At 38.1% G+C, this 144,179-nt stretch overlaps 6 protein-coding genes and 1 non-coding gene across 7 annotated transcripts; 6 read left to right on the top strand and 1 right to left on the bottom strand.

Moving 5' to 3' along the window:
- Nucleotides 1-7,986: 7,986 nt before the first annotated feature.
- On the top strand, nucleotides 7,987-21,129 carry LOC140242492 (uncharacterized). Its single transcript, XM_072322225.1, has 6 exons — nucleotides 7,987-8,071; nucleotides 10,706-10,948; nucleotides 15,120-15,422; nucleotides 16,047-16,352; nucleotides 20,377-20,494; nucleotides 21,027-21,129. Exons 1-6 carry the CDS (start codon nucleotides 7,987-7,989, stop codon nucleotides 21,127-21,129), a joined length of 1,158 nt encoding a protein of 385 aa, XP_072178326.1.
- A 4,528-nt stretch (nucleotides 21,130-25,657) lies between these two features.
- Nucleotides 25,658-32,177, top strand: LOC140242493 (uncharacterized). Its single transcript, XM_072322226.1, has 4 exons — nucleotides 25,658-25,825; nucleotides 26,464-26,652; nucleotides 26,830-26,991; nucleotides 32,031-32,177. The coding sequence occupies exons 1-4, from the start codon at nucleotides 25,658-25,660 to the stop codon at nucleotides 32,175-32,177; spliced, it is 666 nt and encodes a 221-aa protein (XP_072178327.1).
- Nucleotides 32,178-65,624: 33,447 nt separating this feature from the next.
- On the top strand, nucleotides 65,625-74,702 carry LOC140242610 (uncharacterized). The gene is made up of 6 exons (XM_072322362.1): nucleotides 65,625-65,712; nucleotides 68,731-68,991; nucleotides 70,412-70,717; nucleotides 72,429-72,734; nucleotides 73,957-74,077; nucleotides 74,600-74,702. Exons 1-6 carry the CDS (start codon nucleotides 65,625-65,627, stop codon nucleotides 74,700-74,702), a joined length of 1,185 nt encoding a protein of 394 aa, XP_072178463.1.
- Trnag-ucc (transfer RNA glycine (anticodon UCC)) lies at nucleotides 66,624-66,695 on the top strand. The gene has a single exon. It is a non-coding gene; the product is annotated as a tRNA-Gly (tRNA).
- Nucleotides 74,703-77,647: 2,945 nt separating the features above from the next.
- Nucleotides 77,648-84,397, top strand: LOC140242968 (uncharacterized). Its single transcript, XM_072322711.1, has 6 exons — nucleotides 77,648-77,651; nucleotides 78,303-78,397; nucleotides 79,274-79,468; nucleotides 80,143-80,331; nucleotides 80,906-81,064; nucleotides 82,027-84,397. Exons 1-6 carry the CDS (start codon nucleotides 77,648-77,650, stop codon nucleotides 82,177-82,179), a joined length of 795 nt encoding a protein of 264 aa, XP_072178812.1. The 3' UTR covers nucleotides 82,180-84,397.
- A 2,836-nt stretch (nucleotides 84,398-87,233) lies between these two features.
- On the top strand, nucleotides 87,234-141,525 carry LOC140242763 (5'-nucleotidase-like). The gene is made up of 8 exons (XM_072322522.1): nucleotides 87,234-87,628; nucleotides 97,105-97,318; nucleotides 98,857-99,042; nucleotides 101,484-101,687; nucleotides 104,592-104,828; nucleotides 106,317-106,472; nucleotides 110,443-110,652; nucleotides 140,812-141,525. The coding sequence occupies exons 1-8, from the start codon at nucleotides 87,272-87,274 to the stop codon at nucleotides 140,991-140,993; spliced, it is 1,746 nt and encodes a 581-aa protein (XP_072178623.1). The 5' UTR covers nucleotides 87,234-87,271; the 3' UTR covers nucleotides 140,994-141,525.
- On the bottom strand, nucleotides 116,150-133,680 carry LOC140242833 (techylectin-5A-like). The gene is made up of 4 exons (XM_072322586.1): nucleotides 133,563-133,680; nucleotides 126,348-126,484; nucleotides 123,653-123,914; nucleotides 116,150-116,424 (listed from the first exon to the last, which is right to left on the bottom strand). The coding sequence occupies exons 1-4, from the start codon at nucleotides 133,678-133,680 to the stop codon at nucleotides 116,150-116,152; spliced, it is 792 nt and encodes a 263-aa protein (XP_072178687.1).
- Nucleotides 141,526-144,179: the final 2,654 nt, after the last annotated feature.

Genomic DNA, 144,179 nt, shown 5'->3' with positions numbered 1-144,179 from the left:
GAAGGGGGGGGGATTGCCTTTTTTATACAATCATTATTTTTTTAAATATTCAACCTAAAGTATATACAATTTGTCATTGAATTGCAATCATAAAAATACAACACATCCCTCGCTCAGCCCGTTTCCATAGACTTTGTACAATTCTTAGATTGACAAATTTCCGAGTATGTCATTAAAAAGTGTGCACCAGATCTTTCACTTACAAAAAACAAAAATTGGTTCCCTCATATTGGAGGATGATTTGCCCTTCCTAATCCTTCCACCGCTCACTTCCCCGATATAAATTAAATACCCCTTTGATTGACAATTCCTATTATATTACATCAACTTTGTGCAAATGATATAATTATTTTCATTTCAATTCAAGTGTAAAAGCTCCCTCGTGTTGGAGGGGTTGGGGATACTGAGTCTATGAATTATCTACTCTTTGAAGATGGACAATTTTCTCAATATGACACAAAGGGTGCACTATAGGCCGTTAAATGATGATCATAAAAATGCAAGAACTCCCTCCAGTCGAAAGGGTTCCCTCCCTCCCCCCCCCCCCCCCATCCCCCACTCGCTCAATGCCTTGAATGTACTATTCTACCTACACTTTTAATAGAAAAAAATATTATTTCATCAACAATTCGCACCATAAACCCCGAGATTTTTAGGTCTGAAAAAAAAAATCTGCCTTTTGTCGGAGGGTGCTTCACCTCATACACCTCCCCCTCATATTTCCATAAATATATATCTTCTTACTTTTATGACAAAAAGAAATAACAAATGTTTCACCAAAAGAGTGCCCTAAATCTCTGAATTTCAAATAAAAAAATGCCAAAATCTCCATCGTATGAGAAGGAGTATTCTCCTCCCACACTCCCCCCTCCCTGACACTTTCCTTTATATATATTTTTCCTAACGTATTTAAATAGAAAACAAATATCGGATATTTCACCAAATGGGTGCAACAGATCTGAAAATACGAAAATTTCCCTCGTGTGGGAACGGGCAACCCTATGACCGCACGCTTCCATAAATATTATATCTTTTTGTTCCATATTTTGAATATCAAGTCTGAAAATGCAAAATCTCCCTCATGTTGGGGGTGGGGAATCCCTCTTCCACATCCTCCCGTTGCCCGTCTCCCTGAAAACTACCTTATATTTTCTTTCTCTTGGATGGAAACAATTTAATATTTTACCAAACGTTTGCACGATATGTTTCACTTTCAAATAAAAAAAAAAAAAATCCCTCGCATGGGAGGGGAATATCCCTCCTCTATGTACCAAAAACTATACGAGTGTCATATTCTCTGATTTCTATCTATTATATAATTTTATTCAATCTAGATGAATTGAATAATATAATTTAGACACTACGTTTTTAGGTGGAGCAATATACTGCACCGAAGAAATTCACTGTCATGTGATAAATTACACATTATTTTGTAGCACATGTAGACACTAATTTGAATAATTAACACAGACACCAAAAAGAATTGTTGTAACTTCCTAAGTGATAACTGACAGTTTCAAATGGAACTCACCTCATGGAAGACATCAAATGCGTTGGTAATAAAAAAGGCTAGCACTAAATTTTGTCATGTGCTTGAGGTGACAAAATAGACCTTGTGGTAAAAAAAAATATATATATATATATATATATTGCCTTGTAGTTAGTGTACTTATAATGACCCTGAACAATGGACGTGAATAACACCTTATCAGAGCTCTGCTGACTAGGTCTCTTGCTCAAAGGCATATTTATGCTTTATAAATAATTATTCATGATGGATTGCCCTGGGCACTGCTAGTCTGAATTCATGGTAAGGGGTAAAATGCATGCACGTGAAAAGAGTAAGCACATAATGTTTCCATATAATTTATCATTATTATTATCATTATTATTATTATTATTATTATTATTATTATTATTATTATCATTATTATTATTATTATTATTATTATTATTATTATTATTATTATCATTATTATTATCATTATCATTATCATTATCATTATTATTGTTATGCTTGCAAACACTGAATAAAGACTAGCTGTGATAGTTGAATCCATCATCAGATGATAAAGCATTCAAATCCTGGCCATTGTCCAGGACATTGTTTTGATGTTAGCCATACACTTTTGATAGCTCAATATAGTTTAGTTCCTATAATGTTTAAACCGCTAACAAAATCCCTTTTGGCTTTCCGGTTGGTTGCAAAACCACAATAAACCGCATAGCCATACAATCGGAGCCATAAATCCCACTGCACAACAATGACAGCCCATGGGTCAATGTAATAGAAAGAGCGAGATACGGAAATGAAAGAAGTAACATTGCAGGATTTTATTTTTCATATTTATATTTTCGTTTATTCTGAGGTCCCTCATAATCAATTATAGTCAAGTTTTGAATTTGTTTATTGCTCTTTTCGTTGTTCTGCGTTGGTATCAAAAGCTTGATTGTTTAAAATGTTTAAGAATTCTCGCGATAACGTTATAAATCACAAGTTCTGATAGGTATCGTGTTATAAATACGTTTATTTAAACCTTCCATTTATTTAGACATTGTACAGCAGTGTATAGGTACCTACTTGTGGCCCATGCTTATCAACTCAAAATTTCACGAACAGAATAAAGGTAAACACTTAAACTTACGGATGCTGATAATAAGAGCAACAATTGTTTTATCCTCCATTTCACACTGGGCTAAACACGCAGATCGAGTCTTGACGCTCGAGAACCTTGCCGAATGCTTCCGTTCAGCGGACAATTCCTGGTCAAAATAACCGTGAGTGGTATAGGACGCAGCCTTACAATTATCTTATTCACTGTACTCTCACTCACTACAAAAGCTTGCTCTCCCCCCCCCCCCCCTGCTTTTTAACAGAAGTGTAGAGTTTAATGTTTCGGTCACGAGATCAAGAATGGGGCCTATCGAAAGCACTTCTGGGGATAGTGTATCCTTGAGTGTAACTGAGATAACGCAGATTGTTATAATGTATATACGATATAAACAATGCCTATCCCACCGTTACCAGAATCACTAGAAACAAAGTAAGAGCATTTGCTTCGACCTGTTGGTCGAGGATGTATATCTAAGAGGGCGCTGGTGCACCTTATTGTGCGGTGTATTAGGCGTATCAACTGTTAGTCGACCGACGGCATTGTTAAGTGTCGATACACATGGCTTGTGCCGAAAGGGTGGGTTGGGTGGTGGCGCGTCGCGTTAATGGGAACCCCACCCTTCGTCCAAAGCCCCCCCCCCCCCCCCCCCGGTTTTGCCGAAAGGGTGCGTTGGTACTTTTTCTCATGTAATATTAAAAGACGAGTTTTGAATTTATATTTAACCTTCAAACAACCATTTCAAAGAGGCTATCGTCCGGATCGGTTTACACTCTATTACCACTTGGTCTACAGCCAGTTGGTCTAATAGACTGTTTAATATCAGCTGGTCTAATAACCAGTTTGTCTAGTCATCATTTCGTCCAATTACTGTTGTAGCTTCTCCTTGTTGGGAGAGGCTGCGGTGCAGTGGTGCGTGTATCAGTCTTGGCGCATGCGGACTCCTTTACTACCAACAAGGATTTGTGCCTGCAAACTAGGGTTACCCGGGGCGCTGTAACAGTACGTGTTGGGGGTCGCTTCTGCGTTGTTGCTATTGTTATTTTAATTTTAACGCCTTATATTGTGTGCGGTTATATTGTGTGCTAGTTTGGTTTCCAGACCCTTTGACAACTGGACTCTGCGGCGACAAGTCGCCGCCTTTGCCGAATGACAAACCACTTAAACCTAATCCAGTTTTCGACGTTGAGGGCGTCAATGTCCTGTATAGTAAACTTATTACGGGCAGAGGGTCTGGGATCCAGACTAAGGTCGTGTACCTCGCTGGGGAATCCCCGATCAATGTGCGCAGTATACGGTATACACAGTCCTTATATGCGGAGGGATATAATACAGATATTATAATATAATATTATAATATTTTCCACCTGTACTTCTGAGCGAGATACACGGTTACTGGTTCACTGCACTGGTTGCCCTTTGTGCTGACGTATATGCGAATTGTTCACGGTCTGAATATACATGTATATACATAGCGTTCTCATACTTCACTGTGTGGGATGATCACACTGCCTTTCGCAAATGGCTTGCCTTTGAGTCTGGAGAGAAGATTGATAGCAATCGCCGACCTGTGCGCACATCACCCCTATGCCTACATGTTAGGTACTCACAAAACATCGAACAGGATAAGCTGTGAGTTTGTTCTAGGTCGGTCTGGTGTACTTGTCGAGGTAAGAAGTTTGTAGGCCTACTTCTGATAGTTCTACGCGGTGCCCGCGGTAGTGGATCTAGTAGCTTAATTTTCACCGATTTGTGTGTTTAACATAATTCAGAGTTCCCCGAGTTCATTTATGAATGAATGCGTACACTTACCATTGCTTTACTATAGAACATATCCTGTCTATTACAATTACCAGTAATTTGAGAGCATGCACTTAATATTTGCAGAATTAGGGCCTACATACATAAACGTGATAAATATAATATGAACACAGTCTCGCACGTTTGTATGAATGGGAATTAATGTAACTTTCTTTTTGTCTGGGAAAATGCCCACACCACAGTGCACAGAGCTCCGAAAACATGCACTAATTTGCGGCCGACATCTTTGTGCTGTGCGATGAAATGTGACTCGTAGTGTTCATTGCGAATATATCTGTATAGATCTATGCCGTATCATGGTGTATCAGACTATCACATTTTGATCGTTGCACTCCCCATGAAAGAAGCTTACTGGATTATATATTCGATACTGATGTTTGACATGTTATATTTTATGTGATAAAGATATTGCATTAGCCACTGATAGCTCGTTTCTGTTATATACTCCAATTTATAGATGTTTCTTGACCTACTAGGCCTACAGCCTGTATAAGATTTGTTTTTCTCCAACCAGACGTAGAGCTACACCAGAAAATTTGGCTAGTCTTGGTGCTAGCTTAGATAGGGATGATTGGTCTAGTGTTTATGATAGTGATGATGTTAATATATCATTTAATAATTTTTCAGGGATGATTAATAATTATTTAGATGAATATATACCTAAATCAAAAGATAAGTTAGTTAATTATAAAACATCCCCCAGATTTCCATGGATATCAAAATCTCTTCTTCGTTCAATTAATAGGAAAAATAGGTTACATTATAAATTCAAAATGAAAAACAAAAACAAAAACTGAGAAGTCAAAAGAAAAATACACTTCCTATATAAATACTTTAACTAAGATTATACGGTTGGAAAAGAGGAAATATTATATGTTTCAGTTAGAAATATATAGACAAGATATGAAGAATACATGGAAGGTATTGAACCAGGCCATGAATACATCAAAAAAGAAATCAAATATTACAAAAATAAGATATGATAAAATATATGAAGATCCAAGTGATATAGCTAATATTTTTAATTCTTATTTTTCAGTGATTGGGGAGAATTTGGTAAAAAGGGTACCACAATCAAATACGCATTTTTCAACATTTTTAGATCAATCTAATTCAAGTTCTTTTTTTTTTTTTTGTTCCAACTGCGAAAATGAAATTATTGATATTGTTACTGCAATGAATGACAAGCGAAGTGCTGGTTACGATGACATAAGTCATTTTATTTTAAAGGGAATTATATCTTCAATCGCTGATCCACTTTCACATATTTTTAATAGATCTATATTATGTGGTGTTTTTCCTGACTTTATGAAAATAGCTAAGGATTTCCCTTTATTCAAAAAAAGGAGATGGTTCTGATATGAGTAATTACAGGCCTATTTCTTTGCTTTCATCTTTATCTAAAATTTTGGAAAAATTGATATTTAAAAGAACAATTATTTTTTTAAATTTTCATGTTTTTACAAATTCTCAATTTGGGTTTCGTCAGAAACACAGTACCATTCATGCCCTTTTGAAGTTTATACTATTGATACTATTATACTATATTTTATACTATTGATACGCATACTATTGATAATCATTCTCATCTTATTGGTATATTCCTGGTCTTCTCCAAGGCCTTCGATACAATCAATCATGAAATTTTACTTTACAAATTGTGTTATTATGGAATAAGGGGAAAGGCCTTGGAATGGTTCAGGAGCTACCTGCAAAACCGCAAACAATAGTCCTACGTATCTCTGAACGAGAACGTTTCAAGTCTCGAATTCATTAGTGTGGCGTCCCACAGGGTAGCTTATTAGTACCTTTACTTTTTATCATTTATATCAATGATTTTTGCAGATCATCCGACGTGTTGTCATTTATACTTTTTGCTGATGATTCAAATATTTCTTTTCACATCAAAATCCAGATAACCTCGTGCACATAGTTAATTCCGAATTGAAAAAAAGTGACCCAGTGGATAAGAGCTAATAAATTATCTCTTAATCTTTTGAAAACTAAATATATGTTATTTAGCAGTTCTATAGAAGCTTTACGTAAAGATATTATTTTTGATGACACTCAATTAGAACGCGTATCTCATATAAAATTCCTTGGGGTTACAATGGACGATAAACTTTCGTGGAGGCCACATATTATTAACATTAGTACAATAATTTCACATAATATTGGTATCATTAATAGACTCAAGTTTCATATTCCATTGTCTTCTTTACTGACGTTGTATTTCTCTTTGATTTTACCTTATCTTAATTACGGACTTTTAGCATGGGGTAGCGCCCATCGAACTTTATTAGATAGACTACTGTTACTACAAAAAAGGGCACTTCGTGTTATTTGTGGCGTCCCGCCACGTTCCCATACAGATCCATTATTCACTAAATATAAGATTTTAAAACTTAAAGATTTGTATTTTTTCAACTTGGACAGTTTATGTTTGATTTCAACGCAGATGCACTTCCCTGTATATTCAATTCAATGTTTACACGGAATCAGTTTTTCCATAATTATCCCACCAGGCAATTTAATGAGTTTCATTTACCCCTTCTGAGAACATTACTGGCTCAGAATACATTTATATACACATACTATATGACAATTGAATGATTGCCCTAGATTCTGGAATTCATAAAGTTGCGAGATAAAAAATTCTCCTTCTTTGTATTCTTTTAAGCGGAAGTTGAAATCCTTTCTGTTAAACCCTCTCTGATGTTTCGTTTTCATTAACCAAGTCCCAACAACCACAGGGTTCATCATCCAACCATCAATCAATTAATCTCTGAATTCAGTATAGTGAAATAGCCACCATAATCTCTGCACGGCTGTATGCAGCCACCAGCTGTTTGAAGCACCTCTTCAATTCCCTCTTTCGTTTCCTTGATCAGCGTGCAGGCATTCTCTTTCTTCCTTCCTTCCTTCCATTTTCCATCTATTCTGTCTAGTTGTGTCATGTTGCTGTGTGTCTCCTATTTTGTTCCATCTTGTCTTAAGTTATACTTGTGCTAAGCATAATCTTATGCAAATGAGTATTTCATTAGATTTTTCTTGAGTGGTTCACAATCTACAAGTTTGCTTTTTACTGGACCTCTCAGTTCTTTTTTCTTTCCCAACTGAAACATAATCTTGTATTATTTTGCAAGTATACATGCATATATACATATATATAATATATGTAGCTTTATTATTACATCATTTGATATCATTTGCAAGTTGTATGTATACGATTGTGATATAATTCCTAATTTTTACTGTGTTATGTTCTGTTGGAAAAGAGAAGAATGAAAAATAAAATGGAATAAAATGAAACAATTAATATTTCAATCTCTGACCCGTATTAGGTTCCATTAAAACAAGCAGGCATTCGCTCACTTGTTGCAAGTAGGGCAAGCAGCTGACAAGCTTACCTGTATAGTTGCATAAAGAAACTGAAGATTTTGTGTGTTTTTTTTTCATGTGTTTTATGAATGCTTGTTTTGTTTTAATCTCCCTTCCGGAAGCATATTGACAACTCATGTCAAGCATGCACTCTTTTATATCTGCAGACACGATGCTTCATTCCGCTTTAGCGACAATTTCCCTTGTCATGAGTGTGGGCCTCCTAGCACCCGTCGTTGCTGACATTCAAGATATATGTAAGCACATTTCTCCCAGAAGCATTTCATCCAAAATTCATGTAACTATATAATGATAATTCAATATACATTGATGAATTATTAAATTTGTTTGCAAAAACCGATAAGTCCATTTTTGAAGATTTTGACGTACGATCTTTGCCATAACGTACAAAATAATACCTTTTAAAATGATATATTGGTCACTACATATAAAGGTATATTTTTGAAGTTATGGTCAAAAGAAGCAAAAATTTTCGCAATAATCGCAAATATCTCCATTTGGCAAATATGGACTTATCGGTTTTTGCAAACAAACTCTTCATATATATATATATATATATATATATATATATATATAAAATATGCAATTAGTAACTCCCATAATTCATAACTCCCTCACTGATATTTGAAAGACGTGAATCTATAGTGATGCTGTTTGAAGGTTTTATTTTAAGAGATTGGATTGCTTGCATGGAAGGATATTTTGAAAAAAAACAAAAACAGATTGGTTTTCAAAAAAAAAAAAAAAAAAAACCCAACCACGAATATCTCTTCAATAATGAGAGTGAAATTACATTGTAATTTTTATCCTGATGACGGCTCTGCATTTCAGTCTGTATAGGCTCTTGGGCTTTGATGACAGTGGATCAAAGCATTTTTTTTTTTCCGGGGGGGGGGGGGGGAGCGAGGTGATGGTGCAAGTAATTTGAGGTAATTTATGTATATCTCCGTTAAAAGTTCAGTATGTTCTGGCTCATGACAAATTTCATTAGAACGTGAGGTATAAATACTATAATTCGAATTGAAGATTCATATGATATATACATACCAACATTGGATACGAACGTTTTTGTCTGTTTATTTGTTTTATTGTATTCAATCATGGGTATAAAATACCCTTGAACAACTAGGTAAGGCTGTTTTGTTTTTGTTTTTTCACAGAGGCCGCAAATACAATGTTACAGCAGCGACAAAAACAATACGATGAACATATCAATCTAATCAAATTAATAAAAAAAAAGCATAGCGTAATAAGATACATCGCCACATAATTATATAACAGATACTTAAAACCAGGAAAAAAGGAGAAAACACTAGAAAACACTAGATAATAAAAAAAAAAAACCAGAAGATGGAACCCACAGTTTCACGTAAATGCTATTTCACTAAGCCTATCTATTATCTGAAGCTTACATTAGTAGTCCAATGTTACATGAGCTCATTCACAAAGATTGAATAAGGTTTCCAGTCCAAGACAGTTCGTTGTCGACTTTAAGTACGAGATATTTGTAATGAGAAGCTCTTTCCACATGCCCGTGGTTGATAGTATCGTGTAGTATATCCGGACTGTGTTTGTTTACAGTGCACCTTTTGTTTTTTTCTATATTTATAAGTGAAATTTATTCACTTTAAGCACTAAGTGACTTCTCTAGTAAATGTTAGTCGGGTTCTGAGTTAAAGGAAACCAAAACAAAAATAAAAATATGACGTCATTACGGACATTATTATGAACAACAATATCGAGGTATTAACAAAGAAAATTTAACATATTTTCACTTTTCTACCATAATGAAAGAACACTTGACTTACCTTTAATAGAAAGCCGAGGGAATGTGTATTTTTCATGAAAAAAAAAATTGTCGGCTTCTCCTTCGAAGTTTGTATTGTTGCCCATCATGACGTCATGAACTGTACTAGTCTTCCTATCCAGCGATGACAACACCAAAACATTAAAAATTCATAACTTTTGAATGGATTGTCTGATTTTCCTCAAACTCTTACTGATGTGTTTAACTAATGTTACTGCTTTCATTCAATCCCTCTTTGTAATTGTGCTTTGGTTTCCTTTAATGCTTACAGTGTTAGTGTTAAAAGAGTGATGGGTTTGTAACTGTAAAATTATTACCGGTATACATTGCATTATATACCGGTAAGGCATGTATGTGGGTCCATGACAAACATGAGAAAGTTCAACCGAGTTGTCACACAAAGTATATCAGTGGAATTGGAGTCCATATGCAGTCAAAAGTGTTTGGCTAAAATTATAACATTTTGAGTGCTTATGTTTTGTTCCTCCAGTTATAAGAACAGAAAAAATTAAAAGATACCATCACCCCAAGATCGTTTCCCCAGTCAAAGAAACTGCTTATTGATGCCGATCTTGGCAATTTATAACGTAAATGTTTATCTGATAAACGTAATTTTGTCAATTCCTATAGGTACTCTGTAAGTGTGTTCTTATCTATAATTTGATGAGAACATTGATGAAATGTCATTCTGTGATTCTTGAGGTTGCATACTATTTATATGCATGAAATAACACCTGCTTGTGTTAATTTCGTATTATAATGAAATAATGTCATACACTTAAATTGTAATCACTCATGCAGTTCATACTATTATATTCAAGCAATATTGGGCTAAATTCGTTGTTCGATTGACTATGTATCACAATGCATGTATGTATGAAGAGGAAATGCAAAAAGAAAATCAATCATTCAATCAATAATGATTTCATTTGTACAAATGGAGAAATGAAATGAACAAACTGAAAAAAAAAATGCCTGGAGGCGATTAATTTTTCCTTCGGCGTCTTACTCTATTTTATCAGTTACTCTAGAATTCTTGTATTCATGTTTAACTCCCTGATAGATGCCCCTAAAGGTATGACGAAAACGCTGTCATGCCCTTGCATTTCCAGTGAAGCAGAAACGGTATGGTACTGGTATAAGAGCGCAACGTTGATCGCTTCATCATTCTCTCCTCCGAACGATCGCTATGTCTTATCAGAAGGTGGCCATAACCTGACCATTACTCTCACCAACAATGACAATGGGACTTATGAGTGCAGGAATATACAGGAATGCACCAAAAAATTCAATGTGATCATTCTAGGTGAGTATCAACATAATGGTTTTAAACAATGAAATTCTCGCCATGAAAGTAAAATGATAAGTGCGGTATATACAATACTCATTTCTAGTTTATATTAGTGATTTTATTAGCTGATAGTAACAATACTTTTATTTTAAATAAAGTATATGTTTCTAAAGTAAAGATTCGCGCCTTTGGAACAAAATACCCCCCCCCCCCAAAAAAAAAAAAAAAACCAAAAAAAAAAAAACAACAACAACAAAACAAAACAAAAACAGACATTAACATATACACATGTCCTGCATGCTTCTTTGGGGTTAGTATCTATGCAGAATATAAATAATACAAAAGAAGTATATTGTATCTATTACCCCGAGGTATGATTTGTATATGGGCAATTCCACGATAACACCGTGACACTTTTGAGTATAATTTCACTCATCAAATGTAAATAATAATCAAAATGTAACACATGAGCAAAATTTCTTATTGTGTATCTATGCATATCGTCATAAGCAATTTTTAAAACAAAAAAAAAAAAAAGGAAGAAAAACTGCTGTGGTAAATGAGTTATGCACGATTGATTACCACTGTAACACCATCACGCAAAATGGACATGGGTTTTTGTGCACTTTGTTTACTGACAAAACCCTGTGAAGTTAATGAACATTTTGATAAGTGGATCTGTTCATGGGATGTACTAGAGACTCAATGGTAATAATGAAGTAAAATTTGATTAAAGAGTCAATTGACAGGAAAACTATGACATAGATTTTAAATAAGTGCACCGTAACACCGTGACTGTAACACCGTGACCTCTGAAATGTGTGTAGAAAACCTATGGAGAATCCTGTTGTCTTACTTTCAGCTCATAGTGTTTCTCCATTAGGTAGAATGAAATGATGATTCATGATGAATGTTTGACATCACAGTATAACACTTCCAGATAAAACAGAAAATTATTGAAATCATAACAGATTAACAAAAACAAAGTAAAGAAAAACTTTGCACTGTAACGCCGTGACATGTCATATACATTTGTACACGTTACAGTCAGGAACACTGCTCTTACAGAAAAATATACTTTATGTTTTGAGACATAATTCACTCTATCATCATTGAAAGCTTTCTAAATATTTCTGAGTGAACTTAGGGTTTACAACTACTCTTTAAAAGTCCAATTTGTATATATTTGAAGATGACATACAAATTTGAAACTTTGATTTTAATACCTTTGGTCAGAAAGCCAGGTGAACTCACTTAGCAATTTCAGTAGCAATAAAAAGAATCATTCAAGCAATTTGTGTGGTACAAAATGTACCATAATTATTATTCTTTTTCAAAGATGTACTGGAAAACGAACATGTACATAAAAATGATTACAATGCAAATTCTCATTCCAGATAAAACAGAAAATTATTGAAATCATAACAGATTAACAAAAACAAAGTAAAGAAAAACTTTGCACTGTAACGCCGTGACATGTCATATACATTTGTACACGTTACAGTCAGGAACACTGCTCTTACAGAAAAATACACTTTATGTTTTGAGACATAATTCACTCTATCATCATTGAAAGCTTCCGAAATATTTCTGAGTGAACTTAGGGTTTACAACTACTCTTTAAAAGTCCAATTTGTATATATTTAAAGATGACATACAAATTTGAAACTTTGATTTTAATAACTTTGGTCAGAAAGCCAGGTGAACTCACTTAGCAATTTCAGTAGCAATAAAAAGAATCATTCAAACAGTTTGTGTGGTACAAAATGTACCATAATTATTATTCTTTTTCAAAGATGTACTGGAAAACGAACATGTACATAAAAATGATTACAATGCAAATTCTCATTCATACACATAAATCCTAGTGAGTGTGGCTCTCTTTAATGGTGAAACTTGTAAGATTGTGCACAGCACCATGCACAGGAAAGTAGTATTTCAGTGAGATTAACTTTTGGTGGACACATCGATCTAGCTTCAGTATGCCCTAAGTAATTCTTTAGGATACCAGGGAAGCTGCAGCAAGACTTCAGACTGTTTATCATGTTAGGAACACATTTGAGTCTACAAAAGAAGATTCAAACTATGTGATAAAATGGTCAATTATGATAAAAATATTAAACAAAGGGTATTAACTCAACTGAAACTGTTGCCTTTACCATAATTAAAAGTTCAAAACCTTCAGAAATGTTTGCTCTGGATAGTTATGAATCTGGTAGGTGGCACACTGTGAGTGGACTGCTTCCATTTTAACCCACCATGTGCTCTGAGTGTTGATTGGCATATCAAACCCCACTGCATTGTAAACACAGTTCTCGATTTTTGGCACAGAAAGGGTTGAAATTGCATGATGCTGGCAACAAGTACAAGTGATAATCTTTGTGGATATAGCTTGACCCATCTGTTATGAACAATCCTTGAAAAACCTCTATTTTTTGAGTAAATGTGACAGAGAAATCAGATGGTCACTTCAACAGTTAATTATGTGTAATCCAGTATGTGTCCTGTGTTATTGCAATGCAAGTCACGGTGTTATAGTCACGATGTTACAGTCACTGTAACACCGTGACACATTTTAATCAGCTTTAATTAACTAACAAAATGAGTTACCATCATTTTAGTACTTGTATATGGTAGCTACATGTGGTCATGATTTGGGCTATCAAAATAAACCCTTTTGTGTTTGTGATTTTCAACCAATACTAAAAACATCAGTTTTTACCGTAACACTGTGACATTATTGATGATCGTATTTGCAATGTTCGCTGAAGCTTAACACATAGAAAATCTTGCACTTTGATGATTTGGTAATGATGTTCAACCCTTAAACTCTGAAAACAAAGGCAAAGTTTTTACCTCCTGTTTCATTTTCTCATGCTACATTCACTTAACTTCATTACATTTTTCAGATATTTATGTCAAATTTAATTATGCTGATTTTATGCACAAAGTTAATGATGTAATTTTTTAACAAGATGGTCAAATATGACAAATTCAGTCCTTAAGCTTTCATTTGATACCAAAATGAATGAGATTTGACTACAGTATTTTGAAAATTTGATGGTCATGTCCACTTTATCGTGGAATTACCCATGATATGAATGGTCCTATTTAGTAAGCAAACGAACGGAAGAGTTGTGAGTAGATCAAATCATTATCCTAGCTGTTTTCTTAATAATAATGCTTGTGACCAGAAACGTCATTTAATTAAACATGTTTAGTACAACAAATACTAAATTTCGTATATTTCTTGCTTTAAGTTTGATTTTAGTAAAACATATAATTTTGTCTTATATCAGTTCGTCTGATTTTGGGTGTGAATTACACTACAATATAATTATACGCTGTAGAAGGGATGCAAACTTTAGAATGGAACATCAGGCAAAATTATGTGGAAATGTAGTGTGAGGAGGAAGAACGCCGAATGATGCCAGAAAGGATGAAACAGTTTCGTTTCCAAACAAATCTAGTCATGCAAGAAACAACAATATTTTCTCTCTCTCTTTTTTTTTTTTTACAAATTATTTGACCCAATAAGTCCATTCATGATTTCCATGATTATCTAAGAGCCGGTCAAACTGTTTAAACAAGCACAGAAACAAATTTGATATTTGCACCACGTTCATAATTATGATCAAATAAAAGCGAATGTTCAGATAAAAAGAAATAAATCTGTTCTGACAGATCTGGCATTATTCTTCGTATTATTCTTATTCTTCTTTCTTTCTGTCTGTTCCGTCCCTGCTTTTGTTCTTGTCCTGTGTCAGAGTCTTTTTTGTTTAATTTTCTGATTATTTCGCCTGACATCAGGATATCAAAATTTTATACATGGAGTCCTTGACTGATCTTGAGATACCCTCACCTTCTAGAGTAATTCACAAATTTTACAAAATATGCTTTTTCGTGAATTCCTCTTTTCCGTATTAAGTTATGAAATTATTAATTAAGATTGTATTGCGTACTTGTTTATTTATCCAAACCAGAGTTGATATCATTATGATAATTGTATTCATGTTTTGTTGAAAATTACGCGATTGAAAGTTCATTTTGATGTTATGTACTCATGTAAGCGTTATGTATACTACGTTGTATTACTTTACATGGAAATAAAATCATTTTGAATTAATTTGAACCATGCCTCTTGGCTAATCATATTTTGGGTCCTGACTTCGTCTTATTTGACAAGCTGTAAGCATGGATCCCTGCATGGACCCTGCCGGACGGAGTGGTTGTGACTGCTTTCTAAATGTCATCAATGCTACTGAGATAACATGCACCGCTCATGGGTTTCCGAGTCGACCAACTATTCATTTTACCAGTGGTGACGAAAACCCAATTGCGAGCATTCCCAGCACAGGTGGTGACTTATGGTCTTCAACAGCCGTCATTGAGCCCACTTCTTTGAAAGGAAATCGAGTAGTTAGCTGTAGCGCTTCAGCCGAGCATCATTTTGCGACAATGAATATTTGTTTAGCTGCTCCTCCTCCTGGTAAGTCATCTTGGTTTATTAGTATTATTTTTCAGCCAATATTAATTGAATTATTGCTTTCAGTATAAAGGTGTTTATTCAGTCTCTGATTATGAATACAGTTGGCCCGGTCGATTTGCCCAGGCATTAGATGTCCAGGACAATTTGACCCATTTGAATGATGTGCTTACAAATTTTGCACAGATCCCTTGTTAAATGCTCCGCTGTTTGTTATTTACACTTACCCACAAATTATTTTCAAGGGTGATTTAAAAATGCTCCATTCCATTTTGAACTCTGGTAACTCGCACTATTAATACTCACATCACTAAAAGGTAAAAAGCAATTTGACATATTAAGAGTGCATTATTTTTATTCTATGATAGATTTTGGGGCAAATTACTATGAATATGCATCAAGCACGTGTCTTTTCTCCAAAGTGTAATGCTTTTTAATGTTTTGATAGTTAATGTTTGTCTTTTTCTGCAAAACAATACCTCACCACAGTGGAATGATTTGTCAAGAAAAATCAGAAAAGTCTATCAGAACCTAACACCACATGGTGGTTATCAAATAAAACATGCGACATTATTGGCTAATTTTGTGTCAGGCCTTGTTTGTTTTTTGGTTCGTTTCTGTCACAAGCTATACGTATGGAACCCTGCGGGAACCCTGGCGGAGGGAGTGAGTGTGCTTGCACCGTGGACGCCACAGAAGAGATTGATATCACATGCATCGCATCAGGGTTCCTGGATCGACCAACCATCCTTTTCGCCAACAGTGAGGGAAACCCAATTTCCAACGTTTCCAGTTCCACAGACACTAACGAGTGGTCGGCTGTGGCCACAATTGAGCCTATACTTACTACAGAAAATCGGGTGGTTACGTGTAGCGCTTCATCCGACCAGCACTCTGCTACAATAAGTGCTTGTTTAGTCTCAACTTCTTCTGGTAAGTTAACTCTTATAACCATAAAAGATTGTAACGCGTAGCAGATCACTGCTTTGCACAGAGATCTCATTTTGTGTTACCAACCTGCTCTTAAAACTTACGCCACTAACATACCCTTTGTGTTAATTACGTCATAGTTCATACCTCCGTATATCTGACTCATTTCCTTGCCTCTGTTCCACGTCATCATCTGCATATTCCTATACTTTCAAGTTGACCATTAATTACAGAGATCAAATTGGTGTGTAGCGATTTTTACATTGCTGCTTGCAATATCAGGAACATTTTTTAAGCATTCCCAATTATTCATTAAAATTTATACAGTGGCAACAATGCAGTGGCAACAATGGCCTTCCAGGCAAATCACATAACGTCTTCAGAATGTTTCCTAAACTTTTTTTTTTTTTTTTTAGGTTCCCTACGTCTTCGTTGAAAATAGACGTTTTCAAAACATACAACGTCAAAGTTGGGACCTAGCATTTAGCACAGCTTTTTTTGGAAAACGTTTTAAAAACGTCAATGGACGTTACAAAACGTTTTTGTTAGGTCTGCTACGTCGACTTTGGCTTTAATGAACGTTTAAAAAACGTTTTTATTTGCGCCGCTATGGGTTCGTCATTGGTTACTTTATTATGAATATTCATGACTATTTATGAATATTCAAATAAGAAAATATAAGATTTGAAAACTAGTGAAAATAAGTAAAAGACATTGAGATCTAAAGATTCATGTTTGGTTCAAACTTTCTGTGTTGAAAATACACTTACCTACGTTATTGTTCAGTTATTCACAATTTTAAATTGTGTTATGAAGAGGTATTTTCATATGTTAGTAGGCCTTATTTAGGTGTGTGTGATCTAATTTTAGTAACCATGTCTTCATGCATTACAACATTCTCATCTACAAAGAGTATCAAACATTAAATTCTTGGGGATTATTGTAGATAATAAACTTTCCTGGAAATCACATGTTGATAATGTTTGTAACATAATATCGCGTAATATAGGTGTTTTGAATAGATTGAAATTTCATATTCCGCAAAAAGCATTACTTATGTTATAGTCGTCGTTAAAGGGACTGTACAGTACTAGTTGAGGTGGGGATTCATGTTTTGAACATTCCTAAGTGACATAATGAAAAGCCTCTTATGAAATATGAAAGAGCATGTAATTTTAAGAAGGATTCAACGTTTATTTGATGAAAATTGGTTTTCAAATGGCTGAGATATCCAAAAAAGTGCTAATAATAAAAGCCGACATGCCACAACTCTATTAGGATCTCTTTGTTTCACCTTGTTTTTGGATATCTCAGCAATTTCAAAACCGATTTTCATCGAATAAACTTTTGATACCCCTTAGAACTGCATGCTCTTTGACATCTCATAGAGTGGTTTCTGAATATCTCGCAAAACATTAAAAGCTAAATCCTCACCTCGACCAGAACTGTACACACTCTTTAATATTGCCTCATTTTAATTATTGAGTTTTAGTTTGGGGCAACACGCATCAGAATTTACTTGAAAGAGTGTCCCTCTTGCAAAAGAAAGCCCTCCGCGTTATCTGCCATTCCCCTGTACGTTCTCAAACAAATACGTTGTTTGCCTAAACAAGCTCTTAAAAATTCAAGATCTGTTTTTGTATAATTTAGGGCAATTTATGTATAAGTATAGCAACAATTTGCTTCCGTCCATTTTTGATTCTATGTTCCTCAAAAATCAATCATTTCATGAATATCCCACTAGGCGTTCCAATGAATTTCATTTACCCCTTTTACGAACGATCCTTGCTAAAAACACACTTATTTATATAGGCCCGCATTATTGGAATTCTTTGAATCGTGATATAAAAAACGCCCCATCCATATATTCTTTCAGGAGGAGACTGAAGTCCTTTCTATTGCAATCGTATGACTCTGCAGCACTGACTTTCATACCCATTTGGTCTTCTTTCTCACGTACTGACTTACTCACATTTTCTCCTCTTTGAAGAATAAATTGTAATCTTTTGGATGTCTGTTGTCATCTATGCTATTGCTCAAAGTGTCAAAGAGTAGAATTTCCGTCTGTTACTCCTGTTCATGCGTCCCTCTATTTACATCACATTACAATATCACTTTTTTTTCCTCCACAACTATCATCTGTTTCTCTTGGCATGCTTCTGCTGAAGATCGCTGTCTCCGTTGTACGTTTTTATTTGCTATTTTGTCTTCTGTCTGTTAGTCTTGTCCATTCCGTTTTGTTTCGTACAGCCTTTCCTTCAGTAGTTGTTTTGTTGTCTAGTCCTGTTTCATGCTTGTTCGCGTTTGTTAGTCTTGTCCATTCCGTTTTGTCCCATACAGCCTTTTCTTCAGCAGCTGCTCTGTTGTCTAGTCTTGTTTCATGTTTGTTCGCGTTTATGAAAGCAAGTGTATTTATCTGTGAATCTAATTCTCAGTGGGCTTCCAGATTTCTTCCAGATTTCTTACTATTCTTCCTTCTTTCCTTTTGTATTTATGATGCTCCAATTAATCTTCCCATTGATTTTTTTTTTTTTTTTTTCCAGAGGGGCCCACATTCTACAAGCTCTGTCTTTTTAGTGGGTCTCTCCATTTTTCGCACTTTAAAGGGTGTGTACAGTTCTGGTCGAGGTGAAGATTTAGCTTTTAATGTTTTGCAAGATATTCAGAAACCACTCTATGAGATGTCAAAGAGCATGCAGTTCTAAGGGGTATCAAAAGTTTATTCGATGAAAATTGGTTTTGAAATGGCTGAGATATCCAAAAAACAAGGTGAAACAAAGAGATACTAATAAAGTTGGGGCATGTCGCCTTTTATTATTAGCACTCTTTTGGATATCTCAGCCATTTGAAAACCAATTTTCATCAAATAAACGTTGAATCCTTCTTAAAATTACATGCTCTTTCATATTTCATAAGAAGCTTTTCATTATCTCACTTAGGAATGTTCAAAACAGGAATCCCTACCTCAACCAGTACCGTCCCTTTAAGCAAGGTTATACATGTACTTCATTTCGACCACTTCTGTTTTTTTTTAAAAAAAATTACTATAAGGTTCTCAATCATTGTACACTCTTTTCATTGCCTAATGTTCTGTTTACTTTATTCTCTGTTGTAAAAGAAGTGTGACATATTATGTTTTGTCAAAAAATTAAATAAACTTTGAATTGAATTGAATTTTGATGGTATATAAAATAATGCGATACAGATTCATCAATTGGGAATATAGGATGTACTATATAGGTGGTATAGGACATCAGGAACAGGTTAGAATAGAATTATATAGGATTAGGATACATTAATCCCAGAGTGTACCTGAATATCTGTACTATACTTTTTGTAAATACCCCCCCCAAAAAAAAAAAAAAAAAAACTTTAGACGTTCTTAAAAGGTTTCTGGACGTTCTAGAAGGATATGAAAGGTTCTCTAAACGTTCTGGAACGGGTCATAAGACTCTTTATACGTTCTTAAAACGTTTTTTCATCGTTCTAGACTATTTTTAAAGGTTTTCTGGACATCCGCACAACGTCCACAGAACGTTTTGAATATTCTTAAAGGTTTTAGTGACGTCTATAACGTCCAAAACGTTTTCTGCAGGTCCTTAAATTTCCGAAAGGTTTTTATTGTTTTTTAAACGTAAAAAAAAAAGGTTTTTGCAACGTCCATTTGTAACGTTTTAAATACGTTGAAAACCTTCCACAAAAAGACGTTCTGAAAACATTTTGCAAAACGTCCAAATGTTTGCTGGGAAACGGGTACCCATAAAATACCTGGGTCAGAAATGATTATTTGTAAAGAGAGGTATCACGGGAAACACCCTGTCCAAGGATGAGTGCGCTGGGCCTGGCTTTGAATCCCAGACCCTTTTACTAATCCTACAGAGCATTATCTATAATGTATATCCAATGTATAATACCGTGCTCCTATAGAATAATCAGAATAATGTTTGAACTGTAAACTACTTGTTTACTTTCTGACCTTCCAACAGTAACTTGAGAAAGGTCGTTTTGATTCCTCAATTTCTGACAGTGTCGCAACCTGACAAAAAGGATAAAGGACTCGGAACTGGTGGAATCATTGGAATTACCTTTGTTGTCATCGTCATCCTCCCGATAATCATTGGCCTTATAGTATGCTTCATAAAAAGGTATTGATTATATGCCTTTGCTTTCCTTCGCATATATACAAAATAATCTTACCTTACATAATATGTAACGGAATATGCTGTCAAAAAAAGTAGAGAGAAGTGATGATGATTTAAGTTAAGTTGAATTCTCTCCCATTCTCTGGTAATCTATAAGGCAGCGCAAGTGTGTGTGTTAGTGATGGAATTACACGCGACTATTGGAAAATCCCTGTACGTCCGTTTCGCTGCTTACTGTATACGTCGGTTTTATAAGAAAAGTCTTTTGCCACAATCACACGTACGTCGATGTGCCATTTACACTACAACAACAACAACAACAACAACAAAACCACCACCAAACAACAGAAAGTTTCCAGTAAACAGGAAAGAAAAACGAAAAAAACCACAACGGACCTACAAAACTATATCTTTTTTTAATATTACCGAGTGTTCCATCTCAACTCATCTTGTTACCCAAGTAATTCTTCTTACCCAAGCAATTCTCCAGGGACCACCATCTAAAGATATATTCTATCCATAACCTATTCAACAGGTTATCGAAGGGAACGACAGATTCCATGGTGCCATGCAGCAAGAAAGCTCAAGGACATGATGAACTTGAGGCCAGTGAAATGATTCCAACCACGACCGTGTAAGATGCTTCTCGTCTGTTTCTGATTCTGCGTCTTCAATTTCTGAATGCTTCGTATGATTCCTTGTCTTTCTAGTATTAACTGTTTCCCCCTTTGTATAATGTTCGGAGGACTTTTCACGTTTAGTCAATACTTTCTTTCTGTTACTAGTGAAATTTGTGGCCGAAACAAATCGTCTATGTCTTATAGGCAATTGCTGCATTGATTTCATAAACCTAATGATATCAAATTCAATTAATACAGACACCAAAATCAGTAAAAAAAAATACCCATAAAACTAAAAGCATGACCACCAAAGAAGACAATTTAATGGTTTCATTCCACCTCACATACCAGGGTAGATGTTAACCCACTAATTAGCAAACTACATCTCGATTTTGATTTGTCTGCCTTCTCAGCATAGTATCCATAATTATGTTTCTTTCTCATCTTAAGGGCCGATGGGCCTGGCGACAAGAGAGGTCAAGGGGATGTCGAAGCTCAAATCGGTGAAGGGGATGTTAGCACAACTCAGTAAGATGCTTCTCGATTTGTTTCAGATTTAATCACACCTGCCTTTTAGCGGAGCAGGTCTATGAATGCACATCCAAGCGTGCAAATGATCTTTTTGTCTGCCCTTATTCATCCTTGGTATAAAATGAAATTGTAAACATGATTATTAGAATACACGGAGTGTCTTCCTCTTGTTGTGAAAAATACCTGTTTCTCTGCCAATGATATAGTCTCAATGTATTCCCATAATCATTTGAACTTCAGCAATTAACCCAAGTAATTGCTAACAACATGGAAAAGAAAGGAAAATGCTCAAGTTCAAAGTCTATTAATAATATCAAATCTTCATGTGGACAAAGGGCAATATGTACGACACGCTCTGACATGGGGACTGATATGTTTGGAAATGTTCCGAGTGTGTGGATGTTTCTTTTTGTGCCCACATCTAAATCTGAGTGAAATCACTTCCTGAAAACAACAAATCATGTTTATATGCACATTTGTCACTCAACTCTTTGTAGAGGCGCCCATTTCAAGTAATTGCTAATAACATGGAAATGAAAGGACAATGTTTAAGCTCAAAGTCTATGATAATATCAAACCTTCATGCGGACAAAGGGCAATACGTGTGACATGCTTTATGTCGCTCTGACATGGGGATTATGTTTGCACAATTTACGAATGTTTGGATGTTGTTGTTTTTTTGGGCCCACATCTAAAACTGAGTGAAATAAATACCTGAAAGAAACATGTTTATATGCATAGTTGCCACTCAACTCTTTGTGGAGGCACCCGTTTTCTCCAAATAAACCAAATAAATTTGCTACACTCTCGAAAAGACTGAGAGTTTGCCGTTTACCAATTTTGTATGTCTTTCAATATGTATCGTAGCAATGTACTGTTATTGCGTTGACTGCATCATACAAGTTTGCTTTTTTCGCAGCCTCTTCATGCATTGTTTCATCTTTTGTAATACATGTATATTATTTGGAAAGTAAAATAAAATGAATGAATAGTGAAGATGAAAGAAATGTTGGGCTTGTGATTGGAACGCTCTTTTTTGCTTTGAAAAGGGAAGAACCTAGTTTGCTTCTGCCAAAACAAATTGTAATATAGGAAAGCCGATTTATGATGTATGACACCAGAATAATGATGTATAGGAAATTGCCTATATACCATAATAGCCAAAGACAGTCAGATATACCTGCAGCATATTACAAAACAGAATCTCAAGAAGGTTTTGTGTAAACTCATTTGTAGATTCTACAGCTTTACACATATTCCCGGGTATGTAGGTATATTCTAACCAACAAGCATTTTGACTGGTTTCAGAAGCGTTTTAGAAGCTGGATCCAACAGTCTTGTTCAACCACCTTTACTTAAAGAAGACAAGGACTATGATAACGAAATACGGGTAAGAGCTTCAATGAATTTATCTATATTTAATATCCCAACCACCAAAGTCATCGAATGTGATGATTTTATGAAAGATTTCATTAATGTGAAAATTACATTTCACCAAGTATACATTTTAATTCGGATCGCATATGAGTCATGTAAACTGAACATGCGATATGAAAATATAAAAAATATGATGGTGAATGAATGATAAAAATTAATCGAGAATATCTTAAAACAAAAGGGGAAATTACTTTGAATGACTTCAGTGAAATTGGAACTTCAGCAAAAAAGTGTTTGATTTATTTTCGGTGTGCATATAGTCAGCTAGAGCTGTCAGGTGGTACTTTTCGAAGGCCTTGTACAGTAAAAAGCATTTCATACGGAACTTCAAATTTGCACCCCTTATGGCGCCACACCTGTAGAACATGCCCTATAATTGGTTCACCGGGGGCATCATATACTATTAGAAAAGTGAACCCAAACTAAATTGTCTGTAATCCATGGGAATGACAAAAACCTACTTTTTTAAATTAATCCGTTTTTTAAAACCTCATCGGCGATAGAAAGAAACATAACAACAGTTATTATTTTAGATAGGACCCCAAAGTGGTAACAGAAAAAAACAACAGCAACCTTGTTTGGGAAAAACGCCGTAATTAAAATGTCCAAAAACAGATCCTTTTTGACGCTGGTACATAGCAGGTCATGTAGATTTGGATAGTGACCCCCTTGGTTCATATAAATTTTGTTTTCGGCCCGTTATGGTCCTCGGGCAGGTCTGTTGGGTGGATATGGTATACACACTTCAAGGACCCTAATGAGCCTTTAGTAGAGGTCCTATCAGCGAGTTCCTTATATATGGATCATGCTCAGGGTTTTATGGGCTCTTTGGGCTCTTGTATGAAGTTTCACAATGGTGTCCGAAGCACCTATGTCAGAGACTCCAACCCAAAGCACCTTCTGATCTGGAGATTGTATTAAGAGTCTGCATTGGCTCGCATGTTTCCACATCTGCTCCATAACATGGAGTCCGAAGTGTGTTCCGGGTCTTTTCTTATTCTTTGGTAAAGATACTGTATGTTGCGGTAAAAATTGTAGCCCCTGCACAAATTTGTCACCCCTGCACAATTTGTTGCCTGGCGATAAATTGTGCTTCTCGTGCAGTTCCCATTTTTTGACCTCAATGGCGACAATTTGTGCTGGTAAAATGTAATGTACAGTGTAACTGCAAAAATTGTCGTCGGTTGTTGTCTTCAAGCTGCAGAAGATAATGCTTAGATGCACTACGAATTGTGTGGTTCGGGTGCAAGCACTAACATACACTCACACAATCCTCATTATGGATATACCTCCTCCAACATACATCCTTACACATACAATGACACACACGCACACACGCACCCACTCTCCAATCCTATAAAGCACCCTCACACCACCCACTACTTCACACACACACACACACACACACACACACACACACACACACACACACTCACATTCACACCGTCGTTCAAACCCACACCCCATCCATCCACTCCTCTCCTCTTCACCACGCGCACCCCACATAACATACATACACTCACACACACAAACAGACACTCAATTATCATGTGCGCGCTCACATACACACTTCCTCGAAACCTTGAGGTGACTTTTTACATGGCTTGTTTGCATAGATGTAGCCATGTGGGTTATGTGCTGGTATTCCAATGCCTAAGTCAAGAATGATATTACCCCCAAACGTGCTTCGAGGGCGGGCGACAATATGTGCCGTCGGCCCTCTGCACAAATTGTCGGCAGGCGACAAATTGTGCATGGGCGACAATTTATGCCACAACAACTGTATTCTACGCCTGCATGATACGATTCTGTATAAAGAAAGCCCGTAGACCTTCTGAGATGTATGTTCATCACATCATTAAAAGAGGAAGATTTTTTGTACTACTTTTCATTTTAATAGCTAATAGTCTCCAAGTTCTTTCATGCCTATTATACAGTTCAGTAAAAAAAGGATAAAAAAGTGAGCAATAACTGTTCCTAAACCATTCAGGTAGATGAATATTATCTGGAAACCATATAGAAAAGTTAACCAATAAGGTTTAGGTGGACATCTATGTTTTCATAAATGTACAGGGCCAAACTGCTCCACAGTGTTTATAATTGGAGGTTGATGCAGTGGAAATGCACAGTAAGAAATGCAGTGACAGTAGCAGCATTAAACTTCTTACGATTTTTTTTTTTTTTTGAAGTCCGATGCCGTATTATAATAAATGCTGGTTTGTCTCAAGGATGAAAAAGTTTGACTCCATTGAAGGTAATAATGTAGAGAGAGTGCAATAAAAAAAAAAGAAAGTTATGAAGTCAGTAAAGGAGAAAGTCATAAATGTGATGTCGGGGGGGGGGGGCATTTCATGAAGCATTTTGGTCGGATATTTTTCTGACAAACTGTTTTAAGCTACTGAAATCCTTGCATCTGATTGGTTGAGAGCAGATTTGTCCGACAAATTTGTCGGACAAAATGCTTCATGAAATGCCCCCTCCCCCCCCCCCCAGCTGTTAATTGTACCTTATAATATCCTTCTTTAATTTCCTTCTTCCACTTAAATAGAGTCCTGATGACCGAGGGGATCCCCTTGTCATGCAAATATTCAGAGACGATTTAAAAATAATCTCTGTTATTGAAATACAAAATGACATGATCAATACTGTCAGGGGCATATTAAAGGAGTTTGAAACAGGCAGCATAGTAACGCGAGGATCGTCTGGGAGTTGCATGGTGCATTCAAGCAAGACCACTGACAGTCGGGTAAGATCTTTTTTTTTCCTGAATTTAACATGTGGAATGAGTGAATGCAGCGATATTAGGAAAATCGAACAATCCTTTTAGAAAATACAAATTTGCAAATGTCATTGTCTCATCATCGCTGGATGAGAAGACTACAAACATTGGTGACGTCACTGCAGAAGAACTATGTTAAGAAACTGTACAGAGAGAGTTCAACAAATTTTTCATTTTCTAGCATAATAAAAGCGCAATTGTCTTACCTCTTTCAGAAATTAGAGGGAACAATGTTGCCTTTAAATATATCAGTAACAAGTCAGAAAAATGTGTCCTTTTAGAAAAAAGAAATTTGCCTGAATATTTGAGGTACATTCCCCTTTAACATTATGCATTTTTGCTTTACTCATTACAACTATGATGATGATTATAAAGCGGCTAAATTACAGAATACGTTTATAGAATGTACTGTTATCTTCGTGGAAACGTCCCAAAATAATGCTGCCAAAAGTATGAAATTTAATGTTATTACGTTTGTTGCGATTTTTTTTGTGTGTTTTTTTGCTTGCTTACTTGTTTTCTGGTTATTGTTCTCTAATATGTAGTCTTCTACTCCTGATTATAATATGTTTCTACATACATGTTTTTTTTTCTTCCAATTCCAGGTGCAGGAAAAGCGAATACGGACGTTTTGTAGGTCTACAAAGAGTCGGCTAAATCGCCTCGGAGAACGCAATGGAAGACATTTGCGAGACAAGTGTGAACTCCTCATCTTTCAGTCTCTCGTCCAACCACAAAAAAGTGATCCCCCTGAACTGAGCATCAACGAAGAGAGCTTGTGTAATATTTCAAATGTATGTACATGCTTTCTGCATTTTTTACATCTTTCTGTCTGTCTGATTGCAAAGTCATCTTAAATAGAGAAATTTGTTCATGCATTACACGCTATAATTTATATGCTTTCTTCTTGTTACAGTGTGAGGACAGATTAATTCATTTGTCTCTGTCTTCCATATTCATTTAAATCACAGAAGAGCCAGCTGAGACCTGAAGAGGTTAAGGGTCTTTATGAACATCTGGAACTCATTCTTACCAGGAATGCAGGATTACGCGAAGAGGAGCGATATCACATAACGCAGTTTATCCTTGATGCTTATGAAGAAGACCTGAAGTGCCAAACAGCCAATGCCCATGTAAGCATATCCATTTTTATCCTAGAGTTCTTTATCTTTATTATATTATATTTATTCTATTCCTGTGTAATTTATTGTTCCTCGTATATATACACATTTTGTTTTCAGCATTGTAAATCCAATGGAGACAAAATTACTTTGTATAAACAACGTATTATTATCAATAATGTGTGTACAAAGTATATGTGTGATTACATAAATGTAGAAACCCATAAATCAAATAAAATCAACTCTAACATGGTCACAAAACGACATGAACTAACTGCCTGGATTTACCACAAAAAAAGTATTAAAAAAACAACAACTAGAAAAGCACTCTGATAGCGCAGACCTCCGCCGAGCAGCTATTTTCCACCGATTATCTTGCTCTTCCCAACCCTCAGCTGCGCGGCGCACCTCGCCCTAGCAGAAACCACTTTGGCAGAAACTAGAGCACGCACTTTAGGGCTCACACCAAAGAGGTTCTATATGTAATAGAGCGCGCGCTCGCATACAGAAGCGGGGCCAATTGAACGACCCGCCGCCATTTTCAAAGAGGTCGACTACCAGACATCGTCATGCCAGAAGCCTGAACCCGGAAGTGCCTATAGTAATGCACGTAAAGTACAGTTTCGAATTAGATGGGATTGGGTTGGAAAAATCATTCTAATTTTAAAGAAAATCAATATTTGTCAATATGCCTCCGGATTTTATAAGAGAGATATATTCTCAACACAGTATAAGTGTTTTGATGAAAAAAGGACTTGCTCTAATGTATCAAATATGTGCCTTAAACACGAAGCCAAAATTGCCAAACAGGCATTCATGCATTCATACTACATAAAAGATTGCAGAAAGGTACGGTGTATACTCTTTGGTATGGGAGCACTGATTTCACATAATATATGTCACTTAGAAACATCAGACACACATACAACACACACTCCCACACACATACAACACACATTCCAACACACATCCACACACCCACAGCAAACACACATTCACAAACACACACATGTACACACCAAACCACATTTTTTTTTTTCAAATTCCAACACGCACACACACACAAAACACACTGTGTTGTGTGTGTGTGTGTGTGTATTTATACTTATAAAATCCGGATGCATATGGACAAATATTGATTTTCCTTAAAATTAGAATGATTTTTCCAACCCAACCCCGTCTTCGAAGCTGTACTTTACGTGTATTACTATAGGCACTTCCGGGTTCGGGCTTCTGGTAGTCGACCTCTTTCGTGCGCGCGCGCCACTGTTCAATTGGCCCCGTTTTCATTTGTACGCACTGAATGGTGAGCGCTTACTCTATTACATATTGACCGATTCGGGTTCGTTGAGGGCAGCAGACATTTTACGGCACAGGGCGCAGCCATAGTGGGTGTATCAGCCGACCCCCCTGCTCTCCCCCACCCCCCGGGCAACATGTTTATCGCGCACTTGTAACAAAGGTTCGCGCACTAGCAAGCATTCGCGCACTCAGTACGAGACGTCTATTGGCTAAAGCAGTTTTTCATTCTGCGCGCGTGCTAATGTAGGGAGAGGGGTGGGGGAGTGCGGAGGGGGGGGGGGGGGGGGGTCGGCTGATACACCCACTATGGCTGCGCCCATGCCAAAAATACACATAGCGCGTCACAGACCCATAAATATTTCCCCATAGGGATGTGTGTTAAAAATCAAATTTCAAAAAATTCTGTAAAATAGCTGGGAGAAATGAGGTGTTTCAGCTTCAATAACCTGGATAAGTGAGATATACCCTTTCATCCATCAAATTTTCATTGTGGATTCTTCAGCCCAAATTCTGTCTAGGGGTTTGCAAAGCCAGACTACGAGTTCTTGTCAATCAAAAAATCACCTATTTTCCGTACACGTAATCTATATCCAATCATGAAATATAGTCCCCTCAAATTTCATCAGAAAAGCTTTCATCTTCCAACCAAAATGCAGTTTGCAGGGAAATTCATACTCAAGATCGACGGCTATTCAGTTTTTTGCCAAACTACATCATTGATTTTTAATTATTTTTTTTCTTCATTTATTTTGGTATCTTTGGTACGAATTTGTGAAGGGGTCTGGGACATTCCATTTTATTTACGGGTGTGAGCCCTATAGTGTGCGTATGAAAATCTAAAAAAATTTGAAGCCTGAACTCCTGAGTTCTTTGACCCTATCTGCCAAAATATCGAAAATCCTTCATAAAATCCATAAAAATTTCCAGATCACTACCAAAATTTAAGCATCTGTCACTTGTGTCATTCTTAAACTTCCCTGTAAGTTTCATCCAAATCCGTTAACTACATTTTGCACACGGACAAACATACAAACAAACCAACAAACCAACGGTAACGAAAACATAACCTCCTCCCTTGGCGGAGGTACGTAGCAAACACGTGTACACAAACACTTATGTATGATTTGTATTCACTACCATTCAGTTATGCATGTAATGTCATAAACTGGTATGCTGTACAAAGTAACAAAATAATCGCATATTTTTGACACACGTAAACCCTTCCTGTGTAGGCCTACTGCTACTTTTTTTTTCACAAAAGTAGAAATTGATAAACACCTAGCATTTCATTTGCAAATTGATAACAATCAAAGTGAAAAAAACACACGATTGTACAGCAAAACAAAATGTATGTTATACATATAGCCCTAACAAGCCCATTCTCAACCAATTACTCTATGTTTTCCAACCCTGTTTGCCCCCCCCCGTTCCCTTGTCAACCTCCCCCAGCTTTCTGAAAACAGAAACCATTCCTGTCCACATACACACGCACATCATTTACATATCGCTTGCACAAAAAAAAACACACACACACTAATATTATTGCATTTTGTGAAAAATTGGTATTACTTTACTTCTGACCACACCCTAGCTTAAAAAAAAGAAGTTTAAAATTTATTAATGATTATCAGCTCGCCGAACAGGAGTGACTAGGAAAAATAGGAAAACACTCTTTCACACACACACACACACACACACACTGGCAACATTGACATCTATACACTTTATCCCTTTGCAGAGAACAATTACAACACAAAACAGCAACAACAACAAAAAAGAAAGAAAAGGTAGAGGATGACTTTTAAAATGTAAGGGCTCAGCAGAAGGCTATATACCACTTATAGGAAGCTGTATGATCCTGATTTGATTACAAGCACACCAGATTGTACGTACATAAACACATACACACACACACACACACACACATTAACTTCTAGTAACTGCTTGATGACCGTATGACCATACGTGGTTATTGCACATGTTATTAAAGGGACTGTGCAGCTGGTTGAGGCGAGAATTCAGCTTGAAACGTTTTGCGAGATATTTAGAAACCACTCCATGAAATGTTAAAGAGCATACATTTTCTCACCAAAAAAAAAAAAAAAAAAAAAATGTTACAAACCTGAATCCTCACCTCAACCTGCACTGTACAGTCCCTTTAATGTACTATGAACGGCATATTATTTCTTAAATAGATTAAGTACTGGGTTAGATTTTTTTTTCTTTTTTTTAACTATATTCTTTTTTGTGCATGTAATTACTGAGAAAGAGGAGATGATAATATCTTTTGTAGACTGATCATGAATGAACCAATTCACAGTAATTTTGGGTTGTGGAAGTTGGGCAGATGTTATTTGAGACCAGAACGTAAAAAGAGCAGTTTGTAGATCATGTTCATTACAAATGTCTAAAAGATTTTAGAGAAGAAATCCTCCTCAGAGTACAATAATCAACTATCATGAAGAATGACTTGTAACATGTGTTTTAGTATGTTTTTGTAATTCTAACAGTAGTACTGGCCCATGAAGTTACACATTTGATTACTATTCAGTCAAAGAGTATGGTTTGTAACATCTTTGTTATATTTCTAGGATTTCAGGAATGACCTCAGTCTATCAGATACATCAGCAATATCTGATGACATCATAACCTTGCAAATCTCACAACAATGGTGACTAGAAAAAAAAAAGTACACTCGAAGCATTCTCATTTCTGAGTGTAATCTGAATGTCATCTCGATTTATGTCTTGACAAACAAACAAAAAAAGTTGTCAGTTTTACCATGAGTACATTAATTCGGTCGAAGCTGAATATGTGATGTGCTGCATTCGAAAATCATATCTATGTACTGAAACTTAATAATGTATTGTAAGACCCTAAAACTTCAGTTAGTCTGTCACACACACATTTGCTCAAAACCTTAGAAAATACCAGTAAAAATTATTTGTAGGTTGACATATCTTTTGTTGAACTAGAATTCATGAGTTGGAAACACTTCAGGCGATTTCAAATGATTCGGTTCAATACCACTTGTCATACCATAAAAAAGAGTTTAAAATACAATGTATTGCGTAAAGGATAATGAAGACATGATTTTTTTTTAAACCAAATTAATTTTCACCAATTGAACTCAAAAGACTATACCATTATTCCTCAACAGCACTCAGTGGTAATATCACTTCCTTATTAGTGACAAGTTTAAAAAGAAAATTGCAGTGAAGTCATTTCCTCTCATGTACTTTTCCTGCTTTTAACTTGATACACACAAAACATCTTGAGATTGACGAAAAATGTAAGCACTACCATTATCCAAAATATCGTTAATAGAACCGCAAATAATATATCTATCAATTACATATCTATTATACACATAACAAAAACAAATAATCGCGTTCACTTATAAAACTGAGTTAACCAGATGATTATAATAGAATATCTAATCTTTCTCCTGTGACATCTTCAAACTTTGCTGTTCGCCAATTATTGTTTCTGCACTTTTAATTCTCACCTGCCACTATATTTCTAAAGCATGTATGCACATATCAATACCGTAAGGATTTTTGTTTTAAATTCATCTTATAGTGAACCATGGCATTATGGGATAAGATCAATCCATTTGTTGCGGATTTTGCGGTAGTTATTCCAACGATTGAGATTAAAATCAACTGGTGAATTCAGTCACTGTAAGTGACTCTATGAAAAATATCTATATATGTATTTTTAAGTATTTCTTTTTGTTTGCTTTGCAGGGGAACAGTCTTTCACCAAGGTATACAATTGCTCAAAAGGACACTCCGGATGGTCGTATCGTCGGATTTTGGGTGGAGAAGATTATGAATATAGGTGACAGTAAAATCCAGTATCATGTATTCACTACCATCTGTGATTACCTGTAAATCCCTCAAGAAACGGAGTTGATGACCTTTGATGTATCGCTGAGGATACAAACCCATCTTCACTTGAACACTTACTTGGGCCTGTTGAACTGTACTAGAAAATCAAATGAATCAAACTAAATGAACCCATGCACAATAACATCTGAAATTATCACTTACTGTTTAAAGGAGAAGGCTAGTAACTGATCAGTGGGAATCAGTGCGAATGCTGGGAGATGATTGTTCCAATTCTTGTGGGATTCATTTAAGAGTACATTATATATCTATTGCTGTGTGAAAATTGTTTGCTTCAGAATGGTCTCATATTCAAGTAATGTGCAGCTTAATGCCCCGTCACTGACCAGGCATGCTAACCTGGAAACATTAAACTGCACATTACTTGAATATGAGACCATTCTGAAGCAAATAATTTTCACACAACAATAGATATATAATGTACTCTTGAATGAATCCCATAAGGATTGGAACAATCATCTCCCAGCATTTCCACTGATTCCCACTGATCAGTTACTAGCCTTCCCCTTTAATAGTTCTAACTTATGGTAGTTCTGTGAATTACTACTGTACTACTAAAACTACTACTTTTACTACTACGACTACCTCTACCACCATATCATCACAATCACATTCCTTAATTCTGCAATGTGCTTTGTTTCTTCTGATGCAACATATCACTTTTAATGTATAACTTTTGCACTGTATTCCGCCGGCACCGCTCCTTGTGTTACCCTGCCATGGTAATGACAATGACGGCAATGAAATCATTAAAGGCAAGATTACGTGCGCAATTAGTATCAACCCTCTATTTTTTTGCGCTGTTTGGGAAGTATATTTCTACCACTATGTATACTGGTACTCCAAAGACCTGGTTATGACAGTGATATTATTGCTATCAATGACCACCCTTGAATCACTGTGAAGTATACGACAGCAGCACTATTTTCACAGTCAAGAAAAGACTGGTTCTTGCCACTGATTGCAGAGGGAGGGATACACTACTGGGTTTATCATTCTGGTCTCTGAAAATTGTGATTGATTTTTTTTGTTTGTCCAGCTTTTTTTGTTTTGTAGATATCGCGCTCATTAGAAGTAAAACATTCTGTGCATTGACATTCTGTACTTTTTTAAAATTTTTCCGTTCAAAACTTGCTCACAAATTAAAGGTGTCATCAGCATATGAAGACATGTTCTCACCTTGTATTACCCAATTTATTTAATGGTATATCATTCCTTATTCCGAACTGTTTATTGCATCATTATTGCCTAAAGCTTTGCTCTACTGTGGTTTGTTAGAAATCCTTGAATTATTGTGATAACTTTGTGATGTCATTACATGAAAGATTTTATGTAATTCTCATTCATTGATCAAAATTTGAAATTCATTGCTCAGGCTTGTGATTGTTCATAAATACTTTCCGAGCAGAAGGATGTGAATTGCAAATAATTTCCTTAATGAAATTTGTAGATAGGACTGTTGATTACATGCAAACATGCAATTTTCATTGACTTGTCTTAATTCTTGTAAGCCTATATGCATAGAAGTGTACGCTATTCCGTGCGTGGTACAGTAACTGGTTGTGCATCGTACGTATTTTCAGTGGCAGTACTATCTTACTACATTATAATTTGTGTGATAAAAATCAGCGATGCTCTTATGTCCAGTAGGTATTTCAATTTTCATAAACATTTACAATGCACTTTAAGAGAAGATAAGGCCTATTGCAATGTATATATCGATTTACTGAATGCAGTATTTTACTGATACAGAATCCATCTGTAAAGTTTGAGGAAAATCTGACAGTGCGTTCAAAAAATATGAATGTACACTTTTGGTTAAACCAAGGAGGTGCTCGCCTAGTACCTCCTTGGTTAAACAATGAGCTGACATTGCTGGGTAATACGGCTGCAACTACAAGCGAGACTTGCTAATTGACACTGTCATCCTTTTCTCGAATTCCGACCGCTCTTTCCCGAGTCTTGACTTCGAGATTTTTAGGAGTTTATTTACACATAAAGACTAGATAAATAGATATAGATAAGATATCAAGCTATCTCCACAGGAAAAGCAACGATCTTTTCCGGGTTTTGTTTTTGTTTTTTTTTTTCTACTTAATCGCATGACTCATAATTATGAATACTACCTGGGGGTGTTTCATATTAAAAGCTGTTCGTAAAGTTACGATCGACTTACGAGCGACTGGTGATCAGTTCTTGTGCTGAATTATGGAAATTCTGATAGGTTTAGCACATCAGAACTGATCACCAGTCGCTCGTAAGCTGTTCGTAACTTTGCGAACAGCTTTATGAAATAGGGCCCTGGTGCTGCAATCTTTAATGTGTTAACAGTTATTGCATTGTCCAATACCATATTCCAAAATCCCAAGTAAAGCATTGAAATATAGTTGACAACTAATGATCTGATTTTATTTGAAATTCGGTCCTTATTTTCTTTTCTGTTTTTGTTTGTTTGTTCTTTTTTTTTTGGGGGGGGGGGGCCAAAATGACATCGCGCATCACATTCTCGTTTCTACCTATACCTCATAAATAGTAATTACACACTTTTTACACCCTACTACAGCATAGAAAAACTTTCAGCCGTTATGTGTTTTTGATGTACACGCTATTTTCACTTTTCTCCTACTTATACTCCTACTTATAATACGGCTAATCACAATTTCCAGTAATAAACGTCAAGTTTTTTCCTTGTTCAGGATGATAAATATATATATTTTTTCTTTTTCTTCTTTTGATCTTCCCTGTATAGTCTTACAAAGTTTACATTCCTTCCTTGCCTTTTTTCCGTGATACATAGCTTCGTGTAAGGATTGCGTTTAAAGTAGCCCAACATCTCCCAAGAAGTTCTTCGCATTCCAGAACATGGTGTTAGGCATGTCCGTGGTATTCTTTAGGGCTTTTTACACTTGTAAATTTTTGCTTAGTCCCGTACCAACGGTGGGGCTAAGGGGGGGGGGGGGGGGGAGGGGCCTTAGCCCCATCGTTGGTACGGGACTATCCTTAGCCCACTTTCTGTTTACACTTGTTTTTGCCAAAGTGGGCTAGCCCCACCGATAGTACCGTACTATCTGGCCCTGCAAAATAGCAGGGTTAGCACCGCAATTGCGGTGCCAAGCAAGTGAGTGTAAACAGAACGAAAAAATAATCCTGGGCTAAGCGACGGAGATGAAGTCCGACCCTCACTGACCAATCAGAAACGAGGTAATCAAGTGCTGCCGGTGCGTGCGTGTACGTGTACAGTACACAGCGTAATCATGAATATTCATGTGGTTTGGAAAGTCCGGGGCTAAGAAATACGAGTGTAAAAAGGTCAGTTTTCTCCTTAGCCCCGGACAAGAGATAGTACGGGACTAATTGGCGAGTGTAAAAAGCTGAAAGAATTGGTACGGGACTAACGATAGTCCTGGGTCAGAGAAAGTCCAGGGTTAAGAAACACAAGTGTAAAAAGGGCTTAAGTAAACATTTTAAACTGTCACATGATTGTCAACAATTCCATCAAAAGTGTACGGAGTTCTTCAAAACACTTGCCACTCCTTGAATGGTATTTTACGCAGTTATCCGCACTTTCTAAAGGGTGATATGGTTCACTGCTGTTCCCTTTCCTAACAGCCTAATAACCCACCATGTAATTCAGCTCTTTCGTTTGTTACTGTTCTTTTAATCGGGAATTCACTTGTTTGACGAAAGGTAGGTCATGCTTTCCGAATGTGTTTCTCCTTTTTTTCTTGATTGTTTTGGGCAGCGTTTGTTAACTTTTGTGAACAGAGCATGTATGTATCTGGTTACATTGCCAAAATTGTCTATTGAATTACAAGTACAGTGTACCTCTATTTTCACCTCATATTTTCAGTTTTATGACATGGTTGATGTCTGTGATCTGCATTTTAAGGCCTGATTTTCTATATTAAACCACATGTATCCTATAGGTGATGCTTTCTGTATATTTTTATGTATGTCTACTCTTGATTATGACCACAAGACATGTGTATAATGTACCTACGACAGTGTCAATTGACTGTTCCAATGAAATTTGTGATCAAGAATATAAAGGTAACATTAGGTCGCGCGTTCTTTTTTATTAACGTTAGATATTTTACTTTTGCCAAAAAGTTTATGATTTGTACGGATACCCCATTCATGCGGTTAATACACTGCTTCCACTGAACCCTGATTTTTTTTCCCCCGTCAAAGTATCGGTTGATATAGTCCAGGCTAGGTTCCATAGAAAGTGCACCTAACCTTGTTTTTCGATATATACAATGTTTTTTTGATGGTTTCTTGTCAATTCGAGGGTGCTGATTCCAAATCCGGTTGATGCCACTCGCGTAACCTTGAGCATTTTCGGCAAAATGCAAAAATCCAAAATGGCCGCCAGATATGCTAATTTGGCCATGATAATCCCATTTATGTCAACTCTATGACCGATTATTCCATCAAACTTTTCAAAATTTTTGTTCCTTGAGTAATTCTTTTTGCACATGCAAGAAAATTTTCATTTAATGTAGGTACATTTGGTATTTTAAGCTTATTTTCAATTCAAAATGGCCGCCATTCCTATACTCATGTACTTTACGAATGGCAAAAAAAAAAAAAAAAAATATGCATAGAAATAGAAGACGAATTTGCTGTTTTTCCAGTCACATATCTGCGCTGTTATCAAGTTTTGCATGTGTAATGCAAATCTGATGAGTGCCACTTGCAACACAAGCAAACAAACAAACAAACAAACAAACAGAAAATATATTCTTTGTAATCTTATATGTTCTTCTTAATACAATTCAAAATGAATGCCACTTATAATACACCTGTACAATATGAACGATAAAATGTGCACGGAAATAAACGAATTTTCTCTTTTTTCTGTCATGCAGCAATACTGTTTGTCAATTTGGGTGCTGATTACAAATCAGAAGAAATCAGAAGGTTGTTTAGAGCTGTTTTATTTGTGATGCAATCATCCAAATCTGGTTCCTCAATCTGGATTTTTCACAAGGAATTCGGGAAAAAGCCCAACAAAACTTGAATTGATGCCAACATCACGATCGTTTAACAGGAATTATTACACATGAACATTTGATACTAACTTGCCTTGAGATGTTCAACATCATAAAATTTACTCTGATTTACTGAAGCTAAATCTCAGATGATAACACAAATGAAATTTTCCAAATAATTGTCTAAAATATCGAACTACCTAAAATAACTCTAATCTAAAAGTGATATTATACAAACTGTTCAATCCCCTCTTCCGAGAAAGAACATGAGGCAGGGGAAAGTTGAAAAAAAGGACCACCCCACTTCCTTCCCTCACATCTCTGATATTAAAAAAAAAAAAAGTTTTTCATGTTCACCCAGAGTATATGATTTGCTTGAAAATACAAATGACAAATGACCTTCTGTCTGATCTGCATAAAGTAGATCAGATTTACCACTGGTTCTGTGATGGCGTGATTTTTCACCTACAGTGTATTTGCTCAAGGTTGGTTAAAATGTAACAGCATGAACTTGTTTACTTGCCACTGTAAAATTGGTTACAGCTCGTTATTCCGAAGGTTAGTTATTCCAAAGGCTCTTTAATCCGAAGATTCGTTTGTCCGAAGGTTCATTTTTCCGAATTTCATGTTCGGATTAATGAATCTTCGGAATGACGAACCTTCGGAATAACGCCACAAATGTTTGGATTAACGAACCCTTTTTCATTTTCGATTTAACGAACCTCTAGGTATAGAGAATTCGTGTGTTTCGGATTGACGACCCTTCGGATTAACGAACCCTTTTTCATTTTCGGATTAACGAACCTCTAGGTAAAGGGAATTTTTGTGTTTCGGATTGACGACCCTTCGAAATAACGAACCCTCGAAATAGCGAACCTTCGGAATAACGAACAGCACCCGTAAAATTGACACATTTTTGTGTCTGGAGAACAGTACACTGCTCTTACCTTTCCTTCAGTGATGAATTGTGAAACTATTGAATATTTACCAATGTTAGTACCGTGCGGGTGATTCATGATGAATATAATGGTATGTGTCCATATTAGTCAAGGGGCTTGTTTTACACCTGTTTGCCCCCACCTCTGCTGCTGCCCAGCCCTGCCCGACCGCGACCCCTGCAATCCTGCAATTGCCTTACAAGGTACTTAGGGGTCACTCGGTGATCTTGCCATACTGTAGCAAGAAGGTAAAGACGTGGGGACTTGCTTAAGCACTCCTTTACAGAAGATCCAAAGCCCAACCTTACCAGCAACCATCCACAGAGCTATCTGACAATAGACATGCTGACATTCTAGCCATGATAGGTGAAAGGCTTCACTGTTCTCGCGATAGATGGATTTTACCACCAGTTTTCTCGGAGTGATTGTCTTTGCGTATGATGTCTAGGGAGGCTCTAAGATTTCTAAAGTCCTGCCTCATTCTGAAAGCAGTGCTATAACAACTCCACACTGCTTGTCCGTAAATTTCAGCCCTTGCAGCTTCAGGATGTCGCAGACCAACTGACTTAGGACTCTGAATGATGGCCTCCTCCAGGGTGGCTATAAACTAACTCCACTCCTTTTAACATGGTGACATGATAATCACTTCATGAAGGAAGTTTGCTCGTGCGGATGATCTTACCCTTACGTCTCATAGAAGGTCCTTGGATGACATTAGCCGAGTACTGACCCATCTCAAGACAATAGAGGAGTAATTCTCCTTCTGGAGACTTTGCCTCAACCTTTACAAGATTACCATAAGGCCCATGCCTCCCATCTTAGCAACCATCTTGGCAACGCTATATGTTCAAGGTAGCCTTCTGTGGCAGGCATAGGCTAAGGAAGTTTATCCTCCTTAACTGGTGCTCAATCACTATCCCTCCTTACGCTTGAAGGAAAGGATGGCAAGTGTCCCCAGTGCCGTCTACCCTGATCTTGGCTTCCAATCATAATAACCTGATAACCTGACCTGGGGGGCATTTCATAAAGCGTTTTGTCTGACAAATTTGTTCTCAGCCAATCAGATGCAATGGTTTTTAGGCTTATAACAGTTTGTCCAATATATAAATATATATATATATCTGACAAAACGCTTCATGAAATGCTCCCCCCCCCCCCCACCGAGGAACCTGCCATCAATGTGTCTGAAATCCCACAAGCCAATCTATATATCCCTCCCCCTCTCCCCATCACTGACAGCTTTGACCCCCAAACCGGATGGTGCAGATGCTGGTCTGAGGCCATGGACCATCCAAATTACCTACAATACTGTCTCTGGCATGGCAACAAAGCCAGACGGCTTCAACGGGCTTTCATCCTGGTCCTATGGCAAATAATCACCCTCTGACCCTTGAGGAAGTCATGGAAGTGCGGAACATCATCAGATGTGGTTGCAACTAAGGCAATTGCAGGACTGATATGTATCTTTAGCCCTAGAATCCTGCAAATTTGGGGCTGATGTGGCCTGCTGCCAATCATCAAATTAAAGAGATCTTTGAAGCAACGGCGTAAATCCGTACTGAGGAGTGGGGGGGGGGGGAGATGATTGGCGATAGTCACCATCACCACGATTACATGCCCATAACCGGACCGGCACAGCCCGGGGGGGGGGGGGGGGAAGCTTGCCCCCCCCCCCCACGCACACACTTTACAGGGATCAAATGTCCCACTCTTTTCCATGCAAAGTGGGAGGGAAGTGGCAGCAAAAATGGTTTATAGTAACCTCGTCTACAGCCACTATGTCTATTTTCCAATTGGTCTACTGGCATATCGTCTATTACCGATTAGTCTAATACCCATTTGGTCTACAACTCGTTTTGTCCAGTACCCATATTGTCTAATAGTCACTTTGCCCACTACCCGTATTGTCTAATACCCAACTCGTCTAAGGAGCATTTCGTCTACAAAACAATTGATCTAATAGCCAAATCGTCTACACTCACAATGTCTATTTGCCATGTCGTCTAATATCTATTTTGTCTACTACTAGTTAGTCTACTCCCACCTCGTCTACAAGTCATTCAGTCTACATTCACTTTGTCTAGTTATCATATCGTCCAACCCTTAGTTTGTCCATACCCAATATGGCCTATACCCATCTGGTCTACTCCCAACTCGTCTACTCCCAACTGGTCTACTCCCAATTGGTCTACTCCCAATTGGTCTACTCCCAATTGGTCTACTCCTAACTGGTCTACTACCAACTGGTCTACTCCCAACTGGTGTACTCCCAACTCGTCTACTCCCAATTGGTCTACTCCCAATTGGTCTATACTCGTCTATACCCAATTGGTGTACTCCCAACTGATATAGTTTTACTCTCAACAATTTACCGAAACTGATCATTTCCATCTGGTCATGCTAACAATGAATATACCACTTTGTCTAGTGTCCAGTCCGTCTCACTGTCATGAACTATTCATATCAAACCCTGCCCTTGATTAGCACAAAAATCAATATTAGACTATTCTAGTTGTTACGATGTGGGCGTGTAGTTGGATGGATTATTATTCTTCTGATTGTGTATCAAAGTTGAATGGATGGAGTGTTGAAGTTTGGACATATAAATGCTTATTTAGGGTTCCTCGCGAAACGTGTATTGAGTACATTGCAGGCAAGTAAATTATTCATCTTAGTAGTAGCTATATATTGGCATGAATCATATTTTTGTGCATATGTTTCAACCTTTTTTGGTGCATTTAACCGTTTACATACATCAGTATGTGGCAGACAGAATAAAAAATACTGATAATGTACTTATAAAGTGTTCCTTTTCATTTTTACCATTCTTATGATTGTGTATCAAAGTTGAATGGATGGAGTGTTGAAGTTTGGACATATAAATGCTTATTTAGGGTTCCTCGCGAAACGTGTATTGAGTACATTGCAGGCAAGTAAATTATTCATCTTAGTAGTAGCTATAAATTGTACATGAATCATATTTTTGTGTATATGTTTCAACCTTTTTTGTGCATTTAACCGTTTACATACATCAGTACGTGGCACACAGAATAAAGAATACTGATAATGTACTTCTAATGTGTTCCTTTTCATTTTTACCATACTTATGATTGTGTATCAAAGTTGAATGGATGGAGTGTTGAAGTTTGGACATATAAATGCTGCATGATTGCTTCTGATATAAATTACACATCCAACACAAAAATAACACAGCAAGTTTTTCACACTGTGACATTATCTTTTTTTCCTAAAAAATTGTCATAATTAGAACATAAAAATTTAAACCAAATGGGGCACCAAGGGTGTTCAACCTATTTAACTGGGAAAAAAGAAAATGGATGAAGTAAACTTAAATAACAAAAAATATATATATATATATAACTAGTAGTAGACCAGTTGGGAGTAGACTAGTTGGCAGTAGACGAGTTGGCAGTAGATATGGGTTGGCAGTAGACGAGTTGGGTGTAGACCAATTGGGAGTAGACGAGTTGGGAGTAGACGAGTTGGCAGTAGACAAGTTGGGTGTAGACTAGTTGGGAGTAGACGAGTTAGGAGTAGACCACTTGGGTGTAGACGAGTTGGGAGTAGACCAATTGGGAGTAGACGAGTTGGGAGTAGACCAATTGGGTGTAGACCAATTGGGAGTAGACGAGTTGGGAGTAGACCAGTTGGCAGTAGACTAGTTGGCAGTAGACTGACTGGTTATTAGACTAATTGACTATTAGACAATGAGTTGTAGACCAATTGGGTATTAGACAAAATGAGCTGTAGACTATTCTATTCATAGACCTTATGATTACTAGACGAAATGGTCAATAGACACAATGGGTGTTAGACGAAATGTGACTTAGACAAATTGGACATTAGATAAAATGGCTAGTAGACGAAATGACAATTAGACTAATTGGCATATAGACAATATGGTTGGTAGACGAGTTGGTAGTAGACGAAGTGGGTTTAGACGAGATGGCATTAGACTAGGTGGACAGTGGACAGGGTGGGTGTAGACGAGGTGCCAATTTACCGCAAAAATATGACGACTTTTTGTACTTGTTTTTGTTTGTTTGTTTGTTTTTTCTTGTCAGCCGACTTTCGGCGGAAAATCAAACCTTAAAAGTAAATCAGACCTTAAAAGTATGAAGACTTTTTTTGTTGTTGTTTCGCTTGTCTTTTGATGTTCTTTCTTCTTGACTGACAGGCGATTTTGACCCCCCCCCCTTTCAAAAACGTATCGCAGCCCTGAATAATGCCCAAATAAATTCAATAAAATGCTAATAAGGATATCCATTTCTTGAATAACGTAGTAGATATTTTCCTGTAGCTATTAATTGTATTCTTCAATTTTCTTGATTTAAGTCAGTGAAGCAATCATCACAGGGGCATCGTTTCGTTTTAATGATGGGGGTATAGGGGAGGGACTTTTGAGTTTGAATATCTGTGCGAGGGAGCGGAGCGGCCTGGGGGAGGGTGTGGAGGAAAATTTGGCATTTTCAGACCTCAAATTCAGCGATCTGGTGCACACTTTTGGTAAAATTTGGGATTTTTTTCCTATAAGAAAACAAGTAAGAAAAAGAAATATTCATACATAATTGAATGACTACATCGTGGTATTTCAGCTCTTGCTCCGCCTGTGCGACATCACTGTGAAGGCCTACTAAATAGTGGGGCCTATCACCGGCGTAGCCAGGATTTGATCTTAGGGTTTAAGGTAGGAGTACATTTTATGTAGATTATTATTGAACAATTTTGCCTATAAAATGGTATCATTTAGAGAAACTTCTTGTCTTAATTCTTACACTGAAGATCATGAACGCGATCATGAATTTTGACATTGTACAGTCCAAAAGCGGCCGTTTGTAGCTATATTCTTTTTTTCGCTTTGGAAATTAAGGGGGGCGCACCGGGCGCATTTGCTGCCAATTTGATACTGGCAGCAACATCAGGAGAATGACATGACGATTTAATGCGAGCGAGCTTGAAAATTTTGACATTTTACAGTCCCAAAACTGCTTTTTGTAGCTACATTTTTTCGCTTTGAAAATTAAGGGGGGGGGGGGGCACGGGCGCAACTGCTGGCAATTACCCGGCAGCAACATCAGGAGAATAGCATTGCGATTAAATGCGAGCGAGCGAAGCAAGCGAGCTTGAAAATTTTGACATTGTACAGTCTCAAAACGGTAGTTTGTAGCTATATTTTTTCGCTTAGGAAATTAAGGGGGGTGGGGGCGCACCGGACGCAACTGCTGACAATTACTGGCAGCAACATCAGGAGAATGACATAACGATTGAATGCAAGCGAGCTTGAAAATTTTGACATTTCACAGTCCAAAAACTGCCGTTTGTAGCTATATCTTTTTCGCTTTGAAAAATAAGGGGGGGGGGGAGCGCACCGGGCGCAACTGCTGGTAATTACCCGGCAGCAACATCAGGAGAATTGCATGACGATTAAATGCGAGCGAGCGAAGCGAGCGAGCTTGAAAATTTTGACATTTTACAGTCCAAAAACTGCCGTTTGTAGCTGTACTTTTTTCGCCTAGGAAATTAAGGGGGTGGGGGCGCGCCGTGCGCAACTGCTGGCAATTACTGGCAGCAACATCAGGAGAATGACATAACGATTAAATGCGAGCAGGGAGATGTTTCTCTTCCCACCTCCCTGATGCGAGCGAGCTTGAAAATTTTGACATCTTAAAGTCCCAAAACTGCCGTTTGTAGCTATATTTTTTTTTTCGCTTTGAAAAATAAGGGGGGGGGCGCACCGGGCGCAACTGCTGGCAATTACCGGCAGCAACATCAGGAGAATGGCATGACGATTCAATGCGAGCTAGCGAAGCGAGCGAGCTTGAAATTTTGACATTTTACAGTCCAAAGACTGCCGTTTGTAGCTGTACTTTTTTGGCTTTGGAAATTTAGGGATGGGGGCACACCGGGCGCAACTGCTGGCAATTACTGGCAGCAACAAATATTTCGTAAACACATTTATGATGTAATCTGGGAAAATTTCAATCCCAGAAGTGTATACTTTTTTTTTAGGGGGGGGGGATCCTCCGTTAATTGAAAGTATCTAGATATCTCCTTCCACCCAAGGAACATTTGCATTTCTTTAAACTGAAGTAACAGACCTGGTGCACACTTTGGATGAAACATTTTGAAATATGTCTATCTAAAGTGTATTAAGTAGAAATGATTGAACGGGGAGGGTATGGGAGGGGTTAGGCCTATCCCCCTCTTACGCGAGGGAGATTTTGTATTTTCAGAATTGAAATTCAGCCATCTTTGGGTGAAATATTTAGACAGTCTTCTATCAAAAAAAGTAAGAACATTTCCACATCTCGGGAGTTACAAGGAGGAGCAGAATGATCTGTTTGTCCCCAATACTTTTATGGGGGAACCATGATCCCCCTCCCCCTCCATCGACGCCTCTGCATAAAATGAGGGAGCTAAGAGAAATCTCAAAAGTGTACAAAGTCTATCGAAAGGGACCCAGTAGCTTTTGCATATTTATGATTGCAGTTCAGCGATTCGGTGCATAATTCTGGCGGTAGTTGTCCAATGCTGTCTGGGGCAAATTATTTGTATAGGGCCCCATTTCTCTCTCTCTCTCTTCTTTCGATCTTTAAAATAACAACAACAACAAGTTGTCCAATTTTTCATAAAGAAAGTTCGAGATTTGACCTCATCTCGGGAATTGCTTGGGGGACAAAATGATTTTGTCTCCCCCAACTTCATCCACTGCACACGATTGAACTTTTAAAGCGCTCGGTTTCGCGCGCTTGCGCTTTTTTTTTTCGGGGGGGGGGGATATAATGGTACTTGGCAGAATCAACGAAGAACGGTTTCCACAGAAGTCGAGTTGTAGTGGCAAGGTATAGTTGACAGCTCTTCATGTAACCCGGGATAACTTGTGGCATGCGACAACTAACACACTAGTTTTCCTCTGATCAAAACACTATTGAGAACAAATTGCTGGATAAAGGTGAATATATATATAGTTTTATTCACTTGAATAAATTTATTCCGCGAGATCAGTTTTGTACATTATGTGTTGAAAACCTTAACATAAAACAGTAACAAAGCAAACAAGGTTAAACAAACAAGCACAGTGTTTTCTCCGTATGTGTCTCTATGACAATCTTTGTGGACTCTAATAACATAATTATGTTCCGTAATTCCAATCGACCATATAGAATATTATCTTTTATGTCTAACCCCATTCGTTTGGAGAGTAAACAATAAACATTATCAGAAACGCAAGGTGATATAAGGACCGTATAGGCGGAGATTGAAAACTTGAAAGTTCATCTCGTATTGAAGGAAATTTTACCTTTTAACTTCAGTTACCTCACAGGAATAGATTAAGCAAACCGTACTTTAATTGAAGACAACCCAACGTTTACTAACTATAAATCTCGCAACATAGGCCTACATATCAGAGCACTTCTGAAGCCCAGGTCTATCAGATGTTAACATACTGTAGCCTTTGAAAGTTCAAACATAATTGGGCATATGATGCCGACAATTTGAATAATTTCCTGAGATTTTTTCTGAGATTCTTTTGTATATTTTATTACCACTTAAACACCATTCATAATTATTTGCAGAAATCAAAATGAGTTCAGCCCTTCCTTTTCGTATAGATAGTTCTGTTTATTTTGCTCACCTTTTTCCATCTTTGTCAAGTTAATGGCTTCATATCTGGCCCCTACTAAGCACAATGACATGTTGTTGTTGTTATTTTAAAGATCGAAAGAAGAGAGAGAGAGAGAGAAATGGGGCCCTATACAAATAATTTGCCCCAGACAGCACTTACAACATAAAACAAACATTATAGATCTTAAAGAGATATAAACAAGAATATTAAATGCATACCAAGTCTCCTCGAGGGAGCTCATATCGTCTCCACGAGGGAGCTCATATTGTCTCCACAAAGGAGCTCATAAAGTCTCCACGAGGGAGCTCATATTGTCTCCATAAAGGAGCTCATTACGTCTCCACGAGGGAGCTCATATGATATTGATGAATACCTCATATTATTCTTCAGACAAACTCAAATAACTACACAATACACGCGCGCGTGTACCACACACTAATTCATCCACGTGCACACACTCAACCACATACACACACCTTCAACCACGCACAAACACATCCATATCATGGTTCAACCCAAAATAATGTACAGTATTTAAATAGAGCACACACACAATGATATGTTTTTTTACAAAATAGACAAAATTACTATAACTGTATCATTGTTTCGAAAGAAAGAAGAAGAAGAAAAAAATATATATACAGTGTTTATATCAAGGAGCTCTAAGGCGTTGATACAGAAAAATATTTGCAGTGTTTATATCAAGGAGCTCTAAGGCGTTGATACAGAAAAATATTTGCAGCAAACAACGGAGAAATATGATACAGATATAATCCTGGAATCAAAGACGTATGAGTATACCTGCGGGCTTCAAGCCCCAAAAAATAAAAAAGTACAATTTGGTGCCAGAAAAATGACATGATAAGCAACGTTATTTTCCAACAATATAACAGGCTCATAAATACAGTTGTAAAATTCATTGTGGATCACGGCACACTTAAGGTTTTATACATTCTTACCAACGTGTGAAAATGATTTGGTAAGGTACAATATCCGTTTCAGTACTCAATTCCAAGTAGGTCCTATTCACTGGAAAAAAAAGTGAAAATTTTTTCGTACTATTCTGGCAAACTGTTAGAATGTCTTGCCTTTTCTGTGGGATTGTTTAATTAGGAATTAAAGAATCCATTTTTCTGTTCGTGAGATGATTGTTGCATATCAATAAAATTTGCTGCGAATAAACTTGTCTTATTAATCTATTGATGCATGTTTGTTAACAGGTGAACTTTTTTGTGTTTTTTGCACATCTCCCATGAAAACAAAAAGAAATCTGGTTAATAGGTCTGAACCATTAATCTAAAGCAATGTTCATTAGATTGAAGGAGGTACTTGCATATGGCAAAATATGGGAATCGACACCCGTTCCTTTTGTTTTTTCTGGAGGCAAACGAATTATACTAACTGAGCAAAATCACTGCCAATATGGAGAGGGTAAATGTGTTGCAATTCCTACGACTGAAACTCGTACAAGGCTGTTAACTTGTTAACTTTGTTATCTAGATCTTTGGGTAACTCATGCGGAGCTCGACGTGAGTCGTATCGCGCTCGGCATGGTGCAGTCGTTCACGCCTACGTCCATGGCCCTACAGACTGTGTTGCATCAAGGAGGTGGGAAGAGCACCTCCCTGGTTGCATGCAGCTGGTTGCCATCTGGTTGTGTGGCTACTCTAGTAGTTCAACATCCGAAGCATGCATTACGGTCGATATTGCTCTACATGCATTGGCGTGCGAGAGAAGTACGCTAGCGCTACTAGCACTGTTCAGCAATAATATGCTCTCGTCACGAGGCGGGCGTGAGAACGTCATGGCTCATGCATTACAGTATGTAGCCTATAACCTAGGTGGGGATGCAGCTGGTCTGATGCGACGAGACTAAGAACAGTGGATGCGCGCGAATACACCGCCTATGATCCAGTAGCCTGTTGTTTGTCGTTGTTTTCTTATTTTTTTTTTTAATCGGTGGCAGTCTTCTTACACGGAAAAAAAAAACTGCCACCGATCGTGGCGCCTAGCGGACGCGGTAGATGCGTCCACTGTTCGTAGTCTCGCCGCATCAGATGTATCGCTTGGCAAAGACAATTACCTCGCTGCATCATACGTTTAAAATATTTCTCCGCCTAGATTATAGGCTATGCAATAATCCATCATGCTGAAATCAATATCGCCACATTTCTTTTTGTTTGTTTGTTTTTTTTTTGTTCCTACATCTTTTTCATGGGAGAATTTCAGGGGGGGATGTTTGTACAGGCCATTCCCCCCTCCTTCAAAAGTGGGGGGGGGGGGATATATCCCCCCATCCCCCCCCCCGGATTTACGCCCATGCTTTGAAGACAATAAAAAAGAGCACTTTTGGTTTTAAGGCGAGAATGAATGACCTCATGATGTCAAAGTATAGTATAACAAACACATGGGAAGTGTGACAGAACTGAAAGAGGTACTTCACATTGGTCCTTCGTTTCGAACAGTTTGAAAGGTATTGCGTTTGGACAGTTTTGTTTATTAAATACCTTCACCAGTGTTTGTTGTTTTAATTCAAGAAGAAAATGAAGTTTGCTCGATAACATCAAGGCGGTAGTCTTAAACTAAATCATATAAAAGTGATGGAAGTTATGATCCATTTCAAACTCACCACAGGACTCCCCCCCCCCCCCCCCCCATTCCTTGCACCTTTTCTGTACCCTGTTAATAATGGTTCCAGTGAGATACATGTTAGACGCCTTGCTTTCTATATAGCTTCCCCTCAATTTTCAACATTATTTGATAAATACCATGTATCTAGGTTGTTAATATTGTGTGAGTATTACATTTTTATATGCAACCTGCATGCAGAACAGGATGGTATATTGATTTTCTTTTTTGCGTGATGTGTAGGGCACTCATATTCTTTGATGAAACAAAATGATAGATAAGAAATTGTGTTAAACATCGTAAGGGTTACCATTCATAATTCTTAGTAATAATCCTAATTCATGTGGTAAATAAGGACTTTTGCATCACTAAAGAATGACTTTTTTTGTTAAGAATATCCTTCAGATAATCAATGATCAGCACTAGATCTTAATAAACAATGTAGCTAGATGTCAGAAAAAAAAGAAACACCCAGCAAATTGGCTTTCTATTTCCACATATGTTTTTGCCATTCATATTGTACAGAATAAGAGTGACGACCATTTTGAAGAATAAAAATACATGTAGGCCCTATATATTGTAAGTGGCACCCAATATATTTGCGTTGCACACGCAAATAACAACGAACATGTAGGTACGGGACTGGAAACACAGTAAATTTGTTCTATATTTACATGCATTTTTTTACCTTTCATATTGTACATGAGCATAGGAATGGCGGCCATTTTAAATTGAAAATGAGCTTTAAATACCAAATAAACCTATATGAAATGAAATTCTCTTGCAAATACAGATGGAGTAACTCTAGGAAAGGAAATGTACAAAGTTTGGCGGAATAATTGGTAATAGAATGCGCCTTATTCTGATTATCACGGCCAAATTAGCATATTTGGCGGCCATTTTGGATTTTTGCATTTTGCCGAAAATGCTCAAGGTTATACGCGAGTGGCATCAATCGGATTTGGAATCAGCACCCTCGAATTGACAAAAAACCATCAAAAAACATTGTATATATCAAAAAACGAGGTTAGGTGCCTTCTAGCCTGGACTAATATACCTATGCTGCAATTGGCAAGTTTACGCACTGTGCAACACTTTGAATTCCTATACGCTAGCGCATCAACCCATGTCTTTGTACTTCTTCTTTTTCAACAACGTTGCAGCCGGTTGAGCTCATTCTTTTACTTCCCTTCTTATCCCTTTTCTCCTTTGCAGTAGTACCTTTCCCCCTTCTTCTCCGTACTCTCCCCCTTCTTTTCTGTTCTTTTTGCCTCACCTCATGCACCTCGTGTACCCCCAAATCGCAATCATGCACCATAATGGAATCTACAGTCTCACTTTGCACAACTTCACTCGCCCACAAGGTTCCCCGTGCGAGCACCTCTTTTTCCTTTCACATCTATTTTGATATAACACATCTTGAGACTGAATCATCTGATCATGACATCATTGATCATGATTGCAAGAAATACTCACCCGCTGATTCCAAGATGTCATTTGGTTCAAATCCTGAGTGGACTCATTCTCCCGCGACACTTGTTCTGACAAAATTTCGGTCTTTTCCATGTTAATACATGTATTAGATGTTTTAATAAAACTTTTGATACTTTGGAATTCCTTATCACCTCAATGAATGAATTTCCTTTTTCAATAATGGGTAAAACCGAGGAGTGGCTGCACTCAAATTCTCCACCCATTTGTCGTCTTTCAAATTATAGTTTTATTCACGCTGATCTTACATATCGTAAAGGAGGAGTAGGAATGTTTATCCATACTCAATCTAGATACAAAATTAGGAGCGCATTTTGTATTGAGGGAGCTGAAGATTTGTGTATCGAAATTCTTAATGATAAGTTTAAAAGTGTAATAGTTGGTATTATTTATAGACCCCCTTGTAATTATATGGAAATGTTTGTAGAAAAATTTGATGTGACATTATATACATTTTTTTTTGCAAGATAATAAGAATGTTTATTTTATGGGTGATTATAATATTGATTTATTGAATTTAATCCTGTATAATGTTTTTGATTTTGTAAATATTCTTCTTCGGATTTTATCCCCATTAATCAACCTACGAGAATTTTAAATGCTTGTCAAACTATGATTGATAGTATGCATTTTCTAATGTATATCAAAAATCTATTAATGATATTGTTTATTCAGATATTTCAATTCATTTACGAACTGTAAACTGTTTAATCTGCAAACATTTTTATTGTAACTATTGTTCACATTTTGTGTATTAAATAACATTTACAACATGTGACATCAATTATACCAACTCAAGTTTTTGCAATGGTTTCTATCCCTAACTCACAATTAGAACTATACGTGTATTATAAAGCATTTATGCTGGGTTTTTGTTTCAAATACAAATGGTATAGATTACGCCTTAAAGGGATGTCTTTCATTAGTTGTATTTAAAAGAAAACTGAAATAGAAATTGTTGCAGTCACATAAAACGTGAGTTATTCTTATGGAGTAGTTTGACAGTCAGTATTTATTTATTTTTTACGTCATTAAGCTACTGCCTATATCTTGCATTTGAATGACTCTACCACAATGTCTTTCCTCTTTCCCATTCGTCTTCCTTTTCTCTTTTGTCAATTCCCAATTTTTGTTGTGTTTATGTGTTTCTGGTGTTCTTGTTTTTACTTCGATTTGCTCGTGTGCCTGTCCTGTATGTTGTTTGTTTGTAAGTCTCCTTTCTGCTGGATTTGTATACTTTGTCTATTTTTATCATTTTTTTATCGACGATGCATTATGAACAGGGTGCCTTTTTTATCGATGATGCATTATGAACAGGGTTTGATGACCAAGCATTTTGTTTTTCTTAATGTATGGCCACTTTGTATATCCTGATGTGACCCACATTCTACACTCTTCGCTTTTTAGTGGGTACATCCATCTCCATCCTCAAATTTATTTACCACAAAAATGCGTATTTATATTTCTGCAATCCCCATCAAAAGTATAAAGTAGCCCCTTTCATTGAATATACATGTACAGTGTACTTACTTTGATATCCTTACGTTTGTGTACATTACATTACATGTGCGTATACATTGTATGTTATTCATTATGTTGAGATGGACAAAAAAATTAAATAAACGTGAACTTGAATTTGAACTTGAATATGTGTTGTTACATCAGATTCTAAGTAACAGTTTTCAGTCATCCCTCCCTGATGCGCTCAGCAAAACTGATCTAAATCTGAACAGGGTACAAGATGAATTCGAGGGAGAATTCAAGCAATGAGCACCATGCAAGCAGACAATACTCACAAATGTGCTCAAATTCAGGGAAACGGATACAAGCAAAAACCTTAACAAGGGGAGATCGAGGAAAAGCGTAACAGTTCGAACATAAGAAAACATTAACATGCACCACGTGAGGCAAAGCCTCATTCAAGAACCTCGACAAAGTTGCGGGAGAAACAACGTTCCGCACGTAATTGGAAACGTACTTTATTCAACGTAATAACGAACTTGGATTGAGAGGTTTTCTGATGAGTGCTGAAAGAAGGCTCATATCCCTGTGTTCAATGGACCATATCGCATGAAATTTAAGCCAGTAGTATGAAATGAATGCTAATTTACAATTATAGAATTATATACAATATTATATGGTAATTTTCAAATTACACTAATCTAGAATGCCATTAGCAATTGTTTTTGTGGGACACGCTGTATAGCTACGTATATACACTCAGGAAAAAAGAAGAAAAGAAAGTAAACACTTTTTCCAGCACATATTTTTCATAGAAGATTTTGATCAAAATCATTATGCCATATATCATATTAAAGATTATTTGATTGGCTATCAACCTGGTAGGTTCATACAAGAGAAATGTCATGCATGAGTGAACACATTGATTTTTGTCTTTCAAGACACGAAAGTAAAAATTGCAAAAATTGACACTTATTCATTTGCAAACGCCCTTCACGATAGCAATGATATCAAAATACCAATTTAACAAAATAAGAGACATGAATGAAATACCAAATTATTTAAGTTTTCGTCCCCTTGTATCTCTGTATATCCTCAAACACAAATGAAATGGGAAACTAAAAGGGAAAAATAAGAGTTTTCTGTCGAATCTCTAACTTGAAAAGACACTGGGAGTAAGTCGCAGAGGTGATTAAGTGGACAGACCTTCTTTTAATATTTCATCATTTTGATTTGAGGATTTTAGGATTCATAAGACAAATTGAAGAAGCAAATATCATTTTTTAATTTCTTAATTTGAAGGAACATTTGAATTTTTTACCATTTTTTGTTCATATTGTGCCTCTGTCATGACATGTGAATTTGGATGCGACAGAAGATTCTTGATTTTCGCTATTATTCTTTGCCTATCTTTATGTTTGCGGGCTACAAAGTTATTGTAGAGATCATAAGATGATTTTTGAAACTTTATTAGTATTTCTTTATTGTTTTGGATTGTCTTTTGTTGTCATTGTTGCACGGAAGAGCACATGAATGACAACTTGTTCATTTTTGCAATTATTAATTTTGTGCTTTGGACGTGGAAAATAAAATTTGTCTTTTTAATGACATACCAGGTTAACAGCCAATTAAATAACCTTTAACATGGTATATAAAACATTAATATTTAGCCAAATTTTCTATGAGAAATATGAACTTGAAAAAGTGTTTACTTTTTTTTTGCTGAGTGTAATATATAAAAAGAAGAATGAGTCTCAAATACGTCATCTCTCTAGATCCAATTTTGTCCAACAAGAAGGTTTTTATTCACAAAATTTTCAACTCGCCTCGGGCCTTCGTCAGTGTAGTGTATTGTATTGCACTACACTGTATATTGTATTATATTGTATTGTATTGTATTACACTACACTACACTACACTACACTCTATTGTATTAAACTACACTGACGAAGGCCCGAGGCGGGTTGAAAATGTGAATAAACCTTTCTTGTTGGATCTACATATGGCTTATTTTAGACTCATTCTTCTTATAGTTATAACATTCGAAGTCCAACAAGTGGAAAATTCCATGATATGTGTATATCAATACATTCTTGCAGGTCGAAGGGTGCGGACGTGCCGTGGTGCTCTCGCTGTTCTACTTGTACTATTAACCGAATTTTGCATCTATTTTCTGCCTTTCAGCTTTGATTAATATTGTTTGTTCTTCTTGATCATATGAGTGAGCCTGTTTTTCATTTATTTGATCCTTATGTGACACATTTCTGCTGAACTTGTTTTGAAATTTGACTGCGGATCTGAACCCAAAGGACAACGCATATCATCGTAAGTTGTTCGACTCACGGCAGTCAAGCACTGCTTTGCACAGTCTGTCGCAGTGAGTGCACGTCCGCTGCTCTTTAGCTTCCGCCCTATACAGTTTGAGTTACCGTGATTTATACATGTTATCACTTACTTTACTACTTTGTTGTGTTGATGTTATATACTTCGTAAGATCATTTATCATTCATTGTAGCGAACAGTATATTGTCTAATTATTATTTTTCTTTTTGTCTTAGATGTGTAGGCCTATTTTCCTCTGTTTTGAGTTATAGTATCCACTATTAGTATTATCCATATATCTATATCTTTGATTGACTTCACCTGTAGTTTATTTGTGAAAGGAAAGTATTATCTGTCTGTTATTGTGTTATTATATATCCACTGTGTATTTACACCCAGGTGTCAAAATACATCTGATTCTGTGTATACTTGTGTATACTGCAGTGTTCGGTCGCTGCACGTTGCCAAAGCTATAGTGTGTAGCTACATGTAGCTGCCATTTTGTTTCTCACCTCCTCTATACACGCGTTCTCTTTTGTAATTCCCTTTGTTCTATACTATCCGACCTATTTACTTTATAAAGTTACTGAGAGGCCTCATACTTTCTTTAGAGTTCCTTATCGCTTGGTCTCTCTTGTCATTGCCTGGTTTTTTCCTTTTCTTCGTATTCGGTCCGGTGCGCCTTTAGTCCTCCTTTTCCCTTTTATTCATTTCGCCTCTCCCTGCCCCACTCTATTGTTTATCCCCACTCGATCCTCTCCCTACATGGCCGTCACAATGGCGGCCATGTCTGGAATTCAGGACGTCCCTCCCCTCATTGTTCCCGCTAATGACTCCGAAGAAAACCCCAACAACCTCTCAGAGATAGAACCTGACCCCACTCCGATTCCTATCCGCGACACTGGCTTTACTGAAGTATCACGAAAAAGACAACGACCGAATTCCCAACCCTACTCCGATGACGAATCTGATCTGTTTCACACACCCACCCGTCCTCCCTTCAACCCGCATGTAACTATCATTGGCACAGTCAAAAACATTACTCTCATCAACCCCATCCAGATCGCACGTGAAATAAACAAGCTAGTAGGAAAAGTGTCTCAAGTCCAACGCAAACAAAAATCCTTCACTATCAAATGTTTCAATCCTAAACAGGTTCGTACTCTTATGGAACTGAATGACTTCTGCAAAACCCCAATTCGTGTCACTAACGACAAGTCATTCTCTCCTGTTCTAAAAGGTGTCATCAAACGCGTCTCGCCCGAGTTAACGGAACAAGACATCAAGGAGGCGCTGGCGGGCCAGGATGTGACCGAAGTTAAGCGCATCTCAAAGCGATCAAACGATGGTCCCACCCCAACCAGTACTTGTTCTCTCTTTCGACTGCCCCTCACTTCCAGAATCAGTGTGCATTGGCTACGAAACTTTCCCAGTAAGTGTATATGTTCCCCCTGTTTCTCGCTGTTTTCACTGTCAGAGGTTTGGTCACACAAAAGATACATGTAGATCTAAACAGCGTTGTGTAAGGTGTGGAGAAAACCATGATCTCTCTTCTTGCCCGTCCAAATCCAATCTAAAATGTCTGCGATGCGGGGGCCCCCATAGCGCGGCATACGCAGGTTGCCCAAAGTTCAAACTTGCACGTAAAGTGCAAAATTACTCCACTTTGAATCATGTTTCCTACGCTGAAGCTGCCAAAAATTACAGGTTACCCAATCCAACACCCAGGCTATGAATTCTAACCCAGATCAATCTGACCCGCAACATCTCCCAGGTCCTCATGTGCCCGATTCTCCTCCTCAATCCACCATACCTGCTCCCATTCATAACTCCAAGTCCAACCCTACCACCTCCTCCATCACTACTTCTCGCTCCCATCCTACCACTGTGAATGTGACCCATGCATTTACTCAACCACAACAGGCTACTGACAGGGCCCAGGTTCACAGAAGCCTCCCAGTCCCCACAGATACAAATACGGCCTCCACTCAAACTAACAAACGGCAACTCCCTCCTACAACATCCATTCTCCTAGTAGAAAAACTAGTCTCCTTTGTGAGCACAGTTATCAACAATCTTCATGCGGCTGATTCTGACCACAAGAGAATCATGTTAGTTGTTCAATCTGCAAACACTTGCTTCGATGTGGTCGTTTCCCAGGAAAAGATATTCGAACTCCTACACCAGAACCAATAATGGATCTGAACCTCATTATTTGGCAGTGGAACGCCAGAGGGCTCCCCTCTAATGGCGCGGAGCTGACTCAACACATCTACTCTTCCCCTTCTCCCCCACATGTTATCCTCGTGCAAGAGACCTGGTGTCACGATGACACAAATTTCTCCATTCCTAAGTATACTGCTCTGTGGCGCAATCGCGTCTCATCACGTGGAGGTGGCTGTGCAATTTTTATTCATCAAGACGTAAATTTCAGCAATGTTCATTATTTCCCTCACCTAGAGGGCTTAAAAGTCAATATTCTGTATAGAAATGTTTCTGTCACTGTGATAAATTTTTACAATCCCATAAAAAGATTGTCCACACAAGATTTACTTTCACTTACAGTCGACTGCCTGCCATATGTCATTGGAGGAGATTTTAACGCCCACCATCCTGCATGGGGAGGAACCACTATGGACCTCAACGGAAAAGTCATATTTGAATTTTGCAATGATCACGATATTGTTATGCTTAACGATTCCTCAGCAACACGCTTTGACATTGCTAGAGGATCTTCCACATCAATTGACCTCACTCTTGTTCCTCCGTCATTAGCCCCCCACTGTAACTGGTCGGTATCCCCGTTTTCCCTCGGGAGTGATCATTACCTTATATATTGCAGTGTTCATTTTACTTTGCCATTAAAGCGACTTTCCATACCTAGCGCTTCCTCTCAAAATCATGACAATCTTCCGCCCCGTTGGGCTTTTCGAAGAGCCAATTGGGAATTATTTCAGCGTGAACTAGAATTGTTACATCATTCACACAGCTCCCGTCCAGCAAATATTTACGATTTGTATGATCTTTTTCTACAATGTATTACCCAAGCTGCTAATGCTTCTATTCCCCTCCAGACCCCGACCTGTCGCCCACCTCTTCCCTGGTGGTCGGCGGCCTGTTCGAGAGCTGTCCGCGACCGTCATCGTGCCAAACGCAAGCTTGATAAGTCATATCTTTACGATGACTTAATCACTTATCTACAATTCAATGCTGCAGCCAGGCGCACCATTATATCAGCCAAACGTTCTCATTTCACTACTTTTTGCAACTCTTTGAACCGTTTTTCCCCACTCTCAGATGTATGGTGCAAAGTAAAACTATTGTCTAACAATAACACCAGGAGTACCTTCCCACCCATACTTATAAACAATACTTATACTCATGACGCCCACTGTATCGCCAATGCTATGGCAGTTGCTTTCTCTCAAAAGCCTTCTTTAACTCCCACTCTCCCTCTCCCTACTTCCCAACCCCCATCCTATATACATGACAATGATTCTCCTCTCAACGCTCCTTTCACTCCCAAAGAGCTCGAAATGGCGATCAAAGCTTCCAAAAACTCAGCCCCTGGGGGCGATGGAATCAACAAACAGTTGTTAAGCCATTTAAATGACAATATGTTTTGCTCTCTGTTAGAGATTATTAACATGAGTTGGGAAACGTCTGTGATCCCGCCCCAATGGAAACACTCCATTATCAAGCCCATACTAAAGCCTGGCAAGGACAAACACTCCATCAGCTCCTACCGCCCAATTTCTCTCACACCTATTGTATGTAAACTCATGGAACGTATGATTGTCCGTAGACTCTCGTACATTATTGATAAATATGATTTAATTTCTTCCCATCAGTCAGCTTTCCTCCGACATCGTAGAATTCTCAATAATCTCCTTTGCTTAGAATCCGAAGTAAGGAAATCCCTATTCAGTAAAGGATATACGGTCGCTATCTTTCTTGACATTTGTCAAGCCTTCGACTCTATTAATCATCAGGTACTGCTTTCCAGACTATACTCAGTGGGACTTCGAGGCCGATTTCTAAGCTGGGTACAAAGTTTTCTGGACTCACGAACTTTTCAGGTGCAAATAAACTCCACACTTTCAGACATTCGTACATGCCAAGCTGGCCTCCCGCAAGGTAGCGTCATTAGTCCTCTATTATTCAATTTGTTTATTGATGAAATTATACATTATTGTGCATCAAACGTGTCTATGTATGCTGACGACATCGCTTTATGGCATTCTTCTACCAGTCTTCGTCACATCAATACAAAACTCCAGTCCGATGTGAATAGCATCTCTGATTGGATGACACAGTATGGACTCTCTCTGTCTACTAATAAGTCTAAAGTGGTTATATTTCACTCTCGCCCAGTTTCTCCCACAGGTTTCTGCATTCGTCTCCAGAACGCTCCGCTTGAAGTCGTCCCTTCTCATAAATACCTAGGGGTTACCCTTGATTACTCCTTGTCATGGTCCCCTCATGTTCAAGACATCTTAATGAAATGCAACAAACGGTTAAACCTCCTCCGTTCGCTAACCGGTTCAAACTGGGGCGCCGATACACAAATCCTTCTCTTACTCTACCGGTCTCTAGTTCGCCCTCATCTCGACTACGCCTGTGAAATCTATGGTTCTTTATCCCCGCTCCTTTCAAGCAAACTAGATACAGTACAGGGCCATGCCCTTCGAATATGCACCGGCGCGCTACCATCCACCGCCCTGCATGCACTTCAAGTAGAATGTAACGAACCACCACTCCATATACGCCGTGAAAGGGCCGCCTTCAATTACTGCGCCTACATATACACACTGTCCCCACTTCACCCCGTCCGAAAAGCCATTGTCAACTGCTGGCAATACTCTTCGAATAAATGGCCACAAAACAAACTTCCTTTCGCTCTCCGAGTAAAGCCGCTTACGGACACTTTCCTAAAGCTGCAACCAATGCATGTTTATCCCAGTCCCCCTTGGTCCAAAGAACATCCCAATATTGACTTCTCTCTTCACAGCTCATGTCCCAAGACCGCCCTCCCTTCAGCGCAACATCAAACTGCTCTTCAAACCATAAAGACCACATATTCAAACCACCTGACGATTTACACTGACGGTTCCCATGATCCCTCCACTAACTGTTCTGGCATTGGAATTTACGTACCTCACTATCGTCATGAAATAAGTGAAAGGGTTTCACCCATCTCAATTTGTCGTACAGAACTGGTAGCAATTCTTCTTGCCCTATCATGGCTGGAATCCTCTCCCCCTCTCAGAGCTGTTATTTTCTCAGATTCTCTCAGTGCCTTGACACTTTTGAATAACCACACCTCAAATATCCTTGACCTTCCCAATGAAGTCCTTCTTAAATGCTCAAATCTTGTAATGAATGGGTGTGACATCACTTTAGCATGGGTACCAGCTCACTGTGGTCTAGCGGGCAACGAAAAAGCCGATTATCTTGCCAAACAAAGTTTACGTAAGAATATTACAATCAGTGTTCCTCTAAGTGTTGGTGATATACGACATGTAATTAAACATAGGTGTCTTGACGCTTGGAACGCGTTATGGCGCTCGTCTAAGAAAGGACGCCATCTTTTCAACATCCAACCCTGTGCCTCAAACACCTTCACCTTTGAAAGTCTGAATAGACGTGATGAAATAATAACTCACCGACTCCGCATGGGCAGAGCCAGATTAGCAACTTTTTATCATATTATCCGTAAGCATCCCACTGGTCTTTGCTCAATATGCAATGCACTGGAAACCGTGGAACATTATCTATTACACTGCAAACAACACACAAATCAACGTACAAATCTCATGCGTGCTATCCATAAGCAATCACTAAACATCTCTGATTTACTCGCAAATCACAAAGCTCTGGACGCAGTTATTGCCTATGTCAAGGAAACCAACAAATATCACAGTATTTAAGATTGCATAACTTTGCTGTAGCATGGACTTTGCAAAGTCTTGCAGAATGTACATGTACTTTATCATTTTGCAAACGTAGATTTCAAGATATTTTGTGAGTCGTATTATATGTTATTATGCATTATTGGTATTATCAATTACTTGTTTATTAATAATGTCTCCCACGTTGCTGTGGAATGCATTTGAAGAGGTATGTACATGTATCATACATCTTCACAAATAATTGCGAGTTGCCTATACACACGTCATGTTGGCATATATCTGCTTATCAATGATATGTGGGTTTTTGTGTTTGTTTGTTTTGTTTTGTTTTGTTTTGTTTTGTTTTGTTTTTCTTTCTTTTTTTCATGCTTGATTGTGATAAATCTCACTTATGTTTTATTTAGTCTCGTTTTCCCCTTCCCAGTACACAGGGGAAGGACTTTCATTCTCCCCTATCCTCAGCGTAATAGACCTTCACGACATTCGCAGCAGACATCGCTCTCCGGTCCCCTCCGACAACAAGCCCACCTTTGAATTGGTCAGCCGTCACGTCGAGGCCTCCATCCGTCCACCTCGCCTATAGGTGCCGGAATCTGCAGCAAGCGGGTTTGGGGAGTCACTCGCTGCTGCAGATCCCGGCATCTCCCTCAATGGGTCTCTATTATATAAAATATATTCATGTATATTGTCTTACGTTCCTTGCGTGCGTTTCCCTAGCAAGAACAGGGGATCCTTTCGTTCATATACCTATAGTGTAATTTTATAAATGATACACCTTTCATCATTTTTGTGGTGAGAACAACTTAAAAATATTTGTTAATCCCCTTTCGTATGAGTCGCCTGCACCTAATTAATACTTTAAATCTATGGTTTGAATTTATTTTGAAGATTATTATGACTCCCACTTTCTGGCACTAAATTGTACTTTTTATTTTTGGGGGCTTGAAGCCCGCAGGTATACTCATACGTCTTTGATTCCAGGATTATATCTGTATCATATTTCTCCGTTGTTTGCTGCAAATATTTTTCTGTATCAACGCCTTAGAGCTCCTTGATATAAACACTGCAAATATTTTTCTGTATATGCAAGTATTTTTCTGTATCAACGCCTTAGAGCTCCTTGATATAAACACTGTATATATATATTTTTTCATCTTCTTCTTTCTTTCGAAACAATGATACAGTTATAGTAATTTTATCTATTTTGTAAAAAACATGTCATTGTGTGTGTGCTCTATTTAAATACTGTACATTATTTTGGGTTGAACCATGATATGGATGTGTCTGTGCGTGGTTGAAGGTGTGTGTATGTGGTTGAGTGTGTGCACGTGGATGAGTTAGTGTGCGGTACACGCGCGCGTGTATTGTGTAATTATTTGAGTTTGTCTGAAGAATAATATGAGGTATTCATCAATATCATATGAGCTCCCTCGTGGAGACGTAATGAGCTCCTTTATGGAGACAATATGAGCTCCCTCGTGGAGACTTTATGAGCTCCTTTGTGGAGACAATATGGGCTCCCTCGTGGAGACGATATGAGCTCCCTCGAGGAGACTTGGTATGCATTTAATATTCTTGTTTATATCTCTTTAAGATCTATAATGTTTGTTTTATGTTATAAGTGCTGTCTGGGGCAAATTATTTGTATAGGGCCCCATTTCTCTCTCTCTCTCTTCTTTCGATCTTTAAAATAACAACAACATGTATATTTGAATATATATATATAGGCCTATATATATATATATATATATATATATATATATATATATATATATATATATATATAGATAGATAGATAGATATAGATAGTCCTATATATATATATATATGTATGTATATATAATATATAATATATTTTTAGATAAAGATGAACCTCTGATGAAATAATGACAGAGCATAATATGCGACTTCTAATTGTCTAAGAGGAATTAAAGGCCGGCGTGTGTGTGTGTGGGGGGGGGGGGGGGTGTATTTACTGTCCCGGGTTTCATCAGCTAACAAGCAAGAAAAATCCGCTCTGCCTGCCCTGTATTTTGATTAGAATCCATGTGGCTTAGATATCCAAAACAAAGGGAGATAAATAAGAAATGGGACACACCTTTTATTTGGACCTCTTTGTTTCAATTTGTTTCTAGATATCTCAAACATTTCAATATCGATTTTCATCAAAAATAAATCTGAATTCCTTTTAGAATCGTATGCTCTTTATCATTAATAAAATGGTTTTTAAACACCGCATTCAAAGCTGAATTCTCATCTCAACCAATACTATTCTTCTTCCTAAGTGCCGTCTTCAGTCCGAAGGTGGTGACTATGGACCTCCACTCTGTTCTGTCAATGGCCGCCTTACTACATGCGGCCACACTCTTTCCTGTCCACTCATTTATGTTGTTACACCACACACTGCAATGCACTGCGCTGGCGTCCTCTGCATCTCCTGCCTTCTATAATCTCTTCCAGTACACTTTTTTTTTTTTTTTTTGATGTTCTGATGTTTTTTAACATGGCCAAATATTTGTGTGTTCTTGATTTAATGTCTTTCATCTAGGATTTTGTGACATTCAGATGATGTAGAACACACTGATTTGTTTTTTTTTCTGTCGGACCATGATATGCGGCCAAGGCGTCTGAATATCCACATCTCGAATGCAGCCAGCCTTTTCATATCATCCACGTACAATGTCCATGTTTTACAACTGTGAAGAGAGTTGAATGCACGTAACATTTTTCTAGTCTGAGCTTCGTTGCAGTAGATATCTTCCTTGATCAGTGTTGATGTTAACACTTTACTCATCTGGGTAAACTTAGTTTGGGCCATTCTAATTCTTCTCCTAATTTCTCTACCATTCTTCCCATATTATACCAATTTTATACCATCCCTTTGATGTTATTTCAACTACAATTTCTAGTTCTACTACAGAAGCGGTAAGCAATATGTCAGTTTTTTTTTTCATTTTACACTTCTGTAATTTCTAGTCATCATAAAAAAAAAGATCATCATAACAAATCTCTCACTCCTCCTCTTAGTCGCCTCTATTATAGTTTTCTGAGGGAAGTCAATGAGGAAAATGAGAAAGATATTAGGGTCACTTGACCACACTGGCTGGCTCCCTGAAACCGAAGGCTGTTTTCTGCCACCCTTATGATGTCCACGATCAAATGGGTTACGGAATCAGAAGATTGGATGTTCAGCTCGCTAGAAGATAGCAAGACGGTGGTTCACACGTTGAATGTGTGAGATCTGCAAGGTGGGACCATGGAGAAATCCACCTTGGATTTGGTCGTATTTTTCATATTTCTGGACGGTAATTTCTTTTGTTCCGTATGTGTCATCATTAGGGGAAATTTAATTCCATTTTATAAATAAGCAAAATACAGAAGATATTAACATTTCCTATTGTTTTCAAAATAGAATCTTCATGTCGCTCAGTAAGACGGCGCCATCCCAATCAAACCCCGATCATCAAAGGAACAAATGCACCTGTGCACGAGGTTACTGTGGCAGAGTGACCACTCCTCCATCAGAACTACAGAAAATACGAGTATCACTTTAAGTATCAACCAATTTGACTGCACTGAAGCGTGATAACATAGGATCTATCTAAATAATTATACTAATCTACTGTTGATTATGTCTGGACTTTTTATGTGGACTAAACCACGTATGGTATTCCTTTCCCCATATATAGCTATTATTCTAAGCCCTGTTGTTTTCACTGTGAATGGAGAAAATACCAACAAACTACAACGTTATATTAACTCCAATTTGTTGCATTTCTACCGGGGAATCCCCGATCAAAGCACGCAGTAGACATTGTGCGGCTGGAGTACAGGGTACATACTGCTTGTGCCAACAATGAAATATAAGTTATAATACACGTCTACACTCGTGCGTGAAGTGATAACGGTTCAGCATATGCGTGCATGTACTTCGGGTGATTATGCTACCTTTGAAAATGAATTGCCTTTGAGTCTCTTGCGGAGAGTAGGCTATATAGTGCCCTACCTATTCGTTTGTATTCCACGGACATAGCACATCCGGTGGTTGTTGATGTATTTGCGGCACTCACAAAACGTCGACCGGGGCAAACTGAGCTAGCTAACGAGTTAACGTTGCACTTGGCAGTGGTGGACTGGAGCTCATGAGGTAAGTCATATAAAGTAGTAGGCCTATTAAAGTCTTCCACTTCTTGTCGTAGTTGCATAATTCCCACATAATGCAGCGTTCCCCTAGCTCATTTTTACTAGTTAGCTAGGTGTGTGCACTAATAATGATATCATCAATGACATATTCTGTTATAATACAAACTTTAATTTGAGAGTATACATGCCGTTTGCGAAATTACATAGATAATGAATAATAATTATGTTAACATGACTATGTATGACAGGTGTTTCGGAAAGTTTTCTATGGTGAGACAGTTGTGGGGGAGGGGAAGGGGCCGGGGCAGGGGGTCAAGGGTCAAATCCCCATCTCTCCCCCCCCCCCCCCCCCGACCTTTTACTAGACTGGAGAGTCTAAGGACGAAACATTTGGGGGAATCTTGAGTGTTGTTTTTCTCGCTTTTCCTCCGATTTTACTAATTTTTTTTTATTCTACGAGCAAAAAATGTGTATGTGTGTGTGTGTGTGGGGGGGGGGGGGGGGGCTACCCCCACATTCCGCAGTCCTTTGTAGGCACCTACTATGTGTGCATATATAACAATAATATTCTATACAAATTTACTTCATAATCTTGAGTGTGAGAAACACGCCTACATACAGCGCTCATTAAGTATTCATTATTATCACTGTAATGTATCATTCGCCCGCGACTTCATACCCTTGAGCGTGTAGTGCAGGGACACGACTCATAATGTTCATATCATTATTCATGCCGTAATTTGACCTTTTGATCGATACACTACACACTCGAAAGCTTTTATTGAATGCATTTGCTAACATGTAACTTTTGTGCGATGTAAATTTTCCTAAAAATTGTCGGGCAATTGAGGGTTTCAGGCCACACGTAACACAGAAGAGAGGGGGTACGTGGGGAGAAAAAAATAACCATACCAACAAACAAACCTATAGCTTTTATAGTTTAAATCGCTTAGCTTGACATAATTATACTAATCGCCTCAACCCTTGGAACATGGTGGACTAGTGGTAAAAGGTCTACCAATAGCCCGCCAGAACGACACCACCGCGGGGGTCCAAAGTTTATGAGTGTATACAATAGCACGAGAGTTAAGAATGAACTTGTCTAAATACTACAGTATTATAAAATAAAATCGTATATAATTTATTATTCGCGTAAGTGCATGATGGTCAATCAACGATTGTATTCTATGATGTGGATTCTATGATGTGGACGAATGTTCAGAACTACAGGAAAGATGTTCAGAGAAGTCATTCGACACATAGGCATGGTAATGTACACCCAACATTATTATACTAACTTGTCAATCCACATGCGTATATCACACACACTTCAACCCTTTCACACTGTTATTGAACATCACTGTAATACTTGTATAATACATTGTATGCATTCAATAAGGAAAATTACAAAAGCTGCTTACACAAGTGGAAATGGAAATTCAGCTTTTCATCCTTTACAGTCGAATGCATGAACGCAGGGGGGGGGGGTGCAAAGAACGAACCCTGACTAGTCTGGGCTCCGTCCCCTTTTCCTTGGTGCGACCAAGAGAGGGCGCAAATTTTCTGATTGCGATAATCGAGAGACTGCGCGTCCAACCCAACCTCGGGTATCGCAGTTCTCGGCGTATCGCAATCCTCGGGTGTCACGCCCTCATACGGCTTGTCGCGTACACTGAATCACCCTACGAGTAAAAAGAGTCCAGAAGCTAGACTAACCCTGACAAGACCAACTCCACCTTTCCTGGGGCCAACCTGTAGCCGCATTAGAAACAAAACAACTTGTTTTGTCTTTGTCTGTGTGTTCCATGAATGCTTATTTTGCTTTATCCCCACCCCGGAATCAATGTGTATAGGCCTACTTATGACGCGCATATACCCTCTTCTTTACAGACACGATGCTTCATCCTGCTTTAGGGACAATTATTTCCCTTGCCATGAGTGTGGGCCTCCTAGCACCCGTCGTTGCCGATATTCAAGAAATATGTAAGTATTAGGCCCTACATGTATATATATATATATATATATATATGATCTTATATATACATATGTGAGATATGAGAAAGGAAGGAGAAAATCGGTGCGTAGCTTTGACATTATTATTCCTCTTACTGTTCCTCCTTTTCGGAAAAGCGCAAGAGTTGAAAAATTGGTCTCCGCCGGGACTCGAACCCGGGTCTTTGGCATGGAACGCCAACGCCTTAACCGCTCGGCCACGGAGACGTCATAGCGGTTCAGGCAGACCCAAGCTCTAATACCCGACGGACCAACCTTTCAACTCTGACTTTGACTGCTGTTGTAGTGGTGACTTCTTTCACAAAAACATTATCCCAATTCACCGCTACGTGAATCTCATAAGAAGATCCAGCTGAGGCACGCGGCTGGTTATTATTCATAACTCTCTGCCCCAAAAAGGAACGTGTGCATAAAGTCAGAGTTGAAAGGTTGGTCCGTCGGGTATTAGAGCTTGGGTCTGCCTGAACCGCTATGACGTCTCCCGTGGCCGAGCGGTTAAGGCGTTGGCGTTCCATGCCAAAGACCCGGGTTCGAGTCCCGGCGGAGACCAATTTTTCAACTCTTGCGCTTTTCCGAAAAGGAGGAACAGTAAGAGGAATAATAATGTCAAAGCTACGCACCGATTTTCTCCTTCCTTTCTCATATCTCACATATGCAAAATTATCCAGGAGAAGCCAAAAAGCTGTTGTAGTGGTGACTTCTTTCACAAAAACATTATCCCAATTCACCGCTACGTGAATCTCATTAGAAGATCCAGCTGAGGCACGCGGCTGGTTATTATTCATAACTCTCTGCCCCAAAAAGGAACGTGTGCATAAAGTCAGAGTTGAAAGGTTGGTCCGTCGGGTATTAGAGCTTGGGTCTGCCTGAACCGCTATGACGTCTCCGTGGCCGAGCGGTTAAGGCGTTGGCGTTCCATGCCAAAGACCCGGGTTCGAATCCCGGCGGAGACCAATTTTTCAACTCTTGCGCTTTTCCGAAAAGGAGGAACAGTAAGAGGAATAATAATGTCAAAGCTACGCACCGATTTTCTCCTTCCTTTCTCATATCTCACATATGCAAAATTATCCAGGAGAAGCCAAAAAGCTGTTGTAGTGGTGACTTCTTTCACAAAAACATGATCTTATATATACATATATATATGTATATGTATATGTATATATATTGCAAATGCCTTCATATACTTGTATTAGAAGTAAATAATGCCCCGACAGTTACCAACATTCAATCAGTAGGCTTTTGTATCTCGATGTAACGGTAGATTTTTTAATTAAATCAAATTTAAATTTTTAATCTTTGTATGGTATACGTTTTGCCTCATGCCAAATGTCATTGAAACGTTAATGTCGATGACGTCATATTCATAATTGAATATATAGGAAGATTCGTATACGAATCATAAGCTTATATTAGTATTCCATTGTTATACATGAACTCCTTTCATGAAGAATATAGGGTTTTTGAAGATAGATCGTTGGCGACTTTAAGCACAAGATAATGAGAAGCTCAAGATAATGAGAAGCTCTTTCAACATGTCCACGGGTGCCATGACAAATGCTGCCTTGGAACGAAGTTTCAAGAATTTCGTTTAGTATCTGAAAATAATAGGGCCTATGCCAGGCTATGGTCTCTTTTTTTTCTCTCTCATTTTCCCCTTCTTTTATCAGTGACAATTTGTTCGCTCAATATTACGCACCAAGTGACATCATTGTGAGTCCCGATTCTGAGTTAATGCCATGTTAAAAGAGTGTTTTGTTCGTGAAGTGTGATAACGCCAGTGGGTCCATGAGAAAGCTAAACCTATAGTTGTCATCACAAAATTGATGTACATAATTTTGTACACTATTGATTGATTATGTGTGTGCGTGTGTATAAAAGAATATAATGGAACTGCAAGATATACCATATCACCCCGATGCCGTTTTCTCAGTCAAGCAAATTGCTTATTGACAACTGTCTCTTCAACCTGTACCGTAAGATGTGATTATAATGTATATATTCATGTACATGGTGACAGGACATTTGCTCCTGCGACAATTGCTGCGGTCATATTTTCTCCAAGGACTTGAGGTTGTGATAGGGTTTTAGGTTTAGTTTGATGTGAGAATTAGGATTAGGATTAAGATTATTTTTGTGGGTAGATTTTATGTTTGGCTTAGCGTACAGATATTTCATGGGAGCAATCTTGTCGCTTGAGCAAATGTCCTGAAACCTGCTCTGTGAGTAATCTTATTTATGATTTATTGAGGCTGTTGTTGAATTGTCACATTTATTCCATTAAAAAGTGGAGAAATTAATGAAACAAAAAGATTGATGAAGCAGAGAGAGAGAGAGAGAGAGACAGAGGGAACCCAAACCCAAAGAGCTATATGGATGGGCTGAAAGCAGCAACAACACATCAGTGAAAGTTTGAGGGAAATCGGACAATCGATGCAAAAGTTAGGAATTTTTAAAGTTTTGGCTTTGGTGTTGAAATCGCTGGTAAGAAAAATACTAGAGTTTATGACGTACATAATAAAAGATATAAAATATGAAGAAAATTCCAAAAAAAAAATCGCTTTTCTTAAGCATAATGAAAGAGCACTTGACTAACCGCTTTCAGAAAGCAGAGGGAACAATTGCTTCCCTAACATATATGTCAGTATCAAGTAGATGGAATGTTTAATTTTCATGAAAAAATATTTGTGTGTGTGCGTGTGTGTGTGGAATTCCCTTTATATTTTCTGTGCTGTCCACACATACGTCATAACCTCTAGTAGTATCCTCATCTAGCGGTTCCAACACCAAAACTTTAAACACTCATAACTTTTGCATGTATTGTCCGATTTTTCTCGAACTTTCACTGATGTGTTGTACTAATGTTGCTGCTTTTACTCAGTATTTCTCTTTAGGTTTTGGTTCCTTTTAATTTGTCTTACTCTGTTTGATCTGTAGACCTTAACCCTGGACTTACCGAATTATATTCATGCCTATATAACTCCCTGATAGATGCCCCTCAAGGCACGGCGAAAACCCTGTCATGCCCCTGCACTTCCAGTGGCGCAGAAACAGTATGGTACTGGTATAAGGGCGCAACGTTGATCGCTTCATCATTCTCTCTTCCGAACGATCGCTATGTCTTATCAAATGATGGTCATAACCTGACCATTACTGTCACCGACTACGACCATGGGACCTATGAGTGTAAAATGATTCTGGCGCTCCCGGAAATACATGAATGCACCAAAAAGTTTAATGTCAGCATTCTAGGTGAGTATAAACACAATGATTTTAAACAATTTAATTATTGAATTCTCACCTTGAGAGTAAATAATGATATAATGTATATATGAAGAACTTGCAACCAAAAGACACTAAATCCATTGAAAATTATGGATTTAGCGCCTTTTGGAAGCAAGCTCTTCACATACTAATATAGGATACTCATTTCTCGTTCGTACTATTTATCAGCTGATTGTAAAGATACAGTCTTCATCTGAAAGCATCGTGTGTATCCGTTTTTCAAGTGCAGATTCATACCTTTAAAACCTAATAACTTCCCCTAAAAAAAAACCAACAACCAACATTAGCATACGCATGCCCTGTTTTTTCAACGTTGATATCCATGCAGAATATAAAGATGAAAAAAGTGTAATACTATTTACCTCAGAGGTATATTTTGCATAATGGATTGGCCGATTTGTAAGCAAACGTCGAGCGGAAAAGTTGAGAGTAGATTAAGTCGTCATCCTAGCTATTTACATAGTAACAGTGCTTGTGACCAGCAACATCATTTAATGAAACATGTGCAATAGAAATATTCAGTAGTGAAACATATCATTAATTTTGTCTTTCACCAGTTCGTATGATTTCGGATGTGAATAATACTTTACACTAGAGAAGGAATGCAAACTTAATGATGGAATATTTAGACAAAATGATATGGAAATGCAGTGTGAGGAGGCAGAACGTTGAAGAATGCCAGAAATTTCTTTCCACAATGTTCTGTTTATGTTGTTCTCTGTTATCAAAGGGAGTGAAACATATATGTTTTGTCGAAAAAATAGATAGACTTTGAAATTAAAAAAGAGTTTTGTTCTAAACGAATCTAGTCATGCAAGATACGCTTTTTACTCTTCTTACAAATTATTTGACTCGATATGAGGCCATTTAAGTTTAACACATGCTTAAATGATTTGCATCCATCTGCGGTGATGTGTACATGCATGTCATGATCATCCAAGAACCATTCATATTATTATTCAACTTTAAACAAATAAGCAATTACTAAAACTTATTTGATATTTCCATCACGTTCAAAGTAACTATCATTATCAAAATAAAATGTTCGCGTAACAACTCTGGTCTGGCAGATCCGGCATTTCGCATAATCATATCAGCTTAAATGATTTGCACCTGTCTGTAGTGACCTGCGCATGCTTACCATGATCATCCAAGAACGAGTCCTATTATTATTCAAATTCAAACAAACGAGCAATTACTAAAGCCTTATTTACTAAAACCTTCTTTGATATTTGCATCACGATGAAACGAAAATTTTCACGTAATAAATCTGCTCTGGCAGATCTGCCATTTCGCCTCTTGGCTGAAATCTCCGGACTTGACCTGGTCTTTCGCTCTTGACTTTTGTTTTGTTTTGTTTTGTTTTGGTTTTTTTTTTTTTGACAAGCTGTACGCATGGAACCCTGCCATATGGATTCTGCCTCAGGGAATGACTGTGACTGCTCTCTAAATACCGTCGAAGTGACTGAGATAACGTGCAGCGCGTATGGGTTTCCGAACCGACCGACCATTCATTTTACCAGTAGTGACAAAAACCCAATTGCGAGCATTCCCAGCACAGATGATGATTTGTGGACTTCCACAGCCATTATTGAGCCCACTTCTTCAGGAAATCGAGTAGTTACCTGTAAAGCTGCATTGGAGAATTACTCTGCGTCGACAAATGTTTGTGTAGCCGCCATTCCTCCTCCTGGTAAGTCAACTTTGTTTTTATTTGTTTGTTTGTTTGTTGTTGTTTTGGTGCTTAAATTATTTCTTTCAATATTGTGCTTCGTCAATCTCTGTTTGTGAATACAGATGTATAAAGTACCTATATACTTTAATCACTGTAGGAAAGTGTTTCTTGTAGGCCTATGTAATCTTAGACAACACGACCTGAAAGATGCGACCCTGTTTATGGACGAGAAATTCAAAACTTGGACATTTATGTTTCAAGCAGCTGAAGTTGTCCAGGGTTGGGCTTCCTACGAACGGGAACGGGCAATATGACACACTTTAATTGTTCAATAATCGTGCTTTCCTTTTTATTTTGAAATTGGGGGGTTACATCGGCAGCCGACTACGTTAGTCCAAACACCTTATACAAAATTGTTCCATCTCGAACTTTTTCAACTCACACTGTCCAATCTGAAAGAAAACATGGGGAAGGGAAGCATTTCACGAAGCATTTTGTCCGCTATTTTTCCTGACAAATTGTTATGAGCTACCGAAATCAGTCCATCTTATTATAGTTGAGATGGGAATTTGGAGAAATCACCGCAATGAATCGCATAGAGATTTCTCGCCCCGAAGTAATGAATATCATTGTCTTCTGATTTGTAAAGTATGCAGATCATTAAATTGCTATGGATGTAGTATACTCGTGGTGTTTGATATGTCATCTGTCATTCTATATTTGTTAGTAATTCAATCTTTAGGAAAAAAAAAAAACTTTTGAAATCTGCTCATCCAATAGTTGGGAGACACATGGAGTTAATTGAGTCAAAAGTTGGCTGTTTCGAGCATTCAGTTCTAGCAGAATCTTTGTCTTCTAATTTCGTTTCTGACGGGACTCAGCTAAGAAAGAAATTTCAGGCCCCTTTTGACTTCTTTTGAATATATTAAGTAGATTCTTAGTTCTCTTCCTTGAAAACTCGACCGCAAACGAGCCCAACCCTGGACAATGCAATCCGGAACTTGTTGGACAGATGGTCCAGTCAGTAGGATTTGTCCAGGAATGGGATGTCCAGAATAGCGTGACCCACATAAATAATGTATTTAACATTTTTTTTTTTTTTTTTGCATTGATTGGTTGATTGATTGATTCATGTTTTATTTTCATTTCCAAACAATATACATAGGTAATACAAACGTCCATTATGATAACATAATAATCTTGTAACATATAATACATCGTGGATTGTTTCATTAAGGACTTGGTGGAAATGAAAATTCCTTGTTGCCTGTTTCACTCTTTGTTGTTTACATTTAGTATGAACTGTTCGACAACATTATTTCCAGGAATGATTAGATTAAAAATACAAATACTCCAATTTATTCTGATAAATCGCACTGCTCACACTATTAGAAGGAAAGGAGCACCGACCTCGTCAATAGTAAATTTTCTATTGACAATAGCTTAGGGAAAGCAGAGACGAATTGCGAGGCATCAAGCGCTTATCTTTCTCCAAAGTGGGCCTGTGGAGGGCTTGTAAATGTTTTTAATTGTTTTTATTTTGTCTTCGTCTGAAAGACAATTGTACAATGGAAGGATTCATCAAGGAAGATCATGAAGGCATATCAAAACCTCACGCCACATAGAGGTTATCAAATAAAATATTCACAAAGCCCTTTTTCTAGCAAATTTGGTGTCACGCGTTGTAGCATAAACTTTATAAGTTTTTGACTTTGTTTCTGTCCACAAGCTGTACGTATGGAACCCTGCGGGAATCCTGGCGAAGGGAGTGAGTGTGCTTGCACCGTGGACGCCACCGAAGAGACTGATATCAAATGCATCGCATCAGGGTTCCTCGATCGACCAACCATTCTTTTCACCAGCAGTGAGGGAAACACAATTCCAAGCGTTTTCAGTCTCACAGACACTAACGAGTGGTCGGCTGTGGCCACAATTGAGCCTATACTTGCTACAGAAAATCGAGTGGTTACGTGTAGCGTTTCATCCAAACAACCCTCTTTGACAATAAGCGCTTGTTTAATCTCAACTTCTACTGGTAAGTTTACTTTTTTAATCATAAAATTGTGACGCGTAGCAGATCACAAATTTGCTCAGAGATTTTGTTTTGTGTTAACAAGCCTTCTCTTAAAAAATTGCCACTAACATACTCTTTGTGTTAATTACGTCATAGTTCATATCTGCGTATATGCTGCATGTATCTGATTTATTTGATTTATATCCTTGGCTCTGTTCCATGTCATCATCAGCATATTCCTATACTTTCAAGTTAGCCATTATACAGATCAAATTGGTGTGTAGCGGTTTCTACATTGCTGCTTCCAGTAGCAGGAATATTTTGCCAGCATTCCCAGTTATTCATTAAAATTTGTACACCTATAGGTCAATGGGCGGTGCATTCCTATCGCAATGGGGAAAGCATCCTTTTCAAGGATGAATGCATCGGATTGGATTTGAATCCCAGATCTTCTATTTACACATTAGCCTCTTCAATGTTACTACATTAATCTTCCAAACTGCCCTGGCATTGTAGTAATCACGGCAGTGGCAACAATGAACAGGTGCCCATAAAATACCTTGGTCATCCATAATATTGATAAAGAGGGGCATTGCGGGGAAACACCCTGTCCGAGGGTGACTGCGCTGGACCTGGCTTAGAATCTCAGACCTTTACCAGTTCTACAGAGCATCATCTAATGTATACAGTATGCCCCCAAAAAATTACAATCAGATTTTCGCATTGATAACATCCAATATGATTAAATTGTCTATATGCTACTTCAGGGTCTTAAAATGTAACATCATAGCTCTATTTTGCAGAAAACCCCATTCAATTTGGTTAAGCGGTCGCAGAGAAATGTGAATTGTTGTAAAGCATGTCATGAGTCTGATTCCTCCAAGTTCAGCACTTGGATGCTCTTGTTTGTTCACAATAGACAGAACTTGGAGGGAAGAGATTCCTGACATGCTCTGCAAAATTCCTCATTTCTCTTTGACCACTGAAGCAAATCGAATGGGGTTTTCTGTACAATGCGTTACAGTTTCGTACCCTGAAATTGAATTTGGATTGATTCACTATTTTTAAAGTTATCATTGCGGAGGGTCCCGTTGTATTTTTTTTTTTTTTTTTTTTGGGGGGGGGGATACGCTACTATCGTGCTCCTATAGCATAATCAGGATAACGTTTGAACTGTATTGTTTATTTTTCTGACCTTCCAATAGTAATTTGAGAATTGCCGTTTTGATTCATTAATTTCTAGCAGCGTCGCAACCCGAAAAAAGGGATAAAGGAATCGGAACTGGTGGTATCATTGGAATTGCCTTTGTTATCATCGTCATCGTCCTGATAATCATTGGCCTTATAGTATACTTCAGAAAAAGGTATTGGTACATGCCTAAGTTATATATTTTCCTTCACATACACTATCAGTTTACCTTACACAATATGTAACGGAATATGCAGTCATAAAAGTATAGTGAGAAATGATGATAATTTAAGTTGATTAGTATAATTTTCTCCCATTCTCTGGTAATCCATAAGGCAGTGTAAGTGTGTGAGAGTGATGGGAATACACGCGACTAAATCCCCCTGTTCGTCCGTTTCGCTGCTTACTGCATACGTCGGTTTAAGAAAAGTATTTTGCCACAAACTCACACGTATGTCGATGTGCCATTTACAATACAAAAAAAAAAATAAAAAACAAAAACAAAAGAGAAACTTTCCGATTAATTGGAAAGAAAAAAGGAAAAAAAAAACGGACCAACAAAACTATTTTTGTTGTTTTTTATGTTACTGAATTTTCCATCTCAACTTACCTTGTTATCCGAGTAATTCTTCTTACCCAAGTAATTCTCTTGGGACTTCCATCAAAAAATCTATTCTATCCATAATCTATTAAACAGGTTATCCAAGAGAGCGACAGATTCCATGTTGCCATACAGCAAGAAAGCTCAAGGACAGGATGAACTTGAGGCCAGTAAAATGATTCCAACCACGCCCGTGTAAGATGCTTCTCGTCTGTTTCTGATTCTGCGTCTTCAATTTCTGAATGCTTCGTATGATTCCTTGTCTTTCGAGTAATTATACCCCCGCCAAACGAAGTTTGAAGGGGGTATATAGGAATCAGCGGACGGTCGGTCGGGCGGTCGGTCGGGCGGTCGGTCGGTCGGGCGGTCGGTCCGTTGCAAATCTTGCGTCGCGAACTACTTCCTCAGTTTTCAACCGATTCCCATAAAACTTGGCACAGATGTGTGCCTTGGGTTGTAGATGTGCAAGACGTATTTTTTGACAGTACCCAAAAGTACGTTGCCATGGTAACGGCATATTATGTGCAAAAATGGGTACAAATCTTGCGTCGCGAACTACTTCCTCAGTTTTCAACCGATTCCCATAAAACTTGGCACAGATGTGTGCCTTGGGTTGTAGATGTGCAAGACGTATTTTTTGACAGTACCCAAAAGTACGTTGCCATGGTAACGGCATATTATGGGCAAAAATGGGTACAAATCTTGCGTCGCGAACTACTTCCTCAGTTTTCAACCGATTCCCATAAAGCTTGGCACAGATGTGTGCCTTGGGTTGTAGATGTGCAGACGTATTTTTTGACAGTACCCAAAAGTACGTTACCATGGTAACGGCATATTATGGGCAAAAATGGGTACAAATCTTGCGTCGCGAACTACTTCCTCAGTTTTCAACCGATTCCCATAAAACTTGGCACAGATGTGTGCCTTGGGTTGTAGATGTGCAAGACGTATTTTTTGACAGTACCCAAAAGTACGTTGCCATGGTAACGGCATATTATGGGCAAAAATGGGTACAAATCTTGCGTCGCGAACTCCTCCCACAGTTTTTGATCAATTTTTATGAAATTAGGTACAGATGTTCATCTGAATATGTTAATGTGCAAGACACATATTTCCGCAGTGGCAAAAAGTGCGTTGCCATGGTAACGGCATGTTATTGGTAAAATATAGGGCAAAATGCTTCATGGCAAAACTGCTTCATCAGTGTTCTTCCAATTCTCATGGAATTCATATTGAATGTTTGTCTTAGGATATAGGTCAGCATGACACATTTCTTGACAGTGACAAAAAGTAAGTTGCCATGGTAACAGCTCACATATTATGAGCCAAAATGATGGAAAATTTTGTTTTGCAAACTACTTCCTCAGTTTTTGCCCAATTTCCATGAAACTTGGTACAGATGTGTGCCATTGGTTGCAGATGTGCAAGACGCATATTTCGACAGTACCCGAAAGTACGTTGCCATGGTAACGGCATATTAATGGCAGAAGATCAAGGAAAGGTCTTGCGGATTTAACTACTTCCTCAGTTTTTTGACCAAAGCTTATCAAATGTTGTTTTGACCAAAGCTTATGAAATGTTGTTTGGCGGGGGTATAACCAGTCGCTGTAGCGACATTTCTAGTTGTTTCCCCCTTTGTATAATGTTCGGAGGACTTGTCACATTTAGTCAATACTTTCTTTCTGTAATTAGTGAAATTTGTGGCCAAAATAAATTGTCTATGTCTTATAGTCAATTGCTGCATTGATTTCATAAACCTAATGATATCAAGTTTAATTCATACAGACACCAAAATCAGTAAAAAAAAAAAAAAATACCCATATTGTAAAACTAAAAGCATGACCACCAAAGAAGACAAGCTACTGGTTTCATTCCATCTCACACACCAAGGTAGATGTTAACCGACTGATATGCAAACTACATTTTGATTTTGATGTATGTGCCTTCTCAGCATAATATCTGTATGTTTCTTTTCCCCTTTAATGTTTAAGGGCCGATGGGTTGGGCGGCAAGAAAGGACAAGGGGATATTGAAGCTCATCCCGTTGCAATTGATACTTGCACAACTGAGTAAGATGCTTCTCGGTCTGTTTCAGATTTAATCACAACTGCCTTTTATCGGAGCATGAATGCACATCCAAGGGTGCAAATGGTCTTTTTGTTTGCCCTTATTCATCCTTGGTATAGAATGAAATTGTAAACAAGTACCGTCTGTTTCTCTGCCAATGATATATCTTCAGCAATTAATTCAAGTAATCGCCTATAACATGAAGACGAAAGGACAACGTTCAAGCTCAAAGTCTAAGATAATATCAAATCTTCATGCGGACAAAGGGCAATTCGTATATGACATGCTTTATGTCCTTCTGACATGGGGATTGATGTTTGTAAATTTTCCGAGTGTGTGGATGTTTCTTTTTGTGCCCACATCTAAATCTGAGTGAAATCAATTCCTGAAAACAACAAAAATGTTTACTGCACACTTGTCATTGAACTCTTTGTGGAGGTGCCCGTTTCTCCAAATGAACCAAATGAACCAAATGGATTTGCTACACTCTCAAAAAGACTGAAAGTTTGCCGTTTTACGAATTTCGTATATCTTGTAATATGTATCGTAGCAATGTAATTGCGGGGACTGCATCATACAAGTTTGCTTGCAGCAGCCCATTCATCCATTGTTTCATCTTTGTAATACGTTTACATGTATATTGTTTAGAAAGTAAAATAAAATGAATGAATAGTGAAGATGAATAAAATGTTGGGTTTAGGATATTTGAACACTCTCTTTTGCCTTGAAAAGGGAAGAACATACTTTGCTTCTGCCAAAACAATTAAATCGTAATATAAGAAAGTCGATTCATATGATACCAGTATAATGATGTATAGGAAATTGCCTACCATAATAGCCAAAGACAGCCAGATATACCTGCAGTATATTACAAATCTCAAGTAGGTTGTGTGTAAACTCATTTGCAGATTCTACTGCTTTACACAAATTCCCGGGTTTGTAGGTATATTCTAATAAACAAGCATTTTGACTGACTGGTTTCAGAGATGTATTAGAAGCTGGACCCGACAGTCCTCTCCAACCACCTATTCTGAAAGAAGACAAGGACTGTGACGATAACGCAAACGACAACGAAATATGGGTAAGAGCTGCAACGAATTTATCTTTTTTATTCCCACCAACAAAGTCGTCGAAGTTGATGATGTTACGGAAGATTCAATTTATGTGAAAATTACGTTTCGCCAGGTATACATTTTAAATCAAATCATAAAGTATCATGTGAACTGAATTTATGCGAAATATGGTGACGAATGAATGATTAAGAATGAATGGAAAATATCTACGTAAAACAAAGAGGGTAATTGCTGTGAAAATCTTCAGTGAAACTGGAACCTCAGGGCTACAAAAAGATATATGCGACTTATTTCAGTGAGGATATAGTCAGCTGGAGCTGTCAGGTACACTGTAGTTAGTCTCCCAGGTCATTAGCTTATAAATGGCGTATACGGCACTTGCATCCCTGAATGGCGTCACGCCTGTAGAACATACCCTGAATGGCGTCACCAATGGCGTCACATATCATAAATGAACTCAAATTAAATTGCCTTTAATCCGTAGGGAATGTCGAAAGCCTATTTTGCAAAATTGGATCCTCATCGGCGATAGAAAGAAAAACAAACAACTGTTATTGTTTCAGATAGGACCCTGAAGTGGCGACAAATAAAAAAAAATCCTTGTTTGCGGAAACGCCATAATGTCTAAAAACAGATCTTTTTTTGACGCTGGTGCGTAGCAAGTCATGTGGATTTGGAGAGTGACACCGTGGTTCATATAAGTTTTGTTTTGGGCCCGTTGGTCATCGTGCAGACATTTAGACCACGCACGCAGGTCAGTTGGGTCGATATGGTATACACACTTCAATAGTTCAAGGACTCCAATGAGCCTTTAACAGGGATCCCATCAGCGAGTTTCTTATACATGTATAGGGACTATGCTCGGGGTCTTATGGGCTTCTTAGGGTCTTAATTATGAAGTTTCACAATGGTGTCCGAAGCTCTTAAGAATGCGCATGGGTTCGCATGTTGCCACATCTGCTCCCGTGGAGTCCATTTGCCGAAGTGTGTTCCGACTTATTTTTCTTTGTTGTTGTTGTTTATTTGGGCCTTCTCTTATTCTTTAGTAACGATACTGTATTCTACGCCTGCATGATATGATTATGTACAAAGAAAGCCTGTAGACTGTCTGAGATGTATGTCATCACGTTCAAAGAGGGCTATCTTACATTTAGCGAAATGCCTTAATGTAACAGTCTCCAAGTCCTATCATGCCTTATCAGTTCCGTAAAAAATAACAACAACAGCAAACAGAAAACATGAGGCAATAAACCATACAGATAGATGGATATTACGTAGAAACCGTATGATAAAGCTCACCAATAATATGTGGACATGTATGTTTTCATAAATGTACAGGGCCAAATTACCCCCATCACAGTGTTTAAATCATTTGGAGGTTGGGCAATGGAAATCAACAGTAAACGATGGAGTGTCAGTAAATACAGCATGAAACTTTTTACGATGCCGTATTGTTATAAATGCTGGTTTGTCTCGAGGATGAAAAGATGTCACTTCATCGGAGGTAACATTGTAGAGAGATTGTCCTTAAAAAAGAAGAAATCGGCAGAAGAGAAATTCATAAATGTGATATCAGAGCTGTTTATTGTACCTAATATCCTTCTTTAATTTCCCTCTTCCATTTAAAAAGAGTCCTGATGACCGAGGAGAGCCCCTTGTCGTGCAAATACTCAAGGACGATTTAGATTCAATCCGTGACATTAAATTACAAAATCACATGATCGATAATGTAAGGGACATATTGAAGGAGTTTGAGACAGGCAGTACAACGCGAGGGTCTTCTGGGAGTTGCATGATGCAGTCTAGCAAGACCACTGAGAGTCAGGTAAGATCTCCCCCCCCCCCCCCCCGTATTGAACATGTGGAATGAGTGAATGCAGTAATATTAGGAAACTCTCCTTTCAGAAGCTACGAATTTGCATAATGTATTTGTGTCACCATCGCTGCATGAGAAAACTACAAACGTTGTTGAAATCACTGCATCAACAGAAGAACGATATTAAGAAACTTTAGAGAGAGTTCAACGTTATATTTTTGATTTTCATAATGAAAGCGCAATTGCCCTATAGGGAATAATATTGCCTTTAACATTATGTCAGTAACAAGTCAAAAAATTGTGTTCTTTAGAAAATTGAAATTTGCATGTATATTTAGAGTGAATTCCCCTTCGAACACACACACTGTTGCTTTACTCATTCCAACTATGAAGATGATTATAAAGCAGCTAAGATACAATTAAACATGTAGAATGTACTGTTAGCTTCATGGAAACGTCCCAAAATAATGCTGCCAAACGCATTTAATGTAATTTTATTATGTTTGTTGTGTTTCTTGCGTGTTTTCTGGCTATTGTTCTCTTAGATGTAGTCTTCTACTCCAGATTATAACGTCGGCCTCATGCCAAAAGGGCCTTGACACCATATACTTTGTACACTATTAGTGCCCTTTTGGCATGAGGCCGACGATAATATGTTAAGCTGGATGTCTTTCTTATTCCAGGTGCAAAAAGAGAGAATACGAAAGCTTTGTAGGTCTACAAAGAGTCGGCTAAATCGCCTCGGAGAACGCGATGAAAGACATTTGCGAGACAAGTGTGAACTCCGCATCTTTCAATCCGTCGTTGAACCACAAAAAAGTGTTCCCCCTAAACTGAGCATCAACGAAGAGAACCTACGTAATATTTCAAATGTATGTACATGCTTTCTCTTTGTTTGTTTTTAAAATTCTCTCTTTCTGTCTGACGTAGAGTTATCGTAAATAGATAAATCTGTTCATGTATCGCACGCTTATTGTAATCTTGATCGATTTATTTCCTTTCATCTTGTTTCAGTATGATAACAATAATACTAATAATAATTTATGATGATGATGATGATAATAATAACAATATAATGATGATGATGATAATAGTAATGATAATAATGATAATAATAATAATAATAATAATAATAATAATAATAATAATAATAATAAGGTCTTATTTATCCAGGGTAGCCTCTTCAGTGTTGCCACTGCTCTACCAGAGGGTCCTGCCATTATTATTACCCCAGCGTTGCCAGGTACCCATTTACACACCTGCGTCGAGAGGAACATTGTGGGTAAAAACATTTTGTCCAAGGACGTATAAGCACGGGGCGGGAATCGAACTCGGGTCCTCCGATCGGGAGTCAAGAGTCTTATCCACCATGCCACAGCGCCCCCACAATGAGTATGAGGATAGATTAATTCGTTTGTCTGTTTTCCATATTCATTTAAATCACAGAAGAGCCAACTAAGACCTGAAGAGCTCAACGAACTTAGTGAACACCTGGAGTTCATTTTAAAGGTAGCAGTCAAGCCTGATGAGGAGAGATATCATATAACGCAGTTTATCCTTGCTGCCCATGAGCAAGACCGGAAGTGCCAAACAGCCAATACTCGAGTAAGCATATCTATTTCTTTTCTTTTCTTTCTTTCTTTTTTTAACTTAGCGTTCTTGATCTTTATTACATTATATTTACATTATTTTTGAGTAAACTATTGTTCCGCGTATACACTCTTTTGTCATACAACATTGCAAATACAATGGAGACAAAATCACAGTGTATAAACGGCGTATTCACTACATGTATTAATAATGTATGTACATGACATTGTGCAATGATAATGCAGAAACCTAATGAAGCAAATAAAATCAAATAAAATCAAATTAAAGCAAACATGGTCATAAAACGACATAAACTGAATGCCTGGATTTACAAACAAACAAACAAAGAAACACATAAGATTATACACAAACATTTTCTAATGATTTTTATTCATTACCATTCGATTATACAAAAGCAATATCATGAATCGGTGTGCTGTGTCTAGCTCATAATATTATGTGTTGTGATTCTCGTACCCAGTATGACTCGTCGGCTATATATAACTCATGGGCTGTATACCTGTATGGGCTATAATGACTCGTGGGCTGTATGACTCGTGGGCGACGAGCTCGTGACATGTATCTAGTGTATCCCATATCGCTCATTGAAGTTTGGAATGGAGTCAATTGAATATATGCATAATAAATTATGATAATTCGTGTGTATAATATTTTGTCCGTATAGTTTGAACTTAATATTCAAACTGGACACAAAAGCAACTTCAAAGAAATGCGTGTTGCTCAAGTTCTTAGTCACCAACTGCAATTGACGTGTTAGCAAATATATTCAATTCTATAGTGGTAATACAGAAAACATGGCAAACTTTCGCATTATGGCAAGATAATTCAACTGGTGCGTATTTTGCGGTGGTTGTTCCAAAGATTGCGATTGCAGTCAACTGGTGATTTCAGTCACAGTAAGTGACTCTATGGAAAATGGTTTTGTTTTTAAGTATTTCAATTTGGTTGCTTTGCAGGGGAGCGGTGTTTCGACAAGGTATGATACAGCAGTTCCTCAACAGGACACTCCGAATGGTCGTATAGCCAGATTTTGGGTGGAGAAGATTATGAATATAGGCGACAGTAATATCCAGTTTCACGTATACACTTCCATCTGTGACTACATGTAAATTCCTCAAGAAACGGAGTTAACGACACTTCGATGTATCGCCGAGGATATTCAAATCCTTAATTGCACTTTCAATATCATTGAGCACATGCAGTGGCCTGTTGAACAGTAGTAGAAAATCAAATGATTCAAACTAATTAAATGGATACACATTAACATCTGAAACTATCACTGTAGTTGTAGTACTAATTGTAGTATACAATTACTAAATTGTACTGTATTACATTGTACTATCATAACTGCTACTATACTATTACTACTACCTCTACCACCATATCATCAGCATCACATTCCTCAATTCTACTTTTGCTACGTTTGATGCAACATATCACATGTAATGTATAACTCTTGCTTTGTATTTTTCCACCACTACTTGTTGTGTTACCTTATTGGTATATAAATATAATGGCAATGATGATAACAATGCTAAACCATGGCAGTCAAACTAACATGACAAGCACAAGACAGTAAGCCTGTAGATACAGTTCGTGCTAGGCTTTTTGATGAAGATTGTTATCACTATCAGACTATACTGAAAATTCCAAGACCTGCTTATGTGACAGTAATATTCCTATTCAATAATGATCACCCTGACATTGATGAGTATACCACAGAAACACTATTTTCGCAGTCAATCGAATCCAAGAAATAACTGGTTGTTGTCATTGATCCCAAAGGGAGGGTTGCACTTAATTTATCATTCTAGTCTCTGACAATTTTATTGTGATTGGTGTGGTTTTTTTTTTTCGGTCATCCAATTTTCTTGCTTTGTAGATATAGCAATTGCATTAAAGTAGATAAAATGTAGATAAAAGTACATAAAACATTTTGTAAAATTTACATTTTGTACAGTTTTATTTTTTTCACATTTCAGAATTTGCTCAGAATACGAAGAAGTTATCCCCGTACGGCCATGTAATCACCTTGTACAGTAGTATATACTAACAGTATATTGTGTAATGGTATGTCATTCCTTATTTTGAACTGTCTACCACGTCAGTACACCCTTTGTTTATGGTGTCGTAAAAAAAAATCCTTGAATTTCTGTGATAACTTTGTAGTGTAATTAAATGCCAAGCTTTACATTATTGTCATTTATTAATCAACTACTGCGAAATATTGCTAAAATTTGTGATTGTTCATGAATTCTTTTCCTGCAGAAGCGTGTGCATTGTTTCATTTCTTTTATATACTGGTAACATTTGTAAATGAATTTGTTAATTATACGTGCATACGCGCAGTTGTCATTGATCGGTTTAAGTTCTTGTAAATCTGTGTGTAGAAGTAAAAATGTATAAATGCTATTCATGCACTCATGGTTGCACATCATAAAACTACGCGTTTTGAGTGGCAGTACCATCTTACTTATAACTTATGTGTGTGATAAAAATCATCGATACTCTTACGTCCAATAGGTCTTTCAATTTTCCTAAACATTTACAATGTACTTCAAGAGAAGATTAGACCGATCACAATGTATATACATGTATTGATTTAAAGAATGCAGTATGTTAATGATACCGAACCCATCTGTAAAGTTTGAGGAAAATCTGACTCTGTGTTCAAAAGTTATACTACATAGTGAGTGTACACTTTTGGTTAAACTAATGTGCCGACATTGCTGGGTAATACGGCTACAACTACATTTCATCATTATCACCGTGGCGTATAGTGGAATGAGTTGTAATTTTATTAAGAAAATGCGAAGAGAATGCTAGTTTCATATTTCCAGCGGCCAAGAGAGAATTTTACTTCTTTGCCCTAAAAAGCAAGAAAGTAATAGTATATGATGTTATGATGACAATTAGGAGGGAATCTGCACTTTTCATAAAAATGAGATTTCGTGGAGTTATCTTTATGCCTTCTTATATCACTGCACTATTGATACATCACATGATATTGTTGTAACCTTCCCGTCCAGCGATGAGTGGAATGTCAATTCAAAAACTGTATAAATTCATGATTTCTGTACAGCTTGCCCAAATTTCCCCAGACTTCACAAATGTAATTCATGTTTGAAATGCATTCTCCTATAAGAATCTAATAGGCTTGTATTTGAAATTGTATGCAACTCTTCAGTAGACCTTAATCTTCGATGTCGCTGAAATCATGGGCCTATTTTGTGAGCCCCGGAGCTATGCCGGAATAGGGCCCCAATAATGTCCCAAACTGCGTAACATGCGTAATTAAAAATAAAAAAAAAAATGTATAGGCCTATACTTTTCAGATCCAAGACTCAGTTACTACTGCTCTTGTCAGTAATTAATAGACTCGAATTGCTTTCGAATATTCTTTTTTCTCGCACAGTCAGCCTCGTCTGAGTCATAAAATACATGCAAATCCAAAGGGACCAGAGAAAATTCTTCGACTTTCGTGAATTTCGATTTACACATTAGCATTATATAACACATGCTTATATCGTTTTTTTTTTTTTTTTGGTTTTGTTTTTTTCTTTGACTTGGCCCATAATTTTTTTTCGACATGTGTGATCTGAACTTTATAGGCGAGGTTGATTGTAGCTAATATGGGATGCATATAAATACACATACACACTCTAAAAACACAAATGTTGAATTAGCATTTGAAAGGGCCGAGGAGTGACAACATTTTCAAAGTGTTGGTTTTCCTGCTAGCTTCAACATTTAAAATGTTATTTTTAAAGTTGGATGCAACACTTCAAAAATGCTGTCACTCCTCGGCCCTTTTAAATGTTGATTCAACATTTGCGTTTTTATAGTGCATGTACAGCAAATATAATAACTCCCCCTAAATCAAAATGCTGTAACTTTTGAACGAATAGCTTTTGAGCAGAGAGGCAGAGGCAGAGGTAACATATAGAGGTAATATATATATATATATATATATATATATATATATATATATATATATTTAATATATATATATATATAACATATTTATAATATATAATATATATACATATATATGTATATATAATTAATATGTGTGTGTTATGTGTTTGCAGTATATTCTTGCATAAATAATATGCATTCACTTGAAAGTATGATTATCAAACTGCAAATTAAAAATAAGTAAAAGCATCAATCATTTTGGGGACAACAAATTTATGCACCTCATGACAAGAAAAGATTTCCCACCTCATGACAAGAAAAGATTTTCCACAACCTATGAAATCAGTAAAATATAGTAATACTATGTCCTACCTTGTCACACCCCATCCTCCTCGTGTCAACCACTATCTATCCCAACCATGTTTTTTTTTTTCCAGTAAACTGATTTTTTTTCTCTCTCGATATAACTACATGTATTGTATACATCAGTGCTTCTCAACCAGTGGGCCGCCGAGCTCTCGTAAAGGAGGGCTGCGATGTCGTCCAAAAATAAAGATAAAAAATTGTATTTGATGTAACAGGGCTCCAAGAAAGTTTGTAGGAGTCAAAGTGGTTAGAAGAACAGGCACAAATCATAAGCATTCACTTGAATTTTTACAAAAAATGAAAATTTTTAGTATCTATTCGAAAAAAAAAATGTATGTTACATCATGATAAAATTATCATTTTTAAAGAATTCAGTGGATCACTATAAAAACAATTTCCGGCCGCACCTAAGACAAACTAAACAAATCAACCCTCACTTTGTTTTTAATTGATTATTTTTTGAAATTCAAATGATCAAAACGAAATTCGTTTTTTTTTTTCACACACACACACACACCCTCCCTGCGTGCTTTCAGCCCTCAGATTTCACTTTACGCACTTGAATAAATCTGACCTGTACGCGTAAATAGCCATTTTTTCTTACACAATACATCCTTGATGCGGAAGTGATGGAAAAGCAGCAGCAAAATAGCAATACAGTCAATACAAACCAAGGAAGTTGAAGAGATGGAGTAACAACAGAGTTATTCCCTTTGATCTATGTTCAAAGCCGCCGCTCAAAAATATTTGAAGCATGTGCCAAACAGGATCTGCCGCGCCGATACGAAAACAATTGACTCGTGTCTCATTGCATAATCACCAGCCACTTTCAAAGGAAGATATTCTTTGTGATATTGGTAATTACTTTTCGCTTTCCCTTCTTATAAAAGGTAGGTGGTACAGACACGAGGATGCGCGAACAGAAATTGAGGGGAAAATGCTGAAATGAAGATGAAAATTACTCGACTGGGCATACGCGGGCACTAATCTGATATATACATCAATAGAGAATTATAATTGAAGATTATTACATATTAGTTTCATTTGGGGAAATTAGTGGAAAAGTGATAAAACCAGCTTTCCAGGATGGAACAGTTTTAAACATTTTCACATAATACAGCTCTGATTTACACTTTTGCGCAAATTTCTGAACGGAATTGACTTTTGTTTTACATGCTTTATTATCAAGTGAAATGTCATTTCATTTAATAAATAAATAAGCAAAATATGGCCAACACTATGATAACGTTCAAAATGAATCTTCAGATTGCTCAGCAAGACGGCGGCTTGGAACATCGATCATCAAAGGCACAAGTGCACCCGTGGAATTCTTTTGTACATCAACAGAAATCTGGCAACTGTTTGAATGATTACAGCCATTTGGAACTCCATGAGTAAAACCTCCTTGGTACAAACACACACATTCATATAAAATATTCCATCATCGGCTTCCATCATATAGGGCCTACAAATTGTATTATCCCACTCTGACGAATGCATTCCAACTGTTAACTTTTAACCGTTATATTATTTATTTCTTCTTTACACTCCCTATAATATTTCATCACAATGTCATATCATTAAAATTTGATACCGCCACTTCTAATTTTACCCCTCCCTCCCCCCCCCCCCCCCCCCCACAACACACACACACACACACGCACGAACACGTATGATACACGGGCGCCATAAAACCAACCACTGATGATCCCAGTGATAACGTACTGCACCTGCTTGCAGCAAAACACTTCTATTCGTATGGGTATCCCACATGCCTAGCATGCGCGCCTGCGCCTGATTGTGTACAGGATCGGAAAACCTGTAGAATCTATGTTGAGTTACCTCTACGGGCTGTGCCGGTTAAAGAGGACAGCGATTACTTTGAAGTCAGTGTGGATAATTGTAAGGGATGACAATATGGTGAATTTAGCATTTACTCGTGTATTATCTATCGCTATGACGATATGTCTAATAGCTTTTAAAGACACGTATGCGTTTAACTTGACCGTTTTGCACACAAACGATTGTCACACGCGCTTCGTAGAGACAGACGTGAGCGGCCGAGTCTGCACCCCAGCGCTCCGGGAGGCTGGCGAGTGCTATGGAGGGGTCGCCCGTCGAGCTACTGCTGTCGATAGAATACGATCCAGGGATCCGAACGAAAATGTCCTACTGCTGGACGCTGGTGACCAGTTCCAAGGGACCGACTGGTTCGTCGTCTACAGGGGTAACGCTACCGCCTACTTCATGAACATCCTCGGGTATGACGCAATGGTGAGATGGAATAGATAGTCTGTCAAGAACCAAATAAGCGCAAAATTATCTAGCTAGGTACTCCATGTTCGCCAATTTCACTGAACTTAAACACTGCCGTCATCACTGGTGGCAGTGGATCTGTGCAATAGCTGGAGCGGCGAAATGAAATGAACAGACTACATAAGCATAAGAAAGTTGTAATGTGGAGACGAGCAATGAATTATGATTACGGCTGGGTATGGGAGATGTGAAGGGCAATCATCCCCCCCCCCCCTTGCCTTAGATGGGAAGAGGGGACCTTTCGAAAACCATGGCCATTGGAGTGAGATTGGTGCTGGTGATGGCCCCCTTTTTTTATTAGATGGGGGGGGGGGGGGGGGGGGAGCAGTTGCAGAGCCCCCCCCCCCCCCTTTCAGGGGCCCCTGCATATATCATCGACCCACTGAATATGTTATCATAGGGATAGTGCTACTGCTATGCATGTTTCTTCAATAAATTTCCATTGGCATAAAGTATAAGATTTATGCTATTTTAATCAAACTACTAGTACTAGTAAGTTAAATTAAAGGGACTGTACAGTACTGGTTGAGATGGGGATTCATGTTATGAACATATCTAAGTGACATAATGTGAAACCTCTTAAATGAAATAATTTAGGTGTCATTTGATCAGGAAATGTCATTTCGAAGTCGTGTAACTCATATTCAGCGGAATGTTCGATATCAGTTGCGTAATTTAAGTTTCATAAGGAAATATTTGTCTGAATCTGCAGCTGAGATACTTATTCATGCTTTGATTTCTTTTCGGTTGGATTTTTCGAATTCATTGTTGTGTAATCTTTCAAAAAAAGATGTCACAAAACTTCAACGGTTGCAAAATTCTGCTGCCCGATTGTTAACTTTTACTAATAAGTTTGATTCCATGTCACCAGTTCTCCGTTCCTTACATTGGTTACCTGTAGAAAAAAGGATTATTTTCAAGATTCTGTTATTAGTACATTATTCAGTTCATTCTTTTTCCCCAATATACATAAGTAATTCTGTTCAAAAATACAATCCGACACGAAGGCTACGTTCATCATCAGATGCATTCTTACTCCAAACACCCAGAGTAAAACATGGGTATGGTGATTATGCTTTCCGTTATGGGACCAAAATTGTGGAATCAGTTACCTCTTCAGTTAAGGGAACTGTCATCTACAGAGTCATTCAAATCCAAACTTAAAACTTATCTGTTCCTTTCATACTAAGGACTGTAAATCCTGTATGTCATTAATATTGGATCAATATTGTATTTTTAATTGATATATGTTGTATTCTTTATTTGGTATATATTTGCTTTTGTTTACCATTTTCTTCTTTGTTGAAATGTTTGAATATGTGCATGTAAATATATGATATTTTTTCATTTCTGAAGTGCCATGAGCACTGAAAAGTGGACCTGTGCGCTATACAAGTAGCCACTATTATTATTATCATTATTGATATGAAAGAGCATGTAATTTTAAGAAGGATTCAACATTTATTTGGTGAAAATTGGTTTTCAAATGGCTGAGATATTCCAAAAAAGTGATAATAATAAAAGGCAACAGGCCACGCCTTTTATTAGGATCTCTTTGTTTCACCTTGTTTTGGGATACATTGTATCTCAGCCATTTCAAAACCGATTTTCATCAAATAAACTTTTGATTCCCCTTAGAATTGCATGCTCTTTGACATCTCATAGAGTGGTTTCTGAATATCTCGCAAAACGTTAAAAGCTAAATCCTCACCTTAACCAGAACTGTACACATCCTTTAATAGAAATAGATTCTTCGTTCCATGTATCAATCCTTTGTATATATCACTAAACAATTGTGTTTTAGACTGTGATATCCTTTTGCTTTATGCTGGAAAGGAATTACTTACTGTAGTTCCCGTATGGGCTGGGATTGACAAGGAGCATCATATATATATATAGCCTATATTTATGTATTTTTAATACTGTACTTCGTCAGTTTACAAGTGAGTTGACAAAAATGTCACCTCTATTAATTGCCATCACTGTTCTGTCTGTGAAACATAGCTGTCAACACATCTTATCAATTTCCATAGCATTGTGTATTTTTATGTTTGATGTTTGAAAGCTGTTGCCTATTGGTGGTTCATCTGACTTCACTCTATTCATCAAAGTCACATTGAGCATATGGTGGTTGGTGGAAAAAAAATATTGCACTTGTACAGTACTGTAGTAACCTTTAACCTCAAAGCTTCCATTTAGCAACTCCTTGTATTGGAACCATACTAGAGAAACCATTTACCAAATTACTGGTTACAGTAAACTCTGCTGCATTCTACTGTTTGTAAACCATGCGACCACTGCTGTTGAACATAACAAGTCTCGTCTTGTCCCTGCTTTGCTACCTTAGAATAGTTTTCAGTCTTTGATTAAATGTTTTTTTTTTTTCTTTCTATTAAAGGGGCATAGTCCCGGTAGTGTAGAGGGCGTTGTTGATGATACTGCCGATCACTGTTAGCAGTGATACGAAGATTACCGCAGTTGAGCTGTCATCAAGAGTAAAGTGCGTAGGTGTTGCTAAGTAACATTGCCTTCGCTGTCTTCTTTGCGCATCGCGCAGTATGTAGTAATGCCAGGGTGTGTGCATATGGGCTTGTTATTATGACATCACAAAAGAAGTTTGCTAAAGCTGTCATCCCCCTCAGCCGAATCATGAGCTGAACTGTGATCCGACCACTGACTACAGTGAATCGGACTTCTTCGGACTTGGGGAAGTGGTCCAAAGCGTAAGCGCTAAAGAGGAGTCGATAACGTACAGTGTAGGTCTCTATAGGAAACTTGCGCCCGCACGCGTGCGCCCGCATACGCATTTGACTAAAACACCGGGACCATGCACCTGTAAGCTTCCAGTCTTCAACAGCATACAATGTAAACCTCATGTTACAAATTTTGCCTTCTCAGGCAAAGTTTATGGAAGTTGTGCATATACATTTCAGTTGTGGATTTATTTGGTTTCATGCTCGAGGTACTTGGGGAGAAAGTTCGTATTGCGCATGATTTTGAAAGTACCCCAAAGGATGAAGATGGCAATTAAGCCATAGGTCAAGTGACAATAACACAATGACAAAAAGTATCCAAAATGGGTCTCTAGAGGGCAATTACCCCCTGGGCAATTACCCCGGACCCTCCCCTGGCCCTATTCCTAATCCTAACCATAACCCAAACTCCTAACCCTAAACCTAACCCTAACCCTAATCTTTACTCTAACCTTACCACTAACCAGTATTTAGCCGGGGGGGGGGGGGGGGGGGGGGGTATTGCCCAGTGGGGGGTAATTGCCCGGATGTGAATGAAAAGTAAACGATTTAAAAAATCAAAAGGAAGAAAAGGAAGAGGAAAAGGTGGTCTGCATGTAGGAAGAGAGGTGGAGGGAGAGAGAGAAGTAAAGAAAAAAAGGGGCCCGGCTATAACTAATTCTGCTTAATTGTCTTAACCCACTTGAAATAAGATAAAGCTTCAGCCAGTTGCAGAATTTTTTCAAATGGTGCAAATAACATCATCATCATCATCATCATCAACAGCAACAACAACAACGAAACCTTGCTTAATATACAAATGTAGGCACAAAAGCTTTCAACTACTGGTTCAATATATGTGTGACAGTCAGGAATGACTTTAGTGATGCTGAATGATTTCAGAGAATTTTTTTTAAAGGGGCCCTGAAATCCAAATGCATGTTGATTAGTGCTGATTTATGATACCCTCAACATCACTGTTGCGGTAAAACAAATATTTAGAAACATTTCATATATTTTTAACGATTTTTTTTTTCTTCAATTTTTCTTCAGATTACTTGGGAACACCCACAAAAAAAAAAAAAAATGTTTCCAAACCAATCAATATTGATATTATTGAGATGACCTCATTTGTCAATCATTGCTAAAGTACTGAAATGTTTAACAAACGACACTGGAATGCACCTTCCTCTCGACTCAGCATAACTTGCATGTTTCTGTCATATTAATGTGACTAACAAAAGACATGGCGAGGGAACATGCAAGTTATGCTGAGTCGAGGGGAAGGTGCATTCCAATGTCTTTTGTTAAACATTTCAGTACTGGTACTTGTGGATAGCAATGATTGACAGATGAGGTCATCTCAAGAATATTAATATTGAATGGTTTGGAAGGATTTTTTGTGGGCGTTCCCAAGTAATCTAAAGAAAAATAGAAGAAAAAATCGTTAAAAATATATGGAATGTTTCTAGATATTCGTTTTACCGCAAAAGTGATGTTGAGGGTATCATAAATCAACACAAATCAACGTGCATTTGGATTTCAGGGCCCCTTTAACCCTCAAGCAGGAAATGTTAGCATTGTACACTCTGGGTGCGTTCAAGCGCTCTCCTAAAGCGAACTGTACCGTACTGTACCCGCACCAGAGGAGCGCTCAAACGCTCCTAAAGTGTACCGTACCGTACTGTACCGAGCCAAAAGTGGACCACTTCCCGATGTGCTCCAAAAGTGTGCCAAAAGCATACCAAAAGTTCATTATAAAGCATGCGCGTATCATGCGCATACGTCACAATGCCAAGACATCGTTCTCTTTGTTCGGGACAGTTGTAAGTAGTTCAAGCGCCAGGTGAATGACATTCTTGCTACAAACATGCATGACCTTTTCTAAAAAATAACTTGTCAGGTACGCTTTCTCGACAGAGCGCTCGAACGCTCCAAAACTGGCACAGTTCGGTATGGTACGCTTTGGTTCAGTTCGCTTTGGTTCACTTTAGAGCGCTCGAACGCACCCTATGTAGTTGCTTTTTAATTCTGAATTTGCCCCTATAGACACTCCACAGTGAAAAGAGGAGGTCTTTTACCACCTGGCAACCTGATTCTGACAAGTGCATTGGCATTTTGGGATACTGTTGAAGGGGAAAGGATTGTGGTAATACCATCTGTATGTAGTCCTTGCAGGGACCATTGCTTGGCAGAAGAAGAGCCTAGAAAGAGGAGAGTTGTGTAGGAAAGCAACAGAAGGAGAGTGTAAGGAAGTCAAATAGTCACAATTTAGGGGTAGCAGAGAGCTGGAAGTTGAAGTTGCACTAGTTGAGATGGGAGTCAATGGTTAATGAGAAAGAGAATGGAATGAACATCAGGTAAAAGGATATGACATCATCGGGAGGAGAGAGATGAAATAGAAGGAAAGGGGGAAGAGGGAGAAGTTGAAGGTTGAAAAATGATGGAGATAGGAGAAAGAAGTGAAGAGTCATGAAACCAAGGGAGAGAGAAATGAAGTCGGTGAATGGTGTGGACTATGGAACGCGGAATCAAAACAACGAAAGGAGGAATAGATTGAGAAGGAATGATATAAGTCGAGGAGAGATGAGACTATAGAGTAGGAGAAAAGAAGGAGAGATAGAAAAGGAGGAATGAAAGCTAAGAGAGTGAAGGGGAGGGGCTTGAGTGGATCCTAGGAATGAAAGCTGTAGAGGAGAAAAATAAATATAAGTAGAGTTAAGTCCTGAAAAGGTTCTTGTGAGAGAAAGGAAAAGGGAGAGAATATGAAATTGACCTATTGAATATTAAAGAGTCCCGAGTATACCTGGGCAATGATTGTCTTAGATGGGAAATGCGTGTTGTAGCAAAATCAGCCCGTCCTCAACAGGTTTGATAAATTGTAGTCCTGAGGGGGAGAAGGCACCTGAAAAGAAACTGTAAAATAGTGAGGTGGTCCTGGTCAGTACTGTTGGGTTGTAAGGAAGCAAGAACTATAGAAGAAAAATGAAGAGATAAATGGAGGAGAAACAGACTACATAAGAGAGAGAAAGAAATGGATGCAGATGACTGAGGAAAAGTTCACCTTCATAGACATGTGGGTTGAGTGAATGCAGCGATATTACTAGAACACATCAGTGAGAGCGTGAGGAAAATCAGACAATCCGTTCAAAAGTTATGAATTTTTGATAGTTTACTGCTCAGTCAAGGCTGGATGAAAAGACTACTATAGCTTGTGATGTCACATGTGTACAACGGTATAAAGAAAGAATAAAGAAAATTCAACATATGATGACATAAATGGTATCCCGGGGTACCAAATAAAAATCAGCCATTTTGTTGAATTATTTATTTTTTAAAAAAGGTTGTACCCTGGGTGCCAAAAAGAGGAAATTATTTTGGTGCTGGAGCTAGCGCGCGCTAGCCACTGCACTGCACTACACTAAAGCACACGCTAGTGGTATCGCAGCTTTCATGCACGCATAGTATAACATGCAGTGGCATGGGAAGGACTATGTACACGCACACAGTGCATGCATTTTTCTCTGACTGTTCTCGAATGGACGTGAGGTGGCGCTACACAACGCGGTAATCCGGGGTACTACGGTACCCCGGGGTAACGCGTGGTGCATCATATTTCCATTTTTCTCGCATAACAAAAGAACACTCGACTTCTCTCTTTTAGAAGGCAGGGGGAATAATATTACCCTTAGCATACATCAGTAACAAGTCAAAGGAATGTGCACTTTATTCAAAAAGTAAATTTTTGTGAAATTCTCTTTTTATTTTCCTTATATTGTTGTACGCATATGACATCATACACTGTAGTAGTCTTTTCATCCAGCAGTGACTGCGCAGATACTTTAAAAATTCATAAACTTTTGAACGGATTGTCTGATTTTCCTCAAACTTTCACTGATGTGTTCTACTAATATTGCTGCATTCTCTCAATCCGTATGTTTATGAAGGTGGACTTGTCCTTTAAGGTGAGGCTGAACTCCTTCCATACAGCGGTCTGTAATTCTTCCTCCCTGCTTTTATCCGAATGCTGCCCTGCTTTTATCCAAAAATATGCCGAATAGGGGCTGTGCAGTTTAGTTTCCTTGGAAATGCTGACCCAGTGCGCATTGCAACCAATTACCAGCAGTTTGTTTACATACAGACCGTACGTCAGCAGATAATGACAATTACCAAGGATGATATAAGAATTAGGATGAATGTTGCATTCATTTTTAGATTATGGTGATATTTGTGGTAATTAATGGCAATTATTAAAAACTGTGGATGTTTTAGTAAGGAGAGAAAGAAATCTGATTTTGATATGAATAAACTCAAGACAAGTGCATGGTTGATTGAGATGTATGTGTTGAAGGTTCTCAGAGAATTGCAGGAAGAATAGGTTAAAATACGACTGAAACAAAACCCGTTGAGGATGGGTCCGGAGTACATACATGTACTTGGGCAGGTGTCTATGAGAAATGCATGTTGTCGCAAAATCAGACCGTCCTCAATATGACTGAAATACTCCATGACATAAGCACAACATTAGCAATGGCCCGGGGCTACTAAAAATTCAACGTTGGCACATAAACTTCCAGACAGGTTATCTCTTGGTTGCCCAATCAGGCAACAAAGTTTCAAATTGGATTTTCACATTTTTCTTTCATTCAGGACCACTCTTCATCAAGCCACCAAAATTATTAATTTGGAAGACTTCAGTGGTGGGAAAGGGCCTCCAGAGAAAAGAATTAGTGTGGATCTCTGCGTTAAAGGAAAGCAAAGTAACACACACAAGAGTTCAAAGTTTAAGATAAATGGCAAATGTTAGATCAAATGTCAAGGAGTGCTTCATGTTGTCTTGAGATTATATACAAGGAGGTTTGTGTCTGTCCAAATATATATTGTAGATTGGTTTGATTGTCGAAGCAGTCTCAGATGGCACATGTGTGACACCTCTAGTCCACATTTTGTTTGCCGGTAGACTGGGTGATTTCAGGCTGTTTCACAAAGACAGAATTATGGTAGATTGATTGCTTCCACATGACTGCCTCGTGTACTTCTCTGGAGGTACATAACACAGACCCTGGCAGTTTTGTCACATTTTATTTTGTCTTTATTTTTGGTCTTTTAGTTGTGAGTCCAGCCCAAAGATGTTGACTTTTAGTATTGTCACAACCCTTCTTCCCACCTCTTAGAGTTTGCTTAGTCTATTTTAATTCAATCTGAAATCTGTTAATGGTGTACAGCTGCCCCAAATATTTATCATCCAATTGGGGATCTTTTCGTTCCTGTTCATGGTAAAGTACAATGTACAGTAATTCTCAGAAGAGGAACTTCTTTTTTATTCACTATTAGATACCATCTGGTGTATTTGACAGCCTCCTACAAATGACTATTCTGTCCGCTGTATAGTGTACATGTACTCCTGAGGTAATGATGGGTTCAGGACATACAAAAAAAGAGAAGTACCGGTACAATTTTCATGTACTTGTACAAGCCAGTACAGGTATGTGTTACACTGATGTTCATGTTGCGTCTTTAGCTGGAGAGAAATAATGATCCATGATGTGGATTGGTTTCATTCACCTTTGTTGAGGGAAACATCAAGCAATCTGTTGTGGGGCTGAAAAAAAAAAACCAACAACACAAAACATAGCACAAAATATATACAAGTGAACAGAGGGAATGTGCTGTCTGAGCTCAAAGTCTACATCAGTGATAACAATGAAGTACCCGGTACCTCCTGTGTGCAGCTGAACTCCAGACTATGCATCTATGATCAATGGGCTAGCTCTGCAAGTGTAGTGTAAATATGCAATGTGGGAGCTAGTGCTTAATATCTTTATCAATGTGCATTGTACTTGTATGCAGCGTTCTTTAATTCTGGTGTACATAAATTTTGAAGTGTTGTTACAAGGGTTCATAAGTAAACAACTTGATGAGGTGAAATTGACAAGGAATATCTTAGCGTGCATGTTTGTGTGCATTTGGGAATATTGCTGTCCTGTGACTTTACATTGCACTCTTTGATAACAGCAGTCAGGTACGCTTGTACCTGACTGCTGTTGTCACAAGTCATGCGACAGTGAGTAATGAATGAGGTCACATTTTCTAGGGGTAAGATGTTCCCTGACAGCATGATCAGAGCCATGATATACATGCAATCAGCTATATAATAATGATGATAATAATGATAATAATAATGATGATAATAATAATAATAATAATAATAATAATAATTATTATTATTATTATTATTATTATTATTATTATTATTATTATTATTATTATATTAATAATAATAATTATTATTATTTTTTTATTATTATTATTATTATTATTATTATTATCATTATTATTATTATTATTATTATTATTATTATTATTATTATTATTATTATTATTATTGATGTAATAATGATTATAATTATAATAATAATGATAACAGTACTGTAATACGGTCTTCTTTATCCACGGTTGCCTCTTCAGTGTTGTCACTGTTCCACCAGAGGGCCCTGCCATTATTTTTTTCCTAGCATTGCCAGGTACCCATACACCTTGTCAAGAGGAACATTGTGGGTAAAGCATCTTGTCCTAGGATGTAAGCGGTGTACATGTACAGCTGTAGGCCTAGATGTTTCAGCAGCCGTATGTCCTACACATAATGTTTTTGTGATAGCATGGTCTCACTATGTCGTTCCTCTGTGCTCTGTTGACACGCAGTGCCTTGGCAACCATGAGTTCGACAACGGGATCAGCGGCCTTCTGCCCTTCCTCAAGAACGTGACCTTCCCTGTCCTCAGCTGCAACATCGACGCGTCCAGCGAGCCTCGCCTTGAGGGCCTCTTTGTATGCAGCCATGTCTTCGAATTCAGTGGGGAACGTGTGGGTGTGGTGGGGTACACCCTGCAGTCGACGCCCGACTTTGCCAAGACAGGTACAGATGTATGTAGGGGAGGCTTGTGAAGATGATATGGGAAAAAGGTGCATTTTGAAAGAGCAGGTTCAAAAGGCTTCAAACCTCATTATGATCATTCATGATCTCATCCTGATTTTTTTTTTAAATGGAAGTTTAATAGAAACCAAAAGCAATGTACAGTGTAGTATCCTGTCAATTCAAAATTATTCACCACTTACAATGTAAAGTGCCCCTGACTTCTGTCGAACACCACTAATAGTAGCAATGGTCTATCGTTGCTGGGGTGACAAGACCTTTTTGTGTCTTGAATTTTGGTGAACATGACTTTTTTTTTTATTTAATGGTCAGTAATTAGTGATATCCTGTCCATATCCTAGCTGTCTTACCCCAACAATGAAGCCACCACGGCATGCCAAAGGAAAGGCTATCCCATTTGATGTAGTGCTTTGACTGCCATGTCTTTTTGCTCTCTTGAACATTTGACTTTTTGTCGATACGAGTTCTTGTCGCCCCAGTGACGCTATTTTACAAGGGTAGTGACATCTCCCAAGAAAACATCATTACTTTTCACTCTTTTACAGAGATCAGATGCTCATCTGAAGAATGAAAGAGAAGTGGCTGTGATACGAATCATGATATCAGTGTTGGTCAACCGAAATTTTGTATATCAACTGTTACATCATCACATACTACAGTTTGACCTCGATTATCCGGCCATGTCGGGACCGGCGCTCATCCGGATATTAAAGCAAATTGGCCGGATATAGGAGACACAATGTTAATGTAATAGCTGCCGTCCAAGCTGTCGTCCCAGTGCACTGGCAGCTAGGCAGGTAGCGTGCCCCGCAACGGTGGTGAAATCTATGCTAGCCTGCGCAAAATTGTAGTCCCTTCTACACAAAAATAAAGTATATCTTTATGTGAAAATCATACAATATACCTCATTAGATATTGAGAAACCTATCATGCACATCTTATGAAATTAGTGAAATAGTGAAAAAGAATCACTGTTTTTTCTCAATTTTTGGATGAAAAGAAAAAGTCCTTCACTGCGTGAACGCATCCGGATAATAGAGATTTCTGGATAAAAGGAGGCCGGATAATCGAGGTCGAACTGTAGTAGTAATGACAAAATTTGCCACCCTTTCTTTGTTAACGCCAAGATTTGTGAGTCAGAGTGCTCCAATTTTGGTTTGTTATGTTTTGTGTCCATTTCATGTAGACATACTGTATATGGTGAGAAGTCATTGCTCCAAAACACATGTACACACATGCACACACACACGCACATACACACTCAATACAGTTTACGGTACAGCAAGATCGTTTTCCGAACTAAAATTTTCGTGAAACGGAGCCGGCAGCCTTTTTCACAGCATGAAATTTTCGCAAATTGTTGCTGGCATTCAACATAATATTGTAGACAAGCACTTTCGCATGCATCTCTAATGTCTTGAATCTTGAGTCTTGTGATATTCATGAAATTAAAATGCATACATGTGAATTTTCCTTGTTTAACAGTATACTGTAAATATTACCCTTTATGTGGTCAACAGAACAGCTGACCTTTGGCGAGGAAATTGCGGCCATACAAAGCGCCGTGGATGGTCTTCAAACCTTGGGAATCAACAAGATCATCGCCCTGGGTCATGTGGGATTTGCCATGGATGAAGAGGTGGCCGCATCTGTCCCTGGCATTGATCTTGTGATCGGCGGGCATAGCAATACCTTTCTGTACACAGGTAATACCTCAAGGGTACCAGCTAGGGGTTCTTTAGATCTCAGTACCAATATATCCAAAGATTACTAATGGTCTTCTTGTTTCCAAGTAGCCAAGAAGACTCATTTAACTCTTATACTGACTATTTTACCAAAAGTTTACTGGTCTGTCTCTGTTGAAGAAATCAGCACCCTCCTCCTTCCCCCCCCCCCAAAAAAAAAAAGAATGAAAGAAACCACAAATCTTGTGTTATCTAAAAAATAAAACATCATGTCATCTGCCTAGCCTAAATATTGTTGGAGCAAAGTATTCATAATTTCTTGAAGGCTGATTGCATCATTAACAGTGCCATTAAGAGTTTTATTTCCCGTTTAACAATCACTTTCTTCCTCCGATCTCAAGCTTATATTGTCTCTCTTTAACCCCTCTCCCTTTTCTTGTTTCTGAGTATGTTTATTTGTTGTTTTAGTTATTTTTGCTTTTTTTTTTTTGCATTTGACAAAAAGCTGTGGTCACTCCTTTAAGAAATTATGAAATAAGTGCTATTCTGAAAGAATTAAGCAAACCCCAAGAAAACAAACTAACAAATAAGAATTAAAATAAAACCCATTTTTTCTAAAAAAAAAAAAAAGAAAGGAAACATGTCATCTGGCTACCCTTAATATTATTGGAGCAAAGTGTGCCTAATTTCTGAAAGGCTATTTGCAACAATAAGAGTGCCATTAAAGAGTTGCATTTTCCCGTTTAGCAGTCACTTTCTTCCTCCAATCTGAAGTTTGTATTTGCTTTTTAACATTCCTAACCCCCCCCCCTTTTCTGGTGTCTGAGTTTGTTTGTTGTTTTAGTTCTGCTTTTTTTCTGCATTTGACAGAAAGTTGTGGTCACTCACAAAGGAAATCATGAAATAACCCTACATCTTCGAAATTATTGAGCAACCACTGAGAAATCAAGCTGACAAATGAGAATTTAAAGAAAAAAGAAAACAGAGTCCATGTTTTCTAAAAATAGAAACATGTTATCCGGCTAACCTTAAAGGGACTGTACAGTACTGGTTGAGGTCGGGATTCATGTTTTGAACATTTCTAAGTGAGATAATGGGAAAACCCCTAATAAAATATGAAAATAGCATGTCATTTTAACAAGGGTTCAACGTTTATTTCATGAAAATTGGTTTTCAAATGGCTGAGATATCCAAAAAAGTGATCATAATAAAAGGCGACAGGCCACGCCTTTTGTTATGATCTCTTTGTTTCACCTTGTTTTTGGATATCTCAGCCATTTCAAAACAGATTTTCATGAAATAAACTTTCGATACCCCTTAGAATTGCATGCTCTTTGACATCTCATAGAGTGGTTTCTGAATATCTCGCAAGACGTCAAAAGCTAAATCCTCACCTTGACCAGAACTGTACACACCCTTTAATATTATTGGAGCAAAGTATGCCTAATTTCCGGAAGGCTAATTGCAACATTAACAGTGCCATTAAAGAGTTTTATATTCCCATTTAACAATTACTTCCTCCCTCCTAGCTTGATTTCACAATGTCTATTTCTTAAATTCTCGGATCACTACCAAAATTCAATCGTTTGTTACTTGTGTCATTCTTAACCTTTCCTGCAAGTTTCATCCCAATCCGTTAACTACTTTTTGAGTTATTTTGCACACGGACAAGCAAACCAACAAACGAACGAACGAACACAAAAACCAACGGTAACAAAAACATAACCTCCTCCCTTGGCAGAGGTAATAACCTTTAAACTGTTGAAGACTACTGTGGTAATTCTTGTTATACTCTTGCAGGTGTCTATGCAAAATGTGTGTTATGGCAACATCAGCTCATCCTTAGTGGGTTAACCCGTTCCATACTGAATTCTGAAATGAATTTTGAAAGGCAGGCCAACAGGTTCCCGTACGGAACGGGTCGATACATCTGCAAGGCTTGACATTAGCAGTGATCCCTTGGCCGAAGACCACCAGAAGTAGGTGTTGGGCCAAAATTGTTTAAGAAATGACATGTTTTGCATCCAATCGGACCACCAAAAATTTGTGAGTATGTATGTTTTGGGTCTAGGGCAATTACCCCCTGGGCAATGACCACGTACCCTTCCCCTGGCCCTAATCCTAATCCTAATCCTAATCCAGAACCTAATCCTAACCCTAACCCAATCTCCTAACTCTAAACCTAACCCTAACCCTAATCTTTACTCTAACCTTACCACTAACCAGTATTTAGCCGGGGGTAATTGCCCTCTGGGGGTAATTGCCCGGATACGGTATGTTTTGTATGTGTTTTTACTTGTCCAGAAAGGGGATAATAACTTACAGCTCACTAAACTGTGTGCATTTCAGCTGGATGACACTCCTTTTTAGGAAGCTGTTTCCTTCAAACTTGTAACAATGCTGGTATTTTATTATTATTATTGTTTTTTTCTGGGTTTTTTTTTTTTTTTTTTTTGTGGCAGGAGACGCCCCTTCAAATCAGGAGCCGATAGGACCTTACCCATTCATTGTGCATCCAACCTATGACACCAGTCTGTCTATCCCTGTGGTGACCGCCTATGCGTACGGGAAGTACCTGGGCTATCTGCAATTAGAGTTTGATGACAATGGTGTGGTCACTCGCTACTCTGGCAACCCCATCTTACTGGACAACAGTACTGCTCCCGGTGGGTATACAAGGACCTACATTGTAAAGCATTTTTCAGACCAATGAAAATATCATCAGCAGTCATCCGAATCAATGTATATCTTGATTTTCAGTCAAATTTTAGATTTTGAGTCATTTCAATAGTAGACATTGCATTATACATATTTTGAAATTTTCAGTTTCTAATTTGATGTAATTTTTGTGTAATTGATTCGTATCATTTCATTGTGTCCATTTCCCCATAGGCATGAATGTTAAAGATGATAAAAAGTTTTGGTACCTCAAAAGTGTCCTTGAATTTCCTTGTCTTAGTTTGTGTTTCAGGTTAAAGTATCTTTCGTATAACTAACACTGTGAGACTTACTCGCCCCAAAGTGCTCTCATGTCTTAGTAATCATGCAATTAACTGCGATCAGCAGCCCCATGCGCATAGCGACCAGCAGTCCCATACGCATAGCGTAATCGGGCTTCGCATTGTAGCATTCAGGATCATGACAGATTTAGTATCGCAGGGTAAATGTCAACGTAAAATCCCATAAATTCTTCAATTTGAAGACTTACCAATTAACTTGAAGTATTGAAAACAGGCTTCGGGCAACGTTTGGTTCTGCCTATAGTCCCTTTCTGTTCGAATTGATGACTGAATGTGACTCGGTCGACAGGACCTTAGGAGAGCTACATACAGTACACTGAATACTACAGCCAGTGCATGCGAACACATCACATGCACACAAATTTCAAATCCATGAACGGATAAGATGTTTGTGTGCGCATGCGCTGGCCATGGTATCCAGTGTATGTAGCTCTCCCAAGGTCCTCTCGACCGAGTCACATTCAGTCATCAATTCGAACAGAAAGGGACTATTGGCAGAACCAAACGTTGTTCGAAGCCTGTTTTCAATACTTCAACTTAATTGGTAAGTCTTCAAATCGAAGAAATTTTTGGATTTTAAGTTGACATTTACCCGCGATACTAATTCTGTCATGATCCTGAATGCTACAATGCGAAGCCCCATTACGCTATGCGTATGGGGCTGCTGGTCGCAGTTAGCTATGCGTACAATGGGCTGCACGCTGCTGGTCGCAGTCAGTGGTTTCGTACAATATTTATCGACGCTGGACAGCGTCGGCTCTGGTACGAAACCATTATTGCATGATTACTAAGACATGAGAGCACTTTGGGGCGAGTAATTCTCACAGACAACGTACTTTAACCTGAAACACAAACCAAGACAAGGAAATTCAGGGAAGCTTTTGAGGTACCAAAACTTTTTATTATCTTTAACCCTAACTAGGCCGGGCTAATAGAGCCGGGGGGGGCCTCCCAGGCCCCCCCTCCAGATCTCGGCCATCGACCGCGCGATCGCGACGAAAATTGGCACACACATTGCCTATGATGTAATCTAAAGTACCATGAAGTTAAATTTTTAAAAAAATTATCATTTATGCTAAATTATGCTAATTTATGAGTGATGATGCATGAAATCAGACAATTTGGTATGAATCACAAAATAAAGTTCAAAATGGGCACATTTTTTGTGTAAATATTCTTTTTAGTGTCCTAAGCAAATATAAGAGAAAAAAATTGTGCCATCAGAAAAAATTTCCTAAGTATTTTATTGTTTTTTGAATTTCTTATGTATTTCCTTGTTTTTTCGACTTTATGTTTTTCATTGTTTTTTCGATGAAACTTGTTTGCGACATTGTTCCGAACAAGAAAATATATTAATAATTGATTTTAATCAATAAAACCCCCAAATAATCATGCTTTTATGAAATTTGCCTGTAAGCACAGTTTGCATTGAAATTGTACACAAATTCACGTTTTTGAGCAATTTTTGGTCTGACATGCACATACATATTTATGCGCAACTTCGAAACCGCGCACCCGGGCATCGCAAATTTGGTGTCAAAAGATGCGAGAGACTTGAAAGAAAAAAGTCATGAAACGTCGCGGCGATAGCTTTTCGCGTTAGCGATACATCGCGCGGAACGTCAGGGGGGGGGGGGGGCCTCGGAGGCCCAGTGACTGCAAGTACTGTGTGTGTGGTCAACAAAACTGTTGTATACATGGTATTGTAAATGACAATATGGTCTTTGCAAACCAAAAAAAAAAAAAACACACATGTAGCTCTCTTGCGATTTCTTGCATATTCCTAACTATACAATTTGACAAAAACATCACACGTAAAGAGTAAGAAACGTATCACAAAGAATGATTGGAAATGCCAGACTTAAAAGTGTAGCAGTTATGATTGAAAAATGGGTAAACGCGATTATTCTGAAATATCATTCGTACACGAAAATTGCATATGTGACAGGTTCAGATGACTGCCGAGGATATGTGTACTATTGTATACAGCAAGTAAAGTATTCATTAGGTCCACTTCTTTTGCAAATCAGGACATCCCCAAAATTATGCAAATTGTTAAATTCACCATTTTGGACTACAGTAATGAACAAAGAAATGTATGTGTGCTTGTTGCATTCATATTGTGATAATTTGCAAGTAAATTCTGAGTTGCTGTCACTGTTTTGTGTTCAATAGTCATGTCTCTACAATGATGTAGCTACTGATCATGAAATAAAAACAGATTTCCCATACAATTTACATCAAAGCAAATCTTGCCATTTTCTCTACAACTTTGCTCATTGTATGTCCAGGGTAACAAAATCTATAAAAGCTACATAGATTTGAAAAACACAATGTTTTCCCCAAAGCATGACTACATTGCTGTCTTAGAATAATGTGGCACACAGGGGGTTTACACCATGGCAAATGAAGAGTTCATGATTATAGGTTCTGCCGTGCCAATTATGCGTTGGAGGTGCCTTAGTGCCAACTTGGATATATCAAAATCTACAAAGGCAAAATATATAAGTTTATTTTTGCTTGGCTGGGTCTGTTTTCCTTACTCTGTAGATCCCTATGTCCAGTCCGAGGTGGACGCCTGGCAGATCCGAGTGGACGAGGTCTCGACAGCTGTCATCGGCCACACACTGACACCCCTAGAGGGCGATGTGCAGGTCTGTGGGACACAGGAGTGTAACCTTGGCAACATGATGGCGGACGCCATGCTGGTCTCCAATGGAATGGATTGGAACGAAGCAGGGATCGCCATGACAACGTCTGGGAGCATCGCCTCTTCCATAGATCAAGGTCTGTGGGAAATGTAAAGATGTGTCTGCCTGCATGTGCTGTATAATAGTTATGATTTATATTGTGCCAAATTCATTAAATGAAATGCTCAAGGCCCACTTACGATGAAAGGATGAATGTAAGATAAAATGACGAGAAAAGTTCAAATATCATGAAACGAGTAAGTTTCTTTAAAGACATTCTTACAACTCATTCAAACATGACTCTGTTGATGACACATTTCTTATGTAAGGTGGTAATGAGTTCCACAGTGACAGCCTAGCATGTGGAAATAAGGGAAAAAGAAATGTTAAGGGTTTGAACTTTGAACTATGATTTTAAGATTCCTGCAATGCTACATGTAGATTAATGTAATGAAAGACAATTTCTCTTTTAGTTGGCTTTGTATACACAGCCCCCAGAGATATCTTGGGGATTGTTTATCGGCAATTCTTTCTAACCAGCAGTGCAGTTTACATTAAAAGGACTGATGTATTTGCATTTTCTTCCTATTTGCCATTTTAAAGGACAAGTCCTTCATATACATGTGGATTGAGTGAAGGCAACAATATTAGTAGAGCACATCAGTGAAAGTTTGGGGAAAATCGGACAATCCATTCAAAAGTTGTGAATTTTTAAAGTATCTGCGCAGTCACTGCTGGATGAGAAGACTACTACAGTGTATGATGTCACATGCGTACAATGATATAAGGAAAATAAAAAGAGAATTTCACAAAACTTTACTTTTTGAATAAAGTGCACATTTCTTCGACTTGTCACTGATGTATGTTATGGGTAATATTATTCCCCCTGCCTTCTGAAAGAGAGAAATCGAGTGTTCTTTTGTTATGCGAGAAAGGTGAAAATATGTTGAATTTTCTTTATTCTTTCTTTATATCGTTGTACACATGTGACATCACAAGCTATTGTAGTCTTCTTATCCAGCCATGACTGAGCAGAAACTTCAACAATTCATAACTTTTGAACGGATTGTCTGATTTTCCCCACACTTTCACTGATGTGTTCTACTAATATAGCTGCATTCACTCAACCCACATGTCTATGAAGGTGGACTTGTCCTTTAACCTGTTGAGGACGGGCTGATTTTGCTACAACATACATTTTCCATAGACCCCTGCCCGAGTATACTGGGGACTCGTCCTCAAAGGGTTAAGCTGCTGTTTATCTATGGCTTTTTCTACCCTCCCCAGGATATGTGATCTTAGAGGAAATGTGTTACAGGTGGTAAAGATACAGAACTGAGTGTGTATCAATTGTGTATTTTTTTTTTTTTGGGGGGGGGGGGCAATGCCACAAACATTTGCAGTTGCTATTGTTGGCAAACCAGTAGCAAGGATTTAAAAAAAAAAAATTAAAAGATGTGGAAATATTTTTAATTTTATATGTAAGATCCATATGAAAAACAAGACCCTCTGGCAAACAATGCAGCGACACTGCGTATGAGTGAGATAGTCATCAACCCATCTCCAATGTTTGCCTTGTTGCCAGGCAATATCACCACAGGTGACCTGATCCTCGTCATGCCGTATGGGAACACAATAGACCTGGTCCAGCTCTACGGCTCCCACCTCCTGCAGCTCTTGGAGGTTCCCATGATGACCTTTGAACCCCCCAGGCCTACCTATGGATTCCTGCAGGTCTCAGGTGAGATCATGTAACAATGATGATTATAATTAAATTAAATAATGGTAGTTTGAGAAGTGATTAGCCATGCTCATCCTCCATACAACACTATCAAACTTAGTGCCACTCATGTCAGGCTGAAGCTGATTGTAAACTACCATACAGGACTTTCAGTTGATAAGTGGTATCAGCAGGTGTGTTCCAAAAGTCTGCAGTCTCCTCCCCTCTCCACAAACAAAGGAACAATTAATTCGAAACCAAGTCTGAGATGTGTAGCAATCACAAATGAAGTGAAAGTTATACATACAATGTATATTATTTTATATTCCACATACTAAGAATCTTGCTATAGGATTGGTCAAGAGCTGATCAGGTGATAAAGTATAGTTTTGCCCATCACATCACCTGAGAAGAAAAGCTCGTTACACTCTATGATGATAGTCATTTTGTTTCGCTGATCTCTTAGTCCACACAGTCATAACGCGTGTTATAACTTACCATTTTGAGTATGCGCGAAATGAAAGTGTGTTGCACTGTGGTCTATCATTTGACCTGGGTCAAGTGATAGACCACAGTGCAACGCACTTTTATTTCGGTGCCACGCGCAGGGCGCGGAGCAAATTTGTCGTTTTGTCATCTACGTGCATACGTCATAAAGTAAACTACGTAGCCTAAGCCCTGGGGATACCCTAAGACAGCTATAAAAACAGTTTCAGATGTGGAATAAAATGGAAATATGTAGGACCCTAGATGTGGAACATAAAGCAAATAATCAACTTTTAGTTTCAGGCAATGAGACAAACTATCACTTCCTCGGCGATCTGAATGTGTACACTATCTTTCCTCAGCTGCGCTTCGGAAAGATAGCTACATCCAGATCGCCTCGGAAGTGATCGTTTGTCCCATCACCTTCACCAACGTTGATTATTTGCTTCATATCTCAGTCTTGATCGAGTTGCCCAACTGATGGGCATTCTATGACAAGGTTAATCTGTGTTATACAAATAGTGAATGGTCACGAGTGTGGTGGTACAAGGTTTTGCATGAGGTGAAAGATAGAGGCACTCTATTCAACGAGGCAAAGCCGAGTTGAATAGTGTGCCTCATCTTTCACCGAGTGCGAAACCTTGTACCATCACACTTGTCTATTAACATATGTGGTCCACACAGGTTCTTGAATTTAGCACAGAAATGACAACCATTTTCTATGAAAGATGAATGAGTAGCCGCACAGTCGCAGTCACCATGCATGTACGTGTACGCGAAGCTGATCGGTTGAAGTTGTTTACAAAAATGAGTGGTAAAAGTAAGCACACAGCAAATGATTGTTTATTGTAACATCAGAGCCGTGCGATGGAACAAAATCTTTGAGTCGATCATGAGTTTAACACTGGAGTCAATGGAAATGGTTGATGTCAGCCATGCGCTATCCATTTTTGCTCAAACAAAATCGCACGGCTGACAGCCACAGCGTGCGATGGAACTTTTAGCTGAGTGTCACGTGATGGGCAGTCGACCAATCGGATAGCTGCATTCTTTTATAGGTGTGGTATAATATGCATTGGTTACTAGACTTTTGACAGCTGACAAACATTGATCACGTCATACAGTATCCACAAACCATTGAATGGAATTATTCTGTCATAATCACTCCACCTAATTCTGGTCTTCCCTCTCACTCTTTATCAGCCCCATGTCAGCACGCACTCTCTAACCACTACATGTACCTCTTGCCCAACGAACTCACATAAACATGGCTTAAAGGTGCATAGTCCCGGTAGTGTAGAGGGCGCTGTTGATGATACTGCCAATCACCGTTGATACGAAGACAGTATGACCGAGCAGTATACCCGTTGATATTTGAGAAGATTTAGGTATCAATGCTAACGGTGATTGGCAGTATCATCAACAGCGCCCTCTACACGACCGGCACTATGCCCCTTTTATTTAACATTTTCCAAGTAGAACTATTCACGACACTTCAGCCTCCTCATCCTGACACATTGGAACCGCTATGTAACTGTTTGTACGCATGTGTATATCATACCGATTAACAAATATTAAGAAAAGACACTAAATCTTCTCAAATATCAACGGGTATACTGCTCGGTCATACTGTCTCTCCAGGCTGTGTCTCACACCGACTCATCAAAACGTTACACACATGTCTCCATGAGTTGAGGGAAGTATGGCCCTACATAGGAGAGAGGGTTACTTGTCAAAATCTGCTTCGACATTGCTCTTGTCGCTGATGATTTATGGCAGCCCCCACATGACACTTTCTGATTGGAATTCAAATCAATGGACAAGTTCACCCAATTTTATATGTAGCTTGAGTGAACAGAGCAATACTAGTAGAAAACATAGATGACAGTTTGAGGAAAATCGAACAATCCATTCAAAAGTTAATATTTCAGTGCTGCCATATTTGGTTGAGAGGACTATCACAGTTTATGACGTTACTGCAGGATTGCGACATGAAGAATATATTGTAATATAACCCATTTTCTCCAGTTACTGTGTGGGATCTTTTTTTGGTGTGTTCGCCGACACCTCACTCAGACTCACATCGATCATATCACATCACATCATCACACTGAGAGAGCATTAATAATTCAGCGAGATGACAGTCGAAGTGCGTGCGAAGAAGAAACTTTATTACCGTACTCGCCAATCCGGCTACCCGTTAGGGCTCGTTGCTTGACACGATGCACACTGTACTCGCCACACAAACAGCCGATACACACAGCTTATACAAGACTTTAGTATAAAATATGCTACAAAACCTGAGGAGCTGCTGCAGACATGTCTGCCCCCATCAAGCATCAGCTCACCACACCTCACTCCTACTATACCCCAGTGAGAGTATACTCCCCACTGAAACTCTTATGGCCTTGGGGTCACTGCACGCCCCCTACGTCCTACCAGACGTACCAGAGCCACCAACTTCAGTGCTTTAAACTCATTTCATTACAATATAAACAGTATTCAACATATTTTCATATATATCTAACAAAATGAAAAAGTGCTTGACTTTCATCGTTCAGAAAGCAGGGGGGATGCTCGCTGAAAAGGTTCATCTGATTGGAAATTCAACTGGATGAGCGTTCGTTTTATCACAATCAATGAAATTACCTTTACTTGATAAGACTTTCGCCTGCTGGCTCTGCAGGCTTCTTCAGATCGAGCGCTGTGAGAAGGACTTCCCACGAGCCGACGTAGCTGGCGCACGCCGATCTGAGAGAATGGGATCGTATATTGAGGAAAGTGAATATTGTCCGAGGTCTCGGTTGAAGGTTCTCCCGTGTTGTTTCCGAATGTGAATTGCTTCCCTTATCCAGCGTGAGGTTTTTCCAGAGTCTCTGGCTAGGATGGAACACTTCTTCCAGTTGATGTGGTGGTTTTCACTGGCCACATGGTCGCTGATGGCCGACTTGTGCATGTGGGAGGTGGATTCCTTCTTTTTCCCTCTTGTGTAGTAGGACGCACTAACTGTGTCTACCTCTAGTCTACCTCAATATACGATCCCATTCTCTCAGATCGGCGTGCGCCAGCTACGTCGGCTCGTGGGAAGTCCTTCTCACAACGCTCGATCTGAAGAAGCCTGCAGAGCCAGCAGGCGAAAGTCTTATCAAGTAAAGGTAATTTCATTGATTGTGATAAAACGAACGCTCATCCAGCAGGGGGGATGGTATTAACCGTGACATGTGAGAGAAGTGAAGGGAATGTGTACTTTTCATGAAAATGAAATTATGAGGATTTCTTGTTAATTTTTGTTCATGTCACTTTCCTGCAGTGATGTCAAAAATGGTTGTAGTCTTTTCATCCAGCGATGGTGGCACTGAAACTCTGAAAATACATAACTTTCAAATAGATTGTCCAATTATCCTGAAACTTCCTCAAACTCAAACTAACGTTGCTGCCCTTCACTTAATTCACACATATTTGGATGACCTTGTCCTTTAAAGCCCATATGTCACCTTTCATGCAGGCATGAAGATCGAGTATGACCTGACAAGGGAGGATGGGGACCGGGTTTATCGGGCCCAGGTGCAGTGCCAGGACTGCGTGGGCGATGGCACTGACGAGTTCGTCGATGTCGACCCCGATGAGCTGTACTATGTGATCATGAACAGCTACATGGCTGGTGGCGGCGGCGGCTTCGAAGTGGTGCGCGACAACAAGGTGCAGCACATCAGCGGTAAGTCGGCTTCGCTGTCAAAATCGTGGCATGTGAGACACCCCGATCAGGGTGCACTTCCACTCCAGGACAAAGTTGGCTCCAGTGAATACATTCGGACAAAGCAACCAGAATATCGGAGAGTTTGATCAAAATGACACTTAAGTTGTAACATTTTCACAAAACAGATGTGATATTATACAGACTTGAAGCTACATTGAAATATGTTCATGAAGTCAAGTTCTATGTACCCACAAAAGTTAGATACGTTTTCACAAATTGTTTCTGTAATGCAAAACAAAAGGAAATTGCATACGTGTGTGGGAATGAGTCAATTTCACATAAGCTATCTTACTGTATATTTACCATTTGAATAAGTCAACTTCACAAGCTATTTTACTATATATTTACCATTTAAAGGTCTTTGACAGAACAAAGTGAAACATGACAAAAAAGTGTTTTTAAGGGTCATCTTAACTGTAGCATTAGCCTTTTCAGATATGAACTTTCACTCTTATTTACATAACCAAGATAGCTATGTCTAATCTTGCTGACGTTGTGTAATATGAACAGTTGGGCTAGCTCCACCAGGCCTACAATATTTTGCAGCAGTCCAAGCAATGCGACCTCCGACATAAAACAAAGAGAAATTGTGTGTGTTCGCGTGTGGGTGTATTTACGTGACATTGAGATTTCAACATGGATGAAAGCAGAGTTCACTCAATTCCAAAAGAAAAAAAAAAGTAAACAAAAAAAGGATGTTTGCCCTCCAGAGGCTAGATCGTGCCAGATTTGCACCTGTCAAAACTTACATTTGTAGCACCAGAGACCGAGTTCTTTGCCACAGCCATACATCTCCATGAAGAAAACGTGGGAACGCAAGCTTACGTATGTGAAAGATAAATCAAGAATCATTTTTTGCTCATTTTGTCCTGATTCCATTCCCATTTTCACTTTTACACTACAAAATTGTCACCCTTCTTTACACATTTGAAGAAAAAATAATAAATGCACAATTACTATAAAGTTTATTTTCTCAGAGCTTTACAGCATACTTAAAGTTTCAGAGGCAATGGAGCAAAATCAACTTTGGGATACAGCTTTCAGAACGTTATCAAGTCAATGCATGATTCTGGGAAAAAAAAAACCCTCCTGTAGACATAACACATAAACTTGGCTGATTTTGATACATTGAATTTTATTACAATTGTCAATACGATGACATCTTCAAATTAAAAGAAATGATGCAGACTCAAAAGACAATTATCCTACATTAAGTATAACGTAACATACAGTATGCGAATTTGGGAGAATATTGAGCAGAAAAATAAACTGATACGCGCAAGTGAATGTCAGAAACATTATGTCATAATGTGGAATGAAATTTAATTCCACTCTTTTTTATTTCAAATGATATGACATCAGCTAATTGGTCTGAAATATTGGTACTTGAAATGTTATTTAAATTTCACTTGGTTTTGGAATATGCAATTAAGACAGAGGGTAGCCTTGCAATTTGAGGTGCTATGGCAAAATAAAGGTATGTTTTTTTACTATAGTTGCGCATAGACATGCACATGTAATTTTATTTTTGACGCACGCACATATCTAGTTTGTTATTGGTCAAGATTGACCGGAAACCAATGGATACTACTACTGGATGTATCAGAAATCAGTATCAATTGAAGAAAGTGCATTTCAATGCTGCTTGCACGCTGTGCGCATGTAAATGCGCAGATGGACGCGCATATTTGGAAATTTTTGAAATGCTTAAATTTGTCTGACAGGTGTAGAAAGTTGGTCAGGAAGTCACATTGAGCTTTTTAAAGTCGGACAATCGTCACCCCTAATGGTGCATTATTTCGTAATCTCCCGAACGACCGAAGTTTGTGCATGCAATTGCGCAATGCCAGACTCAGTGCTATATCCATAAACATGTGGGACAATGCTGCCAATGAGACACGTGTGTGTGTGTGTGTGCGTGTGTGTGTACGCATCATACACAAACATTGTGACCGCGAGCTGCGGTGATTGGAGGAGAGAGGCCAGAAGACGCATGGCTCTTTTGGCCGCTCTTCATGCGCACTGAGAGTGTGCGTCCATTTGGAAGCTCTCGTGGCTCGGGCAGTCATTTTGGGTCAGAAGATTTGTGGTCTAAAGTGTTGTTCGCTGACCCTTTGAGCCAGCGCTATTCTCATTCGGTGTCACTACATTTGGTACAGAATGGGGGAGGCAGCATGTTGCGTTCGTCTCCGTGCCGCACAAACCACTCGCCACGATTGTAAGGCTTTAACGTTTTTACACTCTGTACATGCAGATACAATTGTACATCAAACAGGCACAGCCATGATGACCTGTGTGATTAGCATCTCATAAAAGATCAGACATGACTTGCTACAGGAAGTTGCTATCCCAGCAAAAGTTGCCATCCCAACATCTTTATGAAATGAGCCCCTAAATTGATGTCAGATGGTCTGACAAAAGTGCCGGTTCATTACCTGTCACCATGACAACCCGCTTCATCATACGTTCTTGGCCTATTTCAGGAAGGCGTTAGATACGCATACGTACAATTTTTTGAAGACCTACATAGCACATTCTCTGGGCATTTTGTCAGAAGATAATGAAGCTCATCTGAGAAAGTGGCTGTCCATATTGTCCATTAAGCCACAATGTGCAGTCTATTAAAAAGTGGTGATGTTGTGCAGACTTGCGTGTATTGAATGTGATTTTTCTCACATGACATTCAAAACTCGCGGTTTAGTAGTACCCGAGGACAAGACAAGACAAGATTCGACGAGACAGGATTCTCTGCAGAGCCCAGTCAGTTTGAAAAATTGTGAATCCCAGAAGGGAGAGGGCGTGTTTTCCAATAAAACTCCAGTGGGAGCTTATATACTACCCAGCATTGGTACTGTAAAACACGATATTTTCGCAGCATGAAATTTTCGCGAATTGGAGCCAACCGCCTTTTCCGCGGCATGAAATTTTTGCAAGTTGCTTTTTAACATTCAATGCATATAGTGTAGACAAGAACTTTCACATGCGTTTTAGTTTCGCAAATCTTAGCTCTCGCGAAACTTGCGAAATTAAAATGCACACGAACATTCCTCGCTTTACAGTACTCTTTCACTTTCTCAAATTGCTACACAATAAAATTGTAGGTCATAATTATAGTAAACACACGCAGTATTGCATTTGTGTATGATACGGAACTGTATTTTGGTTTTGTGTGAGCTTGGGTAACTGAGTGTTAAGAAAGTTAATTGAGAAAAAAAGGTTTCTACAATGAGCAATATTTACACAACAAGCTTTAATAGGCAACTTTCACCAAAACCTTGAGAAGTTTGAAAAAACGCAGTTTCACCATCGGCATAAAGAGGCCTATATTTATTTCATATACACTTATATACAGGTGTGTGCGTGAAAACCCCACTGGGTTTTCACACTGGGCTTGTGTTGAGTTTCATAGTGTTGTGTTCTGACTACGCCAAGCTTACACTACCCTGCGTAACAATATGCTGAGCAACACAAAGGGGTGCATGGGGCATGCGAAAGAATAAAAGTTTTTAATTTCTTTTTTTGTGTGTATATTTGGTGTAGAGCACAGGGCGCTATTACATACAGTTCAAGTCCACCCAACGCTTCGTTGCTGTACGCCATGCCTACGTGAAAGTACGCAACACTACTTTACGTCAATGCCTATGCAATATATGCCATTCTGATAAAAAATTCCTTTGAGGGTCGATCCAAGGATTTTAAATACCCAAACATTTCTTTTTCTTGATTTTCCCAGTCTTTTGCTTCCTAATTACTTTCCTAATGCCCCAGTCGCATATAGACGCGGATCCTCAAGGATCTACACGGTGAATCACGGAGATCCGGCGAGATCCGGGAAAATCCGCGAAGATCCGTAGGGATCCGGGATAGTTTCGACCTCGATGGAGTGTTGATGAACGTTGGTATGATTGTACACATGGTATCAACACGGCATCTACACGGATAAGGCCAGGAGAGTGCGGCGTCTACACGGACAAACACAGCATCTACACGGCAGCTACACGGAAGTCACACGGACCATCCCAGATTGCTCTGCCAACATGGCAATCCCCGGATGATGCCAGATGTTTTTGACCTCCAAAAGTTGCCATGTTGGCCTCCCAGATGTCCCTGGATCTACACGGACATACACAGATGTCCAAGGATGTCCAAGGCATCAACACTGATCTCACTGCGGATAACCCTGGATCAGATCTGGGGTGGTCCAGGGTGATTCGGGATGTCTATGTGACTGGGGCATTACCCCTTAAAGTGGCTTTTACACCAGACCTGCGTATACATGTAGTACAGTTTTGTAGTATTCAGAAATAGCCATGGTACCCATTTTGAAAAAATATAAAGAAAAAATTCTTTCCATCAAGCCTCAAAGGACACTTCAACTGAATGGCATATTAGATAGTGTACTATTGTTTTGGCATTGGCGTACAGTATTGTTGTGTCGTGTAGACTTGCGAAAAGAATTAAACAAAACCTGTGTGTCACCCGGGATCGCATACGCTATGCACTCGCTGGGCATATTGTTACGTAGGAACACGCTAGGCACAATGCAGGGTAATTTATGCTTGCCGTATACTCGTTTCGCAAGCAAACTACTCAGGTCCTGGAGTGAGGCTGGGGTACGTTACTGTATCTCACCCCCACAGTGCGTTTCAAAACCTTGTTTCAACACCATGTTCGTAACCACTTGCAGGAAAGTGTAATTACCACAATTTCAAATACGGTTTCAGAACCATGTTTTTACCCAGAAAAATTGTGTTACAAACGCATCCACAGAATATCTATCGGCTGCTCAATGGAACTCTATGTAAGGTGCAGTAATCAAACACCAGAGCAGTCCAAGCTACAGTGAAATTCGTCAAAAGTTAGGCAGTTATGGAATTTCAAAATTTCACATGCTTCTTGGAATCATTTGATAAGACTAGGGTAGTCCGAGGTCAAAGCTGTCATCCCTGTTTGAGTTTAAAGGCATAATTTACCATTTGCAGATGAAACAATAACCCAGCATTAGTGCTTTAAATAGTTCTTAAATGTGAGTTAGGGATAAAAACAACCACTGTAAAAATTTGAATCGGTAAAATCGATTTTAAGTATTGTTAAATATACAAAATGTGAACAATAGTTACAATAAAAATTCTTCCAGACTAAACCGTCTACAGTTACTGTGGATTGAGAAAAATCAGATACCTCCTTATATTTTAGTCTTCATCACGAAAATTTTATATGATAGGGTGTTTTGTGGTACAACAGACCTGCACATATGCATTAAATTTCATATCTTGTGTGATCAAAGTTTTACTCCATATTTACTTCTGCTCAGTACTGAAGTTTCAGGAAAGCTGGGTAGAAATTCAGCAAACACACCCGTGAGAGTTGTTTCTTTCAAAAGTTTGATTTTACTTGGACTACCATTTTCACATCATGATTATCATAGAATGCGCTCTCTATTATAATATTGACCTCAGGGCCTTAAAGGTCGGATTTTCATCTCCACTCTTTTCATGGAGTAGAAGTTCAGTTTCCAGTTGTACCAGCAGATTCCGGCAAAGTGAACGCCATGTCCGTAGTTAAACCCGTTCAGATTGGCCACGGCGCAGTAGTTGTACCACCGGGTACTGTGGTCATACCACCAGGCACTGCCTAAATATACCTCGGCGCAGTTTCTGGACTCCCACTTATCGTTGTCTTGGTCCCACGAGGTGAAAAGAAGACCGCTGTGTTGGCCGAGTGAGTCTCCTGTATAAGAGGAAGGAAGATAATAGTGAGAGCATCTGGAAATCACAAATCTGGCGAGCTCAGCAGGAGCTTCTCCAAGTGCCCTATCCCTCTCTCAACATTACATCAAAGTACTATATACTGTACGAGCTGAAATTTTTGCGTACAGATATTTTCGCGAATTGCTACTTGGAGGACATTTTTGCGTGTTGTTAATTTCGCGTTTGCGAGGGTCTGACTGAACTTACTTATTTGCGCGTTGTTATTTTCGCGGTTCAAAGGCGATTCGCGAAAATAAAACCACCGCGAAAATTTCAGCTCGTACAGTACTGTAAAAGTGGATACTTTCGCGCGACTAATTTTTCGCGTGACTAATTTTTCGCGCTTGGCCCGGTAAGAAGAGTTTCGCGTGTTTTTAATTCCGCGGAATCAAGACATCACGCACAGGAACATATGGCAAGCAAAAATATTCGTGTGCTTTTATTTTCGCGCTAGTTTTTGGTTGCGCGAAATGCGCGAAAATTACAACACCGCGAAAATTTCCACTTTTACAGTACACCAAATATTCTGCAAGGTTTTCATTTTTGCGAATTGCGAATTTCATGAGTTGGGTGCATTTGCAAATTTAAAGACACACAAAAATATGGAGTGTGATCCCGATGTGAATGTGACACGCACATATACATTTCTCCGTTCAGTACTGCCCTCCACGAATTTAACCACGTGCGAAAGTTTTGAGAAGTCCCGAGTCTCAAAAATTAGACTCACTAAATATATGGCGTACACAGTAAAAAAAAAAAAAAAAAAGAAGAAGTACAATGTGTGGTGACACTTTTCAGATCATTTTCTAGCATTGTTCCATCAAATTTTGCTTGCATGTTTGTTTATTAGGTGATTCACGTATTATCACCAGATCGATCGCCTTCTCTATCTGTGCAATTGTTTATATTTGTCGTTTTCTGAAAGGTTTCTTTTCTCTTCACAGTCTTTTGCAGAGGTAGAGTCAAAAAGTAAATTGACTGTCAACTTGAAATTTACGGCATCTATGTATATCATGTCCTATGGACTCTGATGGTGTTGCCACTGTAGAAAAAATCGATTGAAGTTCAACTTGTAAGCAGGGCTGCACACTAACCCATTTTTTCTGCCGGTCCAACCTGTCTCTGTCGGACCGTTAAATGCCCCGTTTTACCTTTTTTTACCGGTCCGAACAGAAAATTTACCGGTCAACAACGACAACCTAAAAAAACATTAAATGACTTGCAAACTTATTTTCCTGTTTTTTATGGACGTACCCCCTTACCCATGTACATTTTACAGATTAATATTCTTTTTTTAAACTTGCATTATTTATTGCACAAGAAATAGAAAAAAAAGATAGGAAAAAATAGAATATTTGTTTGTGCATTACAGTGTAAAATGATAATGAACAAAATCAGATTGTATCAAATGCGTTTGTGACTTTTTCTAAACATCGGCGCACGAACTTGCTGCGTAACCTGCTCTTGGTGGTCAGTTGGATTGCGACGATTTAATGAATTATTTTAGCTGTGATATTTTCTGATGCACGCGCTACAAGGGGTTCTTTATTTTTCTCCCGATAATCTATTCGCATTGTGCATGCGTTCTTGAAAGGTACACGACATGCAGGGCCGAATTCGCAATCCTTTTTGCGCCCATTTCCACCTCAAATATTAGCGGGATTGCGACGATTTCATAAATTACTTCGGCTGTAATATTTTCAGATGCAAGCGCCAAAAGAGGTTGAAAATGTGTCCTTTATTTTTCCCGATAAACTCTTCGAATTTCGTAAGTGCGTTCTTAAAAAAAGATGCACCACATGGCCGAATTCATGATACTTTTTGCGCCTATTTCTACCTCAAATATCAGCGGGATTGTGACGATTTCATTACTTCGGCTGTAATCTTTTATGATGCAAGCGCCAAAAGAGGTTGAAAATGTGTCCTTTATTTTTCCCGATTAACTCTTCGAATTTCGTAAGTGCGTTCTTAAAAAGATGCACCACATGGCCGAATTCATGATACTTTTTGCGCCTATTTCTACCTCAAATATCAGCGGAATTGTGGCGATTTCATGAATTACTTCGGATGTAACTTTTTGTGATGCACGCACCGGCGAGAATGGTTGAAAAAGCGTTCTTTATTTTTCTCCCCATAATCTCTTCGCATTCCGTACATGCGTTCTTGAAAGGTATACGACACGGCCGAATTCACAATCCTTTTTGCGCCTATTTCTACCTAAAATATCAGCGGGATTGCGATGATTTTATGAATAACTTCGGCTGTAATCTTTTATGATAACGCACCAAAATGGGTTGAAAACTAATGTGTCCTTTATTTTTCCCGGATAAACTCTTCGCATTTTGTAAATGCGTGCTTAAAAGATATACGACACGGCCAAAAATCATGATTCTTTTTGTGCCTATTGTTTCCTCAAACTTCAACGGGATTGCGATGATTTCATGAATTATTATTCGGCTGTACTCTTTATGATGCACGGGCCAAAAGGGGTTGAAAATGTGTCCTGTATTTTTCTCCCAATAATCTCTTTGCATTTCGTACATGTGTATACGACACGGCTGAATTCACGATCCTTTTATCGCCTATTTCTACATTAAATATCAGCCGAATTGTGGCAATTTCATGAATTACTTCAGATGTAATCTTTTGTGATGCATGCACCAGCTAGAATGGTTGAAAATGCGTTCTTTATTTTTCCCCCCATAATCTCTTCGCATTCCGTACATGCGTTCTTGAAAGGTATACGACACGGCCGAATTCACGATCCTTTTTGCGTCTATTTCTACCTCAAATATCAGCGGGATTGCATTGATTTCATGTATGACTTCGGATGCAATCTTTTATGATACACGCGCCAAAAGAGGTTGAAAATGTGTCCTTTATTTTTCCCCGATAAACTCTTCGCATTTCGTAAATGCGTTCTTAAAAGATACACGACACGGCCAAAAATCATGATTCTTTTGCGCCTATCGTTTCCTCAAACTTCAACGGGATTGCGATGATTTTATGAATTATTATTCGGCTCTAATCTTTATGATGCACGGGCCAAAAGGGTTTGAAAATGTGTCCTGTATTTTTCACCCAATAATCACTTCGCTACGTCACGGCCGAATTCACGATCCTTTTAGCGCCTATTTCTACATCAAATATCAGCGGGATTGCGATATGTCATTAATTATTTCGGCTGAAATCTTTAGTGATACATTCACCAGAAGGGTTGAAAATGCGTTCTTTATTTTTCTCCAGATAATTTCTTCGCATTTGTGCATGCGTTTTCAAAATTATACATTGCATGCAGGGCCGAATTCGATATTCTTTTTGAGCCATTTTTTGTTTACTCAAATTCCAACGGGATTGCGAAATTTTCATGAATTACTTTTCGGCTGTAATCTACATGTATATGATGCAAGCGCCAAAAGGGGTGAAAATGTGTCCTTTATTTTTCTCCCACTAATCTTTTCCCATTTCGTACATGCGTTCTTAAAAGGTATACGACACGGCCGAATTCACGATCCTTTTTGCGAATATTTCTACCTCAAATATCAGCGGGATTGTGGCGATTTCATGAATTACTTCAGATGTAATTTTTTATGATGCACGCACCAGAAGGGTAAAATGTGTTTTTTATTTTTCTCCCGATAATCTCGTCGCATTATTGTGCATGCGTTTTTGATAACCAACACGGCATGCAGGACTGAATTCAAGATCCTTTTTGCGCCTATTATTTCCTCAAATTTCAACGGGATTGCGTTGATTTCATGAATTGTTATTCGGCTGTAATCTTTTATGATGCACTCACCAAAATGTGTCCTTTATTTTTTTTTTCTCTCTCCTCTGTAATCTCTTCGCATTTCGTACATAAGCTTTTGAAACATACGACGCGGCCGGTCGAATTCATGATCCTTTTTGGGACGATTTCTACCTCAAATATGTAAGCGGGACTGCCATGATTTCATGATTTTTTTTCCTCCCTAGTATTATCTCTTCACATTTTGTGCACGCGTTCTTAAAAAGTACACGGAAGAGCCGATTTCGTGATCCTTTTTGCGCCTATCTTCATTATGAGACCATTCTGAGCGAATGAAAATATTCATTTGTGAAATGACTGTGTAAAATGAAAATGAACGCAATCAGATCCATTTACTGTATCGCTGAATATCGAATGTGTTTTTACTTTTTCTAAAAATCGACACAAGTAAATTAGTTCTAACATAACTGCCACGCTGCTGCGAAGCCGGGATCGGATCGATCTTGCGTTAAAAAGATCGTAATCATGAGTAAAATGACCCAGAAATGTGTGCGCTTCTATCAATGCTTCTTGTCTGGCGTTGGCATGACCGCCGATCGCAAGCAGACGAAAAGCATTTACACTGTACATGCTCTGCATGTATTGCATTGCATGGCAGTGCGTGAGCAGCGCCAAATGCGCAAGCGAGGGCGAATAACTGGTCGACTGCTTGTGCTCAAAACTAATGTATGTTTACTGTACAAAGTGAACCGGTAGACATAAGCGAAAACTTGCGTAAAACTTGTTGAACAGTGCGATATCTTGCATTCTGTTTCTCTCTGATCGGGGCTGCTCTTTTTCTTTCTACTGACCCCACCAATGCTTTTTTTTTTACTGGTCATGTCGGACCGGTAACTTGTGGATTTCCTGAAAAGTTACCGGTCCGACAGTGACTTTTACCGGTCTTTGACCGTCGGACCGGCGCCAGTGTGCAGCCCTGTTGTAAGATTTGACAATATCGTTGTGTTATCTCTATGGCAGTCCCATTTTTTCTTTTTCAAAACATGTCAATTGACATGACTGTGTTTATTGAGCATTTCTCAAGATACAGAAATTACAGCCAAGATAGCACTGATCAAGAAGCTGTTCTGAAATGATGCACATGACCTGGGCCCTGTTCTATGAAGAGTTATAATTGATTGTATAGTTGATTTCTATCATAAGTCTGTGGCAGCCTGTGTGGTCAGGAAATTTAAAATTGATTATATCTTTTGATAGAAAAACGTGGCCCTGGGCCCTTTTTTATGAAGAGTTAAAATCTATTGTATAGTTGATTTCAACTGTAAGTCTGTGGCAGCCTGTGTGGTAAAGAAATTTGAAATAGATTTTTTTCTTTTGATAAAACAGGCCCCTGGGCTGGTATTCCATAAACTAGATAAGCATGCTTCTAGCTAAGAATACGTACAGTAGAAACTCGGTGGTGGGGAATCGGGAGGGGGGGGGGGGGGTATGTGTTGCGCGTACATGCGTGCCCTCCTCGACCTATTTCTCAGCGCGCAGCGAGAGGAACGCGCAGTGGTATAAATGCACGGATAGCCCGGATAAGTCTACGTTTAGGCCACAACTGTGTTAACCCCCTAGTTTGTGTACGTACGTCACCGTCTTTGTAGACTTCTATTCTACACGCCCTTACGTGCGGCGATTACAGTTTGTGTATCGAAATACAGTAGCTCTGGTTCATCAAGCCTCACATTGCCTCCATTTTTTGCACACATTAAATCAAGCTCACGAGATATCTTTTCATAAAATAACAACTGCTTGATCAGCTGTGATCTCTACAATGAGAATTCTCCCTATCGCATACACTGTAGCTCTATGAATCTGAACGCATGTGGTGCTCACATATTTTTTTTACCTTCAATTCTTGGGATATAAACTTCCGGTTATGAACGCTCGATGTGTAAATGTACGCCTTTATGCATATTGAACGTCGAAGTACGAGCTAGTATTCATAGATTGTAGGCCTAAGTCAACATGGTCATGGCTGACAGCCAGCGATTTCAACGTCATTCACGAGGGGAAACCAGCGAGAAGAAGGTTAGCACTTACACTAAAAGATAAAATCGTTAACCCCTGCTTGTTCTTACGAAATACGGGAAATATCTACGGTCTGGTGCCATATTCCATTCGGCCTCCGGCCTCATGGAATATGGCACCAGACCGTAGATATTTGCCCGTATTTCGTGAACAAGCAGGGGGTAACTAATAATATCGGCTATATGTGATTGGGAGAATTAGAGTAAAAGATACTCCATTCTGTGTCTATGGAATGCCCTATGGCCCCTTTATTTTGCACAATTATTAAAGACCATGTTACATGAATCATTGCATAGAATAATGACTGCTTAATCAGATGTGAGCTCAGTTTCTTGAGTGTGTCTTTGCAAATACATGGCTGCCATATCTACTGCATAATTTTGCACACAATAGACCAGGGCATGTAACATGGATCATATCATTAAAAAAAAAAAGAGAGAGATCTTCTCATTTGACACCATGCTGGCCGTGCAAATAAAGATCAAAAGTCCGTAAAAAGAATTACCATGACAAAAAAAAAAAAAAAAAAAAAAAAAATTCATAGAGTAGCGATCACTTGCTGGATTGCTTGTGATTTCAGCCATGTAAATTAGAGTAGCGGTCAAAGATATTTTCTTCTCTATCTTAATCTTAATAATTTCCTGTGCGTCCTTTGAAACACATGCCATATCTACCCCATATATTTTGCACGCATCTCGACCATGTTACATGGAGCACTTCATTAAATTTTACTCTTTGATCAAACACCTTGTTGGCTGTGCAAAGAAGGGTCAAAGGTTAAAAAGACTTTCTTCAATATCTTTGCTAATTCCATGAATGTAGTGTGCGTCTCATATTGCCGCCATATTTTGCACACTTTATAGACCATCCCACATGGATCATTTCTGAGAGTTACAGCTTCTGTATTAGGCATCGTCTTGCATGTGCAAAGTGTGCAAATCACTGTGGGAAAAAATCCCATGAAGTGAGCCTTATAAAATGTGATTATTTTACACGTAATCTGTATATGCCATTCATTTTTTTTTTAATATGCTGTCAGTGATATGAAACCTATATCAAAATAACAAAACTATTTTTTTCATTTTCTTTTTCTCAAATGTTGTATGGCCATTTGCCCAAAATCACGAAATGAAGGGATCACTTCATTTGTCAGTCTTGACAAATTTGTATGTGTCTAGTTTTCAAGATTTCATGGAGTTGTAATTGTCACGAAAGCATGATGATAACAAAATGGTAAAACTTTTAAGCAGATACATACCCATGTGAAAGAATCTTAATTATAAGATGCTAGGAGAAATTCAATGAAATTACAATTAAGCTACCGGACTATTATATGATGTCGATGCTTTGCTAAAAAGCTTTTGCAGGAATAGGAAGTTACTACCTGCATTGCCGGAGTAATTGGAGATGTGTAATCGATATTTCATGGTTTCGTTATCGATCTTGAAGGATTTGTAGATAGCAAAGGCCTCGTTCCCTTGGAAGTCTCCAAGTTCGACCCGTAGCTCATAGTCACGTTGTGCCGTCAGGTGGTAGATCTTGTCATTGCCGATCCAGTACTCTGACATCACGTCGCCAAATCCAGACTTGTAGAACGCCCACGGGAGATCGAAGCTAAAGAAGCCATTTGCTCGGCGCTGCAAAAGCTGATTTTGGGTTTTTAAAAAAAATGAAAACAAGAAATTAATGTGAGGCTACAAAAAGAACTAAAAAAAAACTTTCCATGCAATGCCGCATTAAATAGTGCCACAATAAATTTGGTAACGCCGCTTCTGCACCGATGCACGAAGATGGCGCATCATCAGTGAACAATGCTCCACGCATGTGAAGCAACAACGAAGGGACATCCCGAGGTGAAATAACACATGCACGAAACAACCCCGCCGAGTTGAAATCTGTGATTTCGTGCAAAGCAATGATTCCAACAATGCATTGGCCCGGCAGGGGTATGACCTGTCCTGCAAACAGAGCGCAAACATCAATGAGGAGGATGATGTGTTATCCTCTTGTTACTCGAGCCACAGCAATGAAGAAAGGTCTCTGTTATAACCTTGACAAAAGCAAATACAGAAAGTCGGCCGCAAAGAGGAGAAGCAATGGAAACAACACAAGTAGAAAAGAAAAATATTAACCCATTTAGGACGGACTGATTTTGCTACAACATGCATTTCCCATAGACGCTTGCCCGAGTATACTCAGGACTCGTCCTCAGCGGGTTAAAAGACAAGTTCACCTTCATAAACATAAGGATTGAGAGAATGCAGCAATATTAGTAGAACACATCAGTGGAAGTTTGAGGAAAATTGGACAATCGATGCAAAAGTTATGAATTTTTAAAATTTTTATGTTGGAACTGCTGGATGAGGAGACTACTAAGGCTCATGATGTCATAAAGAAAATGTAAAGAAAATTCAACATATTTTCACTTTTTTCGCATAATAAAGGAGCACTTGACTTGCCTCTTTCTAAAGGCAATGGGAATAATATTACCCATAACATAATGTCAGTAATGAGTCAAGGGAATGTGTACTTTTTTTCAAAAGATGAAATTTTGTGAAATTCTCTTTATATTTTCCTTATATTGTTGACATCATACACTGCAGTAGTCTTCTCATCCAGCGGTGACTGCACAAAAACTTCAAAAATTCATAACTTTTGAACGGATTGTCCGATTTTCCTCAAACTTTCAATGATGTGTTCTACTAATATTGCTACATTCTCTCAATCCTTATGTTAATGAAGGTGAACTTGTCCTTTATATGTAAAAGAAAATGTGTATCAATTGTGGGCAATGAAGTTCAGTGCACAATGCAGTGGAAAAGCACGGTAGTAGCCCTAAACGAAATGCAATTCATTAGAAAGAGAAAGACAGGAAATTGAATGAAAAATAAATTGACTTCATTTTGTTTCTCTTAAGTGTAAGGGGATGCTTGATTGATGAAGAGAAGGAAAATAATTGCTTGGGTTCATGCACAGAAAATTTTTATTTTATGCCTCAAACAGAAATTTTGAACTAAAGATTACAAACAGAAACAAGAGACCCGGGGTCTCACGCTCATCCGAGTATTGCAAGTTCACCTTCCAGGTATTCTTGCAGACTCTTACCTGAGAACATTGGAAACTTGGGGCGGGGCAGCTTTGAGACCTGGGGGCATGGTGTCTATATACATACACGTGCATTCCATCTCTCTGGTTAAAAATACCTGCCAAGTACATTGTACGTTATAGAAGGATGACTATGCAGTTTGGAAAAAAAATACTTAAAAAGCTCTAACACTTCTGATTCTAGAGAAGAGTATTATTGAATATTCCGTAATTTAGGAAGTTTGGGACCCCCCCCCCCCCCCCAGGAAAGTGTGTTGCCCATTCAAACACTTTGAAATCTTATCCATCTAGGAATGCTAACTTGCAAAGCTTGCTGAAAATCCATTATGTTGTTTTCAACAAGAAGATGAAAATGTACAGTTTAGGTCGCCATTTGGATTCCTCACCTCCCCCCCCCCCCCCTTTCAAGAAGGGGGGGGGGGGCACCCCTGATTATGCAATGAACAAACTTGAAACAACAGTCAATATACTGACTAATTGTATTAACTTAGCTCAATCACTTCTGGGGCCCGTTGCATAAAAGTTACTATTATGGTAACTTTGCCATCCAATGGTAACTACCATGGCAACAATACTCAACAGCCAATCAAAATCAAGAATTCCATGGAAAATACCACTGGATGGCAAAGTTACCATAATAGTAACTTTTATGCAACGGGCCCCTGGTTCTAACGTTAGAGATAATCTTCATAGATTCCTTACTGGGGGTGGGTTACGTTTCGATTATGGCTCATAACTTTTGATCCTTATGTCCGTTTGTGACCAAACTTGGCTGGTAAATGTCCCTTGGGGAGTTGTAGGTCACCAATAGGTCAAAGGTCATAGGTGGGATCAATGAACTTCTGAGATTTAGAAAAACATTTATTTCTTCTACACGAATGGGCGAGACACATTTTGGCACTTGCCTTGTTCAGAATTATCGTATATCTTTACTATTTGAAATAAAGCAAGAATATAAAATGCGTTGAATTTACCGTCCAGTTGCCTCCATCTGTGCTCATATCGCAGTAAACTTTGAACGCCTGTGTCATGCCGGATGGCATGATGAAATATTGCCCGCTAGCATTTGGATGACACTTTGCAACGTCTGAGCAGTCTCGTGGAAACGCGTCTAAAGAATGTGTGAAGAGAAAAATGCAAACACACCCGTTATTCATAAGGTCACTATTGGCATAAATTTAGTCTAAGTTATCACTGTGAAAAGTTAAGTCATTTATATTTCTTTGGTAATAGAAATAATAATCCTGAACAGTCTTTTGTGGAGCGCATTTCCAATCAAAGTCATCAACGTGCTTTACACAGTAAAATTGTTTTAACGACGAGGTGAAAAAGAATACAGGAACTTTTTGTAGATTTTTATTTTAGGAAAACAGAAAGAGTCAATCTGCTACACAGAGACTTAAACGTAGATAATCAAAACTCAATGATACTTAAAGGTAATCATCAGGAAAATAAATATGACTAGTCCTTGTCTGACTGTATTTTTTTCTTTTTCTTTTTTTTTTTTGTTTGTTCAGATTCATATCTTCTTTTATTGTTGTTGAACACTACTTTTTCTCAGTTTTGAAATAATTATGGAACACGATTGATGGTTTTTTTTTTTTTTTTGCGTTTTGACTATGAACTTGTATGCATGATATGCAAGTGCTTTCTAGACATACGGCACTACAAGTTTACCATTTTGTGCGTCATTGCTTCTCACGGAGACATCTGAGTCTGAAATTTAAAAAAAAGAAAAAAGTTAAGGACATCATATCATTTTCGCAGATGAGATAGAAAACACTACACTCCATCTTACACTGTAATCGGTAAAAGCAAACAGAGAGTTTCATTGTATTTTCATAAACAGAACTTGAAACATCAGCAGGGGGAATATCATACTTAGGATCGAAGCTTTGAAAATGATTGTACCATATGCCCCCAAAAAAAATTACAGCGGGGCCGTCCGTTACGATAACTTTAAAAATAGTGAATCAATCCAAATACTATTTCAGGGTATGAAAATATAACTTGTTACCCACATCCTGCAGAAAACCCCATCCGATTTGCTTCAGTGGTCAAAGAGAAATGAGGATCTTTGTATTGTCAGGAATCCCTTCCCTCCAAGTTTTGTCCATCATGTTCACAGTTCCAAGAGCATCCAAGTGCTGAACGTAGAGGAAACAGGCCTATGACATGCTTTACAACAATCCACACTTCTCTGTAACCACGGTCATGACCACATTGAATGGGGTTTTCTGCAAAATGTAGGTAAGAGTTTATAGATTCATTCCTTGAAAAAGCATTTAGATTGTCCAATCATTTTGAAAGTTATCAATGTGAAAATTGATTGTACAGTATGTCCCCAAAAAAATTACAACGGGGCCCTCCACAATGATATCTTTAAAAATAGTGAATCAATCTAAATACAAATTCAGGGTATGAAACTATAACTCATTGCCCACATCTTACAGAAAACCCCATTCGATTTGCTTCAGCGGTCAAAGAGAAATACGGAATTTTGTAGAGGATGTCAGGAACCGCTTTTGTCCAAGTTCTGTCTATTATTCCCACACAATATCATCGAAATGCTAAACTCGGAAGAATCCGATTCATGACACGCTTTACAACAATCCACATTTCTCTATGACCGCTTAACCAAATCGAATGGGGATTTCTGCAAAATAGAGCTAAAATGTTATATTTTAAGACCCTGAAGTAGCACTAAAAAGATTTAATCATATTGGGCATTATCAATTCGAAAATCTGATTGTAATTTTTTTTGGGACATACTGCAGTAAGTCGCCCCAAAAATTACAACCAGATTTTCGAATTGATAACACCTAATATGATCAACCTGTCTAAGTGCTACTTCAGGGTCTTAAAATATAACATCTTAGCTGTATTTTGCAGAAAACCCCATTCAATTTGGTTAAGCGGTCACAGAGAAATGTGGATTGTTGTAAAGCATGTCATGAATCGGATTCTTCCGAGTTTGGCATTTCGATGATATTGTGTGGGAATAATAAACAGAACTTGGACAAAAGAGGTTCCTGACATCCTCTACAAAATTCCGTATTTCTCTTTGACCACTGAAGCAAATCGAGTGCGGTTTCCTGTAAGATGCGGGCAATGAGTTATAGTTTCATACCCTGAATTTGTATTTAGATTGATTCACTATTTTTAAAGATATCATTGCGGAGAGCCCCGTTGTAATTTTTTTTTGGGACATACTGTAATATTTTTGGGACATACTGTATTGTGCACTTGAACTGGCAGTTCATTTTTCAAGCTCATTTCTCTTCTTCTTGAATCACACCACTTCATAAATACAAAATTGTGATTATAAGTTCTTGCTTCTCTTTATCCATTGTCTCTTTCTTTAATGTTAGTCTGCTAAATTGTCCTGCAGTTGGTTTTCATTTCAGGTTTGTTTGATGTGACTGTAATTTTCTTTTGCAGATTTGCCAAACAAATAGTTTCAACACAACAATGAGAATCTACCTTTGCACTTATCTTATGTTGGTTTTTTTAGGTTAAATTGGTTATCAAAACTGAAGTCAATTTATTCACAATGTACTTCATGAAATACTCTGTAGATTAAAATCTAGCAAAACAAAACAAAATGGAGAACATATTACACGAAACTGATAGGTAATTATCAACGGAATTCGGGCGTGTCTGATTTTTTTTTTTTTTTTTTTGGTCGTTTGTACATGTTATTCTTTTCTTTAATTGGCTCTTCTGTACTTTCTCCTGTTTTGATATAATCATGAATATTGATTGACATGCTTTTTCTGTTCTCGTGCAATTGCATGATAGCCTATACTGGTGCTTTCACAGACATATCGTTTGCCAGAAGTTTACCTTCTTGAATATCCTCGCCTCTGCGGGAGACATCTGCATCTGGAATATTAAACAGCAAATAATGCACATCATGCCTGGCAAACATGCAGTTTCAACGTGCCAATGACAGTCTAACTATGTACACACTCTTTCCATGTAAAGTTCAGGCGCTAATCCAGATCATACGAAAATTGACTAATAATTTAATAGGGTAAAACAAGCAAAACCAAATGGAAAAACATTGGCAATTTTGGTATGGATTACAGACAGTTGCAGAATTTGAATTCAATGAGTAAAATGTTTAATCAAGTATATTGGTGGGAGTGGCGCTGACATCTTCACCTCTCAATTTTCTGATTGGTTTGTTGTAAAGAGTGTCATGAAGTATATTTCTGGTGTATGATTCCACAAAAGCAATAGATCTCTTCCTCTCAAAGTCATTCTTGCCTGGTTATTACAAATCTGGAGTGATTTCTTTTGAAGGATGCATTGTATTTTTGACGTGTTGTGGATTGGTTCTGTTTCATTAAAAAAAAAAAAAAAAAAACGGTGGGGAAATTTAGAGAAGATTTATGGGCAGTTGAATGCAAGACTTCTGATGTGACATCGCCTCATAGATTTAGCAGAAAATTCAATTTCCACTATAAAAGGGGCATTTCAGATGATTTTGATAATTGCACATCATGTACAGCGAAGAGTACTGTAGTACATAAATCAACAGCTCCATTAATAGATTTGTAGAATTTATTGTGGCTTTTGAGCAGAGAAACCAGTACCCTGAACAATCTTAAACAAATGACACTGAACAGTGTTGATGATATAGGAGCCTCACATATTTTAGAAATGTAGCAGTGTAATTCCATCTCAATACCACTTGCTTAACAAGTTCACCTGCGTAGAATTTATGCATGCCTTCTTCTTTTGTTCTGCTTCCGTGTGCCCCAACTCATGCATTCTTAGGATGAGGCTGCCATGTCATCGTCCTTGTTCATGACCCAGTTTACAGTGCGGGGCTGGGCCGAGCCGCGGCCGAGCCATGGCCGAGCCCAGCCTCAATTTGCGAGGCTGAGCCCCGCAATTTTGTCCGTTTACACTGCAAACCTTTCAATATTTTGTCATAGTGGTGCTCTGCTTGTAAACAAACGCAATTTGGTATAGTCTGGTTTTCAGACCCTTTGCCAACTGGATTCCGTGTTTCGTCGCCGTTCAGGCAAAGGCTTTTGCCGAAGGAAAAATCCTTTGCAGGACAAAATCACCTTAATAAACTATACTAGTTTTCGACGTTGAGGGGGTTAATATCCTGAATAGCGAAATAGTACGGGCAGAGGGTCTGGAAGCCAGACTAAAATTGGCCGCGCATTTGGCCCAGTTTGCATTTTCACTGAGAAAAGCCCAGGCTCGGCCGCGGCTCGGCCACGGCCGAGACCACCTCCAGAGCGTGGCCAAATGCGCGGCCAATTTTGGCCCCACATTTGGCCTTTTGCGCGTTTACACTGAAATGAAGGCAGGCTCGGCTGTGGCCGAGCCTCGCACTGTAAACAGGGTCTTTTGCAATTTGCCATAAATTTTGACAACATTCTTATTCCTCATCCCAATCACTATAAATTCTGAAACTCTGTGCTCAGCGTAACTAATTTAAAGTTGTTCAAATGTAAAAGTGTGAAAATCATTCGGAGGTCTCCTTTAAAGGAGACCTCCGGATGAAATGAATGAAATGAAGCATGTTTCCATGCAACTTTATCTCGAGCATGTGTCATTCATATTCAATACATAAGGTCTCATATGAATGAAGAAAGTATTCAATATTTCAGTGATTAACTCTGTTTTTTTTTTTAAGGAAATGGTAAAAAGTCTGAATAAACTCAACTCAAAGTTGCAAATTGCTCGTGCAAATTTGGTACCATCACTGTCCATTGTATTAACTCAGTCATGCTTGAATTATGAACACTGAGTTGTGCTTCAAATGAAAGAAAAGAAGTGTATCTATCCAGCGTTTTTTTTTTTTGTGTGTGTTTTTTTCTGGGACACACTGTACAGCCATGCATACTGTAGACATGACTGCATCTACAACACCTCTCTGACATATTTATCATAAGTGTAACGAAGAAACTACAACATTTAAGAAGGCCCAACTGTTGACCTGCATGTAGAAATATTGTTGCAGATTAGAGAATTATCTGAGCACTGCTTTCCCTCAAGCTTAGGTTCGGCGGATTTGTCCTGTCAGTGTTGCATAGAGCTCAGAGCAAGTGTGTTCAATGATGACGGCAACAGGCGACCTTCTGAGCATGTGCATGATATAAATGATGTCATTCAAATCATCTTCATTAACACTTATACAACTGTACTTTTTTTATTTCTCTGATTTTGCTGAAAATTGTTTCAATATCAAGCTGGTGTTTTTTTTTACGTAAGTCTTGAGGTGCACCACTTTTAACAATTTTGCAATAAGATGTTGTGCGCCAGCAGGCTTGATTTATTCATGAAAGCCTGGTGCCAACTGCAGACAGTGTAAGAAATATGTCCTGTTAAAATATCTAATGCTCTCCAAAATATATTCATCCACTCATACTTGCATAATTGAGACAGTGAACAGATGAAAGCATGAAATTTAAATGTAAATATATAGTCTCGGCTCAAGAAGCATGTCACGTTGTCAGTTCTTCTTGTGGACTCCAATGCAAATGATTTGATCAGCAATTGAAAAAAATCATTGAGAAATAGTTTTTTTTTCTTTTGTTCCTTTCATTTGTAATGTTAATGTCACTTTTTGCATCTTGTTATCATAGTGTTACACATGTCCCTATGGTGATATAAGTTTTTTAAGAGTATTTTGAGATCAAAAATAAAAGTCCGTATACCGACTTTTATTCCAGAAGGATTCAGGTTAATTCGATCTCAGGAACAACTCGGCCCTATTTCAGATAATTTATACGCAGTTCGTGATCGCCATATTCTATACATAGGCGGACGTTCATTTTGTATATGCGCGCCAAAGAGGTATATCTTGCTATTGCAGCGTTATTCCACACATTTCTGAGGCATACGTGTACATTTTGGAGCGAAATTTGACAATTTTTCAGGCGTGCCAGAACTATGTTTTGTCTTTAAACCTCCCATGCCTTCCACCTTCGTTCCATTTCCATAAAGCTCAGCACACAGTGAAGACGCAGATGCGGAAAAAGAGGTGGTGATACATAACACAATTTAGCCATTCATATTGTCCTCGGATATCAATTTTTCTTCCGTTTTGATCGAAGATTTTCCATGTATTTCATCAAATAGTGTGCTCTAGATCGCTGAATTTCAGTTCGTATAATGAGCAGGGGGAGGCCCTGGTATGAAAGGAGTAACTTCCCTCCCACACCTTGCCCTGGCTCGATCTCTGCACTCTCTCGCTTGAGTGTTCCACCACTCCCAAATGAATGAACGAATGAATGAATGAATGAATGAATGAACGAACGAATGAATGAATGAATGAATGAATGAATGAATGAATGAATGAATGAATGAATGAATGAATGAATGATTTTTATTACCAAATTTAAGTTCAAGTTTACAAGTTCACAATCACAGATAATTCTATACAACCATTGAGAATACAATAATAATACAATTAACAGGAATACAAGACATGAAAGTATAGAATCAAACTTATCAACAATATGGATATGAAAGTACAAACATATACACATTTGGTAAAAGGGTCCAACAAATAGCAACGCTAGTGGACGTTGGCCCTTATGAATACAGAAGAAGAACATATAAATTCAACAAGAAAGTTGAATAAAGTTGAAAATAGTGAAGATATGCTTGTCCCTAGCTACCCACATAAAAACATTGCTAAGTAAGGCCACCCAACAACTCCAAGTTGGGAGAAAGGGGAGGGGTAGGGGGTGAAATGTCCGAGATATAGGCCCTCGAGAGTGAATGTGCCTTTTCACAAATACAATACATGCAACTGATTTCTATTTTTTATTTTTTTGTCAATGCTATTTATCAAACATTATTTTCCTGACAATCTCGTATTGTTGTGTGTGTGTGTATAGGCCTGATACACGTGTATCATTTTCAGTCACGCAAACTTGTGTACTTAATACTGTATTTAAACTCTTATTTTCGCGAGGGTTTAATTTTTGCAAATTTTGCAAATCATTGTCGGACCGCGAATTTAGCAGTGTGCGAAAATGTCGCCCATGCGCTGGTGTAATAGTGCACTTAAACTACAGTTTCATGTCATGTTTGCGAAAAGAACATCTTGCAAAAATGTCTATGACCTCATTCGCAAAAAATATCTGTATGCAAAAATAACAGCTTGTACTAGCCAATTATCCTTCTCAGTGAGGGTTAACGGGTTGTCTTACAGGACAACGTGCAGATGGGATTCTTAGTCGTTGATCCACACCCAGACATCGATGACGATGAGACGTACTGCGCCGTAAATTTCTTCCCGCTTGCCAGCTCTAGTTCCCGTAGCAACATCTTCCCATCACAGTGCGCTGTGGAAATCAAAAGAAGCTAACAATGTAGCTGTGGCGACTGGCGTGCCTCGGCTATATCACAGTACTCTCCAAATAGTTCTATGTGTATAGTACATCTTGACAATGTAAGACGGCAGTTTGACGTGAGTGGAAAGAAATACACATGTTTGAGAGTTTATGTATGCTGTAAAACACGATATATTCGCGGCATGAAAATTTTGCGAATGGGAGCTGACGGCCTTTCTCGCAGCATGAAATTTTCGCAATTTACCACTGGCATCCAATGCATATTGTGTAGGCAAGAACTTTAGCGTGCATTTTAATTTCACGAATGTTGCTGCTCGCGAAATTCGTGAAATTAAAATGCATGCGAACATTCCTAGTTTTACAGTACGTTCCTTGATTAGAGTTTGATTTGATCTTTGACCTTTGACCCCAATTTTCACAATCTAATTTTTTTGTACACCAATTTTATAAACAAGTGTAGAGCGTGCAAAAGGTAGTGATATCTAATAGCATCTTTATTGACCTACTTTTTTCTTTCATTTCAAAATAAAAATATCCTCATCACATAATGAATACATTTAATAATAACATAACAATATACTGAAACAAACAAACTGTGAAATGAGATACAATGTTGTAAATTTCGTGACAAATACCAAAAGTAAGCTATTGGAAATTTCACCCCATAACCATATTTCTGCACAGAGGCATTATACAGTAAAGCATGTTTATAGCAAATTTAATTGATTTAATATATATGTTCTGCCTTATCATATGTGTCATTTCCATGATATGGAGAAAGTGGTATAATTCTAGCATTAAAAGAGTGTAATTTGTAGTGTAATCATGTTAACCAGATCTTTGACCCTGGACCTAGGCCCCGTGACCCAAGACTATCCCCCGTGACCCAAGACTATCCATGAGGTGTAGAGATAATGGTGAAATTTTAGCATGTTTCCCTGACCTTTGACCCCATTGCATAAAACTTCATCAGAGAATATTTACCTAGTAATGCAATACACTAAGTCTCATTAACATACCTCGACCTAGACCTTGACATCAAGCGCGTGCGTTAACAAGTTGATTGGCACAGTTTTGTCCACTCATACAAGCACTAAAGTTATCCAAACTTTTGTTTGGATACCTCAAATTATTCTTTAGTTACGTCGTCCACAATATCAATAATGAACAGAAGAAAAGTCCGACGGCCGGATATTTCAACCTAAAAACATTATGCCTCTGGCGACTCTTTGTGGCTCAGGATTAAAACTCTAAGGAAAACTGCAAGTTTCTCCACTATTTTGTTGATTTTCCGTATGGGATCAATTGCAGTTGTAGGTCGGAAAATAATTTGCTTTTTTTTAATCCCATTAATCCATTCAGATCCACTATTCCTTGAGAACATTTTCTTTTTCTTCATAGATTTTTATATGTCCCAGTTGCGTCACTTCATGTTTTAAGTAAATATGAACAAAATGCACTCCCATGCATACGCTATTCTATGTATCCAGAAACAAACCTTTTCATAAGTATCATTTTAGATGGTCCAATGACTTTCATTTGCCTCTCGTAAGAACTTTATAAGCTCACAGAAGGCGCAGTCAGACTGGCAAAAGATCGAGAAGTGTAAGATTGCAAAGTTTGGGCCATTGGTACGTGCGCAAGAAAGAGTGCGCCGTCCGATGGCTCATGATTGTGACGTAACAATGCACATCTGTACATGACAATGGCCTCGCGCTTCAGAGACACCGCCCGCAAACAGATCGAGAAGTTTCGCGGGAAGTTTTGCGGGAAGTATGAGGTCACACTGGCAAAACTTTGCAATCTTAAACTTCTCGATCTTTTGCCAGTCTGACCACACCTGATGTATCCTCTGTTTCATCATCAACAAAAGAGTATTTTCAAAGTATGGTCAATGTTACGAAATATTGCATGAGCAAGCCTTGGTAACACATAAACAACCTGGTTAGAAATATGAATTATGACATATGAAATATAAAATTATCATCCTTCAATTTATGTACAGTTATCAAACTGAACACCAAAAAGTCTGTTTCATGAAGCTCACAATATATCCTAGTTTGTTTCATCATCAGTGAACGAGTACTTTCAGAGTATGGTCAATGTTGTAAAATATGACATTGAGCAATCTGTGGTAACACATAAACAACCTTATTAGAAAAATGAATTGTCATCCTTCAACTATGTACCATTATTAAAATAAACCGAACACCAAAAAGTCTGTTTCAGAAGAGTCTTTAAACACTTGTTGACCACTGGAAAACTTGTCCGTCAACGTATTACAATGAAACAAGAATTTTGTTAGATTTCTTCCATGAGGATCCTGCTTTTCACTCTTTCTACTGCCCACCCAGTTTCTAAGATAATCAATATTTGCATTTTTTCTTTATTCTTTGAAATCATCAGCATCATCTGGACCCTGTGATGCCAGCAGTTGTGCTACAGTATCAGAAAGTGTGTTCAGTATATCGCTGATATACCTTTGTTTCATGTTCAACCATACAGTCCATGATTGAACATGGGGGGGGGGGGGGGGGGTGTCATCCCACCAGACCCGACACCCATGAGTCATACAGCCCTCGAGTTCGACTTTGAAAACAGGTCCATGAGTCATACAGCTCACGAGTCATACAGCCCATGAGATCTGACACTAGGCAAATAAAGCCCATGAGTTCGACGCTAGGTAAAAACAGCCCACGAGTTCGACAGATACAACACAGTGTTTAATTGGTCTTGTGGTCCTTGTTTATAGCTTAGTGTCAAACTAATGGGCTGTGTGACTCGTGAGCTGTATAACTCATGGGCTGTATGACTTGTGAGCTCTGTGACTCATGGGCTGTATGACTCATGAGTGTCGGTCTCGTGACGTGCACCCGAACACGGTACTTTTTCGGATAGCGGAAAAATAGCAAAAAGTAAATCCCATCCTGAGGAAGACAAAACAGCATATAAGCCTACACATTCCCCATTAAATACATTGTGGATTTCTCTATCTGTTGATTGCAAAATAACAATTCAATTCCTGAATTATTTCCTCGAAGTCAATCAAGATAAGGATGATACACGGCAATGAAAAAATTACATTTCTCATAAGACTGGGGCAACTTACCATGAATGTCATTGAACATAACAAATAAGACAAAACATCTGAGGGCCACATATCTTGCCATTTGTTTCTTCTTACACAAGTTCTTGAGATACGAGGATCAAGATTCTCAATTTGGTGGTAATTTCTGTTGAGTTGTTTTTCTTCTTAGGCATGCCGTCGGAAATTCATTCTGACTAATGAAAAATCAGTTCTACCTGTGTCGTGCTCCAAGTGCTCTTATGAACTCAGTCGTAAAGAGTCAGAAGAATTAAGTACCATTTCACGAGGCACGACACGTGCCTCACCAAGCCCATGCATGAATTCTCAACTCAGCAGTCTTAAAGGAAACCCAAACCCAAAGAGAAATGTTGATTGAGTGAAAGCAGCAACATTAGTACAGAGCACATTTGTGAAAGTTTGAGGAAAATTGGACAATCGATGCAAACGTTATGAATTTTTACAGTTTTGGTGTTGGAACCGCTGGATGAGGAGACTATTAGAGGTTATGACGTATGTGTGGACAACAATATAAAGAAAATATAATGGGAATGCCGCAAAAAAAAAAAAAAAAAAATCCTTTTCGTGCAAATTACACATTCTATCAACTTGATACTGATATGTTACGGGTAGCAATTATTCCCCCTCCTTTCTGAAAGCAGTTAGTCAAATGCTCTTTCATGATGCTACAAGAGTGAATTTTTGTGGAATTTTCTTTATATTTTCTTTATATTGTTGTCCACACATGACAGCATAACATCTAGTTGTCATCTCATCCAGCGGTTCCAACACCAACATTTCAAAAATTCATAACTTTTGCATCGATTGTCCGATTTTCCTCAATTTTTCGCCGATGTGTTCTACTATTTTGTGGCTGCTTTCACTCAATCCACCTTTTTCTTTAGGTTTGGGGTTCCTTTAATATTCAATTCAATTCAATTAAATTCGTTTATTCATCTCAATCATTATAAAAACAGTACATTGTGAGATCAACATAGCAAAAAGAAACAATGATGAGGAGAACGGGGACTACAAAAAGCGATAGCTTGAAAAGGCGTAAAGGCGTAAAATATTCATCAGTAGTTAAAGATCTATGAACATAAATGATTAAGAAGAAAATGTTGATGCCATCTCGCATGCCAGCGAGGTCGTTGAATGTTGTTTCAGAAATCCACCTGAAACTGAAAGAATGGGAAAAAAAAACTTGTTATGTGTCTGTACATGTATTACCTTGCAAATGAGACGAGATGGGTTCATGATGGATTGTATTAGTACTGTAGTCTCTCTACATATCTGTTATTTTAGTGAAAATTTGGCAGTTGCCCCCCCCCCCCGCAAACATTTTCAAACCCCCTATTTCTTTAGACGTGAATGTTAAATATTCAAATAACAGGTGATCAGTGCAATGTACCATATCACCTCTCCATACACTGCCCCTTGTTTGTTTGTTTGATTGTTTGTTTGTTTGTTTTAACCAGTAAGTGAAGGTGAGCGCTGTGCTTCTCCATAAACTTATTACAAAGTGAAGATACAACACATGCTAGACATGAGACATTCAGTTCTGCCGAATGTTCATTTTCTTACTTTTTTTTTTTCATTTCAAATTTTCAAATATTCAAACAAGAATGTGCAATAGATCATCAAACTTTGATTCTTTAAAATACGCTCACACACACACACACACACACACACTCATACACACACAAAGATCCCTGGTAGGAGAAATGGAATACCCCCCCCCCCCCCACCACACCCTCCCCGTACTTGGTCCACCTTCATAGATTTAGCACACAGTGCAGACGCATGTATGCGAAAACAAGAGGTGACAGCTACCATGCTTATAGGATTTTAGGAAACCCATTGTTTTTCCATATTCTTACTTTTTTTGAATGAAAAATTATCCAAACATTCCACCCAGAGTGTTTATGCTGCACCAGATTGTTGAATTCCAATTCTAAGAATGAAAAAGCTCATCGCACTCTCCCTTACTTTTGTATTTCTCAATAATAAACATGTCTCCCCCCCCCAAAAAAAAAAGAAATATATATATATATATATATATATATATATATATATATATATATACCGTATATGTATATATATATATATATATATATATATATATATATGTATATGTATATATATATATATATATATATATATATATATATATATATATATATTATATATATATATATATATATATATATATATATATATGTTGAAACCTTACTTTTGTATAGGTGGCTCAGGGACCAGCACCCCAGAGGCCTGTGAATAAACAAAATTTGTTCCCAGGGGATTGGATCATCACTATCCATTCCATTAAATGCTGCATGTAGGAATAAAACTTTAGGAGCAATAGAGAAATATTTGAGGAGTATAAACTCCTTTTTTTTTTTATTAAGTAGTGCTCGGGGTGAACCCATGGAAACTGTGGTAGAGCTAGTTTATGAATAATGATTATCTTTGCTTTGCACTGTTATGTAGAATATATTATTCAGAAGCAATATTATTCATACGTATTGTACATAATAACAGGGTGTTGTGAAAGTTGCCTGTTATAGAGCCTACCAAAGCCCTGTAACTCTCATATCCTATTCTTTATTAGTTCACCTCCATGCTAGCACAAAACTATTATATTGTAAAAACAGAGTAAATATAAAATTATTCCCAAAGATTGATAAATGCGTTATTCTGGATGTATGTAACATGTATTACAATGACATTCCTTGGCCAAAGCTCAATGGTATTTTATTCCTGGGTTTTATTCATTTGTAATCAAAGCATGTTTTTCTGTGTTCTAACCTGCTATACATGTACTATTTCGCACAATGTTCGCAAGAAACTTTGATAGCTATTTCATGGCTGAAATCAAATAATTTCATTGTCACAACCACTATGAAAGATTTGTGGATGATGCTATTTGAAATTGCATGGTAACATAGTGAGTTTCATGTGAGAATCTTGAGGTTGCAAATCAATGTTCTCCTGCTGTACAGTTAAACACCATTAATGTTTATTTTTTTAGTAAAGTATTGCAGATGTCCATAGCTTGAAATTTTAGTGTCGTGAAAAGTTATTTAAGGCAATATACTAAGATTGGCTGCACTGATAAGCACTGTGCAAAAAGATCACGTAACATTTAAACGTCATGCCGACTGAAAATGATAAAGTTATGACATTTAGTTATGCAGAAAATATGATTAAACATTTGACATCTCAAAAATCACAAAATGGTGCCTAGATGATGTCACAGGACAGTAAAATGTTACAAAATGTTTCTTGTAGCTAGGTGTTGACATGAGATAAGATTACTGAAAATTTCATGTTAATTGGTCAAGTCATTGTTGAGATATTACATTCACAAAATTCATCAAAAAGAAATGAGAATAAAAAAAGAAAGGAATATTACAAATGCAATAGGTGAAACACTGTTAGCTAATCACCCCATGAAAAACAGAAAGGAAATTTCCGTACAACACAATAGGTGATACGCTGTTAGCACATCGCCTTAAAAAGAAAGTAAGATTCCGTAAAGATGAAAATTAGGTGATACATTGATAGCGTATCACCAAAAAGAAACTGTATTAAAATGATGACAATGCTCCTTCTTGGGATCAGTGTTTTCCTTTCTCCATAAGAGTTACCTAAATGTTTTTCATACCAAACCCTGATTGTGTGTCCCCTAATTTTTGTGTCAACCCTACCAGTAATCAATTTTTTTGTGGCAACACCTTCAACCCCAACAAACATTTCCTGATACAATTTTTATTGCTCATTGATTATGATAAGCCTATATTTTGTTATCCTAATGTGTTAACACAAAATCAAAATGTACCTTAAGTTCAATCATATGTTTCATGTATTATTTCTGTGCAAAATTTTCTTCACAAAAGAGTTGCAGAGACCAATGAAATGAAATGAATAGACTAGCCCTGTCTATAACTTGGCATGCAAACCATGATTTGCAGTTATCATAGGTTTCATGTATTTTATATTCCCATACTTTTTTGCCAGGGATCAATGACGTGGACGTTACATCAAGCTATGTCCGGGCCATGTCCCCTCTGAATGTCACCCTGGAAGGGCGGACCATCATCTACAACGAGGACAACAGACCCGGGGCTGGACACATTGTAAAGCCGTACGTGGCACTAGTCCTTTCACTGGCACTGATGATATTGATTCGACTTCTGTGAGACTTTGCAAGAACATGAGAGCAGCAAAGGGTAGTTTGTTATCCTGTAAAAGTGGAATTTTCGCAATGTTGAAATTTTTGCGCATTTTGCGCCACCAGAAACTAGCGCGAAAAAGAAGTGCTTCATTGCTTGTTACATGTTCCAGTAGTGCATGTTTTGATTCCTCTGGATTAAAAACACGCGAAACTAATCTAACCCGGCCAAGCGCAAAAAGTTATACTCATGCGAAAATATCCACTTTTACAGTACTAGAAGGCCACACATACCAGTGTGTGTTACTTCCCGTGCATTTTAACTCTGTACTGGCAAAATGCTCTCCGATATTCTCGTGTTGTGTCTATGACTAACAGGGCTTGATCTTAATAGCGGCGGCCCAGGTCCCACTGGCCACATGAAATGACAGCCGATCTCTAGACATTACCAGCTAGGTTGCCGGGCTGACCACCTTAAAGGTCACCTGTGTAGATACGTAAATATATTCTGTACATTTTTCAAGTGCACATGATGTCCAATCTAGTTGACTTTAATAAGATGTTTTAGAGGTGGAAAAAATCCCAAATCTAAATTCTCAGTCTCTGAAATAAAAGGATTTTTTGTAAAAAAGTAATAACAAAATTTTTTTGCATGGTGATGAAGTATCATGTATTTTAACTTGGTGTATTCATATTCACCAGAAGTAATTGTTTTTGGCACTTGTTCTCACGACCAGAGAGTAAACTTTGCAAATCATTTGTGTCATTTTATTTCACTCCAAATGCTAAATACAGTATCACCACTAAGTGCTTACATTGTAAGTACTACGTAAATTTTGAATGAGAGATTTCTGTCTACAGTTCTCGGCATTCCATGACTAATTCAGATCTACTCTAGTCTGATTGGAGACTGATTCCATGTGTCTGATTGTTGGTGTGTGCATTTTTGTCAATCAGCTACTGTATATGCCATATGTTTAGCGAGTCTAAATTTTTGCGAATCGGGACTTCCAACGATTTCGCGAGTGGTTTAATTCGCGATCATGGAGTACTGTACTGAACGGAGATATGTATACGTATGTGTCATATTCATATCGGGATCAGAGTCATTATTTTTGCATGTCTCTAATTATTCTCAAATAGCACATGACTCATGAAATACACGAAAATAAAAACCTTGCGAAATATTCGGCATATACAGTACTATGTGATATTTAGTGCCCTGATGTAAATGGTGATGATATTTTGATGAAAGTGAGTGGGATAATTCTATGTACATCTGATATGTGATGGCTAAAATTTTGCTGCTCAAATGTATCAAATCTATGAGTGATATATACATTGTAGCATTATAGCACATGCAAAGTAATATGTATAATGTAAATATAGAAAATGCTTTTGTGAAGTTCCCAGGGTAGAACTCAGCATAGAACATTGTGAAGTATCAGCATTGATCACCACGTTTTACGGTGGGAAGGCAAGTTGTACAAACTCGCCACGGATCTTTTCTTACCTTCTAGTCATAAACAAGGTGCCTGGAAGTTTGCAATTTTATACAAGTTGCCTTGTTACCTTTTTAGCCAGAATGAGGTGTTTATATTTAATGCATTTGTACAAGTCACCTTCTGGCCTTTTTTTTTTTTTTTTTTTTTTCCAAAACAAGGTGCCTTGGCAAGTTGCACAATTTGCCTCTTGGACCACTTTTAAGCCTCTGTATGAAAGAGATTGCAATCAGTAGACATAAGATCCATACTGTGGGCAGTTTTTCATGCAATATCTGTGAAAAGTGATCATGGAACGACTGTGTACAGTTTCAATTACTTTCAGTTTGTGTCAGTGGATAGGAATTGAAACTTCATTGTGTGATCTAAGTTGCTGCAGATTAAAAAAAAAAAGAGTTACAATCAAATGAAACTAGTGAAAATCTAGTAATATACAAAAAGTGAAAGATCTCAAAGTCAAACACATTTTTAGCAAACACTGACATCACTCATTATCACTTATGCAAATTAGATTTTGATGGGCTGTCTGTCCGCACAAATGTTGATGAAAATGATTATTTTGAAATGATTTGTTATGTTGCTATTAAACTCGGCAACTATACCCCCTCTCCTTCACGAAGTCAGCATTGCATAAATCACAACAGTTAAGTGCAGTGTGCTGAGAAAGATGATATTCGTTATATATTCCTTATAATTTGGCAGGGCTTTTATTTTTGCCAATTTCCTGTTGGCAAATTTCAATAACATGCAAAAATATAAACTCTGAATATGATGTGAATGTGATGAACACATGTACATTGCTCAATTAGTTACTGTACAATTTGCAAATATAACCACTCGCGAAATTGTCACGAACTCCCGACAGTCGGGGAAAATTACTTGCTATATTATGGACCCAGGTGTATGTAGTCTTCTCCTTGAATCCATGTGTTTTTCTTGGAAGAGATACAGATGTCTTTCATTGATATGAGTGTGTTTTTATTCATGTGCAACTATTAAACCAATTTAATGTGGCAACAGCTGTTTTGGGAAGATTCTCTGAGTTGCGAGTGACACAAAAGTGCCGTAAGAACTGTGCTTACAATCCATAACAGGGAAAAAGTCGAATACAATGTAGTTACACATCAGCCTATTTCATATTTTATTCTTCAGAATATATGCCTGTACCATCATCAGATCAACAGGTACAAATAACATTTTCTTGGCGATTTGATGATTTTGGTGAGTTTCTCTATGTATTATTAATGGTGATTGCAAATTGTATTTTTGTAGAAAATGCATCTTGTGAAAATCATTCTTCACACATTTAAAGGTCCGGAGTTATTTGTATGCTAGAAATGTAATGGTCATGCAGGTTTTGCCAGAAGTAACCGATATACCTCTGGCTGCATTTAATGAAACATGACTTGTATCCATTGCACTGGGCATGCGACAGACTGATAAGTAGGTCTAAAGTAGAATGACTTGCCTGAAATGTACTATGGTTCTCTATTTCACCAGAAAAAGAGCCTCACTGATAGATTTGAGTTTTTGGTGGTAATTGGTATGTTCTTTTATACAACGCTGTTTTGTTGTGATGTTAAGCTAGCGTAATTCCATGGTGCAATATGAATTCATTTCAATCAAAAAAAGCTTCAGAAAGTTTTTTTTTTTTTTTAATTGTGAAGACAGACTTTGAGATGCTACTTTTATGTTGTACACAACAGATATCC

This window comes from Diadema setosum, chromosome 19 (genome assembly GCF_964275005.1).
Source record: "Diadema setosum chromosome 19, eeDiaSeto1, whole genome shotgun sequence".
Taxonomy (NCBI): Eukaryota; Metazoa; Echinodermata; class Echinoidea; order Diadematoida; family Diadematidae; genus Diadema; species Diadema setosum.
This window is presented reverse-complemented; position numbering and strand designations above follow the sequence as displayed.

What these genes read in the sequence shown, in the direction of transcription:
- LOC140242492 (XM_072322225.1), top strand. Translation starts at nt 7,987, where the DNA reads ATGCTTCATTCCGCTTTAGCGACAATTTCCCTTGTCATGAGTGTGGGC. An exon ending in ATTCAATGTGATCATTCTAG is followed by an intron (nt 10,949 to 15,119) that starts GTGAGTATCAAC and finishes TTATTTGACAAG; the next exon opens with CTGTAAGCATGGATCCCTGC. An exon ending in TTTAGTCTCAACTTCTTCTG is followed by an intron (nt 16,353 to 20,376) that starts GTAAGTTAACTC and finishes AATTTCTGACAG; the next exon opens with TGTCGCAACCTGACAAAAAG.
- LOC140242493 (XM_072322226.1), top strand. Translation starts at nt 25,658, where the DNA reads ATGCAAATATTCAGAGACGATTTAAAAATAATCTCTGTTATTGAAATA. An exon ending in GCTTGTGTAATATTTCAAAT is followed by an intron (nt 26,653 to 26,829) that starts GTATGTACATGC and finishes TTTAAATCACAG; the next exon opens with AAGAGCCAGCTGAGACCTGA. An exon ending in GCCAAACAGCCAATGCCCAT is followed by an intron (nt 26,992 to 32,030) that starts GTAAGCATATCC and finishes TTTGCTTTGCAG; the next exon opens with GGGAACAGTCTTTCACCAAG.
- LOC140242610 (XM_072322362.1), top strand. Translation starts at nt 65,625, where the DNA reads ATGCTTCATCCTGCTTTAGGGACAATTATTTCCCTTGCCATGAGTGTG. An exon ending in TGCCGATATTCAAGAAATAT is followed by an intron (nt 65,713 to 68,730) that starts GTAAGTATTAGG and finishes ACTCCCTGATAG; the next exon opens with ATGCCCCTCAAGGCACGGCG. An exon ending in TTTAATCTCAACTTCTACTG is followed by an intron (nt 72,735 to 73,956) that starts GTAAGTTTACTT and finishes ATTAATTTCTAG; the next exon opens with CAGCGTCGCAACCCGAAAAA.
- LOC140242968 (XM_072322711.1), top strand. An exon ending in CATTTAGACCACGCACGCAG is followed by an intron (nt 78,398 to 79,273) that starts GTCAGTTGGGTC and finishes CCATTTAAAAAG; the next exon opens with AGTCCTGATGACCGAGGAGA. An exon ending in ACCTACGTAATATTTCAAAT is followed by an intron (nt 80,332 to 80,905) that starts GTATGTACATGC and finishes TTTAAATCACAG; the next exon opens with AAGAGCCAACTAAGACCTGA.
- LOC140242763 (XM_072322522.1), top strand. Translation starts at nt 87,272, where the DNA reads ATGGTGAATTTAGCATTTACTCGTGTATTATCTATCGCTATGACGATA. An exon ending in CGCCTCTTCCATAGATCAAG is followed by an intron (nt 104,829 to 106,316) that starts GTCTGTGGGAAA and finishes CCTTGTTGCCAG; the next exon opens with GCAATATCACCACAGGTGAC. An exon ending in CAAGGTGCAGCACATCAGCG is followed by an intron (nt 110,653 to 140,811) that starts GTAAGTCGGCTT and finishes CTTTTTTGCCAG; the next exon opens with GGATCAATGACGTGGACGTT.
- LOC140242833 (XM_072322586.1), bottom strand. Translation starts at nt 133,680, where the DNA reads ATGTTGCTACGGGAACTAGAGCTGGCAAGCGGGAAGAAATTTACGGCG. An exon ending in CAGATGGAGGCAACTGGACG is followed by an intron (nt 123,915 to 126,347) that starts GTAAATTCAACG and finishes ACCCAAAATCAG; the next exon opens with CTTTTGCAGCGCCGAGCAAA. An exon ending in CAATTACTCCGGCAATGCAG is followed by an intron (nt 116,425 to 123,652) that starts GTAGTAACTTCC and finishes CCTCTTATACAG; the next exon opens with GAGACTCACTCGGCCAACAC.